The following is a 121,896-nucleotide window of genomic DNA, read 5'->3' as shown; positions in this document are numbered from 1 at the left end:
CCTTCGCATTTGTTTCGTTGTCTGCTCGACCATTTCCCGGCATGGGGAAGGAGGGGACCATTTGAATTGTGGCAAATTGGCTGTCGGTAATACAAATTTGAAACCGGGCTGTTGTTGCTGTTGCATGAACGCAAATGGGAGGGGGGCAGGGGCATGGGGCATGGCCACTTTGTGGGTCATTCGTTGCTGCGCCTCGACTAGCCCTCCTACTAGGACACTTGTAAACCATAGTAAAAATGTATCAAAAATCTGCTTTTCTGTTTGTTTTCGTCTCGTCAAAAAACCAAGAGAAAAAAATGTACAAAAATCGTTTGTTGGTCGAAGACATCTTAAATAGTTCGATATCTGTTGTGTGGACTCGTGTGTTGCACATTCATTTAAAGTAATTGTGATCCTGTCTAGTTTCTCATAAAATTCCAAAATTTATATCCATCTTCCTCTCTACTTTCGACCTAAATTCGAATTGCTGTCGCAAACAAAAAGAATATACGTACTGGGGGGGGGGACACTGGGGGGAACATGAGCTTGACAATGAAACGGATTCTTTGTCTATTTGTCACAACAATACATACAGTACATATACATATACATATATCTGAAGAATTTCCACTAGTTTACTTAAGGTATTTCGTATTTTAAGAGTGTACCCCTATGGGTGTAGGTATACTTTAGGTATAGTTATAGACACATACTGTTCTGCACATTGAGATACGAGTGAGTAGATAGCAAATTGAATAGAATAGAACGAGTTGCAAGTGGGCTGGGAAAGGGGTGGGGGGAGTGTAGGATTACTACTAGTAGTAGGTACTACCAGGAAGAATCTTTGTAGGTCTGGACATCGTGTAGCTACACATTTAATAAACACATTCTTTAGAATTTCAATTAAAAGTTTCCTATTTTTGTTATTTTTTTTTTTTTGTTCAACAGTTAGTTGTGCCAATATATTTTTAAAAAATATTTGCAATTTTTGTTTTCGTGTTTTTTTGTTTGTTTGTTGTGAATCCGATTACATACTAATACATTTTGTTTAAACATTAAGCCAATGGAATTGCAGTTGTCAAGCACACACCACACAGCACAGCACAGCACACCACACAAAAGACATCAAGAGCGACACTTGAAATGCAGATTGACATCCTGAGTGTTTGCTGCCGATTAAACATTTCGATTTACTTATGAGTGTGTGTGTGTGTGTGTGAGTGTGTTGTGCCCCCTTAAAAATGTCACAAAAATACAATCAAAACATTTTGTTTACTAATCTACCAAAAATACATACATACATACAATAAAATACATTGATGCCACACACATATCATATACATATATCTATATGTAGGTATAATTGGATATTGGTGTAACCTTTGCTTCTCTCCTATCTCCTTTTTAATCTAGAACAACTAACAATATTTCTGTTGTTTGAATGGATTAGTTTAGTTAGTTAGTTTGTTTGCATGTGGGTGGGGTCTTATGTAGAACGCTAAACTATTCAAAATATAATAATACCATTCATTTTGCCATTTGTTTCGGGGCATACATAAGTAATTCAGTCTAATTTGGGAATTGGTCGACGATCTCATTGGTGATCATTGTCGTGGAGCGGTGCAATGCGATGCGATGCGGGTGAGTGCAGGTAGGTGGTGGAACGGGTGGAACCAAACACACGAACAAATGTACAATAGTTGGATCGGATTTATCATCCATCTATCATTTTCTATTTCCATCGATAATTTCATTCCATTATCATCTGAGCTCTGAGGCGGCTCAAATCAAGTGCGACTTGCGGTTGGAGTGCTCAATGGCAGCCAGCAGCTCGTGCTTCTTTCGCACATAGAGGCGTCCCTTCTTCCAGGGATTCTGCAGCTGCAGCGGCTTGAAGTCGTCCCGCAGGCAACGCTCTCGGGCCCCGATCACGGCCACCAGGCAAAAGTTCTCCAGCATATCGGCGCTGTAGATGGGACCGTTGTTGCCTTTCAGCACCACGGCCATGTTGAGCTGCTTGACCACCAGATTGATGACCTCGCGGGCGGTTGTCTTTGGGGTTACGTGGAGCTTGAGGCTGGTGCCACTGGCCAGTCCGGTATTGTAGGCGGTGTACACCTGGATGATGCCCGGTGCCTGCTCCGTGTTCAGGCTGGAGCAGCTGGCCGAGTCCTCTTCGCTGCTCTGGCGAGACAGGCTCTTCGTGGAGGATGCTTTCGAGGTGCTGGCCACCGGCTCCTCGCCGCCCACAGCCCTCAGCTCGGCCAGGGTGCTCTTCAGGTAGGGTCCGCCCTCGCGCAAATTGGCACTGGATGCCGCCTTCACCGCCGGCTTCAGCGGCTTGTGCTCCAGGTCTGTGGCAAAGGCGCCGCTGCCGCTCCTCAGCGACACACTCGATCCGGCCAGATACGGAGCCGAGCTGGAACTATGCACCGTGATGAGCGGCGTCGAGGTCTGGTGCCCGATGTTGGAGCTGGTGCGCTTCCGTTGGGCTGCCACCGCCTGCGAGTGTCGCAGTGCATCCGCCAGGGTGTCATCGGAGCGTGACGGTGGCAGGGCAAAGGCGCTGCTGTTGCTGTTCCCATCCGAGACGGAGTCCACGGCAGAGTAGAAGCTGCGCGTCGTGTAGGTGGAACTCATGGAGTCGCCGCTGTTCTTCCGTAGCGACACCTCCGAGCTCGTGGAGGCCGCGTACCCACTTGTGGATACTTGGAGCAGCTGCTGCTGTTGCTCCTGTTGCATTTGTGACTGCTGCTGCTTGGATGTCGCGGCATCCACTGGGGTGACTGCAGTCTGGCCCAGATTCTGCTCCGATTTCGAGTGCTCCGGCTTGGCCTGCGCCTGATCCTCGTTGGTGCCGGGTCCCGGCCAGCTGCCACGCCCAGTGCCTGTTTTGTTGAACTTACTCTCGCGCACGGGCAGCTGCAGGAGCTGCTTGGACTGGCCCCCCGCCCCGGACAACTCGTCCTGCCGCATCTGGGCAAAGTCGAGGATCTCCCGCATGGCCAGCGACGGCTGGGCACTCTTGTTGCGCGCATAGGCCACCACATCCATCAGCCATCGGACGCTCTTCCACACCAGCGTCAGGCTGGAGCTGAGCTCCTGCAGCGTGGCCAGTCGCTCCTTGGCCGCCTGCAGTTCGCTGCTGGAGAAGGCCTCGCGCAGCGAGTGCGTGGCCAGGGCCGTGTCCAGCTCCAGGATGCACGAGAGCCGTGCATACTTCTGTATAATGGCCGGCTGGTACGTGCGCAGATGGATCATCTCGAATGCCTGGATGCTCAGGCTGGCTAGATCGTCGCGCTGCAGCAGCAGCTCCGATTGTCCGGGCACCGCGCACGATGACTCCGCCGAGGGGCACACAACCAGGAAACTGATGTCGGGACTGTGCTCGATCACCTCCACGTCGTAGAGGCGGTGGGTGGTGGCCTCCGAGGCCTTGATGTTCATCCCAGCGAACAGCTTGTGCATTGCATTGGTGAGATCGTAGAGGAAGAGGCGCTGCACCTCTGTGGTGCCCGACCGTTCGCCGCCGGGCGAACTGAACTCCAGTGGAAGGCGTAGGGGATCGCCGCTACGATGTAGCACCTGCCACTCCTCGGCCGTGATGTGGCTGTTCTCGCGCACCTTGCAGTGGGGCAGCACATTGGGGGTCTTCACGGGCACCACCACCTGGATCTGGTCCATGGAGCACTGCATCTTCAGATAGCCCAGATAGAGGCCCGGCTCGAGCCGCTGCAGGGCCGCCTGCTGGTAGTGCATCTGTTCGCCAATCGATGAGATGAGCAGCTCGTTGATGTTGTAGTCCTCGTGCAGGGCCCCGAGCTTCTTCTGTAACTTGCTGACTGGCAGCCAGCGGGAGTTGAGTATGGAGACGGCCTTCTGGCTCTTCACCGACTGGACGCACGTGAGGACGACGGTGCCCTGCGAGTCCCGCAACGGCTTGTAGTATAGCTGGCCGAGATCCGTGAAGCCCAGCGCCGACTGCATCTGGCAGACGGCCGACAAAAGCTTTGTCCGGAAGTGAACGGCGGACGTGAGATTGCGCTCCATGTCGGAGCGAAGCGACTTGACATCGTCCCAGGTGCAGGCCACCTTCATTAGCCAGTAGTAGTCCATGTGCAGGGCACTCGGATACGATTCGTCGATCTCGATGACGGGCGGAAAGTCCTCGCTGGTCACCAGCACCTTGTCATCGCAGTGGACGATGCACGAGAAGTAGATGCCCCTGTGAAAGAGTCGGATTGCATTTATTCTGGCTCAAGATTGGATCTCTTTATGTGTACTCACCTTCTGAGGGTCTTCTGGAACTTGGACGCCACCGAAAAGAGCTGCTTGATGGTTGTCTTCTTCTTGGGATTGCGTCGCTGTCCGCCCGCAGGATCTAGCGTGAGTTCGGAGACATCGGCGGGTCGGGCCAAACGCACGGCCGTAAACAGGTTGTCCAGAATACGATGGCGACCCACAAATCGGTCCTCGCGATTGTCCAAGTCACGCCAGGCTATCAGGAGGAAGGATGAAGGAGGCATGGCTTAAATGGAGTTGATTGATTGATGGGGGTTCGGGCTACTCACTGGATGGCACCACGCTGGCTGGAACCGAGCTGCGGTAGGCTCCCCAACCCTTGACGTTGCCGCAGGATGCGCGCAGGAAGTATCGACGCCCCTGGGTGAGACCGGATATGTGACACTGGGCGCCCATTGTGCCATGGAAGCTCACCCACTCCAGCAGCTCGCTCTCGCCCACCACATTATTGAAGTCAGCGCGGGTCGACCATTGAACTGTGGCAGATACAGAGAGAGAGGGAGGTTGAGTCAAAACCAAATCAAAATGTGGGTCTAACCGCAATAGCAGGTCGCACAGCAATCAGTGTGTGATTGACGGGCCTGTTTACCTTTAAATTTCGTGCCGATGGCGCCCTCAAAGGGCTCCAGGATTTGTACGCTGATGGAATTGTCGCCGGTGACATCTACGACCACCGAGGCGGGTGCATCTGGCGGCCTGGCCTGGTCCCAGCCCAGCAGCAGGCGTCGCAGACCCTTGACTCGTCGCTCCCAAATGCCGATCTGTTTCTCCACCTCGCTGCCCGTGCAGCCAGTCACAGAGGCACTCGAGTTGCCTGATGACCATGAAAGGGGGGAAAGACCAAGCTGATTAAGAGGCCCAGCCATGAGGGTCGTTGGTTGTGCGCCACTCACCAATTATGATGCTCGAGATGGAGGGTCGCGAAGCGAAAATGGGTGGACAGAGGCCCTCCGGTCCGCTCAGATCGTGAATGCGCGACTCGGCGTCCTGCAGCAGTCCATTTAGCTTGCTGCCGATGTTCTCCGCTGAAACTGCAATGGAGATTGAGATTGATCAGTGAAAGGAACAGCCAAAGATATACTTGAACTTACACTGGGAGCCCTCCATGGCGCCACGTTGAAGCAGCATCTTGGTCATGGAGCGATTGTTGCTCAGAACGGCCAGATCCAAGGCGGAGAGACCATCATTGTTAATGCTGTAAACGAATTGGAGATTGTTAGACATACTTTTATGAATGAGGGATTGGTGGGACTGTACCTGTTCACATCCACATCGGTGGACTCCAGTATGGTGCGTGCCTTGTCCAGATGTCCATGCTCCACGGCCGAGAACAGAGCTATAATAAAATACATATATAAAGAGACTTTAAGTTGCAGTTCCAACTAATCGGATGGCTTAAGATCAAGTAGTCCTAGTTGCATTAGTGGGTTAGTGTTTGGTTGCGTTGCCTTGGGCCTACCCTACCATGCAGATGGAGATTGCTCTGGGTCAGCTTTTCGAACTGTGCCTGTGCCAGTTTCTGTTGCTTCTTGGACATTTTGCTGACACGCGGATGGGGTATGTTGCCGGTTACTTTCGTTCGCAGCTGCACGGGCTGGCGGTGTACGGACAGCTGTTGCACATTGGCCGCCGTGTTCTCATCCCCGGCGGCCAAAGGCGGCGTCTCCAAGTCGGCGGTGGAATCGGTGTTTTCCTCATCATCATCATGGTCATCCCGCAGCTTGGCATTCTTCGGCTGCGAGTGGCGGGAGATGCAGAGCTGAGACTGCGACTGTGTCGAGCGCGGCAGGAGGAACTCCATCTCTCTGAGATCCTGTGTGTGGCAGGAGATTGCGGTGCGTATCTTGGCTACCGTTGCATGCTGCGTCAGCTGATCGGACCAGCGAGGGGACAGCAACGGCGCTGGATAATATGTGGGATAGTTGTTGTCCTTCTGCTGTTGGCTCCGATCTTTGGGTCGCAGCTTCACCTGCTCCACTACAGCAGATTCAGTGTCGCTCTCCCGATGCGACTGCGATTGAATGTTGTCTGGGTTGGTGGATGTGTGGGTTCGCGGGCAGTGGGCAGGGAACAAATAAAAAGGTAAATTCAAATTAAATGCAAAATTAAAAGCAAATAAAAGCTAAATATAAATTAAATGCAGGATTTGTGTTGTGTGTAAATATGTATATACAGAGAGGGCAAATAACCGTGTGAAGGGCCCCTGCCCCGCCGTGGGTGAGTATAATCAGTGGATGGATAATTATAACAATTATTATTGTTTTATTTGCGCCTGCAGTTGCCGGCAAATGGGATTAATTAAATATTAAACATACTCGTAAATGCCTATTCCAGCCGCTTATGTATGTGGTTCTCTCTCCCTTCTGCCCTGACATGAGATGAGATGATGATGACCATCGAACCAATTAAATTAATTATGCAAAAGCGGATTCCAACCTTTTGTTTTGTGTTTGTGTTCGTGTTTGTTTTGTGTGTTTAAATGTTTGTTAGTGTGTGTTTATGTCTCCATGCAACGCGAGAAGCAAGCCACCCACCACTCCTGATAATTATTCCTCCTCCTTTCATTTCAATTGCCCTTAATATGCCTTTCGGTAGTTGTATGTAGGAATGATGATAAATGTAAGTATTTCAAGCGCATTTCTTAATTGCCCCGCATGGGGGCATGGGTACAGTAAACTACCGTTCTCTAACCCATCTCTTACCATCGAAGGCATATTGACTGTGTCGCCGTCGTTGCTGCAACGCAGGCGGAGGCAGTGTGCCGTGGGTAGACACCGCTGATGATGATGCTGTCACTGTCGCCGCCGCCGCCGCCGCTGCTTGTGCCGCTCTTGGGGACACTTTCAATTGACAGAATTTGGTCAGCTCGTTGAGCGTGTGAAACGATTTCTGGCGCATGAACACCGCCGGAGAGCGGAGACAGCTGCTCATCTGGAGTTTCTGCGGCGGACAGGGGACTTTATGGCTATCGCTCTGGTAGCATCTGCAAGAGCATAATATTAACGACCCCGAAACAGATACATATTTTGCCATGGGATTAAGCCAGTGGTTATATGGTCAACAGATGTGTGCTGTGCGCATAAATACGAAACATGAAACATTCAAATGAATATTCATCCAATTTCCACACTCGTTTTATGGTTTTATTTCTTTCTTTCTGCGAAAGGGAACAACTCTCGCGTGAACAAGCGACAAATGGCAACGAGCTTAAGGCGAAATTTATTTCGTTAATGTAATGGCAAGATCTGAGATGCGAGGGAAGCCCTACCACCCTACCCTTTCCTTGTACAGCTTCAGCTGTCTACCCCTTTTCCTTTTTGTCTTTTCCGAATAGCATTTCGAATAGTTCATTGACCCACTTGGAAGCAAATAAAAATCAAACCAAATCAACACATGATGGACATAAAAATGAAATCAAATCAAATCATAGAATGGAATGGAAGCCACAAATGAAAGGCCACAAACATTTCACGGAATCACATCTGAATCTGAATCTGTCACTTAATCGGGATTTATGTATGCATTTCGAACCACTCCCATTCCCGTTTCCACCCACGAATCTTTCGGGGAATAACGATCTACAAAAAGGGTGACGACACCTACGACTGTTCAGGTACGGCATCGGCTTCCGTATGGTGGCCGTGCGCATGCGCGTTGTTCCATAGATCCCCTGCTGGGCATTTCGTGTGATGTCCGCCAGCACAGAGATTGAGTCGTCGCCGCTGAGCGTCCGCTCCAAGTCCGAGTCCAGCGTTGCCTTGGGGGCTGGCTTCGCTTTCGCCTTCTCCTTCTCCTTCTCCGGCTGGCAATAGCTCTCGGGTATCTGCAGCAGCTTGCAGGCCTTCCGCGGCAGCGTTACGCCCACGGGCAGCGTCGACATTAGCTGCTCGATGCCCAATTCCCCCTGATCGGCGGCCAGCCCGGAGCTGGGCTGCCGCTTGAGCGGCACAAACTCGTTCTTGCCCTTCACCTTGGTCGTGACCACGGCCACAGCATCGATTTCGCTCCACAAACGCAGTGCCTTGGCCGCCTTGCTCTTGTCCAGCGTTGTCCTTGTGCCGCCGCCGCTGCTGCGATTGCGCGAATGCAGATGGGCGCGCAGCTTGAAGGGCGACTGCAGCGGCAGGGCGGGACTGTGCAGCTTGCTCTTGAGGCGCCGCAGGGAGGAGCGCACCGAGTGCGAGCGGCGCAGGGCGGGCAGCGTATCCCCGTCCCCGTCATCGTCCTTTTGCGGGGTCGATATCAGCGCCGCCTGCTGATCCTTCAGCTTCGAATACAAGCCCAGTGCTTTGCGACGCTCCATTGATCACTTTAACCGGTTTTTGTTGCGTGGCCTTTTCTTTGTTTCTATCATAAATAAGTTTTTGTTTAACACTTTTGTCGCGTTTTCCGTTTATTTCATTTTATTTTATGGCAGGATTTTCCGTAGTGCGCGTCGCGTGTTTCAAAAATCGAATGTGAGAACTTTTCATCGTACGGGATCGGAGCGAACGTGATTCCGTTCTCTCTCTCCAGTTTTAAAATTTAAATCCTCTCTTTCCATATGAGAGGTGCGATAGTGCTGACGAGTGCTAGCCGTTTTCAAGCCAGATCTTTTCTGTTTTAATATTGGGAATATTATATACATATAGTATATACGCAAAGCCTTAAAGCTCAACGTACGCATTTTCTGTTGTTAAAATCGTGAGTCTGAACTGATGTTAATTTTAGCATTTATATTAAATTTGATTTAACTGCGGCTTCTCTAACCACTATAATATCTCCTTTGAAAAATCACTAGAATAGAAACTAGCTAGCTCTTTTCTAGCTATATTTTCAAATTCTTGATTCCGCTGTAACGAGAGCCAACACTGGTGAGAGCCTGTTTAGGTAGAGGTTCTCTCTCTCTCTCTCTGCTTGCTCTACCTACCCTTATGTATGTATGTTGTTCAGGAAATATCACTCGTTTGATCCCTGTTTACTGTGCTTTTGTGCACTGTACATACATATGTACTTACATACATACATGTATATCTGCCTGTACCTGCATACAAATTCTCTTAAGTAGCAGCAGCAGCGGTTTCAAAATAGAAATCTTCCTCTGGGATGTGCTCTCACGGTGGGATATGGAATATGGATGTGCGGGGGTGTAGTAAAATCAATTATCGCGACATTTCGAGTATCGTAAACCTTAACAAATAATTTCCAGACACCCCTAGAGGATTGTTTGTTGCTGTTGCAGCTATTGCTGATGAGTCGAGGACTCGTCCTGCACTGATTTATCGATGGATGTCTGTCTGTTGGCATTTGGGAGGTGGTGTCACCCTCGCCCCCGCAGGCAACGAAGACAAATGGAAGAAATTAAATCTGTGTCGCGCGTCTATGAGTCGTCTGTCGTCGCGTATCAGGGGCTGATTAGCCCCAACAAAGGGCCCATCGAAGTCAGAGTCAGAGAAAAATTGAAAACTAATTGGAGACTCTTGAAAGGTGAACTCGATGTGCCCTCGATCAAACAGGAAACCGGTTTTATTTTACATTTTCGTGTGTTTTTTTTTTTTTTTTTTTTTTGCTAATTTTAGACATTGTCTCATACGAATGAAATGAGATGAATAAATGTCGCACGCTTGTTTTTAAAATCACTCAGATCTCCACCGAAACGACTTCAAATACTGGGAACAAGTCGTTGTGGCGGAAACCACCTATTATTGTCCAAACACTTGGTCAAGGTCAGGCCTGGGGGCCGCAAATACTGTGACTCAGCCCAGTTTCAGTTTCTGGGCTGGCGGGTGACTCGAATCTTTGAATCAGCCAGACCCACAATTGATTCACCAAAGTGAATCTCAGATAAGTATTATGGGTGCCCTGTTACATATGGAAATATCTATGATTTATTCTAAGAGTAATGCATATGGTCGGTAACTGACTCATAAGTCTCTCTTTTTACTAATCCTGAATTAGTAATGTATTTCCATACAATTTAAGGATTTAAAGCGTCGTGACTGCGGTCTCTGTTCGATGCAGCCGTTCCCTAAAGGGAATTAAGCTATTAATATACTAGAGTGATAATTTTTGTGCTGAACGGCTTCCTAGGATCATAAATACATATTCTGTAACCGTGGATGTCCAAGCGAGCTGTCACTCAATATTCGCAATTATTTGAACACTGAAACAATTCAGAATCACGTTTCTTCATATCACTATTTAATAAGTATTTGTTAAAAAATGATTACCAATAATAACACACACACACGCACACATTTCCTGCCAGCAGCTATGCCTCGCGGCACGTACCGGGATCAATCCCAAGCCGTTTCACTGATACTATCAGGTTTCAGTGCCACCATACCACCCATCGCCAGCTCCCCGTGGATCAACTTAAACTGTCAATTGAGGGCGTGCAATAAATAAAATTTGCTGACCCATAAACTTGAAAAAAGGGAGGGGGAATGGGGGGAGTGAGTGTGGGTCGCCCAGGGCACTCGGTTTGCAATTGTAGGATAATAAAATTTATGAAGCTACGCAGGACAAAATTGCCCCACAATAAATCACAGCAAAGGCTCTCGACGACAGCCCAGGACGGTAGAAGGGGAGATTGGGAGGGTATGGACAGGACACGACACGACAGGATTGGATAGAGGTCATCCATTGGACTAACAGCCCACCAGCCACAGCCCGCAGACCACATCCATATCCTCCCTTCAGCAGACAAAACAACATAATCCACTTAATAGAGCCGACAACAGACTCGACTCCCAATAATGGTGGGGATGCCGATCCCGGGCTCCCACTAGTCCCCTTCCTCCACCCTAACACAAGTAGTAATTTATTCCGATTTCATCTTGCATTCTGCGCTGTCATAATTGTCAGATCTACCACACATTAAGCAAAGTTACGAGCAGCAGACAAGCGGCAGCAAAGGAGAAGAGAAGAAGGAATTTTTGACTTAATTTAAATAAATTTGTCGCTTCCTCAATAAAAGCTCCAAAGAGGCAGGGCAGGGCAGGGCAGCGAAGAGAACGAAACTCTGTGTGTCTGGAGCCGGGCACTTGGAAACGAGCGCCAGAAAGCGCAAAAAATAACATACTTTACATGTCTCTGATTTCGAGAGTACAAATCGCGTTATGAGTGAGGCAGAGGCAGCAGCCAAGCGGAGTTCAGGCGGAAATGCTAATTGAATTTAAGTAACCAGAACCCCACAGGCATTATTACTGCCACCAAGAGAAAGGAGACACAGACAGAGAGACAGAGAGAAAGAGAGAGAGGAGAGAGAGAGTAAAGAGCCAACTTGACCTTTGTCTCTGCAATCAGCAAAAGCATTTAATTCTATTGGTTTAGTGTGCCAAATCACAGAACTAATGTATTCATATTAATCAGATATGCAAATTGGGGACCCTCGTCGCTATCGTCATCGCCAAATGAAAATGTTGCAAGAAAAGAAACAAAAAAAACCTGAATGGAAAAGTCACTGGCTCTTTGGGGGTTGGTAGAAACTGGCAAATACCCTGGCAAATCAATGGCATTCCTCTGGGGGATAAATATCTGATAGATATATTCATCTGATTAATGTTTTGTTCCCTTGCAAGTACAGAAAAAAGAATTCGAAGTACTGCAAGTGGTAGGGATCTGCATTCCAAAGATTAACCAAGATATAAATGTATTTTCTCTTCGTTCCAATGCCAGCATAAAATGCCCTCTTTAAAGGGTATCACACACAAACACACACTCTCAAACGAGTGAACGAGTGACAAAAAAGCGGAATAGAAAAAGTCAAAGCCAAAATGGCAATAAACGTTTTGACCGGGTCACTTGGACTTGCCCATTTCCTGGCCTGGCCCGGCCTGTCCTCTATTTTCCACCTCCATCCTCCTGCTGCTGATTCCCAGCACCACTCCTCGTTTGGAAGCCAACACAAACCAATAAGCCAGCATTTAAAATTATGTAAATCCAGCGCGATTTGCACAAAGTTTTTGCCGTTGTTGGTCCGATTTTTGTGCTACTTTTTTCCCTTGGCTCTTGGGCTGTGAGTGGGGTCAAGGCGCAAATCTGTCGTGCATAAAGGGATCTCTGGGTTATTCCAAATTTTTTTCTGTTTTGTTTGCTGGCTCTCAAATTGAAAAGTTTATGCGAAATATAGGGGCAGAGTCCGGTCCGGCAGAAGATGTCGGCAGTGGTGGCACTACTATTAACATGGCTAAATTTGCCATGGGATAAAAATTTGTTAACGAAAGCAACGAAACAAAATATTCCCCTAAATGGGAGCCCACTTTTTTATGACTCGTAATTGAAGCAAAGTGGCTCCCATTGTATTAATAATTCATGAAAAATCTACAGACAGATCCTTGGGTGTCCGTTCATTAAAGTTTTCAGACGATTGGCGGATAGATCCGTTGCCAGAATACAAGTTTTTACCTGGCAGTTTCTGGCCCAAAATATATCGCCATGGAAATTAATAAACACAGTGAATGGAACTTAAATTTTTGTACGGCTTTCGCTAGACAAATTCTCTTGATTAAACTTTTTATAACTACATCTGTGTGTGGGTGTCTTCGAGTTTATCTTTGATTCCCAGAATTCATCGGCTTCCGACAGTTTTTCATAGGGTACCCTCCCCCCATAAGCCTTAATGCATCAGCGACACATTTAGGTCAGGCTGTCACACACAGTTGCGTGTATGCGTGTGTGTGTGTGTGTGACCTTTGAGGGCATTAAGTTCAAAAGTCGTACAATTTTGTGCCCCACAGCATTTGACATATGTATGTACGCACACTCGACCATTCCAGAGGCCATTCATTTGCATGTTTGTGCTGTGGGATATCCGCTTGGGGTTCTCGGCTCGGCTCGGCTTGGATCAGATCGGATCGGGCGTTGGTGCGCGCGCCGTGTGTGTGTGTGGGCTCTACGTGCTCATTGCGTTGTTCTTGGGGCACAACGTGACAAACGAAAGTTCAATTCAACCCAAGATAGACACGAAAGAATCACAGCTATAATGGCTGGAAGCAGCCGCAGCGACAACGACAACGACAAAGGCATACAACATTTCATTTATATTGTTTGATATAAAAGTCTTTTGATTGATTTCAGTCGCTTATCTGCTTTGTAAAGCGATTTCTTTTGCAGGCAGCCTTAGCAGCAGCAGCAGCCTTAGAGGGCGCACACACAATGGCTTTGGCACATGGCCCCCACCCAATGAGGTAACTGGAGACGAGGCAGAGGCTCTGAGGCTGAAGCAAGACAATGTTTAGCATCGCAAATTGCCATGACTCTCGTCTCCAAAAATCGATGGTAATTTGAGAAAATACTGTACTTCCAAAGAGTTGCTCCCATTACTGCTGCAAATTCAAATAAATTAACATTTCTTGGAATTCTTGTGTTTCGTTTTTCCGCTTAATGAAGGATGCCATGCCGCGTGGGTGAAGCTGCCAGCGGATCCGGTGCTAATGAAGCCTTATTCGCCTTATTTCTTATTCCAATGAAAGTTGTCAAAAATAAATTGTTAAGTAGTTCTTCTTATTGCATAATTCTCAGGCAATTACCTAATACTGGAATAAGCAGAATCAACTCTGTTTATGGCTTCAGAAAAAGATTCACACAAAGACTGTCTTTTTTTTATTGCTAAAAATCGCTGCTTTTATTCAAATTTCGTTGGGGGAATAAGTCACGCTATTCCCTCGTTTTGCAAAAGGCAAAGCAAACAATGTCCGCATAAGCTCACACATTAGTATTTGGGAACACACCTCACATTGCCTCATGCTCGTGTGTGTGTGTACAAGCGATATCTGACAGGACTGGGTACGGGGTCTACCGCTATCTGCAGACATTATACAATACATCGACGACAAATGATACGGTTCCGACTAACTACTCGTTTCTGAGGTTACCCCGCCCCCCCATACATAGTTTCTGCTGCTGGTGTTTATTTATTCGATAAGAGCCAAAGCCTCCCCTACAGAACCCACGAGCTTCGATAACAAAAGAGGGTTGAGGCCGGAGCCAAAGTAAACAAACTTAAAGAATTGTTAAAAACTTTCAGCCAATGTGCCACAACAAATTTCGTGATGAATTCTTTTTTAATCAAACATTTAAAACTTTTTAATAAGTGCACAACTCGAAATAAAATGGAATAGCAAAAACGAGAACGCAAAAACTTTGGCCTCTGGCGCTCTTAAGTGCCCGCTCAGGCCGCCACCACCACCAGGTTAGCTCCTTCACTTTCTCCTTTCGGCCACACTACACCGCCGCCACTCCTTCCTGGCCTGAGTGCTAGACCCACTTTTCATCGCTAAACTGGGAAAAAACTTATTTTGACTTGCTGAAAATCCACAAAACTTTGTTTTATTCTATTTTTATTATTCGCAAGTAAACGAAGAGATAAAAACAAATAACAAGAAATAAGAGGCCTGTTGAGTGTTCCGACTAATTGATACCCTCTTTTTGGATTTATTTGGAAATTGTATTGACATCTCTTCCTCTCCTCTGTTAGACAATTCCAACAATTCCATCCGTTCTGTTTTACTTGGATTCCTTGCTTTTATTGCGTGCATCAAAGAGCTTAACAAACCCAATATACCCAAAGAGAGTTGCATATGGACGTCATTTGTGCTGGGTGGGGGTCGGCGGGTGAGCAGAGCTTAACGGTTTGTTTTGCCAAACGAACCAAAAGCGAAACAACGGTCAAAACAACCTTTGAAATATTAATGGCCAACGCGAACTTCAGCTCCAATTGGAGCCAGTCCAGGCGGCAAGACAGGTCGAAACGGGGCGCATATAGCGTGCTGTCAATTGCAGCTAGTTGTAAGGAAGACCAAATGTTAGATCTCACGAAGGGAGCGAGGGAGGGGCAGAAATGTGCAAAAATACCTCAGAGTGGCAAGTGGTGTGGGGTGGGAGGACAAGATGCTACATGTTTGAATGCCTTTTGAAACGCCGACAACTTTGACTTTCTTGTGGTGTGAATAAACTTTGGCAAAATAACGACAACACACAAAAGCCTCTCCCCTCCCCCACCCGCCCAATAATGTTGCAATAGTTCAAGTTTTTCCATGCCGTTGCATATTTTGCCACAATAAAGTAAGAGGCTGCAACCTCTATGCACAGTGTACACATACATATGTATGTGTGTATGTACTTATGTATATTTAAGCCCGTGAGTATGTACATGTGTATGTATGTGTGTGCTTACCTGTTCATTGTGGCGGGCGGGGGGTTTGAGTGCATGTATTTAAAATTGCAGCATAAACAACTTTAATGAAAACGTCGACGGCTACGTTGACGCTGACGCTGACTGCGCGGAGATCAGTCTTTTTTTACAGTTGCAGGCGGAGGCTTTCACGGGTCAGGGGGGTTGTGCATGAGCGTGCGAACGAGACACAAAGACACTGCACCACGGCAGTGTAATTATCTTGCCTGAAGCTTCGAGCTGGAGACAGCTTGACAGACACGTGAGTAAATTGCTTGCAGGGAGCGGATGCCTGAGACTCTTTCTCTCTCTCTCTCTCTCTTTGGCAAAAGCAAAAGTTCACTTTCGCTGCCCTCGCCTTTTACTTGTAGTTGTAGTTTTTTTTATTTTGTATTTTTTTTTGTAATTGTAGTTGTGTAGCGTTTGCAACTGTTGTTGTTTTTTGTGGTTGTTGTTGGGGCGGTGGACATGCAATCCAATTACTACTGTAAATTGTAGATTGTTGCTGGCACGTAATATTTAATTATCATTTGCAGCACACACACACAAATTTCTCTTTGCCCCGCGGCGGCTTACTGTTTTAGACTGTTGCCTTAACGTTTCTTTTTTGTAAACGAAAGCGACGCCTTTAGTTTTTTGACACTTCTTAAGCAGCAGCAGCAGCAGCACCAGCACCAGCTCGCTCGCTCCGCTCTCACTCTGGCTGTCTCTCTCTCCTCTTAGCCACTCTACTCTCCCGCTACGGCGACGCAGGTAACACACACACACACAGCGCTCTCTCTCTCCCACTCTCCCTCGATCAGACGCACACTTGTGTCGCAGCAAACAGGTAGCAGGCACTCACACACACATGCGCAAACGAAGTAAACGAAGCAGAAACGAAACGCCTGAGAGACGCGTTTTTTGTTGTTGTTTCATTTGCACAATTTTCACAAATTTACTCGTCAAATTGGTTTATTCCAATATTTTGGAAAACTTTTAATGCTCAAAGGGAAGCCACACACACACGTGATATTCCACCAGCTCTGCACTTTGATCTCGCCCAGTGAGTGGATCGCTTTTGGCCCGATCAAATCGAATTTCTTATTTGCCGTCTTCCGTTAACACGCGACGCCGACGCGCACTGCGCTCAAAAGTCGTTCTTCGACTGAAAACGAAGTTGTTGCGCTTGCAGCCCCACAGACAACCGACGTCGTCGTCGTTGTCGTTGTAGTTGTAGTTGTCTGCGTCGGCGTCGGGCCGTCAATGGTCAGCGCTTCACAGTTAGTCGCCGCTGCTCTCTGCGGCGTCGCAAACCTCTCATCTCATCTACTCTCTGGCTCTGCTGGTGGGGGGAGACAGCGATAGCCAGTAGATGATGGTTCAAGTCGCGCTATTCCGACTATAAGATACCCGTTAGTCGGAAAAATGGCTTGAGCAGCAGGCATAAAGCGATCCAATTGGAATTAAAATTGTGGCAAAGCCATTCTCTGAGCGACATATGGGAATATTGTAAAGGAGAATGTCGGGTTTTCTCCCTCATTCTGAGTGTAGTAGAGCGTACGACTGTTTAGTTTGGAAGTGTTACCCTGTATGACAAATAAGATGATATCAAATATGGGAAGCACTTCCATTTGCAGTCTATTTTCTGATATCGTAAGCAGTAAACTGTATCCCCCCCGCCAGTGTCGCAGAGGAAACTCTTTTGTTTGTTAATCCATTCACAATACTATCGCAAACATTTTTCCGCGGAAGTTCAGATTAAAAGAGTTTGTTGAGCTTGCGGATTTGCGTTGATCGAAGAGTTTTGTACTCATCACAGTAGTACTCATCATCCTGTAGTTCCCAGGAAAAGTTTGTTCTTGAGGTACTTAAAGTTGGCTAAGGCTTGAGTCCTTTACGGTTAGTAATTCAACTTTCAGCAGCTCGAAACTTTCCGCTAAAGCTGGTTGAAAATTACAGAGTTAAGGCTTTAAAATGCTGCATAATGATGCAATTTTCCGTCAGTTTTGCTGATTTATTCCGCTCGCTGTCCTGCTGTCCTGTCGTCCTGCTGGGAAATCGCTCAACAGCGAGCTCTGAGATTTTGAGCCGTGAGTCACGGCTCTTTGTCCAAGTGGCAATCGATTTAATGCAGCGCCTGTCCGGGCATCCCATCCGGGCCGGGCCGGTCCGGCCGAGTGCGTATTTGAATTTCAATCAGGTGGCTGCAGCGAAATAAATAAGCCGCAGGCACTGAACCTCTGAGCCACTGATGATGAGGACCACTTCCACTGCCACTTCCCTATCAATATGGCACGCATCGCCCGTGCTGCATTTGTAACTAAGTAGGAGTCCCATCCCCTTTCCTCTCTCTCCCTACTACTCACCGTTTATAATTCTGGTCAGCTTGGAGCGTCGGGTGGAGGATGGACTCAGCATGCTCTCCCGCCGGCTGCTGCTGGCACTGCTGCTCCCGTTTCCTGGATGCTGGTGATGATGGAGATGGCCGCCACTCGAACCCGTCGCGGAGCCAGTTCCAGAGCCGAAGCCCAGGTCGCCGTAATTGACATTCAGCTGGGCGTGCGCCTGGCCGCCGAATGTGGTGCCGGTGGAGGATGTCGAGTACAGACTGCTGGCAGAGGGACGCTTGCTGAACGGTGAGGGCGAGGGCGAGAAGCCACCACCACCTGGCGCCGTGACGGCCAGCGAGGGGCGTGGCAGGTCACTAAACACAATCTCGGCAAAGGAGTCGATGCTGGCCGAGCGCTGAAGTGCACTGCTGTCCTTGCGCCTGCAAAACACACAAATCAAAGATATGGAAAAGGATGAGCCACTGCCAGTACTAGTTGGAGGGGGGGTGGGTGGGTAAGTGGGACTATAGTATAGAGATCTGCGGAAAAGTGGCGACAGCTTATAAAGTATCGTAATTACTTCATGCTGTCGGACATTTTAATGAGCTACCCACAGACCATTAAGTGTTGCCAACTTCTCCCGTTACCCCCGTTACCCCCCGTTACCCCCGTTACCCTATTGCCCCGTTGCGGTCACTGGCCGGCCTAGTTGGCCATAATGTGACCGTTTTTTATGGCCACGCTGGTGGAGAAAGCCCCGCCAGACAGCTGGCGCTAGTGCCGTGCTGTGGGTAATGCTGACAAAGTTGACGCATGCCGGTTGCTGGTGCATACTCGTATCTGAACATATTTCTTCATTCAAGCTAAATAGTTTTCTACAGTTTTCTTCAGTTTCCCTCTGGCCGCTTGCTTTTTCTCGGCCTTTCTTGGGCATTTTCTTGCCCATGACTTGCCATGTTTATGGCCTGCAAATCGTGACGAGTGATGGAGCTGATGGGCAGACCCAGAGGTCACAACAAACTGCAATTTACGGCTTACTTAGCGGCTTGGTAATGGATTAATTTGCCCATTGGGCAGCATTACTTGAATGTTATCTTTAATTTAATAAGATTGAAATAAAATTCCCTGAATATTTCTTGAGTTTTTTTATGGTTAGTGCTCTGAAACCAAATACATGTCGTGTACTTTTTACAAAAAAAAAAAGAGGGGGTTATAAAATTTGTGGTAAATGTGGATGTGTGTACGCAGAAAGGGCGGGGGGGGCTGCGCTTTTGCCTGATGCTCAAGAGCTGGGCAACCAAATTTGGTTTCCGACCATGTCACGCTGCTTGTAAATTTTTTTTTTATCTGGGGGGGGCCGGGCCCCGTTTTTGCCTTTACTGCTTCCAAAATTCAAAATCCGGCCCAACGCTGCCGCGCTGCTTTAAATTTTTATAAGTAACACCGAATTATTTTCCCTATAAAATATGAAAAATGGGCAATGAGTTCCCAGAAGAATCGATTATCGTACAGCTCCTCTAGCTAGACATACAGAAACCTATACTTAAATTGGATAAAGAGTGTTAAAACCCCTTTCAAACCCCTTTCGTCCGGGATTCATAACTCTAGCCTTTAATTAAAACTGTGTTGGCTTTGGAAAACCATGTTATTTGGCAACCTTCTACTCGTATATGTATTTGCAGCACACTAAATCAAATTTTCAAGCCGCACATAAATTGAGTCCCCCCCGCACCGTCCCGCCACCACCCACACACTGTGGCACATTTAGAGCATTTGCATAATCAGAGTCAAGTTGGAAAAGTCGACCACATTAAACCCGCCATAGCCTTGAGAAAAGTTTCCCTGTGCCAGAAGCATCAGTCAGTTCCACAAATTTGTCCTCCAAGTAGAACAACCCGTACATACATAAGTATGTAGGGGTATGTTGTATATTGTAGATGTTTATGTACAACATGTCGTATGCGCAACATTTTCAATTAAAACCGCAAAAGCTGTCGGCAATCCCAGCCCCAACGTAGAGTTAATTTGATCTGGTGGGGGGTATGGGGGTCGACTGCTGGGCGGCTGGATGCATTTATACACGCAGTAATTCTGTTAATCCGAAACCATAATAAACCGTTTGGAGATCCCCCCTAACCACACCGCAGCACACCACCCACCCCATCGATGTCTGTCCCTTTCTCCGAGACAAAGTTAAGTAAATTTGCAATTAAACACATTCATAATTTGCCAACAGCTAAATACGCTTAATCAACGCAAATTCAATCAAATTACGACGCTTTTAGGCAACAAAACGAAGTGGTTCCCCCACTCCTGCCCCTCCAACTACTACTCCTTCCTTGCTCGACTTCGCTTAGTGAACTCTTGGGTAAAAAGTTGTGCTCGTCATCGCTGATGGCTGGCTGATGGGGTGTGGGAGTGGGTGTATGGGTGGATGGGGGGCAAAGTGGAAGTACAAGTTACTCCGAAGCCACAGAAACATTTCAGGGCTGGCGACAGGCAGACAGGCAGAGAGAGACGAGACGAGACCCCTGTTGGCCTGTTTTCTCGACTATAGTTGTCAACCTCATGTTGTCTGTTTGAGGGTGGAATGAGAGATGACAGCCAGATAGAGATGGGCTAACCACCAGACCTTCTGATTGCATCTCGCATTTGTCGAACCAACATCAAGGCAGAGCTACGAGTAGTCGAGCAGTTCTCTAGATAGAACAGCAGAGCCACCGGCTGTGCTGGCTGGTGCTGTGGTGCCTAGTCAATAATAATGATTGTTATTAAGTTATGCATAGATGTGGCAGGCACTTTAACCGGCTGCCAACTGGTGGCAATAATTCAGGAGCAGAGTCAAATGTGGCCTGGATGTGTGTATGCCGCTGAATGCCGTGTTTGCCCAAAAATATACAAACAAGCATCTCCCCATGCATTTGCCATGACAAGGTCGAACACTGCTGCTGCTGATGCTGCTGCTGCTGCCAGTGAATAGATCGACCTGGATGCCACACACTTGTGCGTCTTGCCTGAGTGTCTTTCCATGCCCGGGTTGTCTGCCATTTGGCCTCCTTATTTACACTTGTCTCCCCTGCGCTGAAACCGATTGCCAGGGAATGTGCCATGTTCTGTGACCATATGTGACACACACACACACAACAATCCTTCTGCGTGGCTAGGCGGCATGGCACAATGTTCGCTCTTCCAGCTGTTTCTGGGGATACTGGGGGCGGGAGCCACTGTCAGCCTTTTGTGTGAAATTCTCTTAATAAGGGATGACTGCGAACCGAACCACCGAAATTGTCTAGGACATGGAGCATTGTTCGCCCCTGCACCATAATTGAGGGTGAATGAAAAGTGCATTAGGACCGGAAATACACTCAGAAATGAAACAGAAGTGAGAGAGAAAGGGAGTGCTACAGATCGATATGGGTTGGGCTTTTCCGCCCAAGTTTTGCTCTCGCTCTTTTGGTCAATTGCGACCTAAATTTGGCCCTAATGAATTCGATGGTCCGATTGACTCTTTTGGGGGGGCCACAGCTGCCTGGCTTCCCTGACGCACATAATCATTTGGCTCCATCCTCCCCATTTGGTGACCTTTTATGCGGATCACATACACAAACTTCCCCAACGGTAGCCGCTTCCTTCTGGCGACATCAAACGGGCCCAAAGTGATACGGAAAATAAATCAAAAGCATAATGTGGCGACGATGCCACACACACAAATTGATGTTGACATCAGCAGCAAGACATTTTGTCGAGGCTTTTAGCTAAGCTTTTTTTTTGTTCCTTGTGCCAAGCTGCATGCAATTTATAAAATTTTACAGTACATAAGACAGCCAACCCCGCCCCCACATTGAAGGTAATGAGTGTTGTCGTTGTATTTGTCTTGGGTTGTTTTCTGTGTGTGCGTGTTGTGTTGTGTACGTGTAGCACATGACGTATGCGCAATTTCATTTATGGTTCGTTTGCTCGAACTTCCAGTGGCATCTTGTGTTGCCTTAGCTATAGTTGGTGGATTGGATGATGCCGTACCGTGCCACAGGAGTAGAAGAATAACACAGACAACGTACGACACAAGACGCACAAAACTTTATCCTTAACATCAAGACTTGAGACAAGGAGACAGGAGACAGGAGCCACAGAGACAAGACAGGACAGGACAGGACACTGTTTTATTGGCTCCACTGTTCGCTTACAGTCCCTTTCCCTTCGTGTTGGGACTGTTTTTACTTTTTCTTGGGGCTGACTTCCTCATGAATAATGCATTCACAATTAAGCCAGTAAGGACTACGAGAGGAGAACCCCAAAGGAAGAGTGGCCATAGCTGCTCCTCACTGTTCTGCTCTGCAGTTATTATTATGCGAATCGCTGGTTGCCGTCTCCTGGCTGCTGGCTGTTGCCTGCTCCTGCTGCCATTTGCGTTGTTTTCTGGCTCTAAATTTAGCAACACGCAACACAAACAAACAGCACAAGGAGAGAGAAAAGTACCGAGAAGTACGAGAATTACTTGCCACTCGGACAACAATAACCCGCCCGAAAATCGCCCTCCCTATTTTTGGTTTGGGTTTGGGTTTGAGTTTCGGTTTTTCTGCATTTTAAAATATCAAAGTTTAAGCACAGTCTCTTGTAAAAAGGCACCCTACCCACTGACGTTCTTTGTATCCTATTTTTCGTTCGCTCTTATGTATCCCGCTGTGCGGGTGGCAACGTTGCAATCAGTGCCCAGAGAGGGGTCTCTCTCCTCTCTCTCTCTCTCTCTCTCTCTCTCTGTGGCATGTTTGCCAAAATGATTTTACACACTCGACTGTGGACGACTGTGGTCACTGTGCTCTCAGGGCAAATGCATAGTTCAAGGCGCAATCTTGCAGCTCGTAAATTGCTTAAGTCCCGTCAAGGACATGTGCTCGAACAAGAATGTAATATAAAAGGCACAGCCACTGGCACCGGCAGGTCGGTCTGCAGCATGTTGTTCTCTTCCTACTTTTGCTACTCAATTATTTTATTCAATCAACAAGACAAGTTTGTATCTCACAAATTGCTTCTACTACAGGCCCCCCCCCCCATTCACAAACGGAAATAAATTTACAGAAAAAAAAAATATATATAAATAAATCTTTGTTTATGCAGACTAGTCCAGACTAGTCCATCAATGCAATGTGCATCTGTTTCAATTAGTCTGCTGCTCGTATAAATCAATTGGTTTTCCCCAAAGGTTCTTTGACTGCTGGCCAAGGACCTGAATTGGCTTTCTGCTACATCTGGCGGGTGGGTGGGGCCAGGGGCAGGGCACTGGTACCTGACGTTAATTAAACCAGCATCGAGAGAAGTCTCAATCTGTGGGGTGTGGGGTGGGGTGGGGTTTGGGTTGGAGCGTGTTAATCTTGCGACTGCATGTGTCTCCATTAGACCGCCGTGAAGCGAAGCGAATGAAGACAAATGCCACACTCGACCGCAGGGCAAGCTGCTCGCCTGTCATCACCATCCATCCATCCAACTAACCAACCAACGACACAACCTCATGTGGCCAGCCATTAGGTAGGTGGTGGCATGCCAGAGATCAGCTTGCCACCGCTGCTCTGGGCGCAAATGGAATTAGCTAATTGCAAACGCTCTCTTTCACTCTCTCTCTCTCTGCCAGTCAAGGTGAATGTTGACAGTGGAGACACACACACGTGATGGGTAGTGCTGAAAGATGTCATAAATTACAAGTACGCACCTCTCCCAGGACAGACGACGGGGCGCATCCTCGCCCAGACCCAGACCAAGTCCCAGACTCACAGCCGAGGTGTCACCAGGCGGCGGCTGCAGATTGGATCTGCCTGCGAAGCCACTTGATTGATGCAGCAGCTTGGCCAGGCGAGTGAAGGTCGTGCCCGAGCTGGAGCCAGAGCCGGATGCAGATGCCGATGCCTCGACCAGCGGCAATTCGTGGAGGGTGTGTTCTCTGGCCAGCGGTGTGGTGGCCTCCGATGTGGCTGCGGCACGCTTTCTGGCTGCCAGACGATAGGCACGCGCTGCCACCACATGTGGGGCGGGGATCCTGCCAAAGTTAAAGTCCAATTACAAATGAATGCAGCCCCGGGAGAGGGTATGTGTTTTAATCACCTGAGCAGCAACGAGCCATCCGCATGGCACTCAAAGTCATCCGACAGCTGAAACAACGAACTGTCCCCCAAATGTTGCTGTTGCAGCTGCAATTGATGCTGTTGCTGCTGTTGGTGTTGGTGTTGCTGCTGCTGCTGCAGTGTTGAGTGAGTCGTTTGGTGGTGGTGAGGAGTGCTGCCCGAGGACTTGCGCCGATACACCAGACTGCTATCATCCTTTGGCAAATTCAATGACTTCACCATCAGCGTGTTGTTGTTGTTGGCCAAATGGGTGTTGTTGTTGTTGTTGGTGCTGCTGCTGCTTGTGGCACTGGTCGTGTTGCCAGGATTGCCGCTGCTGGTGCCGCTGCCGGTGCCACCACCACCACCGCTGTGTCCGGCACGGGTGAGCAACGACCAGCGATGTCCACTGGCGCTGCCACTGCGGCTCTTGCTGGCCAACAGTCGCTCGTCTGTGGGTGGAAAATGCAAAATGAAAAATAAAAAAATCAGTTAATGGAGCGCGCATTGATATACTCGAATGCAAGGGTTTTTTCTGGCCCTCCTGCAAGCTGCACTCTCCCATAATTTGTGTGTGCACACTCGTATGTACGAATATTAATCATAACTCGAGCTGAAAACTTGTCAAAAGTTTTTAATTAAATCTTGTGCCAGAACATGTCGTGGCCACGCACGAGCCCTGCGGCTCGGGTAAACTCTGGGAGAGCCATTTTCCATTATTCCGTTTTGTATATTTTTATTCCCTTGCCCAGAGGTTGAATACTTTTTTGCTAGAAGTGTGCAACGCACATTAAAGAGGGGTAGCTGGTGCTCTAGCTGCCAATACAATATATTGACAAATAATTTAGGTGCCATCATATACCATACATCCATGGACTATCTCTCCTATCTACTGGATTATTGAATGCACAGCCACAACCAATTTGTGTTTCCATCATTTTTGTGGTTTCCTTGGCAGCAAATATCTCTGCATAGAACAAACATAATATGCAGAGCCAAAGTAGCGATGGTTCATACAATAATTTCACTCGGAAAACTGTTTCAATTAGTAGTTTAATTTTCCTATATGAAACTGTCTAATGCTACTAATGTAGTGCCATGTTTAAGCCCATATTTGTTCCGATGAGAATTCATTCACGAAAGGTACTCTATTTATAAATTTAAATTAATTCAATTCAAATCCAATAAAAATAATAAATTGGATAAAAATGTCAGTAGATGGCAGTGGAATTTTCTATATAATCTACACAATTTTCCGAAGCTTCTAGCCTTTCGTTTAGGTTTTTCCTACAAAATCGCTTCGATGTGATTGTTTATTGACTTTTTTTTTTTTCGTTGCATCGCAACGAATGTTTACACGGAATTCATTCTTTACCCTCTGATCAATCAGCAAATGGCCATGGAATATGATTCCGTAGAAAACCAAATAACTACACTTTGCTTAAGCTCTCAGACGCAGTAGGATTGATAGACCCAGAGAGAGAGAGAGAGAGAGAGAGCATAAAAAGGGAGAGAGATTTCTACTGACAGTTTGTTTTAAAATGAAATTTAAATTTTTTTATTCCATGGCATTCCATGGCATGGTCTTGACGAGGGACAACGGCTAAGGCGATTATAGATGGTAAATCAGCTTATGGCCCATAGCAATGATGGACTGCCCTTGACCCGATTTGAGTTGCGAGAGCCATAATTTAATTCCAAATCCATTTTGAGCAGTAAACAAAATGTTATCTCTATTAAAATGTTTCATTCGGTGCGCGTAAGTAACTCAATTATAATTTCGCAGGCACGAGTATGTAGATGTACGCACCCAATTGAAATGTTTGCTTATCCGTGTGCAGCGAGACGACCGGAAGTCCTGGCACAATGATGGCGGGCAGTGTGCGCGACCGTAACAATGGTGGCGGCAGCTTGCGGCTGCCCGTGCGCGATTGTGACCCAGAGCCGCCACCGCTGCCAACACTCGCACTGCCACCCGCAGCGGCGCTGCTCTGTTGGGCCCTGCAAAAAGAGAGACAGAGAGAGAGGGAGACAGAGAGTGTGAGAAAGGGTGAGAGATGTGCAAAAGGAAGTGACAATAATAAGTTAATGCAATTATATATTAAGTGCGACGAGTGGGGTGTGTCAGCAAGGAAATGCAATTAGTTCTTCCTACGATTTTCTCCTCCATTGTCATGGATGCCGTTTCCGTTTCATTTGCATGTCCGGATGCCCCACTTGCTCACCCATGCCCATGCCCATTCCCATTGCCATCCCTTATTCCACCTCCTGCATCGAGAGTGTGCGAGTGTCAGCTGTTGATTTGCGCATTTTTTTTTCGCTCTCATTCGAATTACATTTGATTGTTGTGTGGAAAATTATTTCCAGCACCTCTCAACTTCATTCACATACCTCCCCCTCCCCTCCACAGCTGGTGGTGACAGCTGCCACCCCATAAGCTCCTGCCCGCCGCACCCACAGTTTGTGCAGCTTGATGTGTGATTGAATTTCTGGCACTTGAATGGGATTCCCAACTTGACGCCTACGCCAGATGCGACATGGGGGCTCGGCTCGTCTCGGCTCGGCTGTGCTGATGGACCAACCCCTACCACCACCCCCTCTACCCTTGTGCTCCTCTTGAACTGCACCCATATTGCGATATTACATATTTCCGTATGCAAAAAGGAGAAGCTGCAGAAATGGAAAACTTTTTATTTGATTTACTCTGACTTTGACATTTTGCCAAGGCTCGCCGAATATCTGTCAGAGTTCGACACAAGTTGGCAGCTCCATGTCCCCGCTCTAGCTCGGAATTGTACGCTATATTGATGATGATACACAACCAAATCGGACTGGGAATTGTTGTTGTGTGTTGTGTTGTGTCGGGCTGTGCTATGTGGGAGCTGCCAAACGAACCAAAATCAGCAAAGTTTTTCGGCAGCTCCTCCCCCCACCCAAAGATCTCCCAGCGAGGGGCAGCAGGATAATACTTTCAATCGCACACTCCTTCATCTCTACTCCACTGACAAGAGCTGCAGCAAACTTACAGCGAAAAAGAATCATGTAAGCAATTTATTTGTGTCCTTGCTGTAGGAGGGGTAAGCGGTGGGGGGCGTTGGGAGGACTGGGAAAACTTGAGGAAAACATTCGAAATAGTTACAGCAGCGAAAAGAACAGCAACAACACACAATGTCCACACATAAATAAAACAGAAAATTACACAACGCTTTAGCGGGAAAAGTTTAAGTTTCTTTTTCTCATTTTTTCTCTCTTTTTTTTGTATATTTTGAGCACTGTAACGCCTCTCGTCTCGGCTTTTGTTTTATAGGCCTGGTGTGGCAGGATGTTAAGGCACTTTTGAGTGCGTTAAGCACAGGGGCACATCAAAATTGTGTGTGTGTGGCAGCAGCCACTACCCACTAAGGGTGCAAGCTGTTACAGGTCACAGCAGGGAGCAAGCAAAAGTCTACAGGAGTCGGCGGCATATGGGCAAGGGAGCAGTGTGGGCGGCCAACCCACTCACATAACTCAAAGCGGATCTGCATAATTGACGTGAAATACTCGTAACCGTAAATCGTGCATTACCCAACAACATTTGCCACCTTTTGGTTAAACAAAAAGGGGGCACAAAAAGAGGGCACACGGCATGGCAAAGGAAAAAGGTTAACATGCTGCCAGAATTGCCAGTAAAAATGCTTGAAGATGGGCGCCACATAAAAGTTAACAGTCTGATAATGGAGTCATGCGTGGAGGGCGGAGGAGCAAAGTCGTTATTTAATGAGAGCAGGAAGTCGGCCAGGAGTGCATGCCAAGAAGATCAAAAGAAGTGGGCTATACCCTAAGGGTATGTATGTTTAAAAATCATTTAACCCCACTAGTCTCCACCTTAGTACATCTGCTACACATTTTGTTTCCATTGTGGTGCAATTCTGTTTAGTGGAGGAAGTTTTCAACGTGAAGAACCAGGCCCTTTAAAACGGAGTCTTCATTTTTTCCTAATCTATTTTCCAGTAAGTACTTCTGAAGCTCATATTTCCTTGGTTGCTCTCAGGTTTCCTTAGGCATTAATTTTCCTCCACTCTGGTCCCCATTTTACTTTTCATTTGCCTTTAAAATTCTCACTTTTATTTTTTTTTAATCAGGAAGCGAATGCCCCCTCTTGTTATTCATTGGGGAATACCCTCGAGTACTTTGGTATATCCTCGGCACAGGTTTTCATTTAGCTGAACATACTCCTAATTCTATTAGAATTTCTCTCTCTCTCCCCTAATGATGATCCTTATGCCCATTTGCATGCGCCAGTTAAGGGACTTCTGTTGACACCTCGGACAGCACCAGTCGAAAGGTAATGACGTTTTCCACTTGCCGGTCGCCGCCATATACATTGGCATTACCTATGGCTTTATTACAGTCGCCTAACTACGGACTGGGCAGGGGCTGCTTTAATAAATATGTTCTCCCCTTCTCCGTTGTCTGTAAAAAGGGCAACTAAGCCGAAAGGCTTTGCCAAATTACGCATACGCAATGTGTGCCCTGTAATCCAATGTGTGTGTTGTGTGTGTGTTGCCCGCTCATGTGTGTGTGTGTGTGTGTGTGGGTTGGGTGGGTCGTGTAATTGCATTTGGTGCTGTGTTTACATGTGCGTGCATAATTAGAGCAAATGTTGCTCGTGTAATCAAATCATCGGATGGCAGCCCTTTTAGTCCCGGCTGTGTGCTGCTCCTTTCGGATTCCATTTTGAATTGGTTAAAGCGAGATATTCGTTCTTTAAGAAACCGCCAACCCACTTGAGCTACCGTCTCCGCCTTCTGCTTCTCCCTGCCCTCTCCTTCAGCGGATGGCGGCCCGTGCCTAATTGAGTTTGTCGCTTGGCATTCTTTCAGAGTACCCGCTTCCTACCCGCCTCGTCCGGCGTCCTGGGCTGAGGCAAATGATGGGCATGCGGATGCCACAGCATAAGAAGCATTTTCATTACGACGATGCAGCAGGGCAAACAGCAAAAAAAATGTCGAAAATTTACTTTGCAGCTCACAAAGAGGATCCGTGCAGAGCTAAGCAATAAACGAAGAAAATCTCTAACGAGCTGCGTTCTAGAGTGTTCCTAGAACACAAATGAGAAACGGCTGCAGGACGTGCATGGGAATTGAGATTGGTTGGATTCGGTTGCCACGCCCCCTCGTGCCCCTTACTGGCCACACTACTGCCCCGGGAAACTAAAGGCTGAAGCCTTCTAGGGCCAAAATACACGCGATATTTATCAGGGTATTCGAGGGTCCTTCACACAATGCATTCAAGTGCATTCTGCCAGCAAAGTGCGTCGCCTTAACTCCCATGTGCTGGCTGCTTCAGCCCCCGTGCACCCCGAAATTTAATGCACGCCCCCCATGCCATGGCAGAACAGAGAAAAGTGCAAAAATAGCAGGTTCTATTTATATCCGTTCGCGTTTGAGTGCAAAGGGTAAATGGTAAATGGTAATCGGGTAAACGTGAAAATGTTAAAGCCAGATGGAAGCTTTTTTGTGGAATACCAATCCGTGTCTGTGGCTCCTGGATCCAGGAGAATTTTCAGTTAAATATTTCCACAAAATAAGATAAATTTTCTACTTATCTGTTGAATCCCCCTTTTCAATCGGATATTGCTTAATGCCACACGATTAACAATTTAATTGGGTCTTTCCTTTGTCTTTCAGTTTGAATTTACGCATTTATTTTCGACTTTAAAGCTAGTGCCACAGAATTTATATGGACATCTGATTAGTGTTTATTTTATGGTCGATGCATATCGATTCTGCTTTCAGTTAGTTTGTTGCAAAGTTGAAAGTTTGTTTGATGGCAAAGAAATCGCTTTTAATTGCGGCCAAATCCTCAGTTCAAACAACTTGTTAAATCTGTTTGCCATCGCCTGACTGGATGGCTGGCTGACAATTCAATGGGCCTGGTGCGCTCAGCCAAATCCTTGCAAATCCCATCAAATCCCCCTGCTCCATGCCCCACCCAATGGTTAAGTAATGGCAAACATTCAACTTACTGTCGCTCTTTGCGCTGCTGTCGCTTCTTCTTGAACGCCTTACGGACGCGCAGGAGTAGGAATGCGGCCCGATCCACGGACAGTGTGGTGCCGCTCTTCTTCGCTGGTCCTGCTGCAGTCTCCTCCATCTTTCTGTGTGTGGCGACTGCTGTTGTTGTTGCTCTTGTACTTGTGGTGTTTCTTTGTTGTTGGTTGCGGCTGGTGGTGGCAAGTTGTCTTCTGTGTCGTGTCTGCTGCCAAAGCTCAAGCTCAAGCGGGGCTGCTGCCGCGGCAGTGCCGTCTAGGAATACTTGCGCACTTGCCGACAGACATTTGTATGCTCCAGGCGTAGGTCCTGCTCCACTCTGTCTGTGGTCTCCTCACTTTTGGCTTATGCTTCTTGTGGGGGGTGATGGTTGGTTCCTGGTGCTACACTTGCTCTTCTATTACTTTGAAACTCATCATCCTGTGTGCTGCAGGAAGCGAGAACAAGGATATATATGAATAAAGACACACACACACACACACACAGTGGAGTATTTGCATATCCTGACGGCAGTACGTGACCCTGTTCTCTCTGTCTGACAATTGCGTGGCAGGAAGCAAATAATATTTTGTTTACTTGTCGCAAAAGCACCGTCTCATCCACCCATCCTCCCCGCCCCCTTTTCCCACTCACACACTCCATCAGACAAGTCCGGGCAAAAGTGTAATATGCATTCATACGATATTGTTTTATTTATGATCTCCCCTTATTGCTGCTTAGGTAAGTTGCAAATTTCTTTGCGTTTTACGCATTTCCATAAACGAATTTCCCTGCCAAGCCAGCGGCAGACCAGGACAGGGCCATTTGTCATGACACGCAGTTTAATACCCCACTGTACCCACGGGTATATGGTGTTTCTTTCGATCCCATGAGTGCCATGTGTGACATATATTTATTATTGTTAAATTGAGAGCATACTCATCCTTAAAGTGCACAATTTTTGGTTAGTTTTATAGCCTGCTCGCTGCAAGTATTTTAATGGATATTATCCGGCAATCTACCTAAAACTCATCTCTCTCAAACATGCATTAAAGTCAGTTAAGCGTAGAGAAGAGTTTTATGCCAGCAATGCATAGCACAAGATATCCTTTCTCTTTGTTTTACGCATATTAAATTCCACTTTTGCACAAAAGAAAAAATAAAGCAAAACTAAAGAGCGGTTAAAAGAGTTCCTTTTAGGTTTCCGCTTCTCTTGTTTTATTATCGGCAAATACAAATTTAAATTCATGCGGCTCCTTGGGTGGAACTTTAGCTGGAACTGAAGCAGGTCAAGAACTTAGCGGGGCGGCGGGAGGATGCCCCCTAAGTGAGGGTTTATTTTCGGGCATTTGAGCTGTTTGACGAGACGATGGCTTTCCTTAAGAGGTGACAGCATCGTCAGCCACTGTCATTGTCATTGTCATTGTCAGCTTCATTATCATAATCGTACCTTTTTTTCCAGATCAATTACGGATTAACTGTCAGCTTTATTTGTGTGGCCGGGTAAAGGGGCGATATCCGAAGGTGGAGTAGGGAAAAAAGGTAATCCGGAGGAAACCATGAAAATGAAAATGAAAATGGAGTACGTCCCCTTGAATAAAGTTGGATGTCTTCAGTGCCACCTGCTTTCCACCTGCTGTCAGGCAAGTGACTTTTGTGTGAGCTTGAGTGGATTTTGAGAACATTTTAGAGCACTTACGACACAAGACACACACACACACACACAGGCACGCAGACAGACATAGAGACAGACACTCAGAAGTGTGGTCTGTGTGCGACAGTTGCCTTGATAAAGGATAAGAAATTGCTTCTCCCCCTCCCAGACACACGGCGAACGGATTCCAAGCCAAGGGACATCCCGCAAAGCGGCTTAATGCTGCTCGTCGGCTAACTTAATATTGACACATTTGCTTGGCCACAATTGAAAACTATTTACGAGCTGTAGCTGAGCTCAGCTCAGCTGCAGAATCTGGCCGGACGTGAAGGTGATTATGCCAAATCTCTGTCCTTGGCCAAGTACAAAGATCCGACACACCAGAGGCAGGATGTGGGTCACATACTCGGCTAAGCAGGCTCAAATCAAGCGAAAGCATTCCATTTTGATGAGGGTGATGGTGATGAGAACGCTGATGATGGGCCCAAGACAGGACAGCAATTATTTCTTGTTTCTTGATTTGATAATCACAGCCGGCAGCTGTCAAGTTCAGTTGGAAGTCGAGTAACTGCCAGCGGGCTGTGCGGGGGGGACACGGCAGGACAAGACAGGACTCCAACTTTAGCCAAACTTTTTCCCGTTGCTGACTTAAACATGCAACTGGAACTTTCGCTTGAATTTGCTTCTAGCAAATTATTTCTGACTCAAACTCAAACCACCGACACCTCTGGCAGGCAGAAACTGTTCAAATGGCAGTTGGCCAGGCCACAGACAGGCAAATGCAACTGTCAGGCTTCCTCCGTGGCATAATTTCCGAAAATGTACCCGCAACTTACAACTACGGCTCGATGATGGAGGCGAGCCGCGGATCTGGGCATCGAGTTAATTGAATGTCATGCCAGGCCCCATGCCCCATGCCCAGACCCAGTCTGAAGCTCATTTCCGGCCCGCCTCTGGGTCCGACTTGTAGCATAATTTTCGCAATTTGACTTTAAAGTCAATCATTTCACGCTCTACTGGGTCCTAGACGGCAAAGGCCAGCATCCTTCGCAGGTGAACGAAGGGAAAGGCGAAACGAAGGGGGACCAAAAACCCAAACCACATCAGTGGCACGTCACTTGCACTGCTTCCGCTGTTGATTTATTTGCCATTACTCCAGTACGTGACCAGTCGGAGCCATCCGTCTCCAAGCTGCTGTTGCTATTTGCTGCTGCTACGAGCGAGCAAGGATGCCATAATTAAATAACAATTTGCCAGCAGCGGACAAGGAGCGGAGAGACAGAGAGTGCACGGTTCGTACCATAGCCGGGCGTGGGGAGCCGGAGCCGAATCTCCCAGTTGGCCAAGAGTGGCATTAGGAGCCGCGCAAGTGTCGGACATAAAGCGAACGCCAACAAACTCCCTTTATAGCCAACACACACATTCCGAAGTCTCACCCTCACCCATACCCTCACGCTGGCACTCGCGCTTTTCTTTTGCATAATTTCCATTGAAAGCAACAGAGAGAATATCTGTATATACACGTTCCCTATATATCCCTATATATCCTATATATGTATGTGCTATGCCAGCTTGTAACTAAATGTTATTCCATTTGGCTAAGGCCAGACTTCGCCAGAGTCCAGAGCAAAGAAAAACATGTAAGAAGCAAGCAGCCCAGCCTCGCAGGTCGAAGCATAACATACCCTGAGGATTAATGGGCTCTATGGTCGATGTACACTGACTGCATGGTACGATAAAGGACATTCTTTGGCAACCTCTGACCCAAATCACATCACTTTAGGTAGTGTATTAAAAAGCGACAGAAACAGAGCAGGAAATGAGTGTAAATTTATGCAGAAAGTAATTAAAACTGCCGTTGTCCTGCTACATTTCCAGCTACAGATGTGTCTGCTGCTCCTTCACGAGGACAGAGAAAGACGCAACGTGGATAGGCAGGGGGCGTGGCCGGCATTGTGAATGGGCTCTGAGATGTTTTTGAGGATTTGTTGCGCTCGTAAAAGTCAAATTTAATGAAGTTGCAGCATAAAAGTAGCATAAACACGAGCCAAGTGCCTCGATGACCTTTGTTCTTTGTGCTTCGCACTCGTTCTCTTCCTTTTTTGAAGTGCTCGGCTCTAAGTGGTTTCCCCGAGTGTTTGTCTCTGTCTTAATTACTCGGCTTTCGTCCCATTGTCCGCCGGTCACAAAGCCAAATACCAAAACACCTTAAGCCAACAGCCTCCGCTTCTGCCTGTGCCTGTGCCTGTGCCTGGGCTCCCAGTGTACTCCACTCGCTCCTGCTAGGTGGGGCATGCAGCAGCGAAAAGCACAATCAATTTCATTGGGAGTCAGCCACACAATACAAGGACACGCACACCGTCCTTCCTTGCGGCTGGCAGCCCGCTTCCACCCACTTAATTTAAAGGACTAATTGTCAACATGCCGCATTTGCTACTCGCTAAAGAGTCTGTGTGTTTGTTGTTGTTTTTGTGTGTGCTGGAGGCATGGCAGGCCGCCTGAGGCAACTTAATTGGCATTTCGTCGAAGCGTATTGTTAGCAGAGAGAGCCAGAGCGAGAGAGAGCTCCCTGGAGCTAACTCAAACTGAATGGGAACGGCTTTCACCATCAAATTTCCACACTCCAATGGAGACCACAGAGACTGTGACTCTCCTGAACTGAGTCCCATTATATGTTATCAACGTCTGGAACATCTAATTTCTGGCTAATTGTCTCTGGCCATTCGAGAAGCCTTTGGCCTTCTTTCGCACAGACATCGAGAGAATATGAGTGGCTTTATCCCACACAGAGGACTTCATGCCCCCCTGCTGCATGCTCGTATCTAAGCTAAACACTCGGGGAACACCTAACCAAATGGCCTTTTGAGCTCATTGTTTGCCCCAGACTGCCCCCAGGCTCTGTGTCTCCACCGATACTGGCACTAGCCAGTATTCTCCCTCTGCGCTGTGCCTCCTTCCCCGTTTCGTGCTGCTATTGTTGTTGTTGTTATGTCTGTCATTGTCTGGTCATATCAAGGCAGTTGCCAGTCATCCAGACGAGGCGGCTAAGTAGAATGTGTTTGGCCTCATCCCATCTCATTCCATCTCTCCAAGGGCCGCAATATTAACACTTGAGTACAATTTCAGGGCGCTGGCGAGAAGCATTTTGCAGTGTAAATAGCCGGGGCCAACACAAAAGCCGTTAAAACAAAGCAGGCCAAACGTGCGATGAGCGACAAGGCGAGCGTAAATAATGCGGGAATATGCGACATGTTAACAAGGCAACGCCTTAAGAGGATTGCCGTAGGACAGGCAATGGAAATGGATTGAATTGGCTTGGCTTGGCTTGGCTTGGCTTGGATAGGATAGGGGAGTAGATTGGATTGGGGTGCGGAGTGTGAAGTGTGAAGTGTGGGTGTGAAGTGGACTGTCGGAGTTACAGTTTTCCTGTATTTATACATTTTACAGGGCTCGATAATAACTAAAAACCACAGAGAGCAGAATATGCCAGAGCAGAGCGCAGAGCAGAGCACAGAGCAGACAATATTATGTAGACAACGGTTCGTATGAATGTTCTCGGGCGTCCAGCCATGAAAATGCCATCCTTGAAGTGTATTTATATAGCATGAATATACATATACATATGTATGTATGTATTTTTGTGTGTATAGTATACATTGTGTTGGTGTGTCTGTGTGTGTTTTTTTTTCGTCTGACTTGGCCGGCATTTATGGTTTAAGTTGCCAAGTTTTGTTTTCCCCGCCTTCTTTTAGCTGCTGTTTTGTTTAGTGGAAATTCTATGCCGCCATTGACTGGCGCACACACACACACACACACATATACTCAGAGGCATTTTACTTGTTTTTTTTTGCTGTTTTTGCCAGCACCAAATAGCTGTCGGGCACAAGACAATCGAGACACTCAGTCACTCATTCACTGGGTAAAGAAAAGTTAAGGTAAAGTGAGGCAACAGCAAGGGCAACACGGCAACTGGCAAACGTTGCACAGATTTCATGCCTCGCTGCAGTTAGCGCGCAAAAACAAAAAAAAAAACAGGCCAACAAAGAAGCCAACCAGAGATGGCCAACACGGCAATCACAGCTGAGTCGAACAGTGAGGGCTGGCTGAATGGAACAGCAGAGCAGACTCGAGAGTGGTCGAGTCAGGCCTGTCAGGCAAAAGGCGGAAAGATGGTACAACATATTTATTCACAGCAGATGGAGAGTGGTTCTCTGTTCTCTTTGCCAGCCAATGAAGTAAAAGTTCTCTTTGTTTACTTTATTCAGTCTAATCTAAGTGCTTAAGCAAACGGATGTCCGCTTAAAGTAGTTTAATATAGCAACAAAACTTTACATTTGTATTAATTTCCGGTCATGAAGAGGCTTCCTTTTCGAGTACATAAAGTCTTTCTTTTCAACTGTGAACCTCAAACAAAAAAGGCAAGTTTGCCCAAATTTGAGCACAAAGTTTTTGTTTGTGCCTAGAAAAAAGGTCTTGCCTTTTTTATAATAATAATAGCCACAGCAAACGAGAGTTGACAACTTTAAATTTATAACGATGCTTCGCTTCCAGGAATGCCATTAACATATTTCAGCCAACTCTGAACTTTGAACTCTGAACATACAATATATTTTCCCGAAAGACAAATTCCGAATCTTTAAGTCGCTGGCAACTTTTTTTTGGGAAAATTCATTTATGCCAACTTTTACTGTCTTTACAAATTGTGGGTGTGGGTGTAAGCATTCATGAACGAGTGAATGAATATGGGTGACGGCAAAAACACATACATATGCATGCGTGATGATGATGATGAGGATGCTGAAACGCAGACCCCAATATCGCGCCATAAGAGTACTCTGTACCATCAGTGCCTCTATCTATATAGGAACATTAAAAATTACAAGCTTTTAAATTGAAATTTCAGAGTGCAAGCAGCAGCACAAAATAGCAGAGCAATGGAGCAACGAGGAGTAGGAGCGACAGGAGCGGACACGACACGAGTGGTGGACACGCTCGACTGTTTATTATTTGTGGCTTTATTATTCAGGCCACTGGCCCCGGGTCATGTTTTGCTGTTTCCTACAATTTTGTTTTCTTTTTGTTCTCCCCCGCCTGTTGCCAACAACTTGCCGCGGCTAATCAACAAATGAATTGCCGTAACATGCCACAAGTCCATTGCGTATACGCCATGTAGCTCCAATTGTCAGTGTGTGTCTCTATTTTCAATTTAAAATTATAGACCAGCGTGGTTGGGGATCTGTTATGTGTGTGTGTGTGTGTGTGTGTTGTGTGGGGCTGCAGCAGAAAGAAATACTCGTATAATTAGGCGACTCCAGAACGATGTCTGCTTGGGGCACGTGGCAGTGAGCCAAAGTGCTGACCTCGCTTTGGAGGGGAAAGTAAAGTGGCTCATTAGCCAGCAAAAAGCAGCAGCAGAAGCAGCAGCAGCAGCGGATCCTGGCAGAGGTTAGGTCAGAAGTGGTGGATACAAGGGGCAGAGACACACCATTTTGCACCAACAAAATTGCTAATCCTCTTCAATCATCTCCTCAGTCCAAAGTGTTAATTGACAGACTAATTGAATCAGGAATTTCAGAAAATTCATTTGCCGATAAACACAATTTAATGTTCTATTTTTGCCTGCCTCACCTCTTGCCCGCACCCTGCGACCAATGGAAAAACCAAGAATTTCAAATCCCAATAATGAAAAGGCAAAGGCAAACGCAAACAGAAATTTCCATTTTCCAAACTCAGTTTCCAACGCCCGCCCTCTTTCTGCCTCTTCCTAAATAGATAACTGTTTGCGTCAGCATAATTGCTAAACTAGAAAGGGACAGCCATAGAGAGTGAGAGATAGAGAGAGAGAGAGAGAGATAGAGTCAGTCGAAGGAAGATTGTGTTTACGCATCTGCAAATTGCAGGCTGGGGCCGCTTTCGGAGCAGACAAGAGCAAAGCAAATTCAAAACTCAATTTTCAAGCAGCTCAATTGTAAGCTGCTCCTTTTCCTGCACTCGACCAGGCCCGAAATAAATTGCATTTCATAATTAAATATATCCCATGCAGATGTGTGCGTGTGTCTGAGTGCAAACCCACATACATGTAGGTATGTATGTATGTTTGAGAGCACAAAATGAATATTTATGCTAAATAGGGAATAACAATTTTGGTCAGCTTAGACTGGCGACCAGCTCGTAGATTTCCCGTAACCAAATCCGAGCTGAAATGGCGGAAACGGCTGTGGCGTGTGGCAGGAGCAAAGCTTCCAGTCGGTGCCACACACGGCGTATGCGTGTTGATTGGCATTGTCGGCCCGGACAGAGCCCAAAAACCAGGCCCAAATTGGCAAATACATAACAGCTAGTCAGACAAACAGAGGGTCTGGCGGGGGGGAGGTGCAGGCAGACAAGCCGATGAAAAAATGATTGGGGAAATCCCCTCAAAGGCAAATACCACGGCACGTGAGTTGGATAAAACAGAGTAGGGAATAGAGTGAGAGAGGGAGAGAGAGGGATAAAGGACAAATGGGGAGGGAGGGACTGGCCGCTTCAGTTAACAAATCCCAAGTAAGCATCCGCAACTGCCAAGACAACATTAAAGCTGCAAGTACCAGAAGACAAATGACAAAGGGAGAGAGACATTTGGGGGCCCAATCGACAAACAGTTTGGTGTTGGTTCGGTGTTTGCCAAATATTGACAGGGCCATGTGCGAAAGCTTCAAGGGGAGAAGAGGGCAGGCAGGCCCAAACGACCTACAAATGTAATTTCCCTATGTCGCCGCCCAGCCAGGCAGCCAGCCATCCACCCACCTCTTACACAATCCCCAATCGATGGCAGGGACTAGACCAGGCCGAAAGGAAGAACCAAATCCAAATAGATACACAAATCAACCACAAAACAAAATAAAGCACTGAATGTGAAACATATTCGAGAAGAGAACAGAACATCAAAGAGAAGGCGCCGAGAGCGAGAAACAGTGAGAGTGAGGACAATTACGCTCAATTTCAGAGCCACAAGGACGACTCAAACACGCCACAGCCTTTGTGAGCAGACCAACTAAAAATACAGAAATCTGGTCTAATTGTAATTTAGATGCAGCCCGAGATACGAGGAGCGAATCAAATCGATAGAATGTCGAGCATTGGGCATTCAATTACGCGTAAAGCGAGCGATTCTGTGGCTGGACAATGTCGATGATACATTCAAGCCATAACAGGACTTTGAGACTCTGAGAGCCATCCACATCAGAGGCAGCAACAGACAAGAGGGATGCGTGGAAATGCTTTTTGTTTGTTTGCCTTTCACTGCAAACAGCCCCCAGCCCCCAGCCCCCAGCCCACACCCATCGACACCTTCACCTCATCGCATTATGAAGCTATTTTAGTCAGCACTCGGTCATAGTTGTAGTCCAAGGTCATATCATACAGACACACACAAACATACACACACACAGTGAAATATATTTAAAGAAAAACCCGTAGCACACTTTTCGGGGCGTCCATTTTTGACACTTCATTAGTTCGCATGAATGAGTGTGTGTAAGAGGAGTATAAATAAAAGGGATACCATCGCCCCCACGCCCTCTCCCCTAATGCGGATGGGGAAGCGGAATGAGCGGAATAAGCGAAACAAGTTAACTTTTTATGATTCGCCTTCAAACACCATTGGCAATGGGCAAATTTGCCTACAAAGTCAGAGAAAGGAAAGTTTGCCATTGTTGCCAATAACGAATCGAAGGTGAAACTTTCGCCACCAAGTAGCAGCAAGGAGAAGCGTGCGGGGGGGGATGGGAAAAGAAAAAAACAAAATACTGTGCCATAAAAGCGCTCCCGGCTGTTGGGTAATCGTTAGACGGTGGTGGCAGGAGCAAAGCACAACTTTAACATTCATGATTTACGATGCGTCTCCGCTGGGCGAACGAGCGGACGAGGCCATTCCCCAGCCAGGTGGCTGGGCACAAATCAACGTGCTCCAATGTGAGGTTTGGCCATTGTTTCTAGCTGCTCAGCAGCTACTCAGATGATGCTGCCGCTGCTGCTGCTGCTGGTTCCGGGCGAAAGCCAATGCACATCTCGGGCATTAATCAAGCATAAAACTGGAGCAGACAGACGAACTGAAGCGAATTGGTAATAAGACTTGCGCGATAAGCCCCAAGGATATCATACTAATTGACTGCCATGAGCAGGCAGGTGGGCACGCAGCCAGGCAGCCACGCAGAGGTTTGATTCCGATTCCCCAATCGAAATAATTCAAGTTAAGATTGCTTTGGGGTTTTCCATTTCTCTGAACCAAAAGCTAAGGCCGGAAATTGCAAAAAGTTTCGAATTGCGCAGTGTTGCCTTTTTTTTCCCAACCCTCAATGAATCAGTTTAATTAAAAGAGAGAAAGTAATTACAATAAATCAAAAAAAGTTGACACAACAATAAAATGTTGCACTAATTGGCTGACCACAGGCCAAGTTCAGTGAATTGAACTATGGATATACATATGTAGGTACATATATATGTTTATACATATGTCATATGTACAAACTGAAGCTGCAATAATTATTCGTAGAAATCATTTATGACAAAAGGTTTAATGCATTGTTGAGGAAAGCTCTGGGCAAAGTAGACCACAAAGTGGTTTAAAATTGAGGCTAACTACAGAGCAATTTTAAATTTATTAGCAGCTATTAAAGTTGATTGATTGCTCATGTTATGTCCAACTGCAAGATGGGATATTGGCACACGCTGAATAATTATTATAAATAAATTTAAAAAAGAGCATACTAGCCATTACTAAATATTAGTTTTGAAACATGTGTGTCATGCCTGTCGTGCTCTGGTTTTCAGAGATAACCATTCATATTGTTATCTGTTTGAAATTGTTGTGGACTCAGCTGCTGGGCAGCTGGTTCAATCTTTATTAATTGCATTGCAATGAACGTTGGCATTTAGCACATACAAACGAACCAGAACGAGTGTGTGCGATGGACAGCACAGCAATTGCAACAAAAATAGCACCAACAGCAAGCAGCAAAGAAATGTCAGGCACACACACACACACACACTGGCATTCAAGGAAGGCTTGCAGCACGCAACATCGTCAAATGTCGTGTGTGCGCTGCGCTACGCTGTGCTGCCTGCAACGTCATTGTCATGAAATGCACAAATTTATTGAGTACATGGCGTATACGTAATATTTGTTGTCACCCCTCACAGGCAGCCCTGCCATCATCATCACCATTGTCACAGCCATTGTTATCTCCGACTTCCGTCCGTCTGTTTTGCTGTCGTGCAGCTAAGATATTTTTAGAGCGCTTTTGTTTATATTTTTAGTGGAAATTTAAATTATTTTCGGTCGCTAGGCAAGTTGTCAAGGAGCGGACGCTGAAGCCACAGGAATAGCAAGCATCCTTGTCGTATATTTTGATATTTTTATATATATTTTTGGAGAGGCGTGGCTGCCTTTATTATGTTATTGCTAAGCCCCATGAAATGAGCACTTAATCAATTTTGGCTCTACTCGTATTTAATTAAATGCAGCCCGAGAACAATCAGGAGAACAGGCGGGAATATTAATCATACGTCATGTTGTCAGCTTTATGAAAAGCTTGCATAAATCTCTGCCACCAAATGCAGCCTGGTGTAAAAATTGTAAGCGTGTGAGTGGGTGTGTTTCTGTGTGTTAAAGGGTATGTGTGTATGTGTGTGTGTGTGTGTGCGGATGTATGCGGATGTATGCGTCTCTCAAATTGTTTCAAATGTGCGCAATTTAAACGAAATTGAGAAAGCAAAGCCGCACACAAAAAAAGGATGAAACGAGCTTGGCTCCCTTTTTCCTTTTGACAAATTCAACCCAATAGCAGCAGTAGCAGTAGCAGCGTATGCTTATGTGTGTGTGTGTCTGTCTGTGTGTGTATTTTGTAATAAACTGCCAAAAACGAAAAACCGAACCGCAGCCAAAGAGAGCGATAAAACAAAAAACCAAAAAAACAAGAAAAAAAAGGGGGGAGGTACGAGTAAATAGCAGCAGGAACAAATGGCTCGTTTGGCTAACCTTTTCTGGTTGTTGCCGCTCAGCATTGCTTTTGCTTATAGAAAAGTTTAAATTGTGTCAATTTTTTGTCGTTCCGTTGCCCCTTTTTTGTTGTTGTTGTTGTTGTATGTTTCTTTGGTTTTCCACTTGCCGGCACTTGCACCGCGCAATGCCAAAAGTTTTTTTTGGGACCACCCCATGAATTGCGGGTAAAAACAATTTCAGAAATCAAGACAAGGCCAGCGACGGCGACGACCATCAGCAAAAAGTGTGAGGATCAAGCCAACAAAGTATATTTTACGAGTGCAAGGACGAACGAAAAGTTACTGCCAGATAGAAGCTAAAGAGATGGACAAGATGGCAGCTTGTCCACCCCGAAGGGATTCATCAGCGCCAGAGGGCCAACTGCAAGGGATTTGGGGATTCCGTTGAAAATCGTGGCTATACTATTAATTGCCCGGACCTTGGGCTACAATACTTAAGCTCGGAACTGAAGGATGGGTTGCAGGTGGTGTGGCATCAGTCCACCTGGTTTCACAGATTGTCAATGTCTTCTGCAGGGAACGCTTCACCGGGGTCCAATGAAGCGGAAGAGGTTCTTTTTTTTTTGTTTGTTTGTATCAATCAACAAGGAATGGCATTATAGAGTAATAAAATTGAAATGCAAACACGTACTTTGTTGTGACACGAGAAATATTTCATTTTGTTGGAAAAATGGCGGTTAGGACAGAAGCTGATTGAATTTCCGCTTAATTATATTTTTTGCAAAGCCAATTCAAATGTAAAAATAAATTATTTGCCCATTTAGTTAAGTGCGGCCACTGATTGGATTTCATTAAAGGGAAATTCTTTCCGCAGCAAAGCACTTGGCTGGTTTATTGCTGCTTGAAATAAATACAAAAAAAAAAACACCGCCCTGTGATATCTGTATTAATGGTTTCAATCAAAGGCACATCAATCGATAACCTTAAATACATTAATTCCATCGCTTTTCTATCTATACATACTCGTGTATCCTTAATTTCATTAATGCGCCCTCATCTATCTGCGTAATGACTATGCCACCTCTGCTTCCAACTGCTTTACTTATCGATTTCTGCATTAATTCCATTTCCAAATTAAGTTTTAATCATTTTCATTTGATTTCTTTGCGCAACCAAAAAAGTTTCTGGCAACTTTCACAAGTTCTTAGTTGTCTGCCAAAAACAAATGACGAAAATTGCTTAAGAAAATTGGTAAACTCTTGGCAGGAGTTTCCCTCGCTCAAATGCAAATAGTCGCAGTCAGACGTCGTCGTCGTGGGCCAGCATAATCCAGTGGCAAACTAGTTTTTGGCCAAAACTATGCGGAGGGACATGTGAGAGCCGCAGTTGCCAAATCCAAAGCCAAGCAAATACAATAGAACTAACAGAACGTGGTCGAGGGGAAAAGTTTGATTCAGTTGCTGGCCAGGGCAAACAGAAAACTTTCCCATTGTTTTACTAGCCCTGAAATTAAAGCCAATTGCCCAAAGGATGGCTGCACCGTGCGGGCTCTCGTACACGGAATTGCTTAAGAATTCAGCCGGACAATTTACGGGCTGCTCTGCTCCCGTGGGACATGTACCGGTTACGTGGCTTCCAATTCTAGTCCAAGTCCGGCTCCTTGTTGAGTCTCCTCCATGTGTGCTTGTGTACTTTCTGTGTGTGGTGTGTGTTTGTGTTTGTGTGTGGCAATATAAATGCCAATAAATGAATTATCGCCCGATAAAGTCATTGTCGCCATTAATTATCGCTCAGGATGCTTAGTCGAACGGCCTTTTAATAGTTTTTCGCACGCCCCCGACTCCCCACCAATTAGCTGCAGTGTCCTGAGAATTGGGCGGCACTACTATGTACAAGGGTGGTGAGGTGAATGGGGTGAGATGAAATAAGCCAGCAACGAGTTCTAGTTTTATGACAATGTTTGCTGCCTGGATAACGACAGAAGCGTCTGGACCATGAATTTAATGCGTTGCAACAGTTAATGATTTTATTGGTACTTCACCCGACTTGCCACCAGCGGTGTGGGTAGGTAAAGGGCACACAGAGGGGAAAGCTGAAGTGGAAACGTAAGGAAAGAACAGCATCCTCATAAACAGGCAGTGGGGGCATGAATTTATGACTCGGCCTCATGAATATTATCAATGTCAAGAACAGAGACCGCCAACGCAGACGCCAAGTGTCGTCTGGGGATCCCTCATCCATGCCGTCGCTGTGGTCGTCGTTCTCCTCTCGTCTTCAGCTTCATCTTCGTTGCCGTCAAGCTAAAGTCAGAGCAGTGCTAGCCAAGCAGAAATCTGAGTGCAGTAGGGCCAACGTTGACCGGACGGATGCGGAAGGGACTTCGGGGAAGTCATTCGCTTAGCTTAAATGGCATTTCAATTTGGCACTTCCGCATTCGCCCTCCAACGCCTGTCACAGCGCGACGCTGGCGCCCATCGCCCATTGCCAGTCGCTGGCACTGCTTTTTGTCCCTAATGTCCTTGCCCATTGCCAGAACAGAACAGGCGCTTTCTGAACACAACACAACACGCACCCACCCAACCAAACACACTCTCCCACGATGCCCCCTGTCCTGCCCAAATGTAAATAGGAGCCTTAGGGCTTTTAGTTTCTGTTTTCTGGCTAATTACACGTTACAATTCACTCAGGCCATTTAACTGCTGTTTTTAAATTCGAACCATTTTTGAAACACTTTCTCGGCGAGCTACTCGATTGCGCGCGTTCATCCAATGAGTTTGAATGTTCCGATCTAACCAATATTGAATACGTACTGATAATAATATACGAATATATATTTTTATTACAATATATTTGCCGAAAGTATCAATATGGATATTTTTGTGGGATTTATCAACGGAACACCTTTGATAAATTTCGAAAAAACTCCGACACTATTGATGTGTTTTCTTGTCCGCGGCCCGACAAAGATTAGGGCGGCAAGGATGGCCCATACGCCCGCTTTAAATGTTGCCGTTAGTCCTCATGTTGCCTGCAACATTAGTAAGTGGCGTCGCAGATTGAAAGGACTTTAAAGGACAAAAAGCTTTTTTCAAACCAAAGTTAACTGACAAATTGCACCCTGACAGTAGATGGCTGCTATACCAAGGGATTGCGTTTTCCAACACTAAAAGCTAGTGCCGCCTATCGCACCAATAATTACTGCACCAAAACGTGTATCGATATGTTGATTAAGTGACGTTGAAATCGAGTTCAAAGTATACTTACGGTATATTGGTATATAAAACTATATTTAATCAAGTTCCAATCTATTTTTTAAGGTATATTAAAGTCATTTTCGAAATGACCGCCAAACTCCATTTAGCGCACAAAATATACAGACATTTTTCGCTCTCAAATCGTGGTGGTTTTTCAAAATTTGCTCACTTTTTCGTGGTGAAGAGAGCGCTTTCGTGGTGACTTTCCCTCTTTTTCGTGGTGTAATGCGTATGGCACGTAGATTTATTTTTCCATACGCTTAGTTTTCATTGTTTATTTATTTAGGTCTGAGAGGGCCAACTAGCTAGTAATATTAAACTAAATATCAAAATTATGGAATACAATATATCATCAATATATATAAATAAAAAAGAACGTTAGCCCATTGTCGACCATTCAATATTTCCACGAAATTTATGGAACTTTAACATATTTTACGCATTACAGGGGAAAGATGTCGGTGGTCATTTTTTTTTTGGAGGTAAAGAGGAGTATGGAGCTACAAAGAGCCTTTACAAACAGTTTATTTTCCGCGGTTTATTAAAGGGAGCTTAACTTTTTAAATAGAGGGGTGCTAAGTGGGTTAAGTCTCGTTTAGTCGCCCTGCCCTGGTTTTTGGGCCGTTTATCGTTATCGTCACGGTCACTCTGGTCACACTTCAGGCAAAGCAAAACAAATCAAAATAATTTTATTTTAATTTTATCTCATTTACCAAAAACGAGCCTAAAACATGGCCCACTACAAGGGTGCCGCCAGCGAGGCGGGCCGAGCCGCCCAATTGATGAAGAAGCGCGAGATACAACTGCAGGAGATCGAGTTTCGCAAGAAGAAAATTGAGGAGGAGCTGAAGCTGGACAAGATTGAGAACAAGTTCGCCACTCACTACGATGCAGTGGAGCAGCAGCTCAAGACCTCGACCATCGGTCTGGTCACGTTGGATGAGATGAAGGCAAAGCAGGAGGACATAGTACGCGAACGGGAGAAAAAGCTGGCACAAAAGAAGGACGAGAAGGACCGCGAGAAACAGCGCGCCCTGGAGGCCATTCAGGCCGAGAAGAACAAGCAGAAGCGACAGATTCAAGCATTATCTTTCAATCTGGCCGATGAAGACGAGGATGACGACGACGAGAAGGCCGACGACGACGACAAAGAACACACAAGCGATAAGGAAGAGGAGGACAAGCCGAAAGCGGCCAAGTGGACAGAGATGCAAGACGAGATCTTGCCCATCAAAAGGAAGAAAATCTGTAAAAATCCAGATGTGGACACCTCGTTCCTACCCGATCGTGAGCGCGAAGAGCAGGAGAATCGACTGCGCGAGACCCTCCGCCAGGAGTGGGTAATGCAGCAGGCGGAGCTCAAAGACGAGGACATCTCGATCACATTCAGCTACTGGGACGGCTCCGGCCATCGTCGCAATGTGCAAATGAAGAAGGGCAACTCCATCTACCAGTTCCACCAAAAATGTCTGGAACTTCTGCGCAAAGAGTTCATCGAGCTGAAGACGGTCATGGCCGACCAGCTGATGTACGTGAAGGAGGATCTGATACTGCCCCACCACTACTCCTTCTACGACTTTATCGTGACGAAGGCTCGCGGCAAATCCGGTCCACTGTTCCAGTTCGATGTCCATGACGATGTGCGCATGATAAGTGATGCCTCCGTGGAGAAGGAAGAGTCTCATGCCGGCAAGGTGCTTCTCCGCTCGTGGTACGAACGCAACAAACACATATTCCCTGCCAGCCGTTGGGAGCCCTACGATCCCACTAAAACCTACGACAAGTACACGATCAAGGACAAAGACAAGGCTAAAAAGTAATGTTAATGTTGTATTTATTTAAATAAATTCATGCTGCAGATTTTTGCTAGCAAACGATTCACATATGGAACGAACGGCTTTTAGTGTCATTCACTAAAATTCATTCACTAAACAAAATTAAACGCTGCTCAACACTGCCGCCCCAGCTGATTTAATTGAATAAAACGAATATCATCACAAAGATTGGACGCGCTAAAGTTTAAATGAATATGCTGGCGACCAGAGGTCTTATTTTGTTTTGAGGCTTTGCCCAGCGCGGACGAACAACAAACAGCAGCGAAATAAGCTTTGCCGGGTAAGAGCTGCAATTGGTGCGGTGGGCGCGTGTGAATAATAACAATATTAATTATTCTCCGCTCCTAATCAACAACTGTAATGTGTGTGTAGTGTGTAGTGGATTTGTGGGTGTGGTGTTTTGCCATGTGCCCATCCAAACAAAATGACAACAACAAAATTAACTACGAAGCGACGTAGGCAAAAGATTGAAACGGAAAAGGTTACGAAGCGCTGAACAAAAGTGAGCGGGAATTTCGTTAAAAACTTGTTTTGTGCCTCAAACAATTTTCACTCTCACTTCGCGTTCAAACACAGTGAAACATGCTTTGTGTGGAATTTTAATAGACCGTCGGACAGCAAAATATTTGGCATTCTTTATGCGCATGCAACCCACAGCTGGAGCGGAGTGGATGTTGACCCCCTGTTGTCCATTTCGGTTAAAGTTTCCGATTTTCATCCGTCAGCGGATTCTTTGTCGCTGAGTTGGGTTGGGTTGACAAATGCTTTGGATTTATGAAGTTCGATAAGATATAATTAACAACCCGTTGATGTGTTGCTGCTGTTGTTTGTGTTTGGAGGGCGGCAGCATTAATCAGGCAATTATTTATGGCTTAATCGTGTTTATTTTCTTCTTACAGGACTTGTGTGTGCGCTGATAAACAATTCATCTGAACCAACAAGCATTCCAGTTGGGAATACCAGAAGTGCCACAGCTACCATTTAAAATGAAATATTTCGGCGGCGTCGAAGGGTAAATAATTCCAGCAATTCGTGATAACAATTGATTAGGCCAAGAGTTATCATTTGCATCTCGTAGACAGTCCTTAGGCGAAGCACTTGAAACACAAACCATGCCTCAGCGAAGTGTTTAGACTCGGAAATTTACTATACACAAAAAAGGTGTAAAGATTAGGCCGCTTTTATGAACTTCACCAGCTTCGTTTCGGGTATTCTTTTGTTTCTGGTGATAAACTCGTGTCCATCCATAAAAGGCCTCAACACTGTGGGTATCTCAATGGAGTCCTCCTTCTGGTACGACTCCAGCAGGGCAATCAGCAGACGTGGTATGGCCGTCGCCGTCCCGTTGATGGTGTGCGCATGCACAACTTGTCCATCGCTGGCACGGCGGTACTTGACGCCCAGCCTCTTGGCTTGATAGTCTGTGCAGTTGCTGCAGCTTGAGATTTCGCCCCACATCTGGCGACCAGGCATCCACGCTTCTATGTCGTACTTCTGGTATGCCGGCGCACCCAACTCACAGGGCGGCATGTCGAGCAGTCGAAAGTTGATGCCCAGCTGCTTAAACAGGTCCAGCTCAATGTTCTTGAACTCCTCCAGCTCGGCCTCGGACTGACCGGGAGTGCAGATGGCGAACATCTCCACCTTGGTGAACTGATGCACCCGATAAATGCCCTTTTCCTCCTGCAGCCCGGATGTCTCGGCCCGGTAGCACCGACTCACGGCGGTCACCTTGAGGGGGAGCTCCTCCTCGGCCAGCAACTTATTGGCAAAGAATCCGGCCAGCGCCATTTCCGATGTCCCGGAGAGACATTCGCCCGTGTCCAACTTGTAGACTTGGGTGCGTTCACCTTCGGTGCGCATGCCACACGACTCAATCACCTCCTTGGGCAGTATGTCCGGCACAGAGATTAGCTGGAAGCCATGCTTTGTGACCGACTCGAGGGCATACTGTATTATGGCCTGCTCCAGCGTGGCCAACTGTCCGGTCAGGTAGTAGCTCTTGTGGCCCGTATAGTTTCCCAGGTGATCCATGCGATACAAGTTCAGAGCACGAGCCAGCTCCGAGAACTCCTTGGGCTTGGGTGGCATCTCCCGATGCACGTACTGGGCCAGCTCCCGCGGCTGATCCCCGTAGTCCAGCAGACGCGGATGTGTGGCATTGGGCAAGTGCCCCAGTTCCGCCTCCAACTGGAGCTCCACGCTCCGATCACCGCCCACGGAGGCTTCGATCAGCTGGCGGATGAGGGGCACGTTGTTTTTGTGATGGCGCAGCTTCGCATTCCGTTCCAGCTCATCCAGTTGGGCACTGGTTAGAGCCGGTTGCCCTGCCGCTGTGGGATCATGTGCTTGAACTGTAGTTGTTGTTTTTGACGACCTTTGGCGGCGGAGCAGCAGCAGCAGTTTCTGTGCGTTTGTCAGCAGTTTCATGTTGATTAATTAAACTTTTTATTGCCCGACATTCATGTAAGATTAGGGGAGCGACCGCAAATTGAACAGTCAACTGAACATTAAATACTTTTCGCCACAAAAAATTAAAAAATAAATTCATCCGCCCCAGCTGTTTGATAATAACTAAATCGATCTGGCCGCCCTAACCAAGGTCACTGCGGCGTTGCCAGATTAACTGTATGTGTCACGTCACTACCTAACACTAACACTAGTTTGAATGGAAAGCAGCGGTATAATAAATTAGAATACTAGTTAATATTAGCGATAAGAGCGATATTATAAGCTTCTTTATTATCCAAGCCATCACACCCACAAACAGTTTGCTTCAATTGAGCGCATTAAGCGCAATGCAATGCATTTTCGCAATCGCGTTATCTCTGTTGCACTCCTCGCTGTACTGTGTGGTGTGTGGCAAAGTAACGGTAATTGTGGGCCCCTATTTTATGCTTATCTTATCTCTTATTTGGAGACACAGGCCAGGCTTTCTTTCTATTTACCCGCATCTGAGAATAGTTTAATTGGGAGATCTCTCCGTGTTCCGCGTTTGTCCAATCCAATTTGTGCGTGTGGACACGTTTCTTAAATGAATTCATTTATCAATTGAAAGTTCATTTCAAATTTGCAGTCGCTGGCATTGTTAATTTAATTTGATTTAACTGGCTGTATTGTTCGCCGGTCATGACACTTGAAAGACACAACACACACCTATTGTGTAAGAATAAGTGTGCTTCCGGATGGGAATGATAGATCAGGTTTAATGACTCCCATTACTCTGTCTCCGTCCTGTCCATTGCAGCGGTGCAACGCACTCCAGGCTGGTCATCTGCGATGAAAGCGGCCAGTCTGTGGGCTCTACCAGTGGCCTGGGCACCAACCACTGGGGTATTGGCATACCGGAATGCGCACGTCGCATCGCCGACATGGTCGAGCGGGCCAAGGAGGAGGCCAACATATCGAAAGAGATTGCCCTAACCAGTTTGGGTCTCAGTCTGAGTGGCTGCGAGCAGGTGAGTTCTCTCTGCCAAGAGGCAAGTGCATGCCAGTATTAATGCTTCGCAACAGGAAGCCACCAATCGAGAGCTGGAGCAGGAGCTGCGCACCACATTCCCCAACTTGGCCGAGAGCTATGCTGTTTCTAGCGACACCATGGGCAGCATGTACACTGCCTCCTCCATCGGCGGAATGGTGCTAATCTCGGGCACCGGCTCCAATTGTCTGCTGCGCAATCCAGACGCATCCACCTCCAACTGCGGCGGATGGGGCAATTTCCTTGGGGACGAGGGCAGCGGTGAGTGTAATCCGGGCTATCAGCTAATGAACTGTGTCTGTTTATTAGATTTCAATGCTCAGATTATGCGCATCAATTGCGATTTGGATTGTCTGATAGCAGCGTTGATTGCCACTGACTCATTGCCACTGCTGCTGCTGCTGCTGTTATTGTTGATTGTTAATAATAATGCGAACCCTCATCTTCTGTCATTCGCAGCCTGGTACATCTCCTATCGCGCCGTTAAGGTTGTCTTTGATGACATGGATAACTTCGAGAAGGCGCCGGCTCCTGTCGACAAGACCTGGGCCCTGATCAAGGAGCACTTCAGCATTGAGACGCGCTACGACATGCTGACCCATTGCTATGCCAAGTTCGATAAGCCCTTCTTTGCCAATCTGTGCAAGAAACTGGCCCAAAATGCGGATAACGGCGACGAACTGGCGTTGAGTCTCTTCCGCGAGGCTGGCGTGCATTTGGCCCGCATGATCATGGCCCTGTTGCCCAATGTGCACAAGGATCTCGTCCAGTCGGGCGACCTGAGTGTCGTATGCGTTGGTTCGGTGTGGTCCAGCTGGAACCTTTTGCAAGAGGCCTTCACCAAAGAGCTAGCCAAGACGAACCTCAAGTTTAATCTCAAGCTGATGCGCATCACCAAGAGCAGCGCCTACGGTGCCTGCTATTTGGGTGCGGACAGTGCCGGCTTTGACCTGCCACGCAACTATTCCGACAACTTTAAAGTATTGCACACAATCTCCAAAAGCGGCAAAGCCCCAACGGGGAATGGCGTGGCCAAAGAGTCCTGCAAGTGCTAAGAAAAAACTATTCACAAGATTCATTCCTAAATACATATACGAGTATGCTCACACGTATCCAATTCCATGCGTAAAAGTAAGATCGTTTTTGTTTTGTTTTGGGGTTTGTTAGAAATACGTATGAAAATTTTATTCGATAAAGTTCATTGTATTAAAAGTGTATGTGTGTGTGTGTGTCTTGTGTGTGTAAGTGTTGGCTGTCCTGGCTGTCCATATCTTCCATTAAATAAGTATAGTACGAGTATGTATTGATTTCTTTTCGTTCGCTGCATCTATTTCTGTAATACTTTCGATTGTATTTAAAGCCAATTCGTTTGTTTATCTTTTTTTGCCGTTCTGCTGCGCTTTGCAATTCTTTGGCTAATTTGATTCTCAAATCGTGGAGCAAAAGCAAAATTAAGAATTTTAAGAATGTTCTTCTATATTGGTAGGCCAAACATAATATCTTAGGGTTCGTTCTTACAGTAGAGTATTTGGGATAATATACGAGTAGAGTTAAATAGAACGCCATATGTATGTAGCTGGGGGGAGTGGGTGGGGGGGAATCAATATTATATCTAGTAAATATATAATTGCTTGCATAATACATTTGACATACTGTACGACATACCATACCATACGATACCAGTAAACATGTTCAATCAATAATATAATCGAAATCAATTAAGACCAAATCTAAGCAAACATTTTGTCATGATGCATAGAGAGGGCCAAGAAGGGTTTGGGGATTGGCTCTACGCGGCTATCATCACATCGATTGCGATTTTTGCGATTTTTTGCGCTTCCCGACGGCGATATAAACTGTGATTAAGTATAACTTATTTGTATACGATTGATTGGCTTAAATGCATCTTCGGCTAAAATGTGTGCCTCAATTGTTCATGCTCTGGCGCAGCTTTTGTGGATCCTGGTAGTGTGACGACGAGGATATAACCGATGGATGCTGTGGCGGTGGAAAGCATCGCACATGCTCTACATTTGAGCCCTCACCGTCGCCGCCCTTCAGATATTTGTTGAGAATGGAGAAGATTTGTGAGTTTAATACTTGGAACCGTCGAATACGATCCACCATTCGCTTCAGCTGCTGCAATCGAAAAGAAGTAAAATTTAATATATTTTTCCAAGCAAACTTCACTCAGCGACAACTTACAATTCCCTTAACATCCTCGTCCTTGCCATCGACGCGTTGCACTCGCAAAATGTGATAGCAAAAGTCCAGCGCCTCAAAGCGTCGCTGCTGACCCAGCAACACGATCATGACACAACCAGCCCAGTTGAGACCCTCGCCAAAGAGCTCCTCAATCGTGTACTCTGTGCCACGCACAGGAATGCAATAGACAAACTGCAGGGCCGACCACAGGCGATGGAACTCGGAGCACTCGTCCACATGGATGATGCCATTGGCTGGTGGCGGGCCACACCACACTGGATCGTCCAGGTAGCTCTTCACTCGATTGAGTATCACCTCAAATATGCTCAGGCCGCAACACAGGCGCTCGCGTGTTAGTAAATCCCCCTCGCGGGCTATCATGGCTTGCTGTAGATTGAATTTCAGTTAGCAGTTAACAAAAAATCGAGGCATCACCAGTTTGTCTACTGCTTGCTTACCTTGGCAGTGCCTATTTTCTCCACATTCGAGACGATTTGCAAGTTGGCAAACTGAGCCTCCAGACGCTTTTGTTTGGCTTCAGGTTTCTCGTTTTCTGCAAAACACACAAAACACAAATATAGAAATAAATTTCCAGCTAAGAGTGGAATTCTACGCACCTTTGCAGAAGGGTCTGGGGAAAATATTTTGAAAGAGGGCCGCATGCAGCAGATCGCACACCTCCTCCTGGGACAAGGCCTGCTCAATCAGCAGGCAAAAGATGATGCAATTGCCAAACTCTCTGAACGACTGAAACAGCTCGGTTTTCGTGTCCGGATATTGCACAATGTCCGTTAAATGAGCCTGATAATAGCTGAGTACGCCGGGCGATCCGTACTCGCAGCGTGGTAATTTGCAAGACTTGGGCATGGCAATCATGAGCGTTTTGGTGAACTGCAGCAGCGAGCCCTGGATCAGCGGCTTGACAATGTCCTTCAGAATGATGTCCATGACAACGGCAATGCCCTGGTAGCCAAGCAGTCGGCACATGGCATGGAAATGCGGCGATCCAACGAAACCAGTGTACTGTCCATACTGCGTGGAGTATGCGGCATTCAGCTGCTTCGAGCCCCACAGATAGTAGTGTGACATCTGTGGCGGCTTCTCACGCTGAATGGGCTGCGTCGATGACAAATTCACTTTGGTGCGTATAAACCTAAATAGACAGAACCATTAATATGCCACTCAAACAATATATGTAGATGGATAGATTGTAAACGCACCGATTTGTGGCCGCATTATAGCAGTAATTGACGAGGAAATCATAGTTCAATTCCACAAACACATGCAGCGTAATCCGACCATAGGGGGCCAGGACATTGTGATTAGCCTCCTTGACCATGCCATCGAAATTGTCCAGCGCCAAGTATTTGCTCAGCAATTTGTGACAAATGCGATTCGCCTCCAAAAGGCCCTCGAGTTCCTGCATTGCAAATGTATTGAGTGTGAGAGATCGATATACATATATGCAAATATTAATCTATTCAGCCTACCACAATGCCCGTAATATCATTGGCCTCAAAGCGGCTGATGGCCAGCTCAATGCTCTTGTGCATATTGGCGTTAATGCGTTGGGTGACCAGTTTGTTCAAGTCAATGGATCGTCCTGGAAAAGCAAAGGCCCGCACATTAATGGTGCCTAGACAAAAGCACTTATATATTTCACATACCCAATAGCTGGACATGTCGTTGCTTTAGTAGAGTTTCGTAGCGATTGTTGCGTGGATACGACTGGAAATTGAAGCCGAGCACCTCGCACTCTAGGCGGAAACGTTTGTCCAAGAAAATGCTGCCAGCCAATTGTTTATAGTGGGCAAAGATCTGCTCACTCAACTTGTAGACAAACTGATCGAAGCATAGGTTCACCTCGGCCTCTACCTCGTCGTAGAGGAACTGTTTGCGGAAGACGGTTAGGGCATAGTGTGCCGAATCGTTGTAAAGGTCCAACGGGTACAGGACAAACCTATGGAACGAAACAAACATGCTTAGATGGATTCTGAGGCGTAGATCATACGCCCTGTTTACTTACTCCATCATGGAGGGCTCTTTCGTTTGCAGAATATGATCGGTGAGAATCCACGGCATAGACATCTCAATGGGGAACTGTATACGCTTCTCCATGGTTATCAAATCCTTGCACTCCTCGTTGTGCTGATGGCGCACCAAGCACTTGTTGACCTTGCGGCCCATGGTCATTTCCAAATAGAACTCTCGGTACCAGAGCTGCGACAGATCGCAGCATTTCTGCAGAGTGTCGCTAAAGTTGAGCAAATAGCTCCAGTAGAACGATGTGTTGTGGAACGTTTCGATCTGCATGAGGCAGTTGCCATCGATATCCTTGCGCAGTGTACGCTTGCCGCCACTTTTGTCCGCTGTCAGCGACTCCAGCATGGTGCGCACCATGTACAGCTGTGTGGAGGATGGACCCACATTGAGGCGTGGCACATGGATACGGAAGCCGCCATCGGGATCTTTTTTGCCTTTCGCCACAGGATCGTCGGTGGGCTCGTAGCCCTTTTGCCAATCCGCGGATGTCTCTCGCACCGACATAATGATGCTCCGGATCAGATCCTTCTTGTTCTTCACTGCCTTGCGCAGGGGCTCGCGCAACGATAGCTGAACAAAGTCCTGCAGCTCGGAGTAAATATTGCGTCGAATAGCCTCACACAGCACCGTCTCGATGCGTGCCATCAACACCTGCAGGCCCTTGATCATGGCAATCACCTCGATCAGGGCAAACTTTTCCTCGGATGTGTAATTGTACCGAGTGGCTCTTTCGTACTCCTCGGCCTCCACCGGACACTCCTTGTTCTGGTGGTGGTCCGTGGGATGGAGCAGCTTCCAGGAGTACAGCTCAGTGACCACACTGGTCCATTCCGACAGAAGCTGAAGGCCGCGCAGGGCCAAGTCGGCCGTAATCCGATTCTCGGCGTCCGATGGATTCTCCTTCACGGTGGTGGTCACCTCGTTGGTGTAGCGCGCCAGCTCCGATATGTACTTGACATGATCCTCGCGTATCTGCGGCAAGTGGACCATCAAATCCGCCTGGGGGCTGATGGCGTTCGAGCTGGAGAGCGGCCACTTGCTGGAGTCAAAGTGCTTGCTCCGCTTTATGTAGTTGAAGGGTGCGATTTGCATGTCCCCGAACAGGGGCACCACCTCCAGATTCTTGAAGATGCGATCGATGCGGTCCAGGCGGATCTTCTTCTTCTGATCCAACTTGTTGATGTTGCACGCATCACTGTCCATGAGGAACAGGCCAAAGCCCATCACCTTCACCAGCATGTGCTTCTCCTCGGGCGTCAAGTACATCTTCGTCTCGAACATGTGCACACAGATGTTAACGACATCCGAGAGCAGATCCTCGTAGCCGACAATCTTCTCCAGCGTGTCCTTCACAGTGTCGCGAATTTTGTTCTGCGTGGCCAGGAACATGGAGAGATTCTGCGACTCCTGCAGGGTGTGCGAGTCGGACATTACCTTCAGGAATTGCGCCGCCCGCCTATATGTTGAATAGTCATTCTTCACGCTCGACTTCATATTTTTCAATTCGTCGAGGACGGCAAACATGTTGATGAATTTCCCCAGCGTCAGCAAGTATGCCTCCGACACAAAGTCCTTGCGCTTCTCCGCGTGGCAAAGCCGCTTCACCTCGCCCGAGAACGCCTCGATGGCCTTGCGTTGGAAGTACATAAAGTTCAGCAGCTTGTTGACTTCCGGGGCAAGCACCTCGACCGTCTTCTCATAGATCTCCACACGATTGGGCTGCTCGTTCGACTTGGGCTGTGGTATGGCCCGTGAGCAGCATCGCCAGGTGTACAGCATGACAGCATGCTTCTGTCCCTCATCCAGCAAAACATTCTATGGTAGGGTGGGGGAGTGTGAGTGTGTCTCGTCTCTCTTCCTATTTAGTGCTTCCTATCTTACCAAATTCGCATGAGTAGTCGCCTCCTCTATGTATTTGGCAATTCCTGTGACAAATCCATTACGGTCTTCAAAGTTTGTATCGAAGTTTGCTTTGTAGATAATGGAGCAGGGCTGTGCCTCTATGCATGGCTGCTCATCGGGCAGCGACAGCTCGTCCAGCACCTCCACATTGGACAGTGCATCGGCAAGCGTAATCTTCTCCGTCATGTTGGGCTTCTTATCATAACTCCAACGGCGTCAATTGATTAAAAAGTTAATAAATAAAGGCGGGGCAACTAAAAGAATATTTTTTTTTCGTTGCCACAAATACACAGTGTGACCGCGGAAAATATACACTCCGAAATATACCAAAATATAACGAAATATACCTTGTCCTTGTCAAAATATACCGCAAATATACTGACGGATGCGTTGATATTCCTCGATTTAGATATTCGAATTAGTATTACTAGCTAGTTAGCCCTCTTAGCTCTAAACAAATAATTTTATCCAATTGCTCAATCAATTTGGTATCAGATTGGGTAGTTTTCAGATCTCCGTTTTATTGCATTGTTAACATAATAGAGTTCAAACAAAAACGGCCAAAGCATAAAACATAAGTGTGAACTCTGGTCATATTCCGTAATTGTTGCTGGTCAACCAAGTTTCTGCATGCGTATGGACATTTGTATACCATATTTCCTCTAATTGATGTTAAATTTGTTGTTCCAAGCTGCTTTAAAACATTAATAATGAATTTTTATAAGATTGATATGTTATTTACCTATTAATGCATATGTTTTGTGTTTTATATATACATTTATCCCGGTTCTGATACCTATTATTGGTAAAGATATAATATCTTTATAAGAGAGACTAAGTATTTTCTGCATTAATTGGAGTCTGAAATTACCAACAATACCTCTAGTCCATAATATCCATTTTCCCAAGGTGTGCAGATTTGTTGCTCACTTCGTGCCAAAGTTGCAGAACAATGCTGCGATTTCATTTCCCCATGTTGCTGAAATTTTTCCCATACAAATCAAATGTATCTTACGGGAACGCGTATGGAATGACGCAACAATGAATCTTCATTCGTTCCCGTTAGTAACATGCAGCTCACACCACGAAAAAGGGGGGAAAGTCACCACGAAAGCACTCTCTTTACCTCGAAAAAGAGAGAAAATTTTGAAAAACCACCACGATTTAGAGCGAAACATGTCAGTTTTTTGTGCGCTAAATCGAGTTTCACTGGCAGTCGAAAGAGAGCAATTTACGCTCTCCCGACCCACTTAGGCGCTTCAAGAGTGAGCTCAAAAATACCCCAGAAATATACCGCAATATACGGTGTCATTTTCAAAATATACTGGCTGATATGAAACTCTGAGTGGATGAAATGAATCAGAAGCTGGCTGATATGAAACTATTTTATCTGACAGTAGAGGATGTTATTTTTAAGGACTTCAACGTCACGGATTAACGTATAATTCTATAGAATCTTTGGTATAACGTTATTCTAAAAAAAATTAGGATGACTGTCCAGGGTTAAACTTGGAACGTTGTGATTTGTTTGGCAAGTCTGAAACGTTATGAGCTTCGACAAGAAAGGCTCATAATAATTGTAATTGTAATATAGTGCATCCATTAACATGTGCTATTCATTGCGTTATTTAGGAGGCGCTGATTACCGTTATTTTCGGCACTGACTGCTCAGGCATTACAGTTTTTGTTGAACGGAACTCATTGCTGCTCCAACAATCAAAATTAACGGCGGCTTCGATTTGCGAAACCAGAGATAATGAAACTCGCTTCCTTTTCAACACTGAGACCCAGTAATGGGTGGGAGAATACAGCCCCAACAGCAGTGCATTTCACTCTCATCGGTCACGGCGAGTGTTGCTAGTCGTTACTCAGCGTTAAAGACCTCTGAGCAATATAAACTAGAGCCGTTTTAAACTGTATCATAGAGAAAAGACCCTCGATACCCGGCGTGAGAAATAGTTTCGTGTAATAATGTGCATAAATATCAAAGAATAGCTGGAAAAACGCGGCGCTGCAAAGTGGAAAAAAGCATAGAGAAAGAAGAGAGGGAGGGAGAGAGACCGAGTGAATGATAGGGTTGGCGGTGGTGGTGGTGGTGGTGTGGGAGTCATAGTGTTATCGCCGTTCGCCCCGAAGCATAGACTTGCTCCAAATTTGAGGCGCAGGCGCACAACACACATAAACCCTCTCTCTGTTCGCGCTCACAGAGTGCGGTATCAGTGGGCAAGTGGGAGCGGGCGCCCCTCCAAACAGGATATTTTATTATACTGAAATTCATACTGAAATCCATACGCATACACACACAACACACACGGAGTAACGTAGGAGTAGAGCGCAGGAAATTCGCATTTTCAGGCCAGAAGCACTCCGTACGTAGTAAAGCGCGCTCCACAAGCAAAAGCTTCGCATTGCCATTCGGACGCATTCCGTTGCTTGCTTGCTGCTGCATCAAACACACACACACATACACAAACTCAAACACCCTCGTGCATACACTCTCTCACACCCACACACGTGCAAAAATCAATTAAAAGCAAAGAGGAATACAAGAGATAACAGAAAAATAAACGAGAGATAAAATAATAGATAGAAAGTTGCAATTTTTTCGTGGACAAAAAAAAATCCCCTCGCCAGCGAACATGTCAAAATTAACTGTGAAATGTGCAAAAGCTCACAAGTTACGCAAAAAATGCCGCAGCAAAAACGTCGCAGTCGCCGCAGCAGCAGCAGTAGCAGCAGTAGCAGTGGAGAGAAAAATGTGAAACGGCAAACGAGAAACGAGCAACGAACAGCAGCAGGGAGTGCAGGGAGGAGAGTGCAGCGTGCAGAGTATGCCCAAAAAGTGCAAGGATGCATCTTCGTGCCATTGACCACCGAACCAGCAATTTGTCTCTAACAGTAAATCCAGCGCCTACAACATCTACTAAATCCACGTAGCCCAGGCCTCGTCGCATCCACCCCACATTGTCACTGCCGGACTAACGGACGAACGTTGTGCCGGAAGCGCTGCAGCAGCAGCACTAGAATCAGCGGAAATTAAAACAAATCGAAGTCGAAATAAAAAGACACTCACCCAGAGGGGCGGCCAGAGACATCGGTAAGCAGAGAGAGATAGTAAGAGAGAGAGAGAGCGAAAAAGAGTAACGGAGTATTCTACGCTGCATCTGATTTACAACACGGCACATTTACTACCGGTTACTGCAGCTTGCTCCGGTTCCAGCTACTGCTCTCAGTCCCCCACAAAAAACCCCCTTCCACTACTACGAGTGCATCCACCTCCTTTCGCTCCTTTTGGCTGACGATGATGATGATGTTGTTTGCAATTTGTGATTTCATGTTTTCATAACTCGGCCAACCGTTGGCACGGATTAGACAAAACGTCGAGCGTCGGGCATCAAGCGTCAGCCTTCAGGACAGGCTTCCTGTACCAAAGTGCAGGTGAGTGGGCACGGGTACGGGTACGGGTTCGGCTTCGGGATATGGTGGGATAAATCCTTTAAGGCGCAAACTATTCAGGGCGGAAAGCTCCTGCGATGTGGAATGACAGTTGATTGTGTCAAGTGGCCGTTAGTTGTTAGATATTCCACTTAAATGAAAAGCGTAAGCCGGATCAATGCAAATGTCATTGACGATGAAGAGTTACCCTTCAATAGGACTGCAAGGTGACGGGTGGTGATGGCTCTAATAAAATAACTATTATTTATTTAGCCTTTAAACAAACTAAAATCAAGCAGATTGAAACGGAGGAAATGGAACGCATAATTGATTGAAATTCCTCATTCAAAGTCAAAGAACATTTGCAGCATTCCTCAATTAGATTAAATTTCTGAGGATATATTTTGCACTTTTACTTCTTCTTCTGTGCTGTTTTCGTTCTTGCTGAAGTCCTTTATTACATTTGCCTCCGGAAATTTCAATTATTTCATTTTTTAATTAAGAAAGGAATTTCTGCAAAAACATCCCAACATCCCGCAATCATAACAGAACATTTCATCAAAACAATGGGGGAGCCAGATGGAGAAGTCGTATATGTGGCTGTTACTGGCCCAGCATCAAAGTCTTCACAGTTCTCCCACCAGCTCCCCCCATCTGAGAAACCAACAGGCAGAAAAAAAAGTACATGAAATATAAAGCACAAAGTACGACTGAGGGGGAGGCAAGAGAGGGAGTAAGATACAAAAAGCAAAACATTAACCGCGACATTAACAATCAGAAATGTTTTTTCCTTCTTTTTTTTCATTCAAAGCCGCAATGCTATTCCACCACCACCACATCCCCTAGGACCCACCAAACTACCCTCAGAGTTAAGAGCTTTGCTCCAATTTTACAGGCAAACAGACGAGAAAAATTCGTATGGGGTTCCAAATCATACAAAAAATGTTGAGAGCAAAAAAAAAGGAGGAAATTCAAGGAAAACCTAGAAAAATAGCTGTGGTGCTGTAAATGTGGCAAACTGTTTTCAGAAATACAGTGGCAAAATATAGAAAAATCTCAAGAATGCTCGTAACTATAGTAGAAACAAAAATGAGAAAAGGCAGTCAGATAAACGAGGGAATGGGAATAGGCATGGTTTCTCTATTATAGTCCCAAAAATTACTCACTCGTGGTTTATCTTGGGAAAGTATGACCTACTGCTTGGACATTGTAGATATGAGATCATCCCAGCAAGGAGGCATTGCTATGCGTTCAAAGGTTCTTTTATAATCAATATAAGAAAGCGGAGGCTTCTTCGAGTTTCTTGGAAAATTTGTATATATCCTTCAGAAAATCAGTAACCAGGGAAGTCTTCAGGCTGATAGATACATGTGCGTATAATATTATGAGCAAATAATACAGAAAATGTACATGCACTCATGATTGAAATGATTTACCCAATTATTAAATTATTATTATTATTTAATAATATAATTGGGACAGGGGAAAGAGAGATCCTGTGCGCGTGGTGTTATCATCAACAGTATCCCATTGACGTGCACCGTATGTAATTCCATCCTTTGCATCTGCATTCCCTAATTAGATAAAACCATTCCTGGTCCCCTTTTCACAGTGGGCAAAGCGGTTTTCCTGGTCGGTTTCCATGGTTTTGTACATATTTTTGGTAGTTTAACGCGACTTCGACTCTCTGTCCAGTGGCGACCGTGGCGAGTGGCGGGTGACAAAGCAGCGTGCTAGCTGTGGACTTGAAAGCGGCAACAAATGCCACATGGGGCGCCACAAATGCACAAATGCTTCATTGTGTGAGTGTGTGTGTGTGTGCATGCGGGAGTGCCGCTCTGTCTCCACCCTTGTGACAGTCGTCGCTGGTGCTGGTGGTGGGTCTCGTCTTTTTGGGTGGTGCCACTACATGCCAGTTAATGTCTGCGCCAAAGGGGCTGGCAGCACGAAATGGAGATAAACTTGAACGCAGCAATAACAATATCAAAAAATGCGATGGGGTTAGGATTGGGTCCAAAAAAATACGAAAAAAAGGCAATCGATAAATCCGCTATGCTTTCTCTACACTGGATCTGGATCCCCCTTCAACGTTGCACTGCCTATCCATGGGGGTGCACCTTACACTGAGAAACATGGATGGAAGTGTGAAGTTAAAATATATTGATTGAAAATGTATGCATAATAGCAGTAGAGAGTAAAGAGTTCGGTTTGTAAGATAGAAGTAATTAAAGATTTTATTAGGTTAAAGGTTTCGAATTTATTGTAAGTCCGAGTGTAAATATTTAAATTTACGTACTTTTTTCTTTGGATGTACTGGAAGTTGTTCTAGAATACATATAGTTATGGAAAATGCATTAAAAAAAGAGGATACCTATTAAAATTGCTAAGATTTCATGTCCAAGCCTTCAACATTAGAGAAACTATCTAAATTTTTCTGTATATTCTTTTGGTTGAATTGCGTATTTTGCTGCATTGCATTCTACCTCAAGCATTTCTTTATGGATTGCTTAAGAGTGACCCCATTAAATCTTACAACATAGAGTACACAGAGATATTTCGGGGCCGATTGTTTACCTCAAAATAAACAATCAAAATATACTTACATTGGAGATTATTTATATTCACCACAGAAATAACTTGCTGTTGAGTGTTTTTTCTTATATGTATAGCTATTTCTATTTATACGATCATTCATTAAGTATTCCATTCCCTATTCGAGTCTTCCATTAGTTCTTATGATTTTTTCAGTGCAATTTATATGCGAAGGAAAAAAAATTCCTATTTCTCTTAACATTTTTGCTGAGTTTTGCGAATATTTTTCTGTTTTTTATTATTTGATAAATGATTTGCAATTTCTGTGGCCCGAGGGCGTTACGCGGAAGCTTCGTGGATGGAGCTTTGTCACTCATTTATGCACACACAAATACATACTTACATCGTTTGCTGCTAGAATTTATGATGTCATTATAATAAATTTTATGCGTGCCTAGACAACATTCCATTTCCCACTGGCTGCCAGTGGCGGCGACTGCCAGAGTTGTTCATCCCTTCTCAATGTTGTGCTGTAATTGTTGTTGGTGTTGCTGTTGTTTTGCAGCCTTCTAAATGTTGTAATTTCTGTTGTTGTTGTTGTCGTTGTTGCGTCTGTTTCATCAACACCCATGCAACATTTTTCCTGGCTGATTGCTGTACTTTGTCGCTGCTGTTGCACAGGACACAAAGTATCTTGTATCTGCCTGTTTCCCCCTGCTCTCCCCTTGCAATAGAAATTATGAATAGGAATTCTTCTCCTCCGTTGCACGCCAGGACAATCGCATTGAAGGGCCGGAGATGCTGCTGGCTGGCTGGCTGGCAAGAAAATCAGTTGTCGGGGCAGCAGCTGGACCCCGCCTCCCCCCTTCTTTAACGTATGCATGGCATTCTTCTTTGTATGTACATTTGAATGTCCTGGGCACGATTGTAACATTTTTCATTGCAATTACGGAGAGTAGGGGGTGGGCCTGGGCTCGTGCAGGCCAGACAAAGTGTTTTATGGCAACAAAATCTCGGTTGGAGCTGTGGGCAATGTGCCAGAGCCATGCCCCAGCTACATACGTGCTCGCCATGACGATGACGCGGTCTCCGACGCGACATCATCAGGATGGCATGTATGCGGTACGGTTGGGGGGCTGAGCAGCCACGCCATGTCCATATGCCTGGTGGCCACTTAATTAAAAATTCTTTGCTGTTGATTTTCTATTTCTCTGCGGTTGCTACCCCTTTTTCCCCTGTTCCGCATTGTATTGACCAGACGACGGAGCTCTCTAGATGTGTCAGCACACAGAAAACGGGACTCCACCCCAGTGTTATTTCCTGAGGGATTTGCGGCGCTAATAACTTTAATTCCAAAGAGCAGACAAGTCTGCTGCTCCTTCTCTCTCAGGGGAAATGGGGAAACATCTATTCCATATACTCGTTTTGCAAGGGGCATTGGGGTTTATCTAAACAGTTGCACAAGTTCTCAGCAACTGCACAGGGCCTGCTTGTGCCGTGTAAACAATTCTCTTCCGCTCTGTCTGGTCTTTGGCTGCGGAAGAGCAACAGTCCCAGGCAGCAGAAAATAGTTTTTAATTAAAAATTATATCAACATTCATTAAAGGCACAGAGCACAGGGCAGCCCTTTGTTTCCTCGAATGGAGAAACTTGCCAAAGACATTAGCAAAAGCATCTAAAAGTGTTAACTTATTGTTTATTGTGTAAGTGCAATGAAAATCCATTTTTATCTATGCTGAAAACATTTTCCATTACCTTGCACAAGAACTTAAAGGCGCTTCCGAACAGCATAAAAGATCGTTTTGGTCTGAAAGCAGGCAGGGCGGGGCAGGCAGGGCAGGCAGGGCTTTGAAGCGAATTTAAGTTGCGGAAACCAGGCCAACACAATTAGCCATAAAGGCCAGTCAGCCGCCAGCTGCCTGCTAGGAGGCTCCTAGGCTCCTTCATTTGCATAAATATTTTTTGTGTGTGTGTGTGTGGGGCAAGGCTGCGTTGGCTGGAGTCGCAGCACTCGCCTACATGGAATTTCGATTCGAGGCAATGACAAGTGCTGAAATGTATTGCATACTTTTAAGGGCTGCGCTGCCCAAGAGGGCAAAGTGTCAGCCTGGGCAGGCGACCCATTTATGTCCTCCCTTTTTTATGTCCTCTATTTTATATACCCTTTGGATAGGCTATGACAATTTGGCACATCATTTTGCATTGAAGCAAAAGCAAGGAGTGAAAAATGCTATAAAATATATACGTACATGCATGTATGTTGTAGAGGCTCTCTTCGTCATGGATGTACTCCTAACAGCAACAGCCTACTGTCAGTAGGTCTGCACAAAGGAAAAATATACTCTCAAATTTAAAGATATTTACACATCACATATCGTATAGAAAAGACTTCCTCCAGTGAGACTTAACCCAAGATCTGAAAGGGTATTTCATTTACATAATTCTGTTCTCTGTTTACCCATTCCCCCTTTCTTCGTTGTTATCTGTCTGCTTAACGAACAACATTTTATTTGGCCATAGACGACGGACAGGGCTAAGGAGCAGGGCAAACATTGCATTATCAGCGCCATAAAATCAGACGTAGACAGTTACTCGATATATGCATAACACAAGAATGTTTGTGTATACACACACACACACACCCCATATGCATGTATGCGTATGCGAGTGTGGAGGGAACTGTCCAAGTCCTCGAATGCCGCCCTGTCAGGCAAATGCATATGACACATGTCAGAAGAGCCGGAGCAGGAGTAGGAGCAGGAGCTGGAGCTGGAGTGCCAGAGGCTCGCGAAGTGTAAAGCTTCATTAAGTTAAACACGCACACGATGCCTGTCACAAAGTGTATCTGTGTGTGCGCTGTCTGTCTGTTTGTCTACTGTGTGTGTGCGTCAAGTGACAGTAAATACTTGCTGATGTGTTTTGGCCCTCGTTTTTGACAGTTTTTAACTCATTATTCCCTCAACTCTTCCATCTGCTTGCAGGAATTCAACACGAGCAACGAATAAATTGAACTTGCATTTTTATATCAACTTTTATAAGCAACCAAATGGAACGTGTTCAGCAGCATTTATCCAATGCCATCGCCATTGCATCCAGTATCATCACCGGTTAGATAAGAGTCGGCAATTCAAAGCACAGTTGCCACACGACCAGCCCGACGCATCACCCCCTCACCCAGCCAAGGAGAAGGGCCAACGAAAAGGAAAACAATTCCCCCATCGGATACCCACTAATAAATGCAGTGGAAGAAGAAGTTTACTCGATTGAAAGCAGCTACTGGAAATTCGCGTGTGCGAAGAATGCTTTGTTGTGGACGTAGAAAGGTGAGTGGATCGTTGAGCTATTAAGTAGTACCGTTGTGGATCACATATTCCAATTATATTTCGTGGAAATTGTTCTTAATTTCTATAAAGTTAGATATGGGTAAGCTATGTGTAAAGCTTCGATTCAAGAGGATGTCAGTGGAAGACTAGTGCAAGAATATGTTTGAGATGATTTAATTTAATTTAATTACTATCCACTATCTTAGCTCTTTGAGATCGAGAGATTGTGAGAGCCAGAGCAAACGAAAGTGACAAACGGAGAGAGCTAGAGCGCAAGAGCAGGAAGGATATGTACATATGTAACATTCAGTACAGTGGGCAGTGCAATGAGCCAACAATAATTGACAGTGGCTCTGCCACTGGTTAATACATTAACTGGGGAAGTGTGTTCGGAGATCGAATCTATATAAACCTCGTATTAATTATACATTTCTTGTCCTGTTTTACATGAAGCCAACTGCTCGTTAAATTAAGGAAATATGCTAATCTGCTCTCCATTTATTTTCTTAATCAGAAGCTATACCAGCATCACGTAAAGCGTGGCAGTCTGGCTTTAATATGTCAGCCAGTTAGTCAATTGGCTTTCGTGGTGGTTGGGGGGGAGGGAGGGTACCCCATGTATCCGCACCTGCCCCCGCCCACGGCATCGTTTTGGTGGTTTCCATAATAAATTTACATTTTACGCCTGAATTTCAATGAAGGCTTAATTGCGAAATCTGATTTACGAGTATATGCTGTTGCTGTTGCTGCTGGCGGAGAAGCGTGGCTTGCGGCCGTGCCACATATGCGGCAAATGAGGAGGGGGATGGTGATGGGAGTGGGAGTGGAGCAGGAGTTGATTCACCTTGTATCTGGGCGTTGCTTACACACAAAGGACGAAACATGTGTCCCCCTCAGTTTTTATTGCAAGCGATATACACACGGAGACAAATTCAATTACGTGCCCCACATGTGAAAAAGGTATCCATCTATCGGAGTTTAATCATTTTTACCGCATAATTTAATGCAATTTTTGAAATGAACTTGCCATCGAATGCTGAGAGAGTAATTGGACCGAACAAAGGGGTTTAATCTGCCACCTGACAGCACTTAATTTAATTGAGACCGGAGACCGGAGCCCGAAGCCCGAAGCGCAGTGGAATGGATAAGAGTTTTATTTGCTCATAGTACGAGTAGTTTGTGTTTACTCGACTCCATTACTTGCCCCTTCATTAGGCAGCCAACGGTGCAAGGTGTTCTAGTTTTATGTCGCCTTAATCTTGGAAGGGCTTCCATCACTCTTCACCTTGCTTCCAATCTTTCCCTGTGGCTCGACTCTTTCTCGGTGGCAACTTTATGACAAAGTCTTGGCGCATAAGTCCCTAAAGATGCAGAGCTTGCCAACGCATTTGGACCGCAGCCACCTCGGGAACACTCTCTGGATAAGCCACCCTGAAGGCAGCACACCACACTGCTGCTTTGCTGCTGCTTGCTGTTTGTTTTAGTTATTGTAGTTGATTATTTTTCCTTTTCGGCGCGCTAAAAAACTTTGACTTTGTCGCTCTGACATCGCAAAGTTTAACAAATAAATTAATTTAGTTGCCGCACTGCACGTCGGAGCTGCCGTCCTTGCGTTCCTCTGGGAGGAGTCGCTGCGCTGCCGCAGCTAAAGAATTCAATTTGCGCTGGCGGCATATTAAGCACCGCCTGAGTGGGCTTACGAAACCCTGGGACTCTAGTGGGAATAGCTGGGATTTCGTTTCAAGCCGATGCCAAGAAAGGGTATTCAAAAAGAAGGGTATGCAATATATTAAGAGCAGTTTTTAGTAGCACTGAACGCTGGAAAAGATATCCCAGGTATCCTTTTTTAACTTAAATGAGCCTTCAGATGTGAAATTTTGCTCTGAACGAAAGCCAAGAAATAATGTTTGTTATTAAAAGTAAATTTTTTATTTTAAAGGGTATTGCATGTTCGCTTGATTCGAAGGAAAATTTTTTCTTGCTGCCTTCTTGATTTAAATTGCATTTTCTTGGCGTTATAGTTTTTCTTATAGTTTCTGCTCTGGCTCTGTTTGCTTTTATGGGCTGTGCTGCCGTTTTCTTAATCAGTTTTGTGTCAGGCCAACAGCAAATTGATTTGTTAAGCAATTTTTAATTGAAATGAAACGCTGTCGGGCAGAATGTCAAACTTTTTACCCAATACTTGCCAGGTTGCCTTCTGACTTGCTCCTGACTGGCTCCTGACTTGCTCCTGACTGTTGCTGCTGCTGCTCCGGCTGCTCCCTTGCATGGCACTTGAACAGCAGCAGCGCCACATGGCGCCCAAAAGTTGGTCAAGTGAGACGCGTTGGCATTTCTATTGGCATACGAGTGAGAGCGCGCGACGAGTGTTGAGTGTTGACTGGCAGCCAAGCAGGCAATACATAGGAGGAGGGGCGGAGGCAGGCAGTGGGTTTGGCAAAAATCAGCATATTGAATTACCAATTGCAGGGGATGTAAAAACGAAACCCGAAACCCCATTCAATGGGATTGTTTTTGTGTCTGCATTCCTGCTGCAGCCATCCAGCGTGCAATTTTCAATTGCATCCTTTATATCCCTTTGCTTTTTTTTTTGTTTGATGGAATTTCAATAAATTCCGCATCGGCATCCGCGGCATCAGGATCAGGGGCATGGGCATCAGTGCAGTAAATTATTTTGATTTATGTGTAGCCATGCATGACTGATGTGAAGTGGCGTGAATGTGCATTTTTCAGCATTTAGCTGCATTTGAAATTTAATTGAAAGCCAGCCACGCGCTCCACTGACACTCGTTGGAATACGAACTAAACGATATGTGTGTGTATGTGCCGACAGATGCCGACAGATTTAAGTGAAGCAGCTCCTAAATGGTTTGCTGGCTGCCAGCCTGATTAGTTGCAGGGCTTGATGGAAAGTTTATGGAAAATAGTTTGAGGATGTGGTAAAGTTTCTGGCAAACTTCTTGTTCGCCATGCAGCGGCACGTTCAGCGCGTCCCTGGCGATTTCTGGTCCCTACTATCCTTTCTATCTGCCGTCTGTGTGGAGTCGAGTGCCATTCACAAATAAATGGCGGGCATTTAGGCAGCCGCATTCTGCCACCAACGGGAAAACACGGGGGGAATCTTGCCAAGAGTTCCTTTCGGGCCAACAACAATTGGCAGCGCCACAGATACAGATACACAGACATTTGAGAGATAGAGAAAGAGAGGGAAAATTTTGCCTCAATGCAGATAAGAATATTTTCTCAGCTGGAGCTGGCGATGCCTCTCATAGATACACAAACACATACATAAGTGTTGGCTCAGAAGAGGTAGAAAGTTTTGCCCAAGACAAACACTGGCACAGCGTTTCTGCCATCTTCTAGCGGTTTCTGGCTTTCCCAACATTTATTTTTTCTTTGTAGTTTGCTCCAAGCAGAAGGTTTTTCCGCCTTGGTGCATTTCCTTCGCCTCTCAAAGAGAGAGAGAGAGAGAGAGAGCGAGAGAGCCCTTGTGGTGTGGTTGTTGCACCATGATTTAAAGAAGAATAAGCAGAGAACTATTAATTGGCAACTCAGAAGCAGCAGCAGCAGCAACAGCAACAGCCACCACAGTAGCATTATTAGCCGTGGCTGCAGCAGCAGCAGGTGAAGCGAGATTTTTAATTGCTGCCAACGCAGCGCAAAAAGATTTCTTTCTTTTTATTTTTTGCCCAAGCGCGGCACTTAATAAGCTTAATTTTTTGGTGTTCATTGACGCGGAATGTGCGGCGATAGGGTAAGCATCCCCTGGGGCTATCATTGATTAACGTGAAATTGTGGCAGTCTTCCAGCAAATGGCACGTCCAGGATGCTGGTTCATTTTCTTATACCCTTCTTGGAGCACTTAAATCCGCTGCAATAACAATCTTTGTTTATCTCTATTTTCCCGCTGACATGCCATAACTTTTATTATGCTGCTAAACTTTGCTTTGAGAATGTCCACCTGCCGCTGACAGTTTGATGAGATGAAAGATGAGAGGAGATGAAAACTGCTGCTGGGGCTGGGTTAAAGCTGTTGCTGTTGCTGATTCTGAGCTATGAGAGGTTTATTTAGTTACAAGAAAAGGCTGATAATCTCTGGCTGGGTGCATAGCAACAGATACCAGGATACGCAATCAATTAATCAACTAATTGAGATAAAAGATGAGTCAACTTTTAGTCCAAACATTACATTCTCTGTGGCTGAGTTTTCCCCTTTGCATACGTACATCTGTAGATGCCTGAGCAAACAATGTATGCCAACTACTTGTAGTTGCCAGGTTCCTTGAGAGGAGTTGTTGGTTCAAGGACATTCTGCCTGGATCCTATGCCAACACTTGCTATCCTCGTTAGGACTGCTTACGTGCCTGGCAGTCGCAGTACTCCAGTACACCGGTACAGTACTGCTCGGGCTACGTGCCTTTCATTTTCGAAACTAATTGCAAAACTCTTACGCAACTGCAGGAGACAGGAGACAGGAAACATGCGACAGACGACAGGCGACATATTGAAATGTTCCATATTCATCGAAGAGTTTTCAAGTTTGTTTCGTGCACGTAAAATATTTACCTGTCATTGTCCCCCGAGCACTGTAGCCTTCAGCTACAGCTACAGCTCCTCCTCCATCCTCTGTGGAGCAAAACGTGTTTATATTTTGCGGGAAAAATGCAGAGAACAGAGAGCAGTTCGACAGTTGACTTATTTGCCAAGGAACTACTCGAAGCTGTACCATCATCGCTGTGCTGCTCTTAACGTATTTTTAATTATTTCCGCCAGAGGCTGTTGCTGCAGCGGTCCCGCTGCTGATGCCATTAAAATGATGTGCAGGAATTAGCCCAACCTTGCGGTAATTATAACAGGTTCCCTGCCCGTCAGCTGAGCCGGTGACAAGGCCGCAGCAAGTGGCACAGCCGGTGCTTCGATAAGCTTTGCTCTGCTGTATGACATTTAGTGGCAACACTGCGTATGACATGTTTTAATTTTGAACCATAAAAATATCAACATCCAAGGGTTCTACGATGACTGCTGCCTGTGGGAGGTAGCGAGTGGTAGGGGAGGAGTAGAGTAATCTACGCTCGTATTGAGGCCACTCGACTGCAAAGGCAAACAGACACAGCTACCCAAAGGACTCGAAGGGAGGGTACAAAAAAAAATATATAAGGGGGTGATGCAGCAGCAGCAGCGCAAATGCAATACCAAAACGAAATTAACCTCACAACCTACTACAGAAAGCAGCATCCATGCCACACCATACATATATATGTGTATGTGTGTGTGTGTGTGCACTAAAAGCGGTTTACGCCACTCACATGTAAACCCAGTTGCCTGCCACCAGGCCCAGTCGCAGTGCCCCCCCGCTGTTGGCTACCCGCTCCATCCGACACCCACATACACACGATTGTTGTGTGGATAGGTCGTGGCTTTGCGTGTTTCACTCACTCTTTGCACTCAACCCACTGCCACTGCCCCCGCACCAGCACTCGCTCACGGGCTCCTCCTTGGCTTGGTTAAATTTTCTGTTTGCTTTGCTGTGGATTTTCGTTACGTTTCGGCAGTGCCGAACGCCAGATGCGTCCGTCCAACCCTACCCCCCACTGGCTCTTCAAAAAGTGTATGCTTCTTTCGCTTTATTTTTATTTTTTGTTTGGTCTTGTACCTTTAACGTATTTTGCATTTGCTTGGCATAGATCTCAGAAGTGGGGGAAGGCGCTGGGTTAAGGAGAGTCTGTGGGGTAGTTGAGAAGCGTTTCCCTGCAGCTTTCGGTTTTCTCTCTCTCTCTCTCGTTCTCTTATTACTTAGCTTGCTCTCTTCGCCAAACACACTCTCTCTCTTTCTTTCTCTCTCTGCCTTCTAAAGCTTTTGTAGTAGAGAAAAATGAAATGTTTTTTACCCCCTTTGTTTTTTTTTTTTGCATAATTCCTTGGCTTTTGCGGCTTTGCTGTGCTTCTTTAGAGTGGCCAGAGTTAAGCAAAAGTTTGTGGCACTTTTCCTTTGCAAATTGTGCAAGAAATTGTTGCATGTATGTGCGACATTAAATATGCAACATTGGTGACGATGATGCAAGGGTATTTTCTGTCTATTGCTGTCTCAAAGTTTTTGTCATTAAGCAAGGGTGAGAGAACCGGCAGACAGGCAGACAGACAGATAGCCAAATGACATCAATTAACCGAGTGCGAACAAAGCTGAGCCTTGAGCCATGAGCCATTAGCCATGAGCCATGACAACAACAGCCAAAACACAATTGAAAGACACGGCGGAATTTGTGCCAAGGCTCGGCTCGGCTCTCCCTTTCTCTGTCTCCATGTATCTTTCAGTCTGTTTAACAGTTTACAATGTGATTGTGATTGATGGGTGGATGGCAGCAGATAGAATACGGCTAAAGGTAGGTGACATTTTCACGCCAATTGCGATTAGTTTGGGTAACACCGGCTGCAATTAGTCTAAGGCCAATGCAAAAAAAAACTAGCGGAATTAATTGCCAAGGAAGGCACTTAAAAGGCAATTTAGCGTCGAGTGTCGATGGTCGATGATGGTCTCCATAACAGGGTCCCCACCACGCTTACCTTTGAACTCTTGCTAAGCGGCTTATGGCACACGCCAGAGCAGAGCAAAAACTTTTACATAATTCACTCGAAAGGGCCATCAGCAGCAGCAGCATCAAAGCCACATCAAACTTGGGCCACTCTAAATGTGGCCTGAAGAGGCTTACCTGCACCTTCAGAGAGTGAGAAAGAGAGAGAGCAAGAGAAAGTGTTGACCAACAGGGACACTGGGGAATGGTTAATACTCGGGACATGTAAAGGCATAAGACGAGCATCAAGCAAGTACTCATACATATTTAATTCACGGGAAGTTGCCGTGAAATTCGCTTAGTGTTCTCGCTCCTCCCACTATCGTTTGCATTTCAGTTTTAGCAAGAGGCAAAAGTTTTCATTCCTGTTCGTTTTGTGGCTCACGCATTTTCACATTTTCGAATTCAATTCCGTTGCCAGCAGCCGCCGAGCCGAGCTGTGAACTCAATTTGCTGCGCTTGACAAATTCCAATGACAAAGAATTTTTCCTCTCCGGAAGTTTGTTATTAGCCGCTCGCATCCGGACCGCTGCCTGCGTGCCAATGCGACGGATAAGGTTCGACTGGCCGGGATCCGGACCCGGCCGGGACCACACTATCGTATCGCCGTAGTGCTCTTGTCGCGTGCGCATCTTATCCGCGCAGGCGTCTATGTTGCGTATACGTAACGTAGTGTGCTTAGGCCTGAGCCTGCGGCATGTTTGCTTAGCTGTTGTAGCTACCCCCACGCCACTGGCATGACTGCCTGACTGCCTTGAAAAAGAAGAAATTTTGAATTGCATTTATTTTGCATGGCCTGCTCGGCCTGACAGTTGATTGCCTGTCAGCGAATGGTGGCTTCGTGGCTTGCTGCTTTGTTGGCTGTGTGGGTGGATGGGTCAGCGTCAGCGTCTCACCGAACTGACCCACATACGAGTACAGGCTGCTGTCCGTGTGTCGATGCAGAGAGCGGTGAGCGCGCCCGAATGTGTGTCTGAGTGTGTTTGCAGCTTTTGTGAATGATGCGGCCCACCCAGCACTTACTCACACTTGCACTCACACTCCCACTCCCACACAGAAGGGTTACACACATGTCATTCAGGAAATTAACTTTACCCTTTTCCGAAAGGCCTTTCCCGCTGTTTTTTCAACCATTTGGACCAAATCTTTTGACTACTAGCATTCTGCTTTTTATAAACGAGAACACTTGATAAGGGTACGAATTTTAATATTAATATAAATTAAAGTTCATAGTTTACTTCTGTACCCCACTAGTGAATAATACAAAAATCAGCAACACAAAGCAATTCTTTAATTTATTAATCAACTTAGTAGTTTATTTCTGGTGATTTGCTGATGAACCTTTGCAGATTTTTTGGTTCATTGGCATATTTATTTCTAATTTTTGCATGCAGGATTCATGCATGAATTTTTCACGGAATTTTACCATTTGACATCACTTAAATTCATTATGGATTTAATCAGTAAATGCAACGTGCTTGACATTGGGGATAGATATCATTGTTTATTCTTATTCCATCAGTTCCATTCCGTTGTTGAAGTGTATCTAAAGCTGTGCCATGCCGCAGGACAAAAGCTGCGTCCTTTTCTAGTCCTTTTATCAATTGTAATGCGTTTTTAATGGCAACTGGTTTATCTGTTTGTGTCATCGGGGCTGGGTTATTAAAATTATTCATAATGCTTCGCTGTGTGGAGTGGCAGTGGCTGGCTCCTCGTTCCTCTTCCACCTCCTCGCCTGACCAACGATTTGCTTTGTTTCATTTTGTTGATTTGAATTGCTTGATAGACAAACATTTGCACAAGCGGCGTGCGCGCTTTTCAGACTAGGTCAAAACGAAGTGCTTTTGTTGCTTTTGCTTTTGCTATGCCCATTGTTGAACCTTTATCATTCATAATGTTTGTCTGTCATGCCAGGCGGCCGCCCAAAACGCTTTGAGTTGGGTCTGGTCGGCCGTTTTCCATGCGTTCAGACAGTCACACATGATTGGCATTTTTCTCGTTTCATTTGCCAGTGGCATAGGTTCGAGTGCCTGAAATAGTCCTGCCCTGAGTATGTATTTTGTTATCGATGTCAGGATTAGCTAGAAGCCTGCCCTGGGGAGCGGCCCAGATGAAGGCTTAAGTGTGGGTTAGTCTAAATGAATTGAGTAAGATTCTGTGGAAGCCAGGGATGCTCAACCTAACAAGATGATGGGACTAGAGCGGCATTGTGTTAAGCTCATACCGAAAAGCACTTGAATCGATGACAAGCTTTAGCCAAACGATTGTATAAATCCACAATAGATGGCATTCCATGTACCACTTGATGTAAGTGATCATGTGACATGGAGTGATCCATTTATTTTCAATTTCAATGTTCATTCCCAGGCAAGACATCAATTATGCATCCCGTGGCACATCACACATTCTAAACACTGCCCTGTCCTGGGCATTTGGACAAGTTCAAGTCCGTGCAACATCAAGCGTGCAGCAACACTACGGATACAACAACATGATACAAAAAAAATCACATCTGGCAATGCCAGGCGACAGGGTCCCCAGCAGACATCCCGTCCTCAGAAGAGCGGCAGCTGCTGTGCCGTATCAAATACAATTCCCCAAATCCCGACTGCCAATTTTTTCGTGTTAAATAATTCAAATATGTATATACCGACACACGCACACACGTACCAGAAACGAGCCTGAACAGCACGCAAACGCATACACAGACATGTCGTAAAAGCCTGTCGAACTTTTCTCCGTAAAAGCTTTCGCTCCCGTTACACAAGAAAGTTTGCCCGAAACTGAACAACGGGAGAGAGAGAGAAAGTTTTGCTTCTCTCATTGCGTGTGTATGGGTGTGTGTGTGTGCGTGTGAATATGAATGTATTTGCTCCAATTTCGACAATGGGGGAGATGTTGTTTCGTTGCAACTTCGGGTTCGTTTCGTTCGACTTCTGCTCGGCACTCCGCTCCGGCCTGCTGTCCGCTTGCCGTGCGCCAGCCATCAGGCATCAGGCCAGGCCAACTCAATACGCAAAGTTCAGTTGAGCGCGTCGGACGTTTGTCGTCGTTGTGGTGGTCCGTCCTCGTTCTGGTCCTCGTGCTCGTTACCGTTAACATTAACGTCGTGCGTGGTGCGCTCTTCTATGTGTGTGGCTGTGTGGGTGTGTGTGTGTGCGTAGTAGTATTTGCAACGCCAATACTGTATACGTACAGGAAGGACTCTATATATGTATGTATACATACGCTCGTATACCTGCAGAGCTCGTGGCTGGCGTGTAGTAAAACTCATTAAAAACGGAACTTATTCAATACTATTTCACGCACGGCGAGTAGCGAGCGGTGAACTAGAGGAATCGCGCGCGCTCAACAGAGGTCCCCACCAGAGTCAACGTCACTGACATCGTCATCATCATAGCCGCAGCGTGATTGTCGTTGTGGGTGGACTCTAAAAATTATTGCAGAAAAGCAAACGGAATAGCCGATAAAATTTTAATGCCGCGTTAAATTGCCTCCATGCGGTACAGAGAGAAAGCGAGAAAGAGTGCCGTACCGTACCCGCTCGATCAATACGAGAAACAGTAGTCAATTAAAACTGTCTTAGGGAATACATACATACATACAAACCATTACTCGTACTCATATACTCGTACTCGCATCGAGTCTATATATATTTTGTCGAGCAGCAAATCACTTACCTAGGTAAACCGATTTGTTTCGAGAACACAAAACACGTGTCTGTGTGTCCGTGTGTCTGTGGCACACACAAAAAATCTCATATGAAACGAAATTTATTATGGAATAAACCCATTACACCCACACACACACACACACTGGCTATACAAACTCACAATCTACTACTGATTCAATGCTGCGTATACGCAATGAGAATCAAAGGAAACGAGAAACGAATCCCATCGCAATTCTTTTGAACGACGGCTGCCAAAGACATTGCCTAGTCTTATTCATTTTTTCCGTTTTCCTTTTTTTTATTTGTGTGTGGGTTGCTGCTTGTCAGACTGTCCCATATACAGACAAAATTTTTGTTGCTAAATGCGCGCGCTCACGCCCCCCACACACATTCCCAGCCCCAAAACCCAACACCAACACCAACCCCATGTTCCATCCCACACAGACAAAGGCACATGGCACAGGCACGGACACAGGCACATGGCCGTAGAGATGGTGATGGCGATGGCGGCGTTGGAGCAGACGCACACACTTAAGGTTCAACAGCCCGACGATTGCCTGGCAAGACACAGAAACAGACAGTGGAAGGCAGGCAGGCAGTCAGGCAGTCGGCAGGCAAGCAGCCAGCCTGACAGTCAGTTAGGTAGCCCCCAGCGCAGCCATTATCTTCGACAATGTTAACCCACGTAGCTTGGGCCCAGAAGCAGAAGCAGCGCAGCAGCAGTGGCAGTGGCAGAAGCAATATTGCGTATACGCCACCACCCAGCACTCTTACTGCCGCGAAACTCTCGGGAGTTTTATGGCGGGGGCTTCATCTTTTGTCTGTAAAAGTGGCAAAATGTAATTTTTGGCATTCACTTCTGCTCTCGACCTAAGCACGTCTGCAGAGCCCAAACCAACAACCGAACAACCACGCCTCTCCCAGTTGGCCAGCTATGCTCGTAGCTGGTTTATATGGCCAAAGCAGCCACGCGGGAAATGTAACTAGAGCTAACGGCATTGTTTATATGTATATATGTTTGCTGTGAAACGCATTCGCTTTATAAAGTTTTGAGAGGACTCACTCAACCTTGTTCTGGGAGTTGGTTCTGACCAAAACTTCTGGACTCTTATCTGCTGAAAATATGGCAAAGTTTGGCCAACAAATACTAATTGCCTTCAAATATATAATTAAAATGATAAAATGAGAAATTTCTGAAATCGCCTGCCACTCATCTCGGGGGCCAACTATTTCCCAAAGAAGTTTAATTTCGATTTATCCCCGTCAGACTGGTGTAAAACTATTTTTCTTGATAATCAGCAAAAACGCCGCTGCCCACATCCTGGCCATATTTCTCTGTTCTTTAGACCGTTTTCTGGGCCAACTTTTTGTGCTTTGTGCACCACAAATGAACGGAGAGCTTCGCCTGTTCCCCGTTTTAATTTAGTATGCCTCGAATTAATGAAATTTTTGCACGGCTCGGCCGAATTATTTACGCCAAGCTTCCTGCGCTGCACGCGGCGTATACTTGATGCCGCTGGTTCTGCCCACTTATCTGCCGCTCTCTCTCTCTCTGTCTTCCTCCGGACTTTCCTCTCTTTTAAGGCTGTCTGGGGGAGGGTGAGTGGTGGACAACCCAGACCGCACTTAAAGCACCGTTTAAATCAATTGGGTAGAAATTTTGAAAACGTTTTGCCAAACGTCGGCCCGCGCGCTATTGGCAGTGAAGCGTGAAAGGCAAACATAAATATTTTCGCCTGGCAACAAAAGGCAGTCAGAAAGGAAATCACACAAATACAGATACAAACACACACCCATCCACAGACAACACACACACACAGACAAGAACGGTATGTGTGTATGTATAGGTACAGTTATCATGGCTCTTGTGTGCTTAGAGAATAGAAAAGCGGATAAAACAAACCCCCAAACCAAATGAAACGATACAATTGGATGTAAGCCATTGGACGTGTGCGGGAGCAACAAAAATACGTATCAAATTATAGCTTAAGCAAGCGTTACGAAACCACCGAAGCAAAGGAGCAAGCAACATACAATATCACACATACAGCGAAATAAATACTCATATACTCGTACATACATATGTATGTATGTGCATATATACAAAATAAATAAATAACTTAACTGCGAAAAATCGAAACGTAAATCGAATATTGTGCCGCTGGGTGCAGAAACTATCATTTAAATTAGAAATAAATACAACATAAGAGTGTGTCGAGAAACTGGACACACGCAACGTGATTCTCTCTATACATATATACATAAGTATATAGTAGAAGCAAAAAGAACTTCTATTCCATTTTGACATTATTTCCCTTCGGGGGTGAAACAAGCAAAGTGGCTGCAACAAAATTAATGTGTGATAGCGCTACGACAGGATGTTTCCTGACCAGAAGCAGCCATCGCAAGGTGAGTTCCTACTCGTGTGTGTGTGTGTGCCCCAGGATGAGGCTCCATATTTATTAATAGCACACCAAGTAATTATACCTGGAGTGTGGGGAAATAGCAGCAACTAAAGTAATCAAGAGTATTCCCAATGTTTACAGGGCTTTGGTTTTGAGTCACATGAAAGAGCAGCATGTCCATTGAAATTGCCTGCACCTAGATTAAAATCTCTATTGATTCTGTATAATTTATAGGAAAGAGAAGCTTGGGGATTTGACTATAAATACAAAATTTTGTTAAATACAATTCGAAACTATTGTGGAATGTTTCTCTTTGCATTTTGGGAATAAATTGAGTTAATATAAAAGCAACTATTTCCGCAATATAAATGATGGATACTGACTCCTTGGGGCTTTTCTGTTGGTTGGAAAATGCCAAAAGTGGAAACTCAAACCACAGGCATCAATAATAGACGTACAAACCGTTCTCGGTGCTATGAAACGCTGAAAATGTCATAAGTCTGCATATAATACGCAACTCCAAGCCCAAGCCCACCCACAAAAAGAAAAACCACCCATGCCACATGGGATGACGAGTGCCTTTGGCTACAGGCAAACAAAATTTGCATGGCATTTTCATATACTGGGCACAGAGTATATTTTGTCGTTCATATTTTACTTTAATATTTATTTATTTGATGGCTGCTATGTATTGGTATGCAAATATTGCCTTTTGCACGCTCCGAGTTGCGACTATTAGCCGCTTAAGCTGCTGCCATCCTGAAGTCGGCCTGGGACCTTTTGCCCCTCTATTTTGACTACGGCCCGATTTCCAGCATTTCTCTTCACGAATTGCTCTCTTTCTGCCATTGGCCTTTTTTTTAATTTTATATTTTGTTTCTTTTTTTTCTTTTGGCTGGAAAGAGTGAAACTTTATTTATGTGTGTACATTCATGCGGATGAATGAATAAATAAATATGCGTAAAACAAATAAGAGTGCATATTTTATGGCAACACGCAGGCAAAGGCCAACGAACCAGCAACTCCCTCAAACAAAAACAAAAAAATAAAACAGAGGCTCAAAAATGAAAACTTTGCAAATAAAACAAACTCAAGAGTCGCCCCGGAACTCCCGCGGAACGACCGACTGACTGACTGGCTACAATGAGAACCCACTTAGACATATAATCGTTTTATATATACGACTATATATATAGTCGTATATTTGTTACCTACAGATTGCAACTTTCAACTACTTGGGCGGGTCTCTGCTCTGGCTCTTCCTTCCGCCGGCTGCCTGTTAAGGGCACTTGAAATATTGAAATAAAATTTCATTAAGTATGCAGCCCTTCACTTGGGGGGCGCTAAAAATATTTGCATAGATAATGGTAGGAGCAGTAGCAGCAACTGTTTGCATACTTCTTCCATTCGGTTGGGTAATTAAATTTGCCAAGGAGCAGCAGCAGTAGCAGCAGCAGCAGCAGCCGGGGCAGAAGCTCCTGGGCTGGCAAGACCAGATTATGCCTTCACCCAGAACGGAGGCAATCAATTGGAGCGGCTTGACGCTGGAGGTCTTTGCTTTTGAGTGATGTGAGTGGCTGCAGCCAGTGAAAGGTTTGTCCTGTCAGCTTTTTGGGGGCTGAGCTTTAGGTCTGGGGGATATCTTCACGCTTCATTCTGTCACTCGACACTTTTGATTGGAGAGGGAGAGACAAGGCAAGACAAGGCAAATCTATCCTTTTGTCAGGGTTAATGCCTTTGATGCCCTGATACCATTATCCGTATTCCCTCTCTATCTCTCCCTGTCTCTCTCTGTCTGTCTGTCTCTCTGTCTGTCTGTCTGTCTGTCTCCGTCTTGCGGCTCCCTCTCTAATTGCATAATGCGATGCTTGGAATGCGTTTGTCGCCATCTTGTGCATGCTCCTTTTGTTTGCCTGCAAATTTGAATTTAATCAATAAATCACGTATACGTCGTGTGCGCCCATGAAAGTGCGGGTAATGTGTCCACAGCTGCTCTTGATTCCGGTCCTGCCTCTGTCTCTGCCTCTGCCTCTGTCTTTGCTGTCACAATCACCGCCACAGTGCGGCTTGTTACACATTGTTGTTGCCACCGCCTTTGTTGTTTGCTTAATTTGCGGTTATCTTAGTCTCAGACCCGTACACCGAAGCCAAACCCAAACCAATTCAATTCAGGAGTAGTCAAGCCACAGCTACTGCTTCAGCCACGTTCTGCCACTGCCACTGCAACAGCTACTCCCACTCCCACTTCCACTCTGGCATTGCCACTGCCTCAGCCAGTGGCTCGGCTCCGTTGCTGTCTTCATTGTTGTGGACCCTGTGTCTGTCGGTTCCTGCTCTTGTGCCACATATTTTGACATTAGCGCAGCTGCAAGTGACAACTATTATTAACATTGCTGTTTTTGTTGCTGCTGTGGCTGCTTCACTGTCCTCTTCCTCACTCTCTCGGTCTCGGTCTCTGTCGCTCTGGGTCTCCGGTCTCTCCGGGTGTGCGCTGTGCATTTGCCATTTAATTGTAATTGTTGTCAGTGAATTCCGAAAATTCCGGCGAACTGACATGTAATTGGCATGGAGAGCACACAGAGCACAGGGAATACCCAATGTCCCCATGCGAGGGGCATGCCTGGAAGGCATTTAAATTTATAATTATTTGGCCTTTTGTTTTGTGTGGGCTCTAGGTGGGTTTCAGTTACGGTTACGGCTCGGTTTGATTCTATTGTTCTATTATTTCCAAGTGAGAGCCATATATGCGCTGTTTTTGCCAGCCAGCTGAAGGAAATGGATTTATATAAATGCTAAATGTAATGCCAAATGCCTTTGGGCCCAGAGTGAAATGCTAAACATAAACTCTGACCGATGTTCTGGTTGCAAAAATATTACATTTTCCCGAAACAAATTATGCAACAAAATGTGGTTAAAATTTGGCCCGAAAATGTTACCTAATTCCTGGGAACCGGAAAGTTCATCATGAAAAGCTGAGTGGAAATTGCTGAGTGGTTAAGTTGTAAGCACGTTATGGCCATTAAAAGTTGACCAAAGCTCCCGGCCTCCCGGCCTACCCTTACCAGTTATGGGGTCCCTCTCCCAGTACCCCCACTTGCGTGTGTTTGGCTATCAGTTTAAGGACCATTAGACAAATAACATGACTTGCTACTACTGTTTCGAATTATTAATTGTATCGGCCCAAAAACGAAATCAATTTCATCAATACTAATGGACAGCCCCCAACAATGGAAAAAGCCAGATCAATTATTCCACAGACTATGCCAGGGTCCGAATGAGTTAGCCGAAAAACAAAAGGCGATCTCAGTGGCAGCGGCCACTGCCAAATCACATGCTCCAGCAATCAATCAATGCGTCAGACAATCAATCAGCCAGGCCAGAGGGTTGGGCCACACGGGCTCTGAGACAGCTGACAGACGACAGCGAAGAAAGTCAACCCCCACCCCAAAAAAAAAACGAAAGTGCGAGCCAGGACCAACAGACCAGACTGTGCTTGTGCTCTCAGTCATTATCATTATGGCTCAGCAATTATTAACGCAGCCAAGCAAATGACGCACTTTTTCACAGTCGGGAGGCACTGGGAACCAACAGCCAGCGGGCAAAGAAAGTTCTGCCTAATGTATTCAACTGCTACTTATACTGCCACACTGCTACTGCTACTTATACTGCTATTCCCACTGCTACTGTTAATGGCGGCCGCTCTGACATAATTACAATTTTAGTCAATTTCCGATTGGGAGAGCTTGTGTTTTATTTTGGCTGTAGGAGGCACTAAAAATGATTTTATTGATTTGTGTTGTCACGCAACTTCCTCGACTGGCTGTTCCTTCAATCTCCGCCGTGCGTCTGGCTTTGGCCCTGGAATAGTTTTAGCCTCTGCCAGGCTGAGGAAAATCATCCATAATTAAAAAAGCTTGCCAAACTCAGACGGGGAGATGTCTTGACTATTTTTCAATTAGTTGTAGTCACACAGCAGGGTGCGGGAGGGACTGTGGCTAGACAGCCCAGCCCGACAACATAATGAAGTTGAAATGAGTTTAAACAGCCAGAGCCCCGAGCCCTGTGTGGGTGTGTGTGGGTGTGGGTGGCTCTGTGAGTCACATGTGCCCTACTAGACTCTTGGGCTTTGCCTAAAGACGCTTTACATAAGCCGCCTTGCCCTGGTAATTTTCCAGATAGTCGCTCTTCCTGCCTTACCCACTGGCAATTTTCTTCTACGAGTACTCTGAACTTATTGGATTTGCCGGTTAATAAACTATTCACTTGCTAATTAAGTGCGCGACTCGCTGTGAATAATTTACACCCGCAAAGTGAGTGGAAAACCCCTCGAGTTATGCGGTGGAAAAAACTGCAAACACCATCAAAAAATCAGGCATAAAAAAAAAAGAAAACACGTCGAGGCAACATGATGAATTATTGAATTAGAAAATTTCCATGTGTGAAAGAAATTGAGGCAGGCATAAAACTGACTGCCACTGAACTTCAAGTGGTCATGCGGCATAAGACTGTGTGGTAGAGACAACATAGGACAACAGTGGGTGGAAAGGACAGCACATCATATGGTTGGGTGGGTGCATAAATTGTATGCTGACAGCTTGGACCGGGGTGTTGGCTGTTGGCTATTGCTTTGCCACTTCATGTGTCCATTTAGAGCTCTGGCTCTTGCTCTGGCTCTGGCTCTGGCCTTCTGCCTCTTGCCTGCGTTTAAGCCTGCACGCGATGCACACACCATCGACAGTAATGTGTTGTTCCCGGCCAAGTCTCGTTAGCGGCCAGCAGCAAGCAAGCCCACAATGCGAGCCATCAACAATGGGGCCGTTGTGCCGCCTTCTTCTGCTGTGTGAGCCCAGTTCTTTTTATTGAATACAGTTGTTTGGCTGAGACACGCCCCAGTTTTTGTTGTTGTTGTTGTACCTTTAGCGTACACCCACGCAACGCTATGGAGGCGGGCCAAAAAGGACCATTTCTTTCTGTGTGTTTGTGTGTTAATGGTGGCCCTAGGAATTCCGCTTGAATTATTTATTTAGCTATGCATTTGCAGTTGGCAAACTGAAAAAAACCAACACCGAAATACCATTACAGTAAACACACTTTAATAGTTTAATGCCAGCGAAGCAGAAACTTTGCCATCGACAACAGCAGCAGCAGCAGCATCAGCGGCAGCAGAGGCAACATCATCATCAGCAGAAGCAGCAGCAGCAGCAGCAAGAGCTATAACCGCCAGAGGGAGCCTGGCGCTCCGAAAGGAAGCAAAACAGGCAACAAAAAGCAGACTTTCATGGAATATAGCCATATAATAATGCCTATTTGACTAAGAGCAAATGGACGAAACGAAACAGAGGACGCGAGGCCGAAAACTTCAGCTTCAACGACAGCTGCTGATGTGGCCGCTCCTCTGGCCGCTCAGCCGCTCTGCTCCTGGGGGCAACTTTGACGAAAGTTTTGGCCAACAGCAGCAACAAAGCAGGGCAAGGGAGGAGTGTCAGAGGACACCGACACATGTCAAAGTTTTGCAATTTCAAAGATTTCTTCCCATTTTTCTATTGTTGTTGTTGTTGTTGTTGTTTTTGTTGCTGCTGCTCCTTCTCTTGTGAACATGATTTTTGGCAACCGCACAGAAGAGCAGAGCAGAGCAGAGCATAGACCACCGACAGAGAGAGAGAGAGAGGCTGACTGCCAGTTTAGGAGGAGTCGCCACTTTAACGATAGAGTCTGTAGCTTCAGCACTTGACAATGGCGGGCTGACCACAATTTGTGCCCGCAGGCAGCTCGCTCTGACCAGGACAATCCCACCCACCCGTTCCCTCACTCTTTTCACAGCCGAGCATGTCCCGACTCGTCCTAACATTAATCCATTAAAAACTTCGTTTAGCTTTTGGTCGGCAACTTAATTTAAAACCAATTTCGTGGCGCCCATCCCATGAAAAAATCAAAGTTGTACATTGTTGCTGTGAACTTTATCCCGTGTCCTATGTCCCCGTGTCCCGTGTCCTGTGTTCTATGTCCTGTGGCCTATGGCCTGGGTGTGGGCTCTGGACTGGGGCGGCTGTCGCTCGCCATGTGACATCATCAACGGGCGTCACGTGTTCGGTACAGTTGGCTCGTTTGGCTATCCTTAAGCTTGCATGTCACTGTGGCTGTCGCCTCCGCTGCCGCTGCCGCTGCCGCTACCGCTGCCGCGCACCGAGTGCATTGCAGTGCCGCAGGCCGAGTGATGTGGCACTGACAGAAATTACAGTTGGCGTGAGAACAGTTTGGATAAGAAAAGAGCTGCGGCTGATGAAATAATTATTGCCAACGTTCTAGGGCGTTCGATAAAAGACCGGCTTGATTGGCGTAACAGAGTGGTGGGGGCGGAGGGGCAGAGAGGCAGCCTGCAGTAGCTGTAATTATCGTATTATATTTAGTTGCAAGCTGGATTTGAGGGCTGCAACACCTTCGCAGATCTATTGTTATTACTTATAAGAGTTACATAATATGCGATCAAATTGGTTGGAACTATGAAGCTTGTCTGAATATAAGAAGTAAATAAATATTTAAAAAATAAGCAAAAGTAATCTCTTATCTTTTATCTTTCGCTTGGCAGCTGGTTGGTGGTAAAATAAAACTTTTATAATCAGGATAACCAAATTAAAATTCATTTCTGATTTTTGTTATTAAATATTTATTATTGAAATCTGAGAAAATTGTGATTTTTGGTCAATTGTCTTTGTCTATTTAGATATATGAGACTCCTTATGCAAGGAGTAAAACAATGACATTTGAAATATTAAGATAGACTTTCTGTTTGATTTAAAGAAAATATAGTTTGAAATACGTTCGGGGTGGGGGGTGGCAACTGCTTCTTTATTTTTTTTTTAGTTGCCTTCAAGTTTCTGTGATATTTAAAAGCGGCGGAAAATCAGCTTAATTAATGCAAAGCTAAATCTTTTAGCGCGGCTTAAGTGCCAGGGGGGGCAGCCCCTTCGGCTGCTGTCAGTGGCAGTGGCAACAGCTGCAACAATTAGTTTAAATTATGCGGCAGCGCGTTGCACTCGAAATTAGCATTAAGCTACGCGAATAAATTATGTACTCGCAAAACTAACCACTGGCAATGCGTGTTTGATGTTCGCTTTTGCAGGAGAATGGAAGATCAGTTCCTGATGTTACCGCCAGTCCGGGACGCGCCCCACCCGGACCGCTGCCCGCCAACCAGCTGTCTTCGCTGGGCAACCAGCAGCACGGCAACCAGCAGCAGCAGCAGCAGCAGCATCATGGCAACCAGCAGCAGCAGCAGCACCATGGCAACCAGCACCAGAATCGCGGACAGAGCGGCAACACCGGCGGCGGCGTCAAGGATCCGGTGCTGCTGCAGGGTGACTTTCGCAAGGTCAGCGGCATCAGCTCGGAGATCTTTCGCCAGATAGAGGCCGTTGAGAATGACCATGACCCGAATACGGCGGCGGCCCTGGATGCGGTGGAGCGACGCGGCGAGATGATTGTCCGCATCCTGGAGCCGCGCTCCATGGGCAGCAAGCAGGCGGTGGACGCGGCCCACAAGCTGATGAACAAGGCCGATGGCAGGCACACAGTCCAGCTGGTGGAGATTGTCAAGCGGCCGGGCCAGACGCTGGGCCTGTACATACGCGAGGGCAACGGTGCCGACCGCACCGATGGCGTCTTCATTTCCCGCATTGCCCTGGAATCGGCGGTCTACAACAGCGGCTGTCTGAGGGTGAGTCAATCAATGCGGAGAGGGAGAGTGATCTCTACTAATGAGGCGTTTCGTGTCCTGCGTAGGTGGGCGATGAAATCCTGGCCGTCAATTTGGTGGACGTGACCCACATGTCGCTGGACGATGTTGTCATCATCATGTCAATTCCACGCCGCCTAGTGCTGGCCATCCGCCAGCGACGCGGCAATCGCGGCACCAACTCTCCCGGACCACCGACGCTGTCGCGACCGGAGCAGAAGCCGCCGCCGGTGGTGGTGATCAAACGGGATCTCAGGGATGAGGATCTGGACGAGACGGATCGCATGCAGAGGCCGCCGCGCTCATCACGTGAAAGACGTACAGGTAGTTTGAAATGGAGGCCGTGTTTGAAATGCTTATCGGGTTTCCTTTTCCCTTCCCCTTTTCTCTTTCTCCTGCTACCCCTCCATCGCACACAGGTGATGGCCGCGAGATGACCGAGTCGCGCTCCAGGCTGGGCCTGGGCCTCAACAACTACAGCCCGCAGTCGGAGCAGCTGGACATGTACTACAACACGCGTGGAGGCGGCGGCGGCGGCGGTGGGGGCGGTGGCATGCCCGTCAATGCCATGGGCGAGCCACCCAACTGGGGCTACAAGCCGCCGCCACCGCCCTCGTCGGTGATCACGGAGCAGCCCACAAAGGGGCACGCCTTTGCGCCCTCGCATGCCTACTACCAGAACGCGGGAACGCTGGAGAGCCTGGCCGAGAAGGTGCACGCCTTCTATCCGGGCGCGCCCGGACAGCCGGTGGGTCAGTCGCGTCGCATGTCCACGGGAACCGGAAATGTGGGACTTGCCCAGCAGCATGCGCGCTTCCCGCGCTCCGGCTCGGATCAGCACTTGCCGCGAGTGGAGTACGCCGACTACTCCAACTCCCTGGGTCGCCACTCGCTGCTGCGCTCCAGCCTCAAGCCCGGCACAGGCGCTCCCATGCCCGTGGGCGTGGGTGGAACGCTGGGCCGCTACGGCCGCTATGATCAGCAGCGTGCCAATACGGTGTCCAAGTACGGACCGCCGGCTGCCGCAGCCCAATCGCTGACACGTCGCTCCCGGCCCAATCTGGACTACTCCAGCGACACGGAGGCCACGATCGGACCGCGTCCCAGCTACTACTACTACAACAGGCCCGCCATTGGCAGCATGCCGCGCGGTGCCGGGGGCCACATGAGCGGAGGAGCAGCGGCCACGGCTGCGCTGCTGGCCAGTGCCGCAGATCTCAACAAGTTCAACTCGCTGCCCAGGGAGAGGCCCGGGGTCAGGCTGCAGGGCATCCGCACCAGAATCAGCGATCGCCTGGTGGACGAGAACGATGGCAACACCTCGGCGCCGGAGTTCGATGTGCGACGAGGCAGAGATCTCCGCCAGCGCATCACCGCCAGTCCATCGATCTTCACAGCGGACGAGTACCGTGCCTGGCTGCGCCGAGCGCCCAGCAGCTCGGCCATCGCGGAACAGATGCGAATGACGCGCGACATGTTTGCCCAGCCGCGATCGCAGCGGTTCTCCTGCAGCGCCGAGAACATCCACGATGCATTGAGGAACGTAAGTATTGCGGCGACTTTTCCACACCCTTCCGTTCCATTCTGATGACTTCTGTTTGGCTTTCAGACGGAGAGCATTTACTCGAGTAGAACGGGCATACTGGGAGCTGGCACCCTCGATCGGAATATGGGCCTCACGCGTCCCATTTCCGCACTGCCTGTGCGATCCATGTCCTCGCAGCACATCGGCGGCGCTGGATCCATACGCTCGCCCAGCATACGACGCATGAGACAGCTGCTGGAACTGTCCGCTGGCCCGGCCAGTCCTAGTGGCAGCATCATGAGCACCGGCGGCCACCAGAGTCCAGCCCCGACGCCCAGCGCCACCTTGCCGCGTCAGCATCGCCAGATCGACATCAATCCGGCCGAGTTTGCCAAGTACAAGCTGGACAAGCCGATAGTGGACATTGGTGGGGTGTCGGGCATGTTGTGGATCCATCTGTTGGCGGGTCGTGGCCTGAGAACGGCTCCCGAGGGGGCTGGGGCACAGCCTGGGGCGCCGCCTGGCCAGACCAGAGATCTGTACTGCGTCATCGAGTGCGATCGCGTGCACAAGGCACGCACCGTGGTTCGATCCGGGGACCTGCAGTTCGACTGGGACGAGTCCTTCGAGCTGGACTTGGTGGGTAACAAGCAGCTGGATGTCCTGGTCTACTCCTGGGACCCTCAGCACAGACACAAGCTCTGCTACCGGGGAGCCATTTCGCTGTCGGCCATCCTACGGCAGTCGCCGCTGCACCAGCTCGCACTCAAGGTGGAGCCCCGCGGCACCATCTACATCCGCATGCGGCACACGGATCCACTGGCGCTGTACAAGAGGCGTGGCCTGCCCAGCCTGAGGGCCGGCTATCCGACGCTGTTCGGCGCCGACCTGGAGACGGTCGTCAACAGGGAGTCCAAGGGAGCACCGGGCTGTGCCCCAGTGCCAATTGTGCTGCGACGCTGCGTGGAGGAGGTGGAGCGACGGGGCCTCGATATAATCGGGCTGTATCGACTGTGCGGCTCGGCCACCAAGAAGCGCCTGCTGCGCGAGGCCTTCGAGCGCAACAGCCGTGCCGTGGAATTGAGCCCGGAACATGTTCCTGACATCAATGTCATCACCGGCGTGCTCAAGGACTACCTCAGGGAGCTGCCCGAGCCGCTGTTCACGCGCTGCCTCTTCCAGATGACAGTCGACGCCTTGGGTGAGCAATTACTCCCACATACTCCCACACAGATAATTGCAACCATTAATGCATCCACAGCTGTCTGTTTGCCAGATGACCCCGAGGGCAATGCGAAATTGATGCTTAGCATTCTCGATTGCCTGCCCAGGGCGAACAGGGTGAGTGGAAATCAGTTTGTGTCCCCTTGGAGGTGGTTTCTCATGCTTCTGCTCTGCAGGCCACTCTCGTATTCCTGCTCGACCATCTGTCGCTGGTCGTGTCCAACTCTGAGCGCAATAAGATGTCCGCCCAGGCGCTGGCCACGGTGATGGGCCCACCGCTGATGCTGCATTCGGCCAGCGCACAGCCGGGCGCTGACATCGATCACGCCCAGCCGATCGCAGTGCTCAAATATCTGCTGCAGATCTGGCCACAGCCGCAGGCGCAGCATCAGCAGCTGGCACAGCACATGGGCGGCGCAACGGGCTCAATGATGAGCGGCCTGGCCACGGCCGGCAGCATGAGCAACATGGCCGGCGTTGCTTCAGGTAACGTACTCCCAGTGTCCATGATGAATCCAATCCAACCACCAACAGATCCCCGAACCACCGACTCACACTCACACACGACTAGAGGACACACACACACACACCCACACGTACACCTGCAAGAGTTTCTTAAAGTTCTTTCTTATATGCTTTGAAAGCCGCTGTTCCAGTCAAGATATTCATTCTTCTCTCTACTCTCTCTCTCTCTGTTAAAAGCGCGGCACAGAAACCGTTTTCACTGTTAACTGTTACTTCACAAACACCCACCCACACACATAAACCCACACACATATACACATACACACACCGATTTGCGTTCACATTAATATTGATTAATACAGAGTCCTATGTAGACAGGTCGGCGCGGCGAGTCAACAGGGCAGCGTGGAAGCAAAGTCAGTGTGTTGCCAGCGGACAGACAGCAACTTCTACTGCAGCAGCAGCAGCAGCTCATGGCGGCGGGCAACCTCCTGCGCTCGTCCACTTCGGTAACCAACATACTCTCCCAAGGCCATCCTCAGCTCTCAGCCACAGCCAACAGTCATCTGTATCAATCAGTAGTGGGTCAGTTAGCTCAATCGCATCGAGCCTTGCAACAAGCGGTGCAACAGGTAAAAAAACACTACAACAACAACAACAACAACAGTAACCAGCAACACAGCAACACTAACAACATAAACAACTAACAAATGAGAACAAAGCAACAAAGAGACAAGAAACATAATTTACTTATGCATTACTATATCATCCATCTACCTCACTAACATACACGTACATATAAGACTACAGTCATAATTTATTTATAGCTGTGGGTGGGGTACTTCAAATACCTATTTAAATGATTTAAATTTAAATTCGATTTATATTAAATCTATAAAAGATCTTTAAGAATATCTCTAAAACTCTTTTGAAAATACTTCTTTTTTTATTTTAATCATTTATTTGCATATTTTATTGGTTTTATATTTTAATTCTCTTTTAACAATTTTTGTTCGTATATATTTTTTAACAAAATTCCTAAAGTTAGACTTATTTTTCTCCTAAGCCTACAACTTCTTAGGAATTTCAGAGATATTTTCGAATATCTTCCAAAATTATTTTAAAATACTTATAATTTATTCCTTTTCGATGGGCGTATTTTTTGTATGGTTTTGCTGGGAGTTTTCAGTCAGCATTAAACCATTTTCATACTATGCCACTTATTCACACCTTCTCTACACACACTTTCACTACTAAAAACACCCACACACTCCACACACACATAAACAAAAACATATTCTTGCTCTTTAACTTTTCCTGTTGACCGTTTTGCAAACGATGATGAAAATATATACAAACGTACATTATTAATTAACCTACTGAGCCTACTTACCAACTGAATCTTTCAAGAGCATTATCTGTTGTCAATTTGATTTGAGCTTTTTACGAGAAATACTTACAAAAATAACTAACTGCTTACGAAAAGATACTTATGATATATAGTAAAGTTATTCATAATTTGTTGTGATCCGTGATCGATAGACGTTGTAATTGTGACCCATACATACGCATATAATCGCATATATTTATTTACTTAAACATATCGATATATGTACTGTATGTATGTATGATATATGTATGTATATAACGTAATGATGGTAATGATGATGATTTGAGCGATGTGATAATTGTTGAACGGCGTGTAAAGCATGATTGGCCCACTACTGGTAAAAAATATAAACATATCGACTATTTATACCACTTTGTATACCAATCCAATCCAATTCAATCCAATATATGTAGTCCATATATGTATAGCCCGTACATGTAATCTCTGTATGTAAACACATGCCAAAAAAAAGAAAGAAAACACACCATGTAAATGCTTCATATACCACAATGCCATTGTACAAACTTCATCGAATCATTGCCCCTCGTACATTATATTATTCCACTGTGCAGTAGCCCACACACCTTCCTCCCAGGAGATGATACTTTTTTCAGTGCCCTATGAGCCATCCTGTCGCCCAAATCACAGCCGATGTAGAATACTTAGAGCAAAGTGTTGGGGAAAATACATACAAAATATATAGAACATCCTAGACCCTACTTCCGTTATTAATTATTATTTTGGGACTGACAAGGGACCTGCTTTCTCCTGCACCATTTACTGTATTTTTTCTATCCACTGCACATCGTTCATGGCACTCCGTTTTGCATGTCCGAACACCTCACGCTTTTGCATCACCCACCACTCACCCCCGTACTCACCTCGTTCCTAACTTACCCCGGAATCACAACCGAATAAAGAGTATAATAACTATCTGATTGGTTTACGAATTGGCCGCCCCCCCCAACCGTTTGAGAACGTATCGCACACAGCACAAAGTGAAACGTTATATCTGCTTACACTCTACACTGTACACTCTACACCGAACATCCACTAACACACACACACACACCCATTATGTATACCAGTAACACACCAACAGCCGAGCCTAAATTCAAAATTCTCTCTCTCACTCTGCACACCCTACTCGTATAAATAAGACTTTAACCAGATGACCACTCCACTGCACGTATTGCGCCCCCTATATATCCCGTATAAAGCCCCCGTTTTGATACCTATGCAAACAAACAATTGACCAACTTCATGGGTTATCCTACGCCCTCTCTCTCTCTTTCTTTCTGTCTTGCTCTGATATCTTGCAGCCCTATCAATTGGCGGGATCAGTGGGCTCAGCAATTCCCGACCAATCGCCACTGCCACTTCCAGGCACACCCTCCCCAGGCAGTAGCTCGGCGTCGACGGGTTCGGGCTCCGGATCGGGCTCGGGTAAAAGTAAGAAAGATAAAAGATCCAGACAAAATACCAAGATAGAGACTCTAATGGGACTCCCGTTGCAGGCACGGATACCATCAAGCGCGGTGCTTCACCTGTCTCCGTTAAGCAAGTCAAGATCATCGATACGGCCAGCCCCTATTCCATTGTGCAGAAGAAGCCACCGCTGCAGAAGGATGCACCCATAGATGCCATCACACCCACCACCCAGTCGGATGCAACATCAGCCCTAGGTCTGGGCAACAGCTACAGCGGCAGCGGCAGCACGACAACACGCAAAGGCAACGTTGACTTCTATGAACCGCACAAAGCGCTGTCCAAGAGCTTGGCCGGCGACGACTCCACCAGCTACAGCTCCAAGTACGCCAGCCTGGAGACGAAGAAGAGCAGCGGCTACAGCGGCAACAACTACACCCCCAGCAAGACCAGCCTCAACGCCAGCGATGAGTACAAGGCGATGCGCAACAAGTCGAGTGCCACCTCAAGCTCCAGCTCGTCGCAGGCAACGGTATTGAGTGCCGGCTCGACGGCCACCTCGGCACCCACCACCTCCTCCGATGACTCGGACGATCTGCTATCGTACAAGTCATCGGCCTCCACCAACGCGTTGCTGGCACAGTCGCAGGCAATGACCACCAGCCAGCTGATGTCGAAGTATTTAAAGCGCGAGCCGAGAGTCCAGTTCACTCCGATTAAGTCGCCGGAGTCACCATCGCCGCCAGGCGGTGGGGATGGTCTGCCCAAGGGCACATACCAACTGGTCACGCCCACTGTCGCCGGCCCCGGCTCTTCTATCAAGCCCAGCGCCACAACGGGAGCGATCAGCAAGCACACCACATCGTCGCCAAGCTCAGCGGACACGAACACTAACCACACCAACAGCCAGAAGTTGTCATCGCCCTCGCGCCTGAACAAGGACAGTAAGTCCGGAGCAGCGGTAAGTGGCTCCTCATCCATTGTGTCGACCGGACGGCGGCTGTTTGACAGCCTGGCCTCGTCGTCATCGTCGGAGACGGAGACCAAGACCTACATTGGTGGAACCACGGCCAACGCCAGTGCATCCAGCACCACGACAACCTACACCAACGACTCGCGGAACACAGCCAGCAGTAGTAATAAGTCGGTAGCGGGATCGGGCTCGGGCTCGGGCTCGGGATCAGGTTCGAGCTCAGAGCCCAGGAGCTATGGCAGCGCTCTCTTTGGTAGCAGCGGCCTGGGCAATGGCAATGGGGCCAGCGGCAATCACAACCATTTGGGCAGCACCAACAGTCCCTTCACCAGCACCAATGGCAACGGCAACCACAATGCCATGCACCTGTACGGCACTTTGCCAAAGAGTGGGGCCGCCAGCTCGGGTGCTGCTCTGTTCGGCAGCAGTGCCAGTTCCTCCTACCACTCGAGCAGCGGCGCGGGTACGACAACCAGCAGCGGGGTCAGCTCCATGACGGGCTCCACCAATAGCTATGATTTCTACTCTAGCAGCACCTCGAGCGGCAGCAGTTCGCGTCCCTTTACCAATGGGGGCAACAACTACCACACCCTGGGCACATATCGGGCGCAGTACGCTGCCACCAATCCCTTCCTCGATGCCTTCGACGAGAAGCCCAGTAGCAATGGGGGCAACGGCGGTAGTAACAATGGCCATGGGGAGGATAAGCTGGGGGCGGACAAGGGTCATCATAGGGCGACCGTGATGGCGGCATTCCAGTCGTCGGGCGACTCCAAGAACGGTAGCGATGAGTACGACGATCTCAAGTGAGTGGATAAAACGAATGGGGGCATGGGCATCCGTTCGATGGGGCTAAAGATAACGAACTAGTACGATACGATTACGAAAACGAAACCGAAACAGAAACCGAAACCGATTTCCATACAGACAGACAGACAGACAATGCTGAAAGTGTTCTTTTGGAGTATTTACAGTTTACAAATTTACATAGAACGAATAATACGAATATATAAACCGATAAACAATAATCGAACTAGAAAAACTATGCTAAAACCCACTGAACACGCGGATACTTACGTATTGTATATCTCCTCTTATTAAACGGAAGGCCAACATGGCTGCCGAGCTTTCTCTGTGTGTGTGTGTGTTGAGTATGTGTGTGTGTGTGTGTGTGTGTGTGTGTGTGTGTGTGCGTATGTTAACCCAACGGAAAGCTTTAATACTTTTCCGTAATGCTTGACACCAACAGTGGGAGGGTGGGCAGCCATTTAGCTAACATAAATCCGAATTCAATAACATTTACGAACAGTATTTTTGAATGAACTAAAAGCAAAACATAACAAAACAAAACAAGAGAATGATAAACATAGTATACAACAAATTACAAATTATAAATAGTATAAAAACAACTAAAAACAACAAAAACATGAACATGAACAAGAACAAACTTAAACAAAAAGGTTGATCGCGCATTTAATTTTTACAAGCAACATAACAAATCAACAATTTCTACATATATACAGACATACATACTTATGTACAATGCCTATACATAATAGACATGCAATAAAATTATATTATGCTAATGAGATATTTTTGCATAGTCCCCAGTCCCCTCCCCCAACTATTTGGAATTACAAACTCTCTACATACATTTTCTATCCCTTCCACCTTCCAACCACAGCACAGCGTATGCGATGTGTGTGTTTCAATGTGACCAACTCTATTAATCTATAAATCCGCTATATACCATATATATACATATATGTATGTATTTATATATCTTTATGTATGTGTATATGTGTATGTAAAATCTATGCAAAAGCCCAACACAAGTAATTACTGGACAACTTTTCGAGCAATATATTTGCCTAAAATGTTTCTCAACGCCTCTTACATGTATGTATGTAATATACTCTTATACAAATATATAACCATACCAGAATTGTATAAGGTATGCTTCGATACGAATCCAAAACAGCCGCCTGCATACTTGGAGCTATTTGTGTTTGTTAACGTATTCGATATCTGATGATCGGTGATTCGATAATACATCACACGCAAACATCACACACGTAAAAAAAACATACAAATACATGAATTTATTGACGAATCGATGTGCTTAGTTTTTGGTATGAAACAAAGTCTGATATACACACTAATATACAACAATACAGTATAATATTTATAAACATTTAAACATAATTATACAAACGATGGAAAAAAAAACAAAACAAAACAAAACAAACCAAAAAAAACTAAAAAAAAACTAAATAAAAGATGGAGAAGTAAAGTAAAAGTTAGATATATAACAACTATACAATAACAAAAAATTAAACACGCTTTGCGATTAAGGGACAGATTTTACAGCATTTATGTTTCCAAAGCTTTTTATATATACACCTAAAATATGTATGTATGTACGGCCCCCAACTGTGCTTAATCCCAATCCGTACTATAACAAATCTATAAAAAATATATGAACATGCATACATACATATATCAAATATAATACAATAGAAATAACCCTCGATAACGAATGCTACGAAACTGTAAATACCCACAATATACTTACAACGTTTGTGCTTTAGCTAGAGTATCATCAGTCAGTCGGTCAGTTAGTCAGCTAGTCAGCTAGTCAATGTTTGTCAGTTCAAGATAGTTTCTAGTCATAGTCATATAGGTATAGTATATACACCTAGGCTTATGCAGTCATGGCAGATACATACATATAGTACATATAAACATAGCATAGTGAAAATATTATTTAAATTAGGCCAGTCAGGGAGAATCTTAAGCAATAAATACGAGTATATACAGATGAGCAGGCTAGCAGTCAGAAAATATGGCAGAAGTATATACTATGGATGTACATTTGTGTTGGCTACCCAAAACATAACACCAAGCATAATCATTCGTCTTCATGCAAAGTACAACTTCCTACAAGAACCCAATCACAAATGAAATAACAAGCTACCATATACGGAATTCAAGTTCAAGTTCAGATTCAAATTTCAAATCAATTATTAGCATGGGATTAACGTAAACATATTCATAACCAAGATTGTGCATTATTTGATTTTAAATACTAACTCAAAATATTGATCAAAGCGTTGCTGATGTTGATGTACTGTACTGTACCCCGAATGAGCAAGAGATAGAAGGAGACATTGAGGTGTGGGAAGCGTTAAGATTTTAAATAGATAATTATTCGGTTACTTGTTGTCAGATTTATTTTATATGAATGGAGAAAAATTAAAGTGTTACACATGATTCTCAAACCAAAGAGTTATAAACCACAGCATAGGCAAACAAATAGTTGAGGCAAATTGATTTTTATATAGTGAATTGTTAATTATTGCATATAGAGTGTAGAGTTTTTAAAAAACAGCAACAAAAATCAGACGAGGAGCAATGTTCATTTGTAGAGGTCAAGTGGGCCAGGGCGAGGGCCATCTCCGAACCGACTTACTAGCTGCCCATCCTGGTTATTGATTTTAGGATTTTAAAGTCGTACAATTATTACATACCAAAGAAACGTCAATGTTACTACAGCTGTCGCCTTCATTTTACATATATTATATATACCTTTTATTATATATAGTATTACCCCTACCCAGTAATTACTAGACACCCAACCAATTCTCTTTTAATTTGTTCACCCAAAAGCTTTAATCGTTGAACGACCCAAAGGTTACAAATTCGAAACATATTCCACATATGTATATGTAATACCAAATACTAGTAGATGAGACACTTTGGAGGCAGATATGTATCACGAGTACTTAGGACAAAACTTCAATTGATTTGCGAATCGTTGTGGCTTCTTAGTTGTAGTTAGCTTAGCCTTAAGATGTGGTGGCAGGGGAAAAGAGGAGAAGGGACAAGGAGGGTGAAACGATCAGTTGGGGGGTTTGGTGGTGGAAACGGATGCGGAAATAGAAATGGAAATGGGTGTGGGATGTGGGATGTGGTTCAGATGGTGAAGTTGGGCTGCGTGGCGTGTTCTTTGCTTGTGCCGCTTGAGCTGCGTGCTCTGGGCTTAACCCTGTTCGATATGTATTTGTACTTGTACTTTAGAATAACATATACTATGGAATATATATCACTGTGTCATATCGTACATTTAAACAAGTAAAGCAAAAACCAAAAACCAAATTGACGCTGAATGGGATATATTGTTAATGCAAAAGTATTCACGTATAGAAGTATGTATGTATACAAACCTAAACCAAAATTAATAGCGGCAGAGCAGCAACTACATAATACATACATATAAATAGTTACATACTAAACTAAAACAAAATAAAATAAAATTAAATAAAATAAAACATGATTGGCAGGCAACCAAAGTACTACAAATTGTATATGCATTTAACTTAGAGTAAATACCTAATTCTAATAAACTAAATTAACTAACAAGCCACCATCTGATCTGTTAGCTGGCAAATGACAAATGAAAAAGACAAAGAAAAAGAATATGTTGAGCAAATATGAATTGATAATTATGCAGATACACAGAGCGACTAAGCATTACTGTTAATTAACAGTGAGTGTAACAGAAGAACGAACTAATTTACCGAAATGTATTGCACAATATCGAACACTCATTAATACGAGTATTAGAGAAAGTAACTAAAACTACAAAACAAATTATACGCATTCGTAAAGCATGCGACTAATAGAATCGAATCGAAATGAAATGGTAACGGAAATATCGGCAGCAGCGCTAGCAAAACACACACAGACGATTCCGGATTATCTTTATGTTTCAAAGTGGAATTCGAGAGCTCAGTTGTATTGCGGTTTGGATAAGTTTGGATAGTGCATATGCCTAAGTATATAAAATGAATATGTGAATTTATGTATGTATTAAATGTGCCTAAAGTTTCATTTACTTTTCTAGCCCAGAATATTGGATCCTATCCTACCTCCTACTCTTTGTTACACACACCCACAACTTACTTTGAGAACCCACTGACGCTTTACGGGGACTTTGTTTTGGGTTTTAAAGCCATTTCTAAATAAATTTCTGTCGAACTTAACAAGTAAATGGAGACCAAATGCTCAGGGCGTTAGCGAGTTATAATAAGCATAATATTAACAACCAAAACAAAGGGAAAAGTACTTAAGAACTAAGTGTAACAAATCATGAGCATGCTCCATCAAATGTTAGGCAAATACAACACACATTTTAGTTAAAAAACCGTAGCGTAGCTCTTCTCATCAGGCAAAATCCGAAGCTTGAACATCAAACAAATGAAAACCAACACCGATATCAGCAACAACTAGAAAAAAATACACAGCCACATCAAGAACAATCCAGCAAACAAATTTACAAAATCCAAGCAATCAATTTGTTGAAAAGACTGAAAACCAAACAAAACTAAAACATAACGAAACGAAACAAATCAACAACAACAACTACAAAACTCCCTACCCAGAAAAGGAGAGTTTTTCTTGCAATCGACACCAAACTACATACATACATACATATGTACAATAAATAGTGTATACATCTTTCGAAATCCCCCAGTCATGAAAAGTCTCAGAGTTACCCCAGTTTTTTTGTTATTGTTTTCAATCAGTTGAAACCTTTTCTAGCGCGTCATTGAACTAAAACGAAGTAATATACCAAATCTTAAATTAATAGTGAAATATTAGCGGAAATAATACAAATATTACCACCAGCATTTTGCTACCTACTTAATATGCAAATTTAATAATAAAATGGAATAAGAAATAGTCTAAAGAATAGTTAAAATCGTATTGAGAGCAGATAGCGAATAGTTCTCAAGTAGTCAGGTCAACGGATACCTAAATGAACGAAAAAGAACACAAAAAATGAATACCAATTTAACATTTAACTTTGAAATAATTTTCTAAAACCCACCATAAAACGAAGCGGAAAGAACAAACTAAATTTAAAATGTAATTTAGAATGTTTAGTTTGTTAGAACTTATTTTTTTTGTATCCTCTTCATTCCAATTGCATATATAGAACAAACCCAGCAAATTAAGCATATATATATACATATATATATATATATATATATATATATATATATATATATATATGTATGTACAATATCTATCTATGTATGTATATTGCGTATTGCGTTTTTCAATACCTAAATATACATACCAATACGCAGACGCAGCAGACAGAGCTAAACCGCAAAGGAATCCAAAAAGAAAACCATACCTAACCAACTGTCACGATCGAGTGTTTCGGGACAACAACAGCGAGAACAGCGTTAGAACGGTACTCTGATAATACTCTACTTACCACTGCCACAAAGAAACAAGTAAATTGTAACGTTAATATAGACATAATACAGCCGGTACATACACATAAAACAAATAAATAGGTACTTTGCATATACCGTAAATTATACGATATATTGAGAGGTGACTAATTCGCATAGAAAAGTGCATTGCAATTATACCATATGTGTCGTCGACATGGCATTACATGACATGTGTGTGTGTGTGATGGCCTAATGAGCAAGTAAACTTAACTTATTATTTATTCCAAACAAAATAACAATAAAAAATTATCTCATAATTATGGAAAGCAAAAACAAATACAACCTAAAACCGAAATCGTTCTTTGCGTGAGAATAAAGCGATGTTACATTATTTAATGAAAATATATATACATATAAATACAAATATTTATTCGAATGCGTTTTATTTATTAGTGATTGAATGCCATTAAATATAAGAAATCCATTTGACGTTTGACATTTGCCGTTGCTGCAAAATTATAGCCTATTTACACTACGGTTGAGTTATTACGTTTTGGCACTAACCATACAGTATGTAGCTGTGCCAGTTCATGCAACGAACGTGTCGCAGCTGAGTTTTCAGCTTACTTTCGCAGGTCTTCGGCTCTGGGGTCGATCGCGTTCGGCTCATGACGTGACACGAGCCGACGGACATATGTGATTGTATGCATAGAATAATTTTTAGCTCCCGAAACCGACTTTGCTTGAGATTTCAGTTTACTTAAATGTGTGTGTGTGCCATGTATTCTCGCATACTGTGCTTGTGTGGGTTCTACAATTTTTTGCCGCTTGAACCGAAATTGGTTTTTATTCCCGTACTCAAAAAGAGTTGGGGTATATTGTATTTGTGGTAAAAGTGGATGTGTGTAACGCAGAGAAGGAAACGTTTCCGACCCCATAAAGTAGCCGTGTATGTGTTTCCGTCTGTCTGTCTGTCTGTCCGTCTTGATGAGCGCCTAGATCTCAGAGACTATAAAAGCTAGAGCAACCAAATTTTGGTTTCCAGACTCTTGTGATATCACACTGCTACAAGTGTATTTAAAAATTTAGCCCCGCCCACTTTCGACACTAAAAGAACGAACATCTGTGGCACCCACAATTTTAAGGATACCAAAAAAGTAAAAGCGTAGTATCGTAGAGAATGACCATATCTACCAGATTGATAGATGTAGATAACAGATGTAAAAAAAAAATAAGCTGTAAAATTTTTCTTAAAAATTCTAAAAAATCATAAGCTCAAAAATGTATATACTGACTGAGTACGGGTATAAGTAGAGTCGCGTTCCTTCTCGTTTCGATCTAATTTCTCTCGTCTTCTGCCTCCACTTTCCAACGCTCAAATGGCAGAAAACGGTTAAGTTCAAATCTGAGATACCAGGCGCACAGAAATCAGCAGAAGGTCACTGCTTTTTTTTAATTTCTCTTTTTTTCTTGTTTCTCTTTGTCTTTCGTTGCTCTCTTTTTTCGCTCTAATTTTTCTCATTTTCTCCCTCCACTTTCCACCGCTCAAATGGCAGAAAACCGTTAAGTTCAAATCTGAGATACCAGGCGCACAGAAATCAGCAGAAGAACACTGCTTTTTTTAATTTCCCTTTTTTTTCTTGTTTCTCTTTTGTCGTTCGTTGCTCTCTTTTTTCGCTCTAATTTTTCTCATTTTCTGCCTCCACTTTCCACCGCTCAAATGGCAGAAAACCGTTAAATTCGAATCTGAGATACCAGGCGCACAGAAATCAGCAGAAGGTCGGTGTTTTTTTTTAATTCTCTTTTTTTCTTGTTTCTTTTTGTCTGTCGTAGCTCTCTTTTTTCTATTAAATTTCTCTCATTTTCTGCCTCCACTTTCCACCGCTCAAATGGCAGAAAACCGTTAAGTTCAAATCTGAGATACCAGGCGCACATAAATCAGCAGAAGGTCACTGCTTAATTTCTTTTTTTTTTTGTTTCTCTTTGTCTTTCGTTGCTCTCTTTTTTCGCTCTAATTTTTCTCATTTTCTGCCTCCACTTTCCACCGCTCAAATGGCAGAAAACCGTTAAATTCGAATCTGAGATACCAGGCGCACAGAAATCAGCAGAAGGTCGCTGTTTTTTTTAAATTCTCTTTTTTTCTTGTTTCTTTTTGTCTGTCCTAGCTCTCTTTTTTCTATTAAATTTCTCTCATTTTCTGCCTCCACTTTCCACCGCTCAAATGGCAGAAAACCGTTAAGTTCAAATCTGAGATATCAGGCGCACAGAAATCAGCAGAAGGTCGATGGTTTTTTTAAATTCTCTTTTTTTCTTGTTTCTCTTTGTCTTTCGTTGCTCTCTTTTTTCTATTCAATTTCTCTCATTTTCTGCCTCCACTTTCCACCGCTCAAATGGCAGAAAACGGTTAAGTTCAAATCTGAGATATCAGGCGCACAGAAATCAGCAGAAGGTCGATGGTTTTTTGAAATTCTCTTTTTTTCTTGTTTCTCTTTGTCTTTCTTTGCTCTCTTTTTTCTATTCAATTTCTCTCATTTTCTGCCTCCACTTTCCACCGCTCAAATGGCAGAAAACGGTTAAGTTCAAATCTGAGATATCAGGCGCACAGAAATCAGCAGAAGGTCACTGCTTTTTTTAATTTCTCTTTTTTTCTTGTTTCTCTTTGTCTTTCGTTGCTCTCTTTTTTCGCTCTAATTTTTCTCATTTTCTGCATCCACTTTCCACCGCTCAAATGGCAGAAAACCGTTAAATTCGAATCTGAGATACCAGGCGCACAGAAATCAGCAGAAGGTCGATGGTTTTTTTAAATTCTCTTTTTTTCTTGTTTCTCTTTGTCCTTCGTTGCTCTCTTTTCTCGATTAAATTTCTCTCATTTTCTTCTGCCTCCACTTTCCACCGCTCAAATGGCAGAAAACGGTTAATTTCAAATCTGAGATACCAGGCGCACAGAAATCAGCAGAAGGTCACTGCTTTTTTTAATTTCTCTTTTTTTCTTGTTTCTCTTTGTCTTTCGTTGCTCTCTTTTTTCGCTCTAATTTTTCTCATTTTCTGCATCCACTTTCCACCGCTCAAATGGCAGAAAACGGTTAAGTTCAAATCTGAGATACCAGGCGCACAGAAATCAGCAGAAGGTCGCTGTTTTTTTTAAATTCTCTTTTTTTCTTGTTTCTTTTTGTCTGTCGTAGCTCTCTTTTTTCTATTAAATTTCTCTCATTTTCTGCCTCCACTTTCCACCGCTCAAATGGCAGAAAACCGTTAATTCAAATCTGAGATATCAGGCGCACAGAAATCAGCAGAAGGTCACTGGTTTTTTTAAATTCCCTTTTTTTCTTGTTTCTCTTTTTCTTTCGTGGCTCTCTTTTTTCCTCCAATTTCTCTCATTTTCTGCCACTTCACCGCTCAAATGGCAGAAAACCGTTAAGTCCATTGAGATACCAGGCGAACAGAAATCAGCAGAAGGTCGATGGTTTTTTTAATTCTCTTTTTTTCTTGTTTCTTTTTGTCCTTCGTTGCTCTCTTTTCCATTAAATTTCTCTCATTTTCTCTGCCTCCACTTTCCACCGCTCAAATGGCAGAAAACCGTTAAGTTCAAATCTGAGATACCAGGCGCACATAAATCAGCAGAAGGTCACTGCTTAATTTCTTTTTTTTTTTGTTTCTCTTTGTCGTTCGTTGCTATCTTTTTTCGCTCTAATTTTTCTCATTTTCTGCCTCCACTTTCCACCGCTCAAATGGCAGAAAACCGTTAAATTCGAATCTGAGATACCAGGCGCACAGAAATCAGCAGAAGGTCGCTGTTTTTTTTAAATTCTCTTTTTTTCTTGTTTCTTTTTGTCTGTCCTAGCTCTCTTTTTTCTATTAAATTTCTCTCATTTTCTGCCTCCACTTTCCACCGCTCAAATGGCAGAAAACCGTTAAGTTCAAATCTGAGATATCAGGCGCACAGAAATCAGCAGAAGGTCGATGGTTTTTTTAAATTCTCTTTTTTTCTTGTTTTTCTTTGTCTTTCTTTGCTCTCTTTTTTCTATTCAATTTCTCTCATTTTCTGCCTCCACTTTCCACCGCTCAAATGGCAGAAAACGGTTAAGTTCAAATCTGAGATATCAGGCGCACAGAAATCAGCAGAAGGTCACTGCTTTTTTTAATTTATCTTTTTTTCTTGTTTCTCTTTGTCTTTCGTTGCTCTCTTTTTTCGCTCTAATTTTTCTCATTTTCTGCATCCACTTTCCACCGCTCAAATGGCAGAAAACCGTTAAATTCGAATCTGAGATACCAGGCGCACAGAAATCAGCAGAAGGTCGATGGTTTTTTTAAATTCTCTTTTTTTCTTGTTTCTCTTTGTCCTTCGTTGCTCTCTTTTCTCGATTAAATTTCTCTCATTTTCTTCTGCCTCCACTTTCCACCGCTCAAATGGCAGAAAACGGTTAATTTCAAATCTGAGATACCAGGCGCACAGAAATCAGCAGAAGGTCACTGCTTGTTTTTTTTAATTCTCTTTTTTTCTTGTTTCTCTTTGTCTTTCTTTGCTCTCTTTTTTCGCTCCAATTTCTCTCATTTTCTGCATCCACTTTCCACCGCTCAAATGGCAGAAAACGGTTAACTTCAAATCTGAGATACAGGCGCACAGAAATCAGCAGAAGGTCACTGCTTTTTTTAAATTCTCTTTTTTTCTTGTTTCTCTTTGTCCTTCGTTGCTCTCTTTTTTCGCTCTAATTTTTCTCATTTTCTGCATCCACTTTCCACCGCTCAAATGGCAGAAAACGGTTAATTCAAATCTGAGATACCAGGCGCACAGAAATCAGCAGAAGGTCGCTGGTTTTTTTAAATTCTCTTTTTTTCTTGTTTCTCTTTGTCTTTCGTTGCTCTCTTTTTTCGCTTAAATTTTTCTCATTTTCTGCCTCCACTTTCCACCCTCAAATGGCAGAAAACCGTTAAATTCAAATCTGAGATACCAGGCGCACAGAAATCAGCAGAAGGTCACTGCTTTCTTTCAATTCCTTTTTTTCTTGTTTCTCTTTGTCTTTCGTTGCTCTCTTTTTTCGCTCTAATTTTTCTCATTTTCTGCATCCACTTTCCACCGCTCAAATGGCAGAAAACCCTTAAATTCAAATCTGAGATACCAGGCGCACAGAAATCAGCAGAAGGTCACTGCTTTTTTTAAAATTCTCTTTTTTCTTGTTTCTCTTTTTCTTTCGTGGCTCTCTTTTTTCTATTCAATTTCTCTCATTTTCTGCCTCCACTTTCCACCGCTCAAATGGCAGAAAACCGTTAAGTTCAAATCTGAGATACCAGGCGCACAGAAATCAGCAGAAGGTCGATGGTTTTTTTAATTTCTTTTTTTCTTGTTTCTCTTTGTCTTTCGTTGCTCTCTTTTTTCTCTTCAATTTTTCTCATTTTCTGCCCACTTTCCACCGCTCAAATGGCAGAAAACCGTTAAGTTCAAATCTGAGATACCAGGCGCACAGAAATCAGCAGAAGGTCGCTGGTTTTTTTAAATTCTCTTTTTTTCTTGTTTCTCTTTGTCCTTCGTTGCTCTCTTTTCTCGATTAAATTTCTCTCATTTTCTTTGCCTCCACTTTCCACCGCTCAAATGGCAGAAAACCGTTAAGTTCAAATCTGAGATACCAGGCGCACAGAAATCAGCAGAAGGTCGCTGCTTTTTTTAAATTCTCTTTTTTCCTTGTTTCTCTTTGTCTTTCGTTGCTCTCTTTTTTCGCTTCAATTTCTCTCATTTTCTGCCTCCACTTTCCACCGCTCAAATGGCAGAAAACGGTTAAGTTCAAATCTGAGATACCAGGCGCACAGAAATCAGCAGAAGGTCACTGCTTTTTTTAATTTCTCTTTTTTTCTTGTTTCTCTTTGTCTTTCGTTGCTCTCTTTTTTCGCTCTAATTTTTCTCATTTTCTGCATCCACTTTCCACCGCTCAAATGGCAGAAAACCGTTAAATTCGAATCTGAGATACCAGGCGCACAGAAATCAGCAGAAGGTCGATGGTTTTTTTAAATTCTCTGTTTTTCTTGTTTCTCTTTGTCTTTCTTTGCTCTCTTTTTTCTATTCAATTTCTCTCATTTTCTGCCTCCACTTTCCACCGCTCAAATGGCAGAAAACGGTTAAGTTCAAATCTGAGATATCAGGCGCACAGAAATCAGCAGAAGGTCACTGCTTTTTTTTAATTTCTCTTTTTTTTCTTGTTTCTCTTTGTCTTTCGTTGCTCTCTTTTTTCGCTCTAATTTTTCTCATTTTCTGCCTCCACTTTCCACCGCTCAAATGGCAGAAAACCGTTAAATTCGAATCTGAGATACCAGGCGCACAGAAATCAGCAGAAGGTCGATGGTTTTTTTAAATTCTCTTTTTTTTTCTTGTTTCCTCTTTGTCCTTCGTTGCTCTCTTTTCTCATTAAATTTCTTCTCATTTTCTTCTGCCTCCACTTTCCACCGCTCAAATGGCAGAAAACCGTTAAATTCAAATCTGAGATACCAGGCGCACAGAAATCAGCAGAAGGTCACTGCTTTTTTTAATTTCTCTTTTTTTCTTGTTTCTCTTGTCTTTCGTTGCTCTCTTTTTTCGCTCTAATTTTTCTCATTTTCTGCATCCACTTTCCACCGCTCAAATGGCAGAAAACGGTTAAGTTCAAATCTGAGATACCAGGCGCACAGAAATCAGCAGAAGGTCGCTGTTTTTTTTAAATTCTCTTTTTTTCTTGTTTCTTTTTGTCTGTCGTAGCTCTCTTTTTTCGCTATAATTTCTCTCATTTTCTGCCTCCACTTTCCACCGCTCAAATGGCAGAAAACCGTTAAGTTCAAATCTGAGATACCAGGCGCACAGAAATCAGCAGAAGGTCACTGCTATTTTTTTTTTTTTGTTTCTCTTTGTCTTTCGTTGCTCTCTTTTTTCGCTCTAATTTTTCTCATTTTCTGCCTCCACTTTCCACCGCTCAAATGGCAGAAAACCCTTAAATTCGAATCTAGATACCAGGCGCACAAAATAGCAGAAGGTCACTGCTTTTTTTAAATTCTCTTTTTTTCTTGTTTCTCTTTGTCTTTCGTTGCTCTCTTTTTTCGCTCTAATTTTTCTCATTTTCTGCCTCCACTTTCCACCGCTCAAATGGCAGAAAACCGTTAAATTCGAATCTGAGATACCAGGCGCACAGAAATCAGCAGAAGGTCGCTGGTTTTTTAATTTCTCTTTTTTTCTTGTTTCCTTTGTCTTTCCTTGCTCTCTTTTTTCATCTAATTTCTCTCATTTTCTGCCTCCACTTTCCACCGCTCAAATGGCAGAAAACCGTTAAATTCAAATCTGAGATACCAGGCGAACAGAAATCAGCAGAAGGTCGCTGGTTTTTTAATTTCTCGTTTTTTCTTGTTTCTCTTTGTCTTTCGTTGCTCTCTTTTTTCGATCTAATTTCTCTCATTTTCTGCCTCCACTTTCCACCGCTCAAATGGCAGAAAACGGTTAAGTTCAAATCTGAGATATCAGGCGCACAGAAATCAGCAGAAGGTCGCTGTTTTTTTAATTTCTCGTTTTTTCTTGTTTCTCTTTGTCTTTCGTTGCTCTCTTTTTTCGATCTAATTTCTCTCATTTTCTGCCTCCACTTTCCACCGCTCAAATGGCAGAAAACCGTTAAATTCGAATCTGAGATACCAGGCGCACAGAAATCAGCAGAAGGTCGCTGGTTTTTTAAATTCTCTTTTTTTCTTGTTTCTCTTTGTCCTTCGTTGCTCTCTTTTTTCGATTAATTTCTCTCATTTTCTGCCTCCACTTTCCACCGCTCAAATGGCAGAAACGGTTAAGTTCAACTGAGATACCAGGCGCACAGAAACAGCAGAAGGTCACTGCTTTTTTTAATTTCTCTTTTTTTCTTGTTTCTTTGTCTTTCGTTGCTTTTTTTTTTCGCTCTAATTTTTCTCATTTTCTGCATCCACTTTCCACCGCTCAAATGGCAGAAAACGGTTAAGTTCAAATCTGAGATACCAGGCGCACAGAAACCAGCAGAAGGTCGCTGTTTTTTTTATTCCTTTTTTCTTGTTTCTTTTTGTCTGTCGTTTTTTCATTTCTCTATTTTCTGCCTCCACTTTCCACCGCTCAAATGGCAGAAAACCGTTAAGTTCAAATCTGAGATATCAGGCGCACAGAAATCAGCAGAAGGTCGATGGTTTTTTTAAATTCTCTTTTTTTCTTGTTTCTCTTTTTCTTTCGTGGCTCTCTTTTTTCTATTCAATTTCTCTCATTTTCTGCCACTTTCAACCGCTCAAATGGCAGAAAACCGTTAAGATACCGTTGAGATACCAAGGGAACAGAAATCAGCAGAAGGTCGATGGTTTTTTTAAATTCTCTTTTTTTCTTGTTTCTCTTTGTCCTTCGTTGCTCTCTTTTCTCGATTAAATTTCTCTCATTTTCTTCTGCCTCCACTTTCCACCACTCAAATGGCAGAAAACTGTTAAATTCGAATCTGAGATACCAGGCGCACAGAAATCAGCAGAAGGTCACTGCTTTTTTTAATTTCTCTTTTTTTCTTGTTTCTCTTTGTCTTTCGTTGCTCTCTTTTTTCGCTCTAATTTTTCTCATTTTCTGCATCCACTTTCCACCTCAAATGGCAGAAAACCGTTAAATTCGAATCTCAGATACCAGGCGCACAGAAATCAGCAGAAGGTCGCTGGTTTCTTTCAATTTCCTTTTTTTCTTGTTTCTCTTTGTCTTTCGTTGCTCTCTTTTTTCGCTCTAATTTTTCTCATTTTCTGCCTCCACTTTCCACCGCTCAAATGGCAGAAAACGTTAATTCAATAGATACCAGCCACGAACGCGGCGCTGGTTTTTTTCTTTTCTGTTCTTTTCGTGGCTTCTCCCATTTCGCCCCACTTCCACCGCTCAAATGGCAGAAAACTGTTAAATTCGAATCTGAGATACCAGGCGCACAGAAATCAGCAGAAGGTCACTGCTTTTTTAAAAATCTCTTTTTTTCTTGTTTCTCTTTTTCTTTCGTGGCTCTCTTTTTTCTATTCAATTTCTCTCATTTTCTGCATCCACTTTCCACCGCTCAAATGGCAGAAAACCGTTAAGTTCAAATCTGAGATATCAGGCGCACAGAAATCAGCAGAAGGTCGATGGTTTTTTTAAAATTCTCTTTTTTTCTTGTTTCTCTTTTTCTTTCGTTGCTCTCTTTTTTCTATTCAATTTCTCTCATTTTCTGCCACTTTAAACCGCTCAAATGGCAGAAAACCGTTAAGTTCAAATCTGAGATACCAGGCGCACAGAAATCAGCAGAAGGTCGATGGTTTTTTTAAATTCTCTTTTTTTCTTGTTTCTCTTTGTCCTTCGTTGCTCTCTTTTCTCGATTAAATTTCTCTCATTTTCTTCTGCCTCCACTTTCCACCGCTCAAATGGCAGAAAACCGTTAAATTCGAATCTGAGATACCAGGCGCACAGAAATCAGCAGAAGGTCACTGCTTTTTTTAAATTCTCTTTTTTTCTTGTTTCTCTTGCTATTTCGTTGCTCTCTTTTTTCGCTCTAATTTTTCTCATTTTCTGCATACACTTTCCACCGCTCAAATGGCAGAAAACCGTTAAATTCGAATCTGAGATACCAGGCGCACAGAAATCAGCAGAAGGTCACTGCTTTTTTTAAATTCTCTTTTTTTCTTGTTTCTCTTTGTCTTTCGTTGCTCTCTTTTTTCGCTCTAATTTTTCTCATTTTCTGCATCCACTTTCCACCGCTCAAATGGCAGAAAACCGTTAAATTCGAATCTGAGATACCAGGCGCACAGAAATCAGCAGAAGGTCACTGCTTTTTTTAAATTCTCTTTTTTTCTTGTTTCTCTTTCTCTTTCGTTGCTCTCTTTTTTCTATTTAATTTCTCTCATTTTTGCCTCCACTTTCCACCGCTCAAATGGCAGAAAACGGTTAAGTTCAAATCTGAGATACCAGGCGCACAGAAATCAGCAGAAGGTCACTGCTTTTTTTAAATTCTCTTCTTTTTTTTTTCTTGTATTTCGTTGCTCTCTTTTTTCTAATTTCTCTATTTTCCGCCTCCACTTTCAACCGCTCAAATGGCAGAAAACCCTTAAATTCGAATCTGAGATACCAGGCGCACAGAAATCAGCAGAAGGTCGCTGCTTTTTTTTTGGAATTCTCTTTTTTTCTTGTTTCTCTTTGTCTTTCGTTGCTCTCTTTTTTCGTTTAATTTTTCTCATTTTCTGTCTCCACTTTCCACCGCTCAAATGGCAGAAAACCGTTAAAGTCGAATCTGAGATACCAGGCGCACAAAAATCAGCAGAAGGTCACTGCTTTTTTTAAATTCTCTCTTTTTTCTTGTTTCTCTTTGTCTTTCGTTGCTCTCTTTTTTCGCTCTAATTTTTCTCATTTTCTGCATCCACTTTCCACCGCTCAAATGGCAGAAAACCGTTAAATTCGAATCTGAGATACCAGGCGCACAGAAATCAGCAGAAGGTCACTGCTTTTTTTAAATTCTCTTTGTCTTTCGTTGCTCTCTTTTTTCGCTCTAATTTTTCTCATTTTCTGCATCCACTTTCCACCGCTCAAATGGCAGAAAACCGTTAAATTCGAATCTGAGATACCAGGCGCACAGAAATAAGCAGAAGGTCACTGCTTTTTTTTAATTCTCCTTTTTTCTTGTTTCTCTTTGTATTTCGTTGCTCTCTTTTTTCGCTCTAGTTTTTCTCATTTTCTGCCTCCACTTTCCACCGCTCAAATGGCAGAAAACGGTTAACTTCAAATCTGAGATACCAGGCGAACAGAAACCATCAGAAGGTCGTTGTTGTTTTTTTTATTTCTCTTTGTCTTTCATTGCTCTCTTTTTTCGCTATAATTTTTCTCGTTTTCTGCCTCCACTTTCCACCGCTCAAATGGCAGAAAACGATTAAGTTCAAATCTGAGATACCAGGCAAACAAAAAATAGCAGAAGGTCACTGCCTTTTTTAAATTCTCTTTTTTTCTTGTTACTCTTTGTCTTTCGTTGCTCTCTTTTTTCGCTCTAATTTTTCTCATTTTCTGCATCCACTTTCCACCGCTCAAATGGCAGAAAACCGTTAAATTCGAATCTGAGATACCAGGCGCACAGAAATCAGCAGAAGGTCACTGCTTTTTTTAAATTCTCTTTTTTCTTGTTTCTCTTTGTATTTCGTTCTCTTTTTTTCGCTCTAATTTTTCTCATTTCTGCATCCACTTTCCACCGCTCAAATGGCAGAAAACCGTTAAATTCGAATCTAGATACCAGGCGCACAGAAATCAGCAGAAGGTCACTGCTTTTTTTAAATTCTCTTTTTTCTTGTTTCTCTTTGTCTTTCGTTGCTCTCTTTTTTCTATTCAATTTCTCTCATTTTTGCCTCCACTTTCCACCGCTCAAATGGCAGAAAACGGTTAAGTTCAAATCTGAGATACCAGGCGCACAGAAATCAGCAGGAGGTCACTGCTTTTTTAAATTCTCTTCTTGTTTTTTCTCTTTGTATTTCGTTGCTCTCTTTTTTTATCTAATTTCTCTCATTTTCCGCCTCCTATTCAACCGCTCAAATGGCAGAAAACCGTTAAATTCGAATCTGAGATACCAGGCGCACAGAAATCAGCAGAAGGTCACTGCTTTTTTTAAATTCTCTTTTTTCTTGTTTCTCTTTGTCTTTCGTTGCTCTCTTTTTTCTATTCAATTTCTCTCATTTTTGCCTCCACTTTCCACCGCTCAAATGGCAGAAAACGGTTAAGTTCAAATCTGAGATACCAGGCGAACAGAAATCAGCAGAAGGTCGCTGGATTTTTTAAATTTCTCTTTTTTTCTTGTTTGTCTTTGTCTTTCGTTGCTCTCTTTTTTCGATCTAATTTTTCTCATTTTCTGCCTCCACTTTCCGCCGCTCACATGGCAGAAAACGGTTAAGTTCAAATCTGAGATACCAGGCGCACAGAAATCAGCAGAAGGTCGCTGGATTTTTTAATTTTCTCTTTTTTTCTTGTTTTTCTTTGTCTTTCGTTGCTCTCTTTTTTCGATCTAATTTTTCTCATTTTCTGCCTCCACTTTCCACCGCTCACATGGCAGAAAACGGTTAAGTTCAAATCTGAGATACCAGGCGCACAGAAATCAGCAGAAGGTCGCTGGATTTTTTAATTTTCTCTTTTTTTCTTGTTTTTCTTTGTGTTTCGTTGCTCTCTTTTTTCGATCTAATTTTTCTCATTTTCTGCCTCCACTTTCCACCGCTCAAATGGCAGAAAACGGTTAAGTTCAAATCTGAGATACCAGGCGAACAGAAACCATCAGAAGGTCGTTGTTGTTTCTTTTTATTTCTCGTTTTGTCTTGTTTCTCTTTGTCTTTCTTTGCTCTCTTTTTTCGATCTAATTTCTCTATTTTCTGCCTCCACTTTCCAGCGCTCAAATGGCAGAAAACGGTTAAGTTCAAATCTGAGATACCAGGCGAACAGAAACCATCAGAAGGTCGTTGTTTTTTTTAATTTGTCTTTTTTCTTGTGTCTCTTTGTCTTTCGTTGCTCTCTTTTTTCGCTCTAGTTTCTCTCATTTTCTGCCTCCACTTTCCACCGCTCAAATGGCAGAAAACGGTTAAGTTTAAATCTGAGATACCAGGCGCACAGAAATCAGCAGAAGGTCACTGCTTTTTTTAATTTATCTTTTTTTCTTGTTTCTCTTTGTGTTTCGTTGCTCTCTTTTTTCGATCTAATTTTTCTCATTTTCTGCCTCCACTTTCCACCGCTCAAATGGCAGAAAACCGTTAAATTCGAATCTGAGATACCAGGCGCACAGAAATCAGCAGAAGGTCGCTGATTTTTTTTAATTCTCTTTTTTTCTTGTTTCTTTTTGTCTTTCGTTGCTCTCTTTTTTCTATTCAATTTCTATCATTTTCTGCCTCCACTTTCCACCGCTCAAATGGCAGAAAACCGTTAAATTCGAATCTGAGATACCAGGCGAACAGAAATCAGCAGAAGGTCGCTGGATTTTTTAAATTTCTCTTTTTTTCTTGTTTGTCTTTGTCTTTCGTTGCTTTCTTTTTTCGATCTAATTTTTCTCATTTTCTGCCTCCACTTTCCGCCGCTCAAATGGCAGAAAACCGTTAAATTCGAATCTGAGATACCAGGCGCACAGAAATCAGCAGAAGGTCGCTGATTTTTTTTAATTTCTCTTTTTTTCTTGTTTCTTTTTGTCTTTCGTTGCTCTCTTTTTTCTATTCAATTTCTCTCATTTTCTGCCTCCACTTTCCACCGCTCAAATGGCAGAAAACCGTTAAATTCGAATCTGAGATACCAGGCGAACAGAAATCAGCAGAAGGTCGTTGTTTTTTTTTTATTTCTCTTTTTGTCTTATTTCTCTTTGTCTTTCGTTGCTCTCTTTTTTCGCTCTAATTTTTCTCATTTTCTGCATCCACTTTCCACCGCTCAAATGGCAGAAAACCGTTAAATTCGAATCTGAGATACCAGGCGCACAGAAATCAGCAGAAGGTCGCTGATTTTTTTTAATTCTCTTTTTTTCTTGTTTCTTTTTGTCTTTCGTTGCTCTCTTTTTTCTCTCAATTTCTATCATTTTCTGCCTCCACTTTCCACCGCTCAAATGGCAGAAAACCGTTAAATTCGAATCTGAGATACCAGGCGACCAGAAATCAGCAGAAGGTCGCTGGATTTTTTAAATTTCTCTTTTTTTCTTGTTTTTCTTTGTGTTTCGTTGCTCTTTTTTTTCGCTCTAATTTTTCTCATTTTCTGCATCCACTTTCCACCGCTCAAATGGCAGAAAACCGTTAAATTCAAATCTGAGATACCAGGCGCACAGAAATCAGCAGAAGGTCACTCACTGCTTTTTTAAAATTCTCTTTTTTTCTTGTTTCTCTTTGTCTTTCGTTGCTCTCTTTTTTCGCTCTAATTTTTCTCATTTTCAGCATCCACTTTCCACCGCTCAAATGGCAGAAAACCGTTAAATTCGAATCTGAGATACCAGGCGCACAGAAATCAGCAGAAGGTCGCTGGATTTTTTAATTTTCTCTTTTTTTCTTGTTTTTCTTTGTGTTTCGTTGCTCTCTTTTTTCGATCTAATTTTTCTCATTTTCTGCCTCCACTTTCCACCGCTCAAATGGCAGAAAACGGTTAAGTTTAAATCTGAGATACCAGGCGCACAGAAATCAGCAGAAGGTCACTGCTTTTTTTAATTTCTCTTTTTTTCTTGTTTCTCTTTGTGTTTCGTTGCTCTCTTTTTTCGATCTAATTTTTCTCATTTTCTGCCTCCACTTTCCACCGCTCAAATGGCAGAAAACGGTTAAGTTCAAATCTGAGATACCAGGCGCACAGAAATCAGCAGGAGGTCACTGCTTTTTTAAATTCTCTTTTTTTTTTTTCTCTTGTATTTCGTTGCTCTCTTTTTTCATCTAATTTCTCTCATTTTCTGCCTCCTCTTTCAACCGCTCAAATGGCAGAAAACCCTTAAATTCGAATCTGAGATACCAGGCGCACAGAAATCAGCAGAAGGTCGCTGCTTTTTTTTTGGAATTCTCTTTTTTTCTTGTTTCTCTTTGTCTTTCGTTGCTCTCTTTTTTTATTTAATTTCTCTCATTTTCTGTCTCCACTTTCCACCGCTCAAATGGCAGAAAACCGTTAAAGTCGAATCTGAGATACCAGGCGAACAGAAATCAGCAGAAAGTCGCTGCTTTTTTTAAATTCTCTTCTTTTTTTCTTGTTTCTTTTTGTCTTTCGTTGCTCTCTTTTTTCGCTCTAATTTTTCTCATTTTCTGCATCCACTTTCCACCGCTCAAATGGCAGAAAACCGTTAAATTCGAATCTGAGATACCAGGCGCACAGAAATCAGCAGAAGGTCACTCACTGCTTTTTTAAAATTCTCTTTTTTTCTTGTTTCTCTTTGCCTTTCGTTGCTCTCTTTTTTCGCTCTAATTTTTCTCATTTTCAGCATCCACTTTCCACCGCTCAAATGGCAGAAAACCGTTAAATTCGAATCTGAGATACCAGGCGCACAGAAATCAGCAGAAGGTCGCTGGATTTTTTAATTTTCTCTTTTTTTCTTGTTTTTCTTTGTGTTTCGTTGCTCTCTTTTTTCGATCTAATTTTTCTCATTTTCTGCCTCCACTTTCCACCGCTCAAATGGCAGAAAACCGTTAAATTCGAATCTGAGATACCAGGCGAACCGAAATCAGCAGAAGGTCGCTGGATTTTTTAAATTTCTCTTTTTTCCTTGTTTGTCTTTGTCTTTCGTTGCTCTCTTTTTTCGATCTAATTTTTCTCATTTTCTGCCTCCACTTTCCAGCGCTCAAATGGCAGAAAACCGTTAAATTCGAATCTGAGATACCAGGCGCACAGAAATCAGCAGAAGGTCGCTGGATTTTTTAATTTTCTCTTTTTTTCTTGTTTTTCTTTGTGTTTCGTTGCTCTCTTTTTTCGATCTAATTTTTCTCATTTTCAGCATCCACTTTCCACCGCTCAAATGGCAGAAAACCGTTAAATTCGAATCTGAGATACCAGGCGAACCGAAATCAGCAGAAGGTCGCTGGATTTTTTAAATTTCTCTTTTTTTCTTGTTTGTCTTTGTCTTTCGTTGCTCTCTTTTTTCGATCTAATTTTTCTCATTTTCTGCCTCCACTTTCCGCCGCTCACATGGCAGAAAACGGTTAAGTTCAAATCTGAGATACCAGGCGAACAGAAATCAGCAGAAGGTCGCTGGATTTTTTAAATTTCTCTTTTTTTCTTGTTTGTGTTTGTCTTTCGTTGCTCTCTTTTTTCGATCTAATTTTTCTCATTTTCTGCCTCCACTTTCCGCCGCTCACATGGCAGAAAACGGTTAAGTTCAAATCTGAGATACCAGGCGCACAGAAATCAGCAGAAGGTCGCTGGATTTTTTAATTTTCTCTTTTTTTCTTGTTTTTCTTTGTCTTTTCGTTGCTTTTTTTTTTCGATCTAATTTTTCTCATTTTCTGCCTCCACTTTCCACCGCTCAAATGGCAGAAAACGGTTAAGTTCAAATCTGAGATACCAGGCGCACAGAAATCAGCAGAAGGTCGCTGGATTTTTTAATTTTCTCTTTTTTCTTGTTTTTCTTTGTCTTTCGTTGCTCTCTCTTTTTCGATCTAATTTTTCTCATTTTCTGCCTCCACTTTCCAGCGCTCAAATGGCAGAAAACCGTTAAATTCGAATCTGAGATACCAGGCGAACAGAAATCAGCAGAAGGTCGCTGGATTTTTTAAATTTCTCTTTTTTTCTTGTTTGTCTTTGTCTTTCGTTGCTCTCCTTTTTCGATCTAATTTTTCTCATTTTCTGCCTCCACTTTCCGCCGCTCACATGGCAGAAAACGGTTAAGTTCAAATCTGAGATACCAGGCGCACAGAAATCAGCAGAAGGTCGCTGAATTTTTTAATTTTCTCTTTTTTTCTTGTTTTTCTTTGTGTTTCGTTGCTTTTTTTTTTCGATCTAATTTTTCTCATTTTCTGCCTCCACTTTCCACCGCTCAAATGGCAGAAAACGGTTAAGTTCAAATCTGAGATACCAGGCGAACAGAAACCATCAGAAGGTCGTTGTTGTTTCTTTTTATTTCTCGTTTTGTCTTGTTTCTCTTTGTCTTTTTTTGCTCTCTTTTTTCGATCTAATTTCTCGTATTTTCTGCCTCCACTTTCCAGCGCTCAAATGGCAGAAAACCGTTAAGTTCAAATCTGAGATACCAGGCGAAACAGAAACCATCAGAAGGTCGTTGTTTTTTTTTAATTTGTCTTTTTTCTTGTGTTCTCTTTGTCTTTCATTGCTCTCTTTTTTCGCTCTAGTTTCTCTCATTTTCTGCTTCCACTTTCCACCGCTCAAATGGCAGAAAACGATTAAGTTTAAATCTGAGATACCAGGCGCACAGAAATCAGCAGAAGGTCACTGCTTTTTTTAATTTCTCTTTTTTTCTTGTTTCTCTTTGTGTTTCGTTGCTCTCTTTTTTCGATCTAATTTTTCTCATTTTCTGCCTCCACTTTCCACCGCTCAAATGGCAGAAAACGGTTAACTTCAAATCTGAGATACCAGGCGAACAGAAACCATCAGAAGGTCGTTGTTGTTTTTTTTATTTCTCTTTTTGTCTTATTTCTCTTTGTCTTTCATTGCTCTCTTTTTTTTGCTATAATTTTTCTCGTTTTCTGCCTCCACTTTCCACCGCTCAAATGGCAGAAAACGATTAAGTTCAAATCTGAGATACCAGGCGCACAGAAATCAGCAGAAGGTCGCTGGATTTTTTAATTTTCTCTTTTTTTCTTGTTTTTCTTTGTGTTTCGTTGCTCTCTTTTTTCGATCTAATTTTTCTCATTTTCTGCCTCCACTTTCCACCGCTCAAATGGCAGAAAACCGTTAAATTCGAATCTGAGATACCAGGCGAACCGAAATCAGCAGAAGGTCGCTGGATTTTTTAAATTTCTCTTTTTTTTCTTGTTTGTCTTTGTCTTTCGTTGCTCTCTTTTTTCGATCTAATTTTTCTCATTTTCTGCCTCCACTTTCCGCCGCTCACATGGCAGAAAACGGTTAAGTTCAAATCTGAGATACCAGGCGCACAGAAATCAGCAGAAGGTCGCTGGATTTTTTAATTTTCTCTTTTTTTCTTGTTTTTCTTTGTGTTTCGTTGCTCTCTTTTTTCGATCTAATTTTTCTCATTTTCTGCCTCCACTTTCCACCGCTCAAATGGCAGAAAACCGTTAAATTCGAATCTGAGATACCAGGCGAACCGAAATCAGCAGAAGGTCGCTGGATTTTTTAAATTTCTCTTTTTTTCTTGTTTGTCTTTGTCTTTCGTTGCTCTCTTTTTTCGATCTAATTTTTCTCATTTTCTGCCTCCACTTTCCGCCGCTCACATGGCAGAAAACGGTTAAGTTCAAATCTGAGATACCAGGCGCACAGAAATCAGCAGAAGGTCGCTGGTTTTTTTTTTAATTTCTCTTTTTTTCTTGTTTTTCTTTGTGTTTCGTTGCTCTCTTTTTTCGATCTAATTTTTCTCATTTTCTGCCTCCACTTTCCACCGCTCAAATGGCAGAAAACCGTTAAATTCGAATCTGAGATACCAGGCGAACAGAAATCAGCAGAAGGTCGCTGGATTTTTTAAATTTCTCTTTTTTTCTTGTTTGTCTTTGTCTTTCGTTGCTCTCTTTTTTCGATCTAATTTTTCTCATTTTCTGCCTCCACTTTCCGCCGCTCACATGGCAGAAAACGCTTAAGTTCAAATCTGAGATACCAGGCGCACAGAAATCAGCAGAAGGTCGCTGGATTTTTTAATTTTCTCTTTTTTTCTTGTTTTTCCTTGTGTTTCGTTGCTCTCTTTTTTCGATCTAATTTTTCTCATTTTCTGCCTCCACTTTCCGCCGCTCACATGGCAGAAAACGGTTAAGTTCAAATCTGAGATACCAGGCGCAAAGAAATCAGCAGAAGGTCGCTGGATTTTTTAAATTTCTCTTTTTTTCTTGTTTTTCTTTGTGTTTCGTTGCTCTCTTTTTTCGATCTAATTTTTCTCATTTTCTGCCTCCACTTTCCAGCGCTCAAATGGCAGAAAACCGTTAAATTCGAATCTGAGATACCAGGCGAACAGAAATCAGCAGAAGGTCGCTGGATGTTTTAAATTTCTCTTTTTTTCTTGTTTGTCTTTGTCTTTCGTTGCTCTCTTTTTTCGATCTAATTTTTCTCATTTTCTGCCTCCAGTTTCCGCCGCTCACATGGCAGAAAACGGTTAAGTTCAAATCTGAGATACCAGGCGCACAGAAATCAGCAGAAGGTCGCTGGATTTTTTAATTTTCTCTTTTTTTCTTGTTTTTCTTTGTCTTTCGTTGCTCTCTTTTTTCGATCTAATTTTTCTCATTTTCTGCCTCCACTTTCCGCCGCTCACATGGCAGAAAACGGTTAAGTTCAAATCTGAGATACCAGGCGCACAGAAATCAGCAGAAGGTCGCTGGATTTTTTAATTTTCTCTTTTTTTCTTGTTTTTCTTTGTGTTTCGTTGCTCTCTTTTTTCGATCTAATTTTTCTCATTTTCTGCCTCCACTTTCCACCGCTCAAATGGCAGAAAACGGTTAAGTTCAAATCTGAGATACCAGGCGAACAGAAACCATCAGAAGGTCGTTGTTGTTTCCTTTTTATTTCTCGTTTTGTCTTGTTTCTCTTTGTCTTTCTTTGCTCTCTTTTTTCGCTCTAATTTTTCTCATTTTCTGCATCCACTTTCCAACGCTCAAATGGCAGAAAACCGTTAAATTCGAATCTGAGACACCAGGCGCACAGAAATCAGCAGAAGGTCGCTGATTTTTTTTAATTCCTCTTTTTTTCTTGTTTCTTTTTGTCTTTCGTTGCTCTCTTTTTTCTATTCAATTTCTATCATTTTCTGCCTCCACTTTCCAGCGCTCAAATGGCAGAAAACCGTTAAATTCGAATCTGAGATACCAGGCGAACAGAAATCAGCAGAAGGTCGCTGGATGTTTTTAATTTCTCTTTTTTTCTTGTTTGTCTTTGTCTTTCGTTGCTCTCTTTTTTCGATCTAATTTTTCTCATTTTCTGCCTCCAGTTTCCGCCGCTCACATGGCAGAAAACGGTTAAGTTCAAATCTGAGATACCAGGCGCACAGAAATCAGCAGAAGGTCGCTGGATTTTTTAATTTTCTCTTTTTTTCTTGTTTTTCTTTGTGTTTCGTTGCTTTTTTTTTCGATCTAATTTTTCTCATTTTCTGCCTCCACTTTCCACCGCTCAAATGGCAGAAAACCGTTAAGTTCAAATCTGAGATACCAGGCGAACAGAAACCATCAGAAGGTCGTTGTTGTTTCTTTTTATTTCTCGTTTTGTCTTGTTTCTCTTTGTCTTTTTTTGCTCTCTTTTTTCGATCTAATTTCTCATTTTCTGCCTCCACTTTCCACCGCTCAAATGGCAGAAAACGATTAAGTTCAAATCTGAGATACCACACAAAACAGCAGAAGGTCACTGCTTTTTTTAAATTCTCTTTTTTCTTGTTTCTCTTTGTTTTTCGTTGCTCTCTTTTTTCGCTCTAATTTTTCTCATTTTCTGCATCCACTTTCCAACGCTCAAATGGCAGAAAACCGTTAAATTCAAATCTGAGACACCAGGCGCACAGAAATCAGCAGAAGGTCGCTGATTTTTTTTAATTTTCTCTTTTTTTCTTGTTTCTTTTTGTCTTTCGTTGCTCTCTTTTTCTATTCAATTTCTATCATTTTCTGCCTCCACTTTCCACCGCTCAAATGGCAGAAAACCGTTAAATTCGAATCTGAGATACCAGGCGAACAGAAATCAGCAGAAGGTCGCTGGATTTTTTAAATTTCTCTTTTTTTTCTTGTTTGTCTTTGTCTTTCGTTGCTCTCTTTTTTCGATCTAATTTTTCTCATTTTCTGCCTCCACTTTCCGCCGCTCACATGGCAGAAAACGGTTAAGTTCAAATCTGAGATCAGCAGAAGGTCACTGCTTTTTTTAATTTCTCTTTTTTTTCTTGTTTCTCTTTGTTTTTCGTTGCTCTCTTTTTTCGCTCTAATTTTTCTCATTTTCTGCCTCCACTTTCCACCGCTCACATGGCAGAAAACGGTTAAGTTCAAATCTGAGATACCAGGCGCACAGAAATCAGCAGAAGGTCGCTGGATTTTTTAATTTTCTCTTTTTTTCTTGTTTCTCTTTGTCTTTCGTTGCTCTCTTTTTTCTATTCAATTTCTCTCATTTTCTGCCTCCACTTTCCACCGCTCAAATGGCAGAAAACCGTTAAATTCGAATCTGAGATACCAGGCAAACAGAAATCAGCAGAAGGTTGCTGTTTTTTTTAATTTCTCTTCTTTTTTTCTTGTTTCTCTTTGTCTTTCGTTGCTCTCTTTTTTCGCTCTAATTTTTCTCATTTTCTGCCTCCACTTTCCACCGCTCAAATGGCAGAAAACGGTTAAGTTCAAATCTGAGATACCAGGCGCACAGAAATCAGCAGAAGGTCACTGCTTTTTTTAATTTCTCTTTTTTTCTTGTTTCTCGTTGTCTTTCGTTGCTCTCTTTTTTCGCTCTAATTTTTCTCATTTTCTGCATCCACTTTCCACCGCTCAAATGGCAGAAAACCGTTAAATTCGAATCTGAGATACCAGGCGCACAGAAATCAGCAGAAGGTCGATGGTTTTTTTAAATTCTCTTTTTTTCTTGTTTCTCTTTGTCCTTCGTTGCTCTCTTTTCTCGATTAAATTTCTCTCATTTTCTTCTGCCTCCACTTTCCACCGCTCAAATGGCAGAAAACGGTTAATTTCAAATCTGAGATACCAGGCGCACAGAAATCAGCAGAAGGTCACTGCTTTTTTTAATTTCTCTTTTTTTCTTGTTTCTCTTTGTCTTTCGTTGCTCTCTTTTTTCGCTCTAATTTTTCTCATTTTCTGCCTCCACTTTCCACCGCTCAAATGGCAGAAAACCGTTAAATTCGAATCTGAGATACCAGGCGCACAGAAATCAGCAGAAGGTCACTGCTTTTTTTAATTTCTCTTTTTTTCTTGTTTCTCTTTGTCTTTCGTTGCTCTCTTTTTTCGCTCTAATTTTTCTCATTTTCTGCCTCCACTTTCCACCGCTCACATGGCAGAAAACCGTTAAGTTCAAATCTGAGATCAGCAGAAGGTCACTGCTTTTTTTAATTTCTCTTTTTTTCTTGTTTCTCTTTGTCTTTCGTTGCTCTCTTTTTTCGCTCTAATTTTTCTCATTTTCTGCCTCCACTTTCCACCGCTCAAATGGCAGAAAACGGTTAAGTTCAAATCTGAGATACCAGGCGCACAGAAATCAGCAGAAGGTCGCTGGGTTTTTAAATTTCTCTTTTTTTTCTTGTTTCTCTTTGTCTTTCGTTGCTCTCTTTTTTCTATTCAATTTCTCTCATTTTTGCCTCCACTTTCCACCGCTCAAATGGCAGAAAGCCGTTAAAGTCAAATCTGAGATACCAGGCGAACAGAAATCAGCAGAAAGTCGCTGCTTTTTTTAAATTCTCTTCTTTTTTTCTTGTTTCTCTTTGTCTTTCGTTGCTCTCTTTTTTCGCTCTAATTTTTCTCATTTTCTGCCTCCACTTTCCACCGCTCAAATGGCAGAAAACCGTTAAATTCGAATCTGAGATACCAGGCGCACAGAAATCAGCAGAAGGTCGATGGTTTTTTTAAATTCTCTTTTTTTCTTGTTTCTCTTTGTCCTTCGTTGCTCTCTTTTCTCGATTAAATTTCTCTCATTTTCTTCTGCCTCCACTTTCCACCGCTCAAATGGCAGAAAACGGTTAATTTCAAATCTGAGATACCAGGCGCACAGAAATCAGCAGAAGGTCACTGCTTTTTTTAATTTCTCTTTTTTTCTTGTTTCTCTTTGTCTTTCGTTGCTCTCTTTTTTCGCTCTAATTTTTCTCATTTTCTGCCTCCACTTCACCGCTCAAATGGGAACCTAAAGAATCTGAGATACCCAAATCAGCAGAAGGTCACTGCTTTTTTAATTTCTCTTTTCTTGTTTCTCTTTGTCTTTCGTTGCTCTTTTTTCATTAAATTTCTCTCATTTTCTGCCTCCACTTTCCACCGCTCAAATGGCAGAAAACGGTTAAGTTCAAATCTGAGATATCAGGCGCACAGAAATCAGCAGAAGGTCGATGGTTTTTTTAAATTCTCTTTTTTTCTTGTTTCTCTTTGTCTTTCTTTGCTCTCTTTTTTTCTATTTAAATTTCTCTCATTTTCTGCCTCCACTTTCCACCGCTCAAATGGCAGAAAACGGTTAAGTTCAAATCTGAAATATCAGGCGCACAGAAATCAGCAGAAGGTCACTGCTTTTTTTAATTTCTCTTTTTTT

General features: G+C 44.4%; 6 protein-coding genes across 10 annotated transcripts; 3 read left to right on the top strand and 3 right to left on the bottom strand.

Annotated features, from left to right (window-relative positions):
• Window positions 1–1,346: 1,346 nt before the first annotated feature.
• On the bottom strand, window positions 1,347–30,073 carry LOC111066446. Of its 3 annotated transcripts, XM_022355074.2 has the most exons (12): window positions 29,848–30,073; window positions 25,651–25,841; window positions 23,842–24,292; window positions 23,453–23,776; window positions 17,785–18,188; window positions 5,539–5,617; window positions 5,373–5,476; window positions 5,175–5,312; window positions 4,871–5,095; window positions 4,551–4,757; window positions 4,267–4,477; window positions 1,347–4,204 (listed from the first exon to the last, which is right to left on the bottom strand). In XM_022355074.2, the coding sequence occupies exons 1-12, from the start codon at window positions 29,973–29,975 to the stop codon at window positions 1,762–1,764; spliced, it is 4,905 nt and encodes a 1,634-aa protein (XP_022210766.1). In that variant the 5' UTR covers window positions 29,976–30,073; the 3' UTR covers window positions 1,347–1,761. The 3 variants fall into 3 exon arrangements, with proteins under 3 accessions (XP_022210766.1, XP_022210767.2, XP_041447510.1); XM_022355075.2 differs by lacking the exons at window positions 17,785–18,188; window positions 23,453–23,776; window positions 23,842–24,292; window positions 25,651–25,841; window positions 29,848–30,073 and adding exons at window positions 5,746–6,309; window positions 7,885–8,705; XM_041591576.1 differs by lacking the exons at window positions 17,785–18,188; window positions 23,453–23,776; window positions 23,842–24,292; window positions 25,651–25,841; window positions 29,848–30,073 and adding exons at window positions 5,746–6,309; window positions 6,984–7,079.
• Window positions 30,074–45,375: 15,302 nt separating this feature from the next.
• LOC111066516 (protein FAM50 homolog) lies at window positions 45,376–46,630 on the top strand. The gene has a single exon (XM_022355207.2). It carries the CDS (start codon window positions 45,472–45,474, stop codon window positions 46,558–46,560), a length of 1,089 nt encoding a protein of 362 aa, XP_022210899.1. The 5' UTR covers window positions 45,376–45,471; the 3' UTR covers window positions 46,561–46,630.
• Window positions 46,631–46,694: 64 nt separating this feature from the next.
• On the top strand, window positions 46,695–51,184 carry LOC111066517 (N-acetyl-D-glucosamine kinase). Its single transcript, XM_022355208.2, has 5 exons — window positions 46,695–46,855; window positions 47,475–47,587; window positions 49,823–50,033; window positions 50,089–50,314; window positions 50,513–51,184. Exons 2-5 carry the CDS (start codon window positions 47,562–47,564, stop codon window positions 51,106–51,108), a joined length of 1,059 nt encoding a protein of 352 aa, XP_022210900.1. The 5' UTR covers window positions 46,695–46,855; window positions 47,475–47,561; the 3' UTR covers window positions 51,109–51,184.
• On the bottom strand, window positions 47,702–49,157 carry LOC111066515 (serine--tRNA ligase, mitochondrial). The gene has a single exon (XM_022355206.2). It carries the CDS (start codon window positions 49,003–49,005, stop codon window positions 47,746–47,748), a length of 1,260 nt encoding a protein of 419 aa, XP_022210898.2. The 5' UTR covers window positions 49,006–49,157; the 3' UTR covers window positions 47,702–47,745.
• A 15-nt stretch (window positions 51,185–51,199) lies between the features above and the next one.
• LOC111066514 (cytoplasmic FMR1-interacting protein) lies at window positions 51,200–56,505 on the bottom strand. 3 transcript variants are annotated; one of them, XR_002607079.2, is made up of 10 exons: window positions 56,183–56,504; window positions 54,285–56,116; window positions 53,926–54,218; window positions 53,749–53,861; window positions 53,479–53,678; window positions 52,876–53,411; window positions 52,717–52,811; window positions 52,259–52,645; window positions 51,719–52,192; window positions 51,200–51,629 (listed from the first exon to the last, which is right to left on the bottom strand). XR_002607079.2 is itself a non-coding variant. In XM_022355205.2 (9 exons), the coding sequence occupies exons 1-9, from the start codon at window positions 56,387–56,389 to the stop codon at window positions 51,980–51,982; spliced, it is 3,873 nt and encodes a 1,290-aa protein (XP_022210897.1). In that variant the 5' UTR covers window positions 56,390–56,505; the 3' UTR covers window positions 51,200–51,979. The 3 variants fall into 3 exon arrangements, 2 of the variants coding, with proteins under 2 accessions (XP_022210897.1, XP_022210895.1); XM_022355205.2 differs by having other exon boundaries at window positions 51,200–52,189; window positions 56,183–56,505; XM_022355203.2 differs by having other exon boundaries at window positions 51,201–52,192.
• Window positions 56,506–58,298: 1,793 nt separating this feature from the next.
• LOC111066415 (rho GTPase-activating protein 100F) lies at window positions 58,299–94,273 on the top strand. The gene is made up of 11 exons (XM_022355000.2): window positions 58,299–59,641; window positions 65,152–65,493; window positions 85,261–85,854; window positions 85,920–86,196; window positions 86,292–87,415; window positions 87,482–88,598; window positions 88,659–88,738; window positions 88,798–89,107; window positions 89,465–89,718; window positions 91,799–91,928; window positions 91,994–94,273. Exons 2-11 carry the CDS (start codon window positions 65,407–65,409, stop codon window positions 93,685–93,687), a joined length of 5,667 nt encoding a protein of 1,888 aa, XP_022210692.2. The 5' UTR covers window positions 58,299–59,641; window positions 65,152–65,406; the 3' UTR covers window positions 93,688–94,273.
• Window positions 94,274–121,896: the final 27,623 nt, after the last annotated feature.

Source organism: Drosophila obscura, unplaced genomic scaffold (genome assembly GCF_018151105.1).
Source record: "Drosophila obscura isolate BZ-5 IFL unplaced genomic scaffold, ASM1815110v1 contig_150, whole genome shotgun sequence".
Taxonomy (NCBI): Eukaryota; Metazoa; Arthropoda; class Insecta; order Diptera; family Drosophilidae; genus Drosophila; species Drosophila obscura.
This window is presented reverse-complemented; position numbering and strand designations above follow the sequence as displayed.

What these genes read in the sequence shown, in the direction of transcription:
- LOC111066516 (XM_022355207.2), top strand. Translation starts at nt 45,472, where the DNA reads ATGGCCCACTACAAGGGTGCCGCCAGCGAGGCGGGCCGAGCCGCCCAA.
- LOC111066415 (XM_022355000.2), top strand. Translation starts at nt 65,407, where the DNA reads ATGCAGTGGAAGAAGAAGTTTACTCGATTGAAAGCAGCTACTGGAAAT. An exon ending in TCCACGATGCATTGAGGAAC is followed by an intron (nt 87,416 to 87,481) that starts GTAAGTATTGCG and finishes TTTGGCTTTCAG; the next exon opens with ACGGAGAGCATTTACTCGAG. An exon ending in GATGACAGTCGACGCCTTGG is followed by an intron (nt 88,599 to 88,658) that starts GTGAGCAATTAC and finishes ATGCATCCACAG; the next exon opens with CTGTCTGTTTGCCAGATGAC.
- LOC111066446 (XM_022355074.2), bottom strand. Translation starts at nt 29,975, where the DNA reads ATGGAGGAGACTGCAGCAGGACCAGCGAAGAAGAGCGGCACCACACTG. An exon ending in GATGGCTCGTTGCTGCTCAG is followed by an intron (nt 23,777 to 23,841) that starts GTGATTAAAACA and finishes TAACTTTGGCAG; the next exon opens with GATCCCCGCCCCACATGTGG. An exon ending in CGTCGTCTGTCCTGGGAGAG is followed by an intron (nt 18,189 to 23,452) that starts GTGCGTACTTGT and finishes TGTGTTTTGCAG; the next exon opens with GCGCAAGGACAGCAGTGCAC.
- LOC111066517 (XM_022355208.2), top strand. Translation starts at nt 47,562, where the DNA reads ATGAAATATTTCGGCGGCGTCGAAGG. An exon ending in TATTTCGGCGGCGTCGAAGG is followed by an intron (nt 47,588 to 49,822) that starts GTAAATAATTCC and finishes TGTCCATTGCAG; the next exon opens with CGGTGCAACGCACTCCAGGC. An exon ending in GTCTGAGTGGCTGCGAGCAG is followed by an intron (nt 50,034 to 50,088) that starts GTGAGTTCTCTC and finishes GCTTCGCAACAG; the next exon opens with GAAGCCACCAATCGAGAGCT.
- LOC111066514 (XM_022355203.2), bottom strand. Translation starts at nt 56,389, where the DNA reads ATGACGGAGAAGATTACGCTTGCCGATGCACTGTCCAATGTGGAGGTG. An exon ending in ACGACATGTCCAGCTATTGG is followed by an intron (nt 53,862 to 53,925) that starts GTATGTGAAATA and finishes TTGCTTTTCCAG; the next exon opens with GACGATCCATTGACTTGAAC. An exon ending in TATAATGCGGCCACAAATCG is followed by an intron (nt 53,412 to 53,478) that starts GTGCGTTTACAA and finishes CTGTCTATTTAG; the next exon opens with GTTTATACGCACCAAAGTGA.
- LOC111066515 (XM_022355206.2), bottom strand. Translation starts at nt 49,005, where the DNA reads ATGAAACTGCTGACAAACGCACAGAAACTGCTGCTGCTGCTCCGCCGC.